Source organism: Rhinoraja longicauda, chromosome 40 (genome assembly GCF_053455715.1).
Source record: "Rhinoraja longicauda isolate Sanriku21f chromosome 40, sRhiLon1.1, whole genome shotgun sequence".
NCBI classification, from domain to species: Eukaryota; Metazoa; Chordata; class Chondrichthyes; order Rajiformes; family Arhynchobatidae; genus Rhinoraja; species Rhinoraja longicauda.
The window spans coordinates 2980841-3082285 of NC_135992.1; the positions used below are offsets into that span (position 1 = coordinate 2980841).

The 101445-nt window shown below is 49.8% G+C and overlaps 2 protein-coding genes across 3 annotated transcripts; one reads left to right on the forward strand and one right to left on the reverse strand.

The window, feature by feature from the left end:
• Nucleotides 1–6360: 6360 nt before the first annotated feature.
• On the forward strand, nucleotides 6361–92479 carry LOC144611492 (protein FAM227A-like). 2 transcript variants are annotated; one of them, XM_078430622.1, is made up of 14 exons: nucleotides 6361–6465; nucleotides 19843–19988; nucleotides 28102–28184; nucleotides 33043–33097; nucleotides 39030–39082; nucleotides 42136–42273; nucleotides 46589–46687; nucleotides 47624–47728; nucleotides 51397–51526; nucleotides 68520–68633; nucleotides 70868–70983; nucleotides 84254–84410; nucleotides 89871–89923; nucleotides 92145–92479. In XM_078430622.1, the coding sequence occupies exons 2-14, from the start codon at nucleotides 19865–19867 to the stop codon at nucleotides 92358–92360; spliced, it is 1443 nt and encodes a 480-aa protein (XP_078286748.1). In that variant the 5' UTR covers nucleotides 6361–6465; nucleotides 19843–19864; the 3' UTR covers nucleotides 92361–92479. The 2 variants fall into 2 exon arrangements, with proteins under 2 accessions (XP_078286748.1, XP_078286749.1); XM_078430623.1 differs by lacking the exons at nucleotides 6361–6465; nucleotides 51397–51526; nucleotides 68520–68633; nucleotides 70868–70983 and having other exon boundaries at nucleotides 19588–19988.
• On the reverse strand, nucleotides 8464–18189 carry cby1 (chibby 1, beta catenin antagonist). Its single transcript, XM_078430391.1, has 5 exons — nucleotides 18086–18189; nucleotides 16684–16782; nucleotides 15055–15160; nucleotides 13626–13741; nucleotides 8464–9793 (listed from the first exon to the last, which is right to left on the reverse strand). Exons 2-5 carry the CDS (start codon nucleotides 16759–16761, stop codon nucleotides 9713–9715), a joined length of 381 nt encoding a protein of 126 aa, XP_078286517.1. The 5' UTR covers nucleotides 16762–16782; nucleotides 18086–18189; the 3' UTR covers nucleotides 8464–9712.
• Nucleotides 92480–101445: the final 8966 nt, after the last annotated feature.

Below are 101445 nucleotides of genomic sequence, written 5' to 3' on the forward strand. Positions count from 1 at the left end.
TTCAGTTGCCTGATAACAACAGCTGGGAAGAAACTGTCCCTGAATCTGGAGGTGTGCGTTTTCACACTTTGTGCTGTGTGGCCCAGCACACAAGTCACAGAATTAACATGGAGGGGTCAAATCGTCACTCCAGGTTTTACTTGATGCTGAGGAATAGATCGGGTAGACGAACTGAGTCTCTTGCCCAGAGAGGGGAATCGAGAAGAGGACATAGGTTTAAGGTAAGGGAGGAAAGATGTAACAGGAACCTGAGGGGTAACTTTTGCACACGAAGGGTGGTGGGTGTATGGAACGAGCTGCCGGCGGAGGTAGTTGAGGCTGGGACTATCGCAACGTTTAGTATTAGTATAGAACTTTATTGTCATTCGGTACAAGTACCGAACGAAATTACAGCAGTCACAAAACACAACAAAAAAAAGAAAAAAAGTTTAAGAAACATTTAAACGGGTACTTGGATAGGACAGGTTTGGAGGGATATGGGCCAAATGCAGGCAGGTAGGACTAGTGTAGATGGGACATGGTGGCTGGTGTGGGCACGTTGGGCCGAAGGGCTTGTTTCTACGCTGTGAGACTCCATGACTAAGTCTTATTTTCTTACGACAAGTTAGCTTATTGATGTTCAGTACCAACTCACAGTAGTCTTTCGCTGGATCAATAAGCACCGCGCTGCCCTAGCTCTTGATAAGGTTTACTTTTGAACTCTGCTTATCGAATATATATTGAATTTCCTCCCACATCCCAAAGATGGGATTAATTGGCCCGTGTAAATTGCCCCTCGTGTGCAGGGAGTGGATGGGAAAGTGGGATAACATGGAACTGATGTGAATGCGTGATCGATGGCCAGCATGGACACGATGGGCCGAAGGGGCTGTTTCCGTGCTGTATCGTTCGATCAATTCAATCAGCTTATCTCTGCTGAAATCCAGCAGGGGAGTGAGTACCCTTGCTGAATCAGAATTCTAACGGACAAAGTTCACGAGGAGGCTGGAGTGGTGGGGGCTTGGATGCATGGGGGCCCGGTGGTTGTGATGGGGAGCGATGGTGAATTAGCCACAGATCGGGGAGCCTGCCAACAGTCAGTCCCTGTGCAAACATATCTTCTGGAATAGAGAGTGTTTGCAGAAGTGGTGATGCCCTTGTGCTCACTGGGGTCAGTGTGACCAGTCTCTGCACTTTGTTTACCCGGCCTGATGCACAAGTTTAAACAATGTCATTCCTCACCTGGTATTTTGGAGATGAGACAAACAAATGGAGAGGTGAGAACGGGCGGCCGGCCATGAGAGTGACTTTCCTGCTTACTACTCCACAGACAGAGGGTCCACAAGTGGAAATGGTATTTTGCCTTCAGGTGAGAAGTCACATTTACCTGTTCTGTTCCCCTATCCTTTGAACGGCCCCATAGCAGAAGCCTCCACGGCTGGAAACTGCAAGTGCCCTGAGCTAATTCTGCTACCACCATCGTCTACTGTACAAGTGATTTAGATTTAGATTTAGATTTAGAGATACAGCGCAGAAACAGGCCCTTCGGCCCATCGGGTCCGCGCCGCCCAGCGATCCCCGCACACTAACACTATCCTACACCCACTAGGGACAATTTTTACATTTGCCCAGCCAATTAATCTACATACCTGTACGTCTTTGGAGTGTGGGAGGAAACCGAAGATCTCGGAGAAAACCCACGCAGGTCACGCGTATCCAATCTCTTCCCATAATTAAACTCCTCCAATCCAGGCAACATTTGGTTTGATCTCTCTCCTCGAGCATGACCACATACTTAGAGGTGCCAACTTCCTCACTCCCAAATAAGGACAAGGTGACGGCCGCTATTGGTGGAGTGGGAGCACGTGGCCGCTGGCTGGGTGAGGTCACGTGGGGCGCGGGGCGGTGACGACACCCTTTGTCCCTTATTTGGGACTGAGGAAGTTGGCAACCCTTCTAATACGGGACAAGGGCGGTCCCGTACGGGACAAACTAATTTAGCCCAAAATACGGGATGTCCCGGCTAATACGGGACAGTTGGCAAGCGTACACTTACTGCTTGCAGTGTGGTGACCAGAAATGCACGCACCACTCCAAATGAGGTCTAATCAGTGTTTTGTGAAGAGGCAACAGGGAGTCCCAACTTTAATCCCAATTCCATGCTTGGGAAGGAACTGCAGATGCTGGTTTACACCAAAGATAGACACAAAATGCTGGATCAGCGGGTCGGACAGCAGAGTCCCGCTGAGTTACTCCAGCATTTAATATTCTATGCCCTGACCCACAGAGGCAAGCATGCCATATGCTGAAACAAAGAACCGCAGATGCTGGTTTACGGCAAAGATAGACACATAGTGCTGGAGTAACTCAGCGGGTCAGCCAATGTCTCGGGAGAAAAAGGATGGTTGACATTTCATGTCGGGACCTGAAACGTCACCTATCCTTCTTCTCCAGAGATGCTGCCTGACCCGCTGAGTTACTCCAGCACTTTGTGCCTAAATCAAACATGCCATGAACCTTCTTCATAGAAACACAGAAAATGGGCGCAGGAGGAGGCTATTCGACCTTTCGAGCCAGCACCGCCATTCAATGTGATCATGGCTGATCATCCAAAATCAGTACCCCATTCCTGCCTTCTCCCCATACCCCTTGATTCCGTTAGCTTCACCATGCTACATTAATTATAAACTCTACCCTAAATACCCTTCATAAGTGGCCTTTCTCCGCCCCACTTGGGTTCCTATCCTATTTACACTGACCACCTGTTATCTCACTGGTTCCTGAATTTTCCCTCAGACACGCTTAGCTTTCTTTATCCTGCTCTTGGCTTGTTCTCTATATCTATATATAATTTTTTTAAACTTTTTATTCCCACAGACTAATAAAATTATCTCTAACCATTTATTCCTGGCTTTCCAAATTTACCAATGGTTTCCTTCCTTGATGGAACAACCTTTTTCTGTCTGTCTGCAATTTATTTTTGCTTTAAAAAAAACATTGTTTATCTGTTTATTATAACTTTGCTCCTTTCGGAACTTGCTGTACTAATCAACTGCTGCGTTTCTGACATGATAACAGTAACTATGCCTCAAGAAATATTTTAATGCTGAAATGTAGACACATGGATTGTGCTAAACTACAAAACAGAATAGAAAAAAGTTTTTTAACGCAAAAAATAAATTAATACAGTAAATTAAATTAGTCCCTGGTGATTTGAGAGCTAACAGTCCTGATGGCCTGTGGGAAGAAACTCCGTCTCATCCTCTCTGTTTTCACAGCGTGACAGCGGAGGCGTTTGCCTGACCGTAGCAGCTGGAACAGTCCGTTGCTGGGGTGGTAGGGGTAGGTGGTAGGGGATTATGCACCTGGATCTGCACCTCCTGGATCTGGCTCTGGATCTGCACCTCCTGATGTATGGGTCCTGCAGGGGGGCGAGTGTAGTTCCCATGGTGCGTTCAGCCGAATGCACTACTCTCCGCAGAGCCTTCCTGTCCTGGGCAGAGCTGTTCCCAAACCAGACTGTGATGTTGCCGGACAAGATGCTTTCTACAGCCCCAGAGTAGAAGCACTGAAGGATCCTCAGAGAGCCTCTGAATTTCCTCAACTGTCTGAGATGGTAAAGGCGCTGCCTTGCCTTACCCACCAGTACGGCAATGTGTGTTGCCCATGTCAGATCCTCTTTGATGTGGACTCCCAGGTATTTAAAGCTGCTCACCCTATCCACAGTAATCCCATTTATCTCCAGTGGCGTGTACGTCCTCGGGTGTTGAGCTCTTCCAAAGTCCACAATCAGCTCCTTAGTTTTTGTGACATTCAAGAGGAGGCTGTTGTCCTGACACCAGAGTGCTAGATCAGCCACCTCCTCCCGGTAGGCCTTCTCATCGTTATCGGAGATCAGTCCCACCACCACAGTGTCATCAACAAACTTGATGATGGAGTTGGAGCTGAACCTGGCCACACAGTCGCTACCAGGAACTGCGGATGCCGGTTTACTGGTGTGGATGGATGATGAAACTGAAAAAGAGTCCCGACCTGAAACGTTGCCTATCCCTGTTCTCCAGAGATGCTGCCTGAGCCGCTGAGTTACTCCAGCAATGTGTCTTTAATGCTGAAAGCTGCTTCAAGGCATGCTGGGTTAATGAAAAACAGTATCTTCCTCCAAGCCAGCACACACATCACCTCACCTCACCTCAGCTACTTCACTCACTGCTCAAAGTCTGCCCTCATCAATTTTCGTTTTAGTTTAGTTTAGTATCGAGATACAGCACAGAAACATGCCCTTCGGCCCACCGACCAGCGATCCCCGCACACTAACACTATCCTATACACACTGTATATGGCATGTTTGAGTTAGACACTGTGGATGATCAGCCATGATCACATTGAATGGCGGTGCTGGCTCGAAGGGCTGAATGGCCTCCTCCTGCACCTATTGTCTATTGTCACACTCGGGACAATTTACAATTTTACCAAGCCAATTAACCTACAAACCTGTACGTCTTTGGAATTCTTTGTGTGTTGGTGCGGATTCCTTGTCCTGGATAGATCTGTAAATTATGCTCATGACTCTCAAATCCTCATTTACAAAGAACAGTACAGAACAGGGCCAGGCCCTTCAGCCCACAATGTCCAACCTGTACATGGCACCAAGTTAAACTAAAGTCCTCTGCCTGAACGTGATCCATATCGCTTCATTCCCTGCATATCCATGTGCCCATCTGAAAGTTATCTGTTTAGTTCTGTCATCTGATGGATTTCACCATAAGCAGGTCAATAGACAATAGATAATAGGTGCAGGAGGAGGCCATTCGGCCCTTCGAGCCAGCACCGCCATTCAATGTGATCATGGCTGATCATTCTCAATCAGTACCCCGTTCCTGCCTTCTCCCCATACCCCCTGACTCCGCTATCCTTAAGAGCTCTATCTAGCTCTCTCTTGAATGCATTCAGAGAATTGGCCACTGCCTTCTGAGGTAGAGAATTCCTGATTCACAACTCTCTGACATAAAAGGTTTTTCGTCATCTCAGTTCTAAATGGCCTACCCCTTATTCTTAAACTGTGGCCCCTTGTTCTGGACTCCCCCAACATTGGGAACATGTTTCCTGCCTCTAACGTGTCCAACCCCTTAATAATCTTATACGTTTCAATAAGATCTCCTCTCATCCTTCTAAATTCCAGTGTATACAAGCCTAGTCGCTCCAGTCTTTCAACATATGACAGTCCCGCCATTCCGGGAATTAACCTAGTAAACCTACACTGCCACGTCCTCAATAGCAAGAATATCCTTCCTCAAATTTGGAGACCAAAACTGCACACAGTACTCCAGGTGCGGTCTCACTAGGGCCCTGTACAACTGCAGAAGGATCTCTTTGCTCCTATACTCAACTCCTCTTGTTATGAAGGCCAACATTCCATTGGCTTTCTTCACTGCCTGCTGTACCTGCATGCTTCCTTTCATTGACTGATGCACTAGGACACCCAGATCTCGTTGTGTGTCCCCTTTTCCTAACTTGACACCATTCAGATAATGGTGACGTTTCGAGTCGAGACCCTTTTACAGACTGACCGAAGAAGGGTTTCGACCCGAAACGTCACCTATTCCTTTTCTCCAGAGATGCTGCCTGACCCACTGAGTTACTCCAGTTATTTGTGTCAACCTTTGTGAGTTGACTAATATCCAGGACCTGTGTTCTGTATGGAGTTTCAGAATTCCATTTGTTTCCCCTCACTGTCCAAATCAACGTGCGGGATAATTAAAATCCCCCAGAACAATAATTCTGTTATTTCATCTCAGGCTTTTCCATTTCCTTCCTGCAATGTGGCAATTTCTGATACTCACTGACCATTGGAATAAACCCTTTTTATTTTAAAATTACAACTGTATTGCCTTTCCCCTCCGTAGTTGGGTATATCACCCTTTTTACAACCACGTCTGTTCTGTCTCCTTTCTTATCTCTATTTCTCCTAAATATATCGAAGTTCAATTTTAGTTCAGTTATTTTTTTATTAATGCTAAATATAGACCTTCCTACACAATTAATGCTTCTAGATTTCTATATTATTGTACATTGTAATACATAAAACTTCAAAACACTTATCCGAATTTGAAGAGCCACTATGGACTTTTACACATTTGGGCAGATGGGAAGTGTTTAGAGGGCTATGGGCCAAATGCCAGCAAATTGGACTAGCCCAGAATGCCAATTTGGGCAGTGTGGACAACGTGGGACAAAGGCCTTGTTTCCAAGCTATGTAGCTGCACGATTAAAATGGCTTCCTCTTGATTCCAGCTTGATTCCATAATTCTATGATGGTTCCATTGGATATCATTCTGACGTTCAGCAGTCTGTAGAGTTGTTGCCTTACAGCACTGGAGAACCAAGATCGATCCTGACTAAGGCTGCTGTCTGTACGGAGTTTGTACGTTCTCCACGTGGGTTTTCTCTGAGATCTTCGGTTTCCTCCCACACTCCAAAGACACGGAGGTTTGTAGGTTAAGTGGCCTCTGTAAATTTCCCCTTAGTGCGTTGAATAGAACTAGTGTATGGGTGGTGTAAGAAAATAACTGCAGATGCTGGTACAGATCGAAGGTATTTATTTACAAAATGCTGGAGTAACTCAGCGGGTCAGGCAGCATCTCAGGAGAGAAGGAATGGGTGACGTTTCGGGTCGAGACCCTTCTTCAGACTGATGTCAGGGGGGCGGGACAAAGGAAGGATATAGGTGGAGACAGGAAGACAGTGGGAGATCTGGGAAGGGGGAGGGGAAGAGAGGGACAGAGGAACTATCTAAAGTTGGAGAAGTCAATGTTCATACCACTGGGCTGCAAACTGCCCAGGCGAAATATGAGGTGCTGTTCCTCCAATTTCCGGTGGGCCTCACTATGGCACTTGAGGAGGCCCATGACAGAAAGGTCAGACTGGGAATGGGAGGGGGAGTTGAAGTGCTCAGCCACCGGGAGATCAGATTGGTTAGTGCGGACTGAGCGCAGGTGTTGAACGAAGCGATCGCCGAGCCTGCGTTTGGTTTCGCCGATGTAAATAAGTTGACATCTGGAGCAGCGGATGCAATAGATGAGGTTGGAGGAGGTGCAGGTGAACGTCTGTCTCACCTGGAAAGACTGTTTGGGGATCGCTGGTCGGCACGGGTTCGATAGGCTGAAGGGCCTGTTTCTACGCTGTGTCTCTAAACTAAACTAAGTTATTCACAGAAGAGGCAACTTACTGGCCTAAGTCAAGCTACACTTCAGGACTAATGCAAGTGAAGTACATGTGAAGTGAAGTACATTTGACAATAAACATGAAGTGCTAGTGCAAGTGAAGTACATGTGACAATAAACTGACCTTGACCGTGAAACCTTGTTTGATTGTTGGACGTTCGATGATGCCACTGTTGAGTAAGGAGTTCTCTCAGTGTTTTTTAATTTTAGTTTTTGTCTAGAGATATAGTGCGGAAACAGACCCTTCGGCCCACCGAGTCCACACCGACCAGCGACGCCCGCACATTAACACTACCCTACACACACACTAGGGACAATTTTACATTTATACCAAGCCAATTAACCTACAAACCTGTTTGGAGTGTGGGAGGAAACCGATGATCACAGAGAAAACCCACGTTGTCACGGTGAGAACGTACAAACTCCGTACAAACAGCACCCGTACTCAGGATGAAACCTGGGTCTCTTGTTCTGTAAGGCAGCAACTCCACCATGTTGCCCCAGTGTGCCAGTTAACTTTCAACCTGAACCATTACCGCCCTGAACCAAATTACTCATAAGAGTCATTGAGGAAACAGGCCCTACGGCCCAACTCGCCCACACCGGCCAACAATGTCCCAGCTGGAATTCTCTGCCTCAGAAGGCAGTGGAGGCCAATTCTCTGAATACATTCAAGAGAGAGCTAGATAAAGCTCTTAAGGATAGCGGAGTCAGGGAGTATGGGGAGAAAGCAGGAACGGGGTACTGATTGAGAATGATCAGCCATGATCACATTGAATGGCGGTGCTCGCTCGAAGGGCTGAATGGCCTACTCCTGCACCTATTGTCCATTGTCTATTGTCTACCCTAGTCCCACTTGCCTGCGCTTGGTCCATATCCCTCCAAACCTGTCCAATCCATGTACCTGTCCAACTGTTTCTTAAATGATGGGATAGTCCCTGCCTCAACTACCTCCTCTGGCAACTTGTTCCACCCACCACCCTCTAAGTGAAAACGTTACCCCTCCGATTCCTATTAAATCTTTTCCCCTTCACCTTGAACCTATGTCCTCTGGTCCTCGATTCCCCTACTCTGGATAAAAGACTGTGCATCGACCCGACCTATTCCTCTCATGAATTTGTATACATGATTTTGCTCATTGACTTCAGGGCTCTGTACGGGATGGTTCACAACCTCCTGCACAAATCCAGTTTCAACACCGTTCCACGCCAGCATCGTGAATGACTCCCGAATTAAAAACAGTGGAGGAGGCAACACGGGGGCATTAAAAATCACAGCATTTTAATTTAAAACAAATAAATACAGACACACAGAAACAAAAAGCGGTAAAAACGTACATACTGCCCCATCCTCAGCAACCCAATAATCAGCTTGACTGTTAATTCATTCCGCAGACCACACTAATAAAAGGCACACTAATAACAGACCACAAGCAAACAGGAGAAAACTGCACTGTTCGATTCAGCAGCAAGTTTCTCAATGATGACAGAGGGGAAAGCAGAGAGGTGTTTGTAATGGCTGGGAGATGGTTCAACCCAAGCAGAGGAGATGGAACACAAGCACGCGCTTTAACATTAACCGCACAGCAACAGCAAGGCATTAGGAACATCTAGTCCCACTAGTCAAGGCACCATTTGTACTCACGTGGTTTATTCGCTAACCCCTCTGTGCAAACCCCAGCAGGTGTAGCAGAAGGGAAAGGCTTGGCTGGGCCAAAAGCTAAAAAGTCAGTTGCAGAATTTGGATGAAATTAATAGATACAAAAATAGAAAATATATCTTCATTTCAGAGGCAGAAAGTGAGGTGAACCGTTTTAATGAAAAGGGCCGACTAGCCGTTGAAGGCCTGAGCTATAATTATGTGGGGTACTCTGTACCCAAAGCATCACTACTGTGCGTTATACTGGAGGTGGACTGCTTGAAGGTGAGAAGATGACCAGCTGATACAAACAGTGGTGGGTCCACGTGTTGTACCTTTTACAACAGAGATTCAGGGAAAGATGGATTACTTGTCTCTGGCAAATATCAACGGAAAACCTTCGAAACAAACACCAGAGGGTGAATGAATGCTCGTTGGCAAAGATGGTTGTGTATTAGACTACTGGGGTTTGTTTTAATTAGATCAGAACCTTTTTTAATGAAATTGGCCTTTGACTGGCTTGTGAAGGCTTGAGGCACGATTACGTGGGGTACTCTGTGCCCAAAGCCCAACCAGTATTCATTGTGTTGGGAGGTTTCTGACTAAACAAAGGGAGGTGGTGGCAAAACATTGTCGACCTTCTCAAAGCCCCACTCTGCCCCGCTGGGTGAAGCATTTGGCCGCTGCACAGCGCCGCTGCTTTGTGAGGCTGAGTGAGGATAGGCCGTGATGGGCGCGCGTGTGGGGGAATGCCCAGAAGGTATCGCGTGCAAGCCGACCCATTCCCACTGCTGACCAGCTGTCCTTCCTCTGCCCTCTCGCCAAAGCAGAGTGCTTCTGTCATCGGGTCTGCAGTCACACGGCAGCCCCCCCTCTCATTTCCTCCTGCGGTTGTGAGTTTTCAGCTCCTCCAGCTCCTTCTCCATCAGGTGGGATTCTGCTGTGGTTTCAGACAGCTGCAAGAAACAGATCCTGTCAAGCCAGAGCTGCCAGCCGCCCAGCATCGACCCCACACCTCCAATGCCAACTACCCCAATAGTCCCGACCCCAGCAATCCCTGCCCCCTGCTTTCACGTGGCGGCAGTGGACTCAGAGTTCTCCTCCCCACACCGGGGTCCTTACAGTCCCCTCACAATCACTCCAATACATCCCACTCTTGCAGACCGCTCCCACCGCCAGCTTTGCACATCCCATTACGTACATGAAGGGAGCTTGCTGGCGAGCAACATTCACAAGGATTGAGATGTTCTTGTGCACACATTGGGCGGTCACGGTGGGGCAGCGGTAGAGTTGCTGCCTTACAGCGAATGCAGCGCCGGAGACCCGGATTCCATCCCGACTACGGGTGCTGTCTGTACGGAGTTTGTACGTTCTCCCCGTGACCTGCGTGGGTTTTCTCCTAGACCTTGTGTTTCCTCCCACACTCCAAAGACGTGCAGGTTTGTAGGTCAATCGGCTTGGTAAATGTAAAAATTGTCCCTAGTGGGTGTAGGATAGTGTTAATGTGCGGGGATCGCTGGTCAGCGTGGACCCGGTGGGCCGAAGTGCCTGTTTCTGCGCTGTATCTCTAAACTAAACTAAGATGCAGTAGAGATGACAGGTAGATGCAGTAGGTGGTAGAGAAGGTAAGCCACACATTGGCCTTTCTTGTAGGAGAGCTGGAGTTAGAAACTGGGATATTTGGTACAATTTTATAGGTATTGGTGAGGACACTGGAATTTAGAAGGATGAGAGATCTTATCGAAACGTATAAGATTATTAAGGGGTTAGACACGTTAGAGGCAGGAAACATGTTCCCAATGTTGGGGGAGTCCAGAACAAGGGGCGACAGTTTAAGAATAACGGGTAGGCCATTTAGAACTGAGATGAGGAAAAACTTTTTCAGTCAGAGAGTTGTGAATCTGTGGAATTCTCTGCCTCAGAAGGCAGTGGAGGCCAATTCTCTGAATGCATTCAAGAGAGAGCTGGATAGAGCTCTTAAGGATAGCGGAGTCAGGGGGTATGGGGAGAAGGCAGGAACGGGATACTGATTGAGAATGATCAGCCATGATCACATTAAATGGCGGTGCTGGCTCGAAGGGCCGAATGGCCTCCTCCTGCACCTATTGTCTATTGTCTATTGTCACACCTGGAGTACTGCATGTTGTTCAGGTCGCCTTCTTTAAAAAAAGATTTACTGGCATTAGAGACAGTGCAAATGGGACTGATGGCTAATTCTTGAAATAAGAGGATTATCTCCATTTGTACTCAACAAGAGATAATCTAGAGGATTATAGATTCATATTCTTTGGATTTGAGAAGAATGAGGGTGATCTTTAGTCTTTACTTTAGACTTTAGAGATACAGGATGGAAACCGGCCCTTCAGCTTTGAGTCCGCGCTGACCAGCGATCATGCGTACACTAGCCCGATCCTACACACATTAGCGGCAATTTACAGAAGCCAATTAACCTACAAAACCTGCACATCTTTAGAATGTGGCAGGAAACCGGAGCACCCGGAGAGAACCCACGTGGTCTCAGGGAAAATGTGCAAATTTTTGAAGAGGGTGGAAAATCTGGAATTCCCGAGCCAGATGGGTTGTAGAAGCTAGATCGTCAGGGGTTACCTCAAGGGAAAGCTGTTAGGTTTATGACCGATGAAGAGATTGAGGGCAGACACAAAATGCTGGAGCAACTCAGCGGGACAGTCAGCGTCTCTGGAGAGAACGAATGGGTGACGTTTCTGGTTCAGACTCAGTGTGAAGAAGCGTCTCGACCCGAAACGTCACCCATTCCTTCTCTCCAGAGACGCTGCCTGGCAATAGACAATAGGTGCAGGAGGAGGCCATTCGGCCCTTCGAGCCAGCACTGCCATTCAATGTGATCATGGCTGATCACAATCAGTACCCCATTCCTGCCTTCTCCCCATACCCCCTGACTCCGCTATCCTTAAGAGCTCTATCTAGCTCTCTCTTGAATGCATCCAGAGAATTGGCCTCCACTGCCTTCTGAGGCAGAGAATTCCACAGATTTACAACTCTCTGACTGAAAACGTTTTTCCTCATCTCAGTTCTAAATGGCCTACCCCTTATTCTTAAACTGTGGCCCCTGGTTCTGGACTCCCCCAACATTGGGAACATGTTTCCTGCCTCTAACGTGTCCAACCCCTTAATACGTTTCGATAAGATCTCCTCTCATCCTTCTAAATTCCAGTGTATACAAGCCGAGTCGATCCAGTCTTTCAACATACGACAGTCCCGCCATTCCGGGAATTAACCTAGTAAATCTACGCTGCACGCCCTCAATAGCAAGAATATCCTTCCTCAAATTTGGAGACCAAAACTGCACACAGTACTCGAGGTGCGGCCTCACTAGGGCCCTGTACAACTGCAGGACCTATTTGCTCCTATACTCAACTCCTCTTGTTATGAAGGCCAACATTCCACAGTCTGAAGAAGGGTCTCGACCCGAAACGTCACCCATTCCCCTTCTCTCCCGAGATGCTGCCTGACCTGCTGAGTTACTCCAGCATTTTGTGAATAAATACCTTCGATTTGTACCAGCATCTGCAGTTATTTTCTTATATTCCATTGGCTTTCTTCACTGCCTGCTGTACCTGCATGCTTCCTTTCAATGACTGATGCACTAGGACACCCAGATCTCATTGTACATCCCCTTTTCCTAACTTGACACCATTCAGATAATACTCTGCCTTCCTATTCTCACACTTATCCACATTAAACTGCATCTGCCATGCATCCGCCCACTCACACAACCTGTCCAAGTCACCCTGCAACCTCATAGCATCTTCCTCACAGTTCACACTGCCACCCAGCTTTGTATCATCTGCAAATTTGCTAATGGTACTTTTAATCCCTTGCTCCAGCATTTTGTGTCTGCCTTCGATTTGGACCAGCATCTGCAGTTCTTTGCTACACATAAGAGATTGAGGGCTATGGGTACTGGCAGAGCAGCGGTGAAGCTTGGGGCAAATCAGCCATGATCATGTTGAATGGCGGGGCAGGTTGAGGGGCCGATCAATGCGCTTCAGCTCCAATTGCCTGATGTTCACCCCCACCCTCCAACCTCCCCTAAATCACTCCTGCCCCACTCTCTTGTAAATTGCCTCCCCACCACCACACACTCCCCACCCCCACACTGTGCCAGCCTTGCCCACCCCCACACTCCCCACCCCGCCCACACACTCCCCACCCTCACACTGTGCCAACCTTGCCCCCCCTACACCCTCCCCACCCGCACCCTCCCCACCCGCACACTCCCCATCCCCGCCCACACTCCCCACACCCTCCCCACCCACACACTCCCCACCCCCACACTCCCCACACCGTGCCCAACCCCACTGCCAACCGTGCCCAGCCCCACACCCTCCCCACCCCCACTCCCCAACCCCACCCCCACTCCCCACCCCCACACTCACACCGTGCCCACCCCCACTGTGCCAACCCCCACACCGTGCCCACCCCCACTGTGTCAACCGTGCCCACCCCCACACCCTCCCCGCCCGCACACTCCCCACCCCCACACCCTCCCCACCCTCACATCGTGCCCACCCCCACTCCCCAAATTCCCCACCCACACTGTACCAACCTTGCTTTCCCACCCCCACACACTCCCCACCCCCACACACTTCCCACCCCCACACTCCCCACCCCCACACCGTGCCCACCCCCACACTGTGCCAACCGTGCCCACCCCCACACACTCCCCACCCCCACACCCTCCGCCTTCCTCCAGTAAAAGCAGAGGGTCCCCTCGTGCCCGCGCTGATCCCACCACCAGCCGCTCACCATGTCCAGCAGGATGTCAATTTTCAGCCGCAGGAGATTGTTCTCCTCCTCCAGCTGCTGGTTGCGCCTCTTCAGGCGGTGAACCTCCTTGTGCGGCCCGCCATCACGTGCAGACTCTAAAGCACAACAAAGCCACGGGATGGACAAAGCTCACCGTTACACACAACGCCGACCCGGGTGTGAACGGAGAGGGATGATTTGTGTCGGATGCAACTGCTGACGATATCTCCCTTTGCTTTGTCGTCACCTTCTCCGAGATAACAATCGACTATCCTACATTTTCCTCAATCTGCATCTCTTTTGATCTCTTGCACGTCTTTATCTCTGTAACTCCCTCTCCCGACGCTCAATCTGAAGAAGAGTGTCAACAATAGACACAGGAGTAGGCCATTCGGCCCTTCGAGCCAGCACCACCATCCAATGTGATCATTCTCAATCAGTACCCCGTTCCTGCCCTCTCCCCGTACCTCCTGACTCCGCTATCATTAAGAGCTCTATATAGCTCTCTCTTGAAAGTATCCAGAGAATTGGCCTCCACCCGAGACATCACCCATTCCTTCTATCCAGAGATGCCCGAGTGACTCCAGCATTTTGTCTAGCTTTGTGTAAACCCGCATTTGGAGTTCCTTACTACACATGGAACTGCAGATGCTGATTTACACCGAAGATAGACACAAAATGCTGGAGTAACTCAGCGGGACAGGCAGCGTCTCTGGAGAGAAAGAATGGGTGACTTTTCGGGTCGAGACCCTTCTTCAGAATCATTCAGTGGAATTTGATGTGAAAGTTAGTGGTGGTGTTGATCGTACAGCTAGAAGCCGGTAGAGACACTGCCTCACAGTGCCAGAGACGCGAGTTCGATCCTGGCCTCGGGTGCTGCCCGTGTGGAGTTTGCATGTTGTCCCGATGACCGTTTGGGTTTCCCTGGGATGCTCCGGTTTTCTCCCACATCCCAAAGACGTGCGGTTTTGTAGAATAATTGGTCTGTAAATTGTCCCTTGTGTGTGTGTGTGTGTGTGTGTGTGTGTGTGTTGGGAGCGGATGAGAAAGTGGGATAACATCGACTAGTGGGAACAGGTGATCGATGGTCAGCATGGACCCGGTGGACTGAAGGGCCAGTTTCCACACTGAATCTTTCAATTTAATTCAGTTCAACAGCTGCTGCTCACGGTTGTGCTAATTCAGGTTCAATCCTGACCTCGGCCGCTGTCTGTGTGGCGGTTTTACACTGTCTCTCTGTGACTGCGTGCGCTTCCCCTAATGGGGTCACAGGGAGAACATACAAGTTAATCGGCCGCTGTAAATTGCCCCTAGTGTAGGTGAGTGGTGAAGTAAGAATGAATAGAGATCATTTGGTGCTTGTAACTGAATATTGTTGCAATTAGTTTGGAATGCAATGCTTTAATGTTTAAAAACCAGTTCAACAAACCTGATACCCACTGTCCATTGTCAAACTTCAGGCTCTGCCCTCCAATATTCATTGCAGGAGCGCCGTGATCCAGCCCCAGTTCAACTTCCCGGGCCACACGATCCAGCTGCAAAACAGAGGTGACACAAGAGTCACAGGGTTACACTGGGGTTTCTGAAGGTGTCCACAAACTGGAACTGGGCGGCAGTCCAACAGAGGCAAAGCTCCCTCATCCCACCACCACTCCCACAGGGGCACTGTTTCAGCCTGTGCCGGCTTGGATAAACAGAACGACTGATGGTGCATTCGTCAGATCTGCCGATCTGGAGAGAAGGGCTCCCTCCAAACACTACTCAGCTACGAGCACCAAATCATCTTCAATCTCCTCCCACTCCATCACGTGCCCTGCTGGCGATAGTTACCACAATGTGCACAGAGTCTTTTTCACCATGGTAGGGGGAATCAAGAACTAGAGGGCAGAGGTTTGAAGTGAGAGGGGAAAGATTTAATCAAAACCCGAGGGGCAACTTTTTCACACAGATGCCCCATCTACACTTGCCTGCGTTTGGTCCATATCCCTCTCAAACATTCTTATACATGCACCTGTCCCAAGTGTATTTTCAATGCTGTTATAGTACCTGCCTCAACTTCCTCCTCTGGCAGCTCGTTACGCATACTCACCACCCTCTGTGTGGAAAACGTTGACCCTCAACAATCATATAAACGCACAGAGTCCTTTGCCCAGAATAGGGAAATACGAGAACCAAAGGACATGGGTTTAAGGTTGGGGGGGGGGGAGATTTAATGGGAACCTGATGGGTGACCTTTGTACACCAAACAGGCAAGATGTGGGACAGGCAGCATCTCTGGAGAGAAGGAACGTTTCAGGTTAAGACCCGTCTTCAGACTGGTTAGGGAAAAGGGAAAACAAGAGATATAGACGATGATGTAGAGAGATAAAGAACAACGCATGAAAGATATGCAGAAACGATGATGGAGCTAACAGGCCATTGTCAGTTGTTTAAAGAAGAAGGATCCCCACCCGAACATCACCCATTCCTTCTCTCCAAAGATGCTGCCTGTCCTGTTGAGTGACTCCAGCTTTTTGTGTCTATCTTCGGTTTAAACCAGCATCTGCAGTTCCTTCCTACACATTGTTAGCTGCTTGTTGGGTGAAAACGAGAAGCTGGTGTGACTTAGGTCGGGGAGGGATAGAGAGAGAGAATGCCGGGGTTACTTGAAGTTAGAGAAATTAATATTCATACCACTGGGCTGTAAGCTGCCCAAGCAAAATATGAAATGCTGTTAAAACAACCGGGAGATCAGGTAGGTTCAGGCGGACTGAATGAAGGTGTTCAGCAAAACAATTGCCCAGTCTACGTTTGGTCTCGCTGATGTATAAGAGTCCACATCTTGAACAAGTAGATGACGATGGAGGAGGTACAAGTGAAGTTTAGAGGAATATGGACCAAAAGTTTGGCAAATGGGACTAGCTTAGATGGGGCATCTTGGTTGGTGTAGAAGGGCTGGACCGAAGGGCTTGTTTCTGTTCTGTATGACCCCATAACTAAAGGCACCAGGATCTATGTGGCAGAACTTTAGTATGGTCTGGCATGACTTGACAAGATGGAAGCCCCAAATCCAGCGTACCGTGTGTAAACTGGAAAGAGAAGCTGACTTTCTAGGTGGTGTTTTCTTCGGACTAAACACATTCCCAAACAGAGGCATGGCTCCACGTCAGACTGTAACCTGCCCGTGCATAAAGTAGACAATCAGCCAAAGATAGTCCCTCCCTCAACCCCACTCCCTCCGCCGACTGTTCTCTCCCTCCTCCCCTACTCTTTCTACCTCTCCCCTCCCTCCTTCTCACCCTTCCCCTCACCCCTTCTCCCTCTCCCTCCTCTCCCCTTCTCCCTCTCTCCTCCCCTCTTTCCCTCTCTCCCCTCACCCCTTCTCCCTCTCCTCACCCCTCCTTCTCTCCTCTCACCCCTCCCTCTCCCCTCCCCTCTATCTCTTCTTACATCTCCGTCTCTCCTCTCACCCCTTCTCCCTTTCTCCCCTCTCTCCTCCCCTCCCTCCTTCTCTTACCCTTTCCCTCCCTCCTCTCACCCCATTCTCCCTCTCCCTCCTCACACCCTTTCTCCTCTCCCTCCTCCCCTCTCTCTCTCTCCTCTCACCCCTCCCTCTCTCCTCACCCCTTCTCCCTCTCTCCTGCCCCCCTCTCTCCTCTCACCTGTCCCTCCTCTCCCCTCCCTCTCTCCTCTCCCACTATCCCCTCTCTTCTCTCCTCTCTAACTCTCCTCCCACTTCTGTCCCTCCCTCCTCCCTCACTTCTTTTCCCCTCTTCTCCCCCTCGCACCCCCCTCTCGCACCCCCTCTCTCCCCCCCTCTCTTCCCCCTCCCTCTCCCTCTCTTCCCCCTCCATCTCCCCCTCCCTCTCCCTCTCTTCCCCCTCCATCTCCCCCTCCCTCTCCCTCTCTTCCCCCTCCATCTCCCCCTCCCTCTTCCCCCCTATCTCTTCCCCCGCTCTCTCTCCCCTCCCTCTCTTTCCTCCTCCCCCTCTCCCCCCTCCCCCTCTCCCCCTCCCCCTCTCCCCCCTCCCCCTCCCCCTCTCCCCCCTCCCCCTCCCTCCCCCTCCCTCTCTTTCCCCCTCCCCCTCTCTCCCCCCCTCCCCCCCCTCTTTCCCCCCCTCCCTTTCCCACTCTCTCTTCCTCCCTCTCTCACTCTCCCACTATCCCCTCTCCCCTCCCCCTCTCCCCCCCTCTCTCTCCCTCCCCCCCTCTCTCTCCCTCCCCCTCCCTCCCCCCCTCTCTCTCCCTCCCCCTCCCTCCCCCCCTCTCTCTCCCTCCCCCTCCCTCCCCCCCTCTCTCTCCCTCCCCCTCTCTCTCCCTCCCCCTCCCTCCCCCCCTCTCTCTCCCTCCCCCTCCCTCCCCCCCTCTCTCTCCCTCCCCCTCCCTCCCCCCCCTCTCTCTCCCTCCCCCTCCCTCCCCCCCTCTCTCTCCCCCCCCCTCTCCCCTCCCCCCCCTCTCCCCTCCCCCCTCTCTCCCCGCACCGGCGGTTGGTGCCCGTGTCCGTGTCCAGGGGGCGCGAGGCCTCAGGCGCCCCTTCCGCCGCCGCGTCACACGCGCGCGCCCCGTCCCCACGGCAACGGCCGCGCCGCACACGTGACCCAGAGAGGGTGAGAGAGACAGAGAGGGAGAGGGAGAGAGGAGGGAGAGAGAGGAGAGAGAAAGAGAGGGAGAGAGAGAGAGAGAGAGAGGGAGAGGGAGAGATTGACAGAGAGAGAGAGAGATTGACAGAGAGAGAGGGACAGAGAGAGAGGGAGAGGAAGCAGGGAGGAGAGAGAGAGGGGGGAAGGAGATGGAGGGAGAGGGACAGAGAGAGAGCGAGAGAGGCAGGGTGGGAGAGAGAGAGAGGGAGAGGGAGAGATTGACAGAGAGAGAGGGACAGAGAGAGAGGGAGAGGAAGCAGGGAGGAGAGAGAGGGGGGAAGGAGATGGAGGGAGAGGGACAGAGAGAGAGCGAGAGAGGCAGGGTGGGAGAGAGAGAGAGGGAGAGAATGAGTGAGAGAGAGGCGGAGAGGGAGTGAGAGGAAGGGGGGAGATGGAGGGAGAGAAAAGAGGAGAGGAGGGAGAGAGAGAGAGAAGGAAATGAAGCAGGGAGGGAGCGAGGGAGAACAGAGGAGAGAAGGGAGAATGAGAGGGAAGGAAGGAAAGAGAAGAGAGATGAGAGAGGGAAGGATGGTAAGGGGAGGGATGAGGGAGGAAGATGAGGGGAGAAGAGAGGGAAAGAATGGGATGGAGGGAGAGAAGTTCCCAATGTTGGGGGAGTCCAGAACCAGGGGCCACAGTTTAAGAATAAGGGGTCGGCCATTTAGAACTGAGATGAGGAAAAAGGAGTTGCAAATCTGTGGAATTCTCTGCCTCAGAAGGCAGTGGAGGCCAATTCTCTGAATGCATTCAAGAGAGAGCTAGATAGAGCTCTGAAGGATAGCGGAGTCAGGGGGTATGGGGAGAAGGCTGGAACGGGGTACTGATTGAGAATGATCAGCCATGATCACATTGAATGGTGGTGCTGGCTCGAAGGGCCGAATGGCCTACTCTTGCATCTATTGTCTAGAAGGGAGAGTTGGCAGAAAGGAGAGAGGAGGAAGAGGGAGGGGCAGGGGAGAAAGGCGTGAGAGAGAGGAGAGGGAGGCAGAGAAAAGGGAGGGGGAGAGAAGGGGAGGCAGGATGAGAGAAGGGGGCAAAGAGGGGGAGGAGGCAGGGAGGGAGAGAGTGGAGGAAGGAGGGAGGAAGGGAGTCTGGTTGGGAGGAGATGAGTGGGAGTGTGGGTGGAAAGACATGAATGAGGAGTAATTAGGGGGTGAGTGGGGAACGAAAGAGGAGGGGAGGAAGGAAGAAAAAATGGCGATGAGGGGTGGGCAGGGAGCGGAGGGATGGGTGGGGTGGGCAGTGAGGAAAAAACGGAGGGGGCTGGAGATGCAGAAATTTAGATGGGGACAGCAAAAGGGAGGAAGGAGATTGGAGAAGATTGGCTGGAGTGGTAGAGGGAACGAGTGAGACTGAGGGCGAGGTTCTGTGAGTGATTGATAAGGGAGACAAAATGGATCTTCGTGTGGGTGATGGATATAGAACAAGAAAGATGAAGGGAGAAGAAGTGGAAAACAAAGCCCAACCTTGCCCTTCAGCAACCGAGTCACTCACACCTTCCCCCTTCCACCTCACCCTTCACACGTTCAACCCCCACACAAACTGTGCAACAGTCGACCTACGCTGAGCCTAAGCAAGTCTTTGTTCCCGTCTCCCAGTGTATTCGGGAGAAGAGGCACGATGGCCGACATTAACTGTGACCTCACGCGCTTTGAAATCTATGAGGAGGATCTGAATGTACCGCTGGAGGTGGCGGCCAAGCAGAGACGTCAGCTGCAGCAGCACATGGTGAAGTTACCTGCATGCATCCTTCTATTGATGAACCTGGCAGGTGCGAGAGGTCGTTGGAGGGGACAGGGCAGCGCAGAAACCAGGGACATGTTGCTCACGGCATTCCCAGGGTTTGTGGTTGGGTTGTATCTTGCCACACTTCGGCGGGGCACTGAGAGAGCGCTTCTGTGCTGAACACCTTCCTGTGAATAAACCTTGAAGATTGACAATGAGGGGTGATCTTATAGAGGAATAGACAATAGGTACAGGAGTAGGCCATTTGGCCCTTCAAGCCAGCACCACCATTCAATGTGATCATGGCTGATCATTCTCAATCAGTACCCCGCTCCTGCCTTCAGACCCCCTGACTCCGCTATCCTTAAGAGCTCTATCTAGCTCTCTCTTGAATGCGTTCAGAGACTTGGAGAGACTGCCTTCTGAGGCAGTGAATTCCACAGATTTACAACTCTCTGACTGAAAAAGTTTGTCCTTAATAATCTTATATGTTTCGATAAGATCATCGGGTATAGACAATAGGTGCAGGAGTAGGTCATTCGGCCCTTCGAGCCAGCACCGCCATTCAATGTGATCATGGCTGATCATTCACAATCAGTACCCTGTTCCTGCCTTCTCCCCATACCCCCTGACTCCACTATCTTTAAGAGCTCTATCTAGCTCCCTCTTGAAAGCACCCAGAGAACTGGCCTCCACTGCCTTCTGAGGCAGAGACTTCCACAGATTTACAACTCTCTGACTGAAAATGGTAGACGCTTGCGCAGATATGGGGAATTGAGGACCAGAGGACATAGGTTCACGGTGAAGGGGAAAAGACTTAATGGGAATCTGAGGGGTAACTTTTTCACACAAAGGGTGGTGGGTGTTTGGAACGAGCTGCCGGAGGAGGTAGTTGAGGCTGGGACTATCCCAACGTTTAAGAAACAGTTGGACAGGTACATGGACAGGACAGGTTTAGAGGGATATGGGCCAAACGCAGGCAGGTGGGACTAGTGTAGCTGGGACATGTTGGCCGGTGTGGGCAAGTTGGGCCGAAGGGCCTGTATGATTCTCGATTGTGAGCCTGGGTAATAGATGTAAAAACAAGAAGTGCTGAAGATATTGAGCAGGTCACGCACAACCTTGGCAAAGAGGATCAGTTAATATTACAAGGACCATTTAGGACCATTTGTCAGAACTGCGAAATAAATAAAATGTAATTTTACGTTGCTGAGAAGTTGGTAGGAAGAATGGATAGGACAAACAGGATTTTGTGTGAAAGGACAAAAGACCAGGTCAAGTGAGTTGATCGATTTAAAGATATCAGTAGTGAGGAAGGCAAATGCAATGCATGCATTTATTTTGAGAGGACTAGAATACAAAAACAGGGATGTAATGCTGAGGCTCTACAAGGTGCTGGTCAGACCGAATTTGGAGTATTGTGAGCAATTTTGGGCACCGTATCTGAGGAAGGGATTAAAAGTACCATTAGCAAATTTGCAGATTATACAAAGCTGGGTGGTAGTGTGAACTGTGAGGAAGATGCTATGAGGTTGCAGGGTGACTTGGACAGGTTGTGTAAGTGGGCAGATGCATGGCAGATGCAGTTTAATGTGGATAAGTGTGAGGTTATCCATTTTTGTGGTAAGAATAGGAAGGCAGATTATTATCTGAATGATGTCAAGTTAGTAAAAGGGGACGTACAACGAGATCTGGGTGTCCTAGTGCATCAGTCACTGAAAGGAAACATGCAGGTACAGCAGGCAGTGAAGAAAGCCAATGGAATGTTGGCCTTCATAACAAGAGGAGTTGAGTATAGGAGCAAAGAGGTCCTTCTGCAGTTGTACAGGGCCCTAGTGAGACCGCACCTGGAGTACTGTGTGCAGTTTTGGTCTCCAAATTTGAAGAAGGATATTCTTGCCATTGAGGGCGTGCAGCGTAGGTTTACTAGGTTAATTCCCGGAATGGCGGGACTGTCATATGTTGAAAGACTGGAGCGACTAGGCTTGTTTACACTGGAATTTAGATGATGAGAGGGGATCTTATTGAAACGTATAAGATTATTAAGGGGTTGGACACGTTAGAGGCAGGAAACATGTTCCCAGTGTTGGGGGAGTCCAGAACCAGGGGCCACAGTTTAAGAATAAGGGGTAGGCCATTTAGAACGGAGTTGAGGAAAAACTTTTTCAGTCAGAGAGTTGTAAATCTGTGGAATTCTCTGCCTCAGAAGGCAGTGGAGGCCAATTCTCTGAATGCATTCAAGAGAGAGCTAGATAGAGCTCAAGGATAGCGGAGTCAGGGGGTATGGGGAGAAGGCAGGAACGGGGTACTGATTGAGAATGATCAGCCATGATCACATTGATTGGCGGTGCTAGCTCGAAGGGCCGAATGCACCTATGGTCTATTGTCTATTGTCTAAAAACAGGGATGTATTGCTGAGGTTCTACAAGGTGCTGGTCAGACCGAATTTGGAGTATCGTGAGCAATTTTGGGCACCGTATCTGAGGAAGGATGTGCTGGCTCTGGAGAAGGTCCACAGGATCCCAGGAATGAATGGGCTAACAAATGATGAGCGTTTGACAGCACCGGGCCTGTACTCGCTGGAGTTTAGAAGGATGAGGGGGGATCTCATTGAAATTTATCGAATAGTGAAAGGCCTGGATATAGTGGATGTGGAGAGGATGTTTCCACTGGTGGGAGAGTCTAGGACCAGTGGCCTCAGAATTAAAGGACGTTCGTTTAGGAAGGAGATGAGGATGAATTTCTTTTGTCAGAGGGTGGTGAATCTGTGGAATTCACTGTCACAGAAGGCTGTGGAACCCAAGTCAATGGGTTTTTTAAGGCAGAGATAGATTCTTAATTAGTACAGGTGTCAGGGGTTATGGGGAGAAGGTAGAATGGGGTTAAGAGGGTAAGATAGATCGGCCATGATTGACTTGATAGGCCGAATAGCCTAATTCTGCTATCACTTATGAACTTATACAGCATGGAAACAGTGTGGACTCGGCAGGGGAAAGAAAGGCAAATGCAATGCTTGCATTTATTTTGAGAGGACTAGAATACAAAAACCGGGATGTAATGCTGATGTGCTGGTCAGACCGAGTTTGGAGTATCGTGAGCAATTTTGGGCACCGTATCTGAGGAAGGATGTGCTGGCTCTGGAGAAGGTCCACAGGAGCTTAAGGCCTATCAAGTCAATCATGGCCGAGCACAGGAGGTTTACGAGAATGATCCCAGGAATGAATGGGCTAACAAATGATGAGAGTTTAACAGCACCGGGCCTGTACTCGCTGGAGTTTAGAAGGGATTCCTGGAATGGCGGGACTGACATATGTTGAAAGACTGGAGCGACTAAGCTTGTATACACTGGAATTTAGAAGGATGAGAGGAGATCTTATCGAAACGTATAAGATTATTAAGGTGTTCGACACGTTAGAGGCAGGAAACATGTTCCCAATGTTGGGGGAGTCCAGAACAAGGGGCCACAGTTTAAGAATAAGGGGTAGGCCATTTAGAACGGAGATGAGGAAAAACTTTTTCAGTCAGAGAGTTGTGAATCTGTGGAATTCTCTGCCTCAGAAGGCAGTGGAGGCCAATTCTCTGAATGCATTGAAGAGAGAGTTAGATAGAGCTCTTAAAGATAGCGGAGTCAGGGGGTTTGGGGAGAAGGCAGGAATGGGGTACTGATTGAGAATGATCAGCCATGATCACATTGAATGGCGGTGCTGGCTCGAGGGGCCGAATGGCCTCCTCCTGCACCTATTGTCTATTGGATGATGGGGGACCTCATTGAAACTTAACGAATAGTGAAAGGCCTGGATATAGCCTAATTCTGCTCCTGTCACTTATGAACTTATACAGCATGGAAACAGTGTGGACTCGACGGGCCAAAGGAAGGCAAATGCAACGCTTGCATTTATTTTGAGAGGACTAGAATACAAAAACAGGGATGTAGTGCTGAGGTTCTACAAGGTGCTGGTCAGACCGACCCGCACCTTGTAGAGGTGGCCCGCAAACTGCACCCAGGCAGCACCCGACTCTCTGGGTGCTGTGAGGCAGCAGCTCTACCCGCTGCGCCGCTGCACTGCCCCTTACTGAAGAACCCAGCAAATGCTAGCCACTTTATATGGAGAAGGGACTCATCAGACTCCTCACTCCGACATCTGAATGTTGCCTCTTGTACTGATACAAAGAGTAATCATATATGTAATCATATAGCCTATGTGATTAGGCTCAATGATCTACAGCCTAATCACACTAGAAAAATAGGTGCAGGAATAGGACATTCGGCCCTTTGAGCCAGCACCGCCATTCAATGTGATCATGGCTGATCATTCACAATCAGTACCCCGTTCCCGCCTTCTCCCCATATCTCCTGACTCCGCTATCTTTAAGAGCTCTATCTAACTGTCACATCCTACACACGAGGGGCAATTTTTACAGAAGCCAATTAAATGTCAAACCGGCACATCTTTGGAGTGTGGGAGACAATAGACAATAGGTGCAGGAGTAGGCCATTCGGCCCTTCGAGCCAGCACCGCCATTCAATGTGATCATGGCTGATCATTCTCAATCAGTACCCCGTTCCTGCCTTCTCCCCATACCCCCTGACTCCGCTATCCTTAAGAGCTCTATCTAGCTCTCTCTTGAATGCATTCAGAGAATTGGCCTCCACTGCTTTCTGAGGCAGAGAATTCCACAGATTCACAATTCTCTGACTGAAAAAGTTTTTCCTCATCTCCGTTCTAAATGGCCTACCCTTTATTCTTAAATGGTGGCCCCTTGTTCTGGACTCCCCCAACATTGGGAACATGTTTCCTGCCTCTAACGTGTCCAACCCCTTAATAATCTCATACGTTTCGATAAGATCCCCTCTCATCCTTCTAAATTCCAGTGTATACAGAAAACCAGAACACCTGGTGAAAGCCCTCACGTTCACATGAGGAATGTATAAACTCCACACTAACAGCACCCGTGGTCAGGATCGAACCCAGGTGTCTGGCACCGAAAGGCAGCAGCCCTACCGCTGCGCCACCGTGCCCTCAAAGAGCAGTGGCATGGGATGGGTGCAGATTAGCTGAAGGTTCAGAATGTGGTAGGCAAGGAAATGAGTGAAGTGTGGGCAAGATCCTGCCTGGTATTTAAAAACAGTTGTAAATCCATAAGCAAATAATTATTCTTTAATACATTAGACTAACAACGCATTGTTGATAGATGGTGCAGGGCGCTGGGGGACATTCTATGGGAGGCAGTGGTGTCTCACACAAACCAAGTGGGCTGTGGTCGACGGGAGCAGACCAAGGTCCTTGTGGAGAGGTTGACACTTCTGTCGAGGAGGGTTTAAACTCACTCAGCAAAGGGCTGGGAACCTCTCAGTTTTTAGTTTAGAGATACAGTGCTGAGTCTACGCCAACCAGCAATCTACACTAGCACTGTCCTACACACACTGGGGACAATTTACTTTTTCACCCAAGCCAATTAACCTACAAACCTGCACGTCTTTGGAGCGTGGGAGGAAACCGGAGCACCCGGAGAAAACCCACCAGTCACAGGGAGAATGTACAAACTCCGTACAGACAGCACCCGTAGTCAGGATCAAACCCCCGGTCTCTGGCTCTGTGAGGCAGCAACTCTACCGCCGTGCCACTTTGCGGGCCACAGTTTCAGAAGGGCAAAAGGGAAAGTTGGGTATGGAAGGTTGGTGGGTTTAGGAACCAAGCCAGGAAGCAGAAGAATGAGTTTGGTGGGCAGGAGGAAACAAAGAGAAAAAGAAGGTAAGTTTTTAGACAGTGGTTAACTAATTACACTACCATGCGAGCGAGGAGCCTCTGCGATGAAGGCAGTCAACCGAGCGAGGGTGAAGACTGATGTCGTGGCTAGTGTTGTAATGTGGAGTTAGGGGTGCCAACTATCTCACTCACAATTACGGGACAAGGTGACGTCACCGCCCCGCGCCCCACGTAACCCCAGACAGCGGCCACGTGCTCCCGCTCCACCAATGGCGGCCGCCCGGGCCAGGAGGCAGATTGCTACGCAACATCCGTTAGGCAAACACTCCGTTAGCCTACACTGTCTCGGTCGACAGCGGCCACTTAACAGAGGTTAGACAATAGACAATAGGTGCAGGAGGAGGCCATTCGGCCCTTCGAGCCAGCACCGCCATTCAATGTGATCATGGCTGATCACAATCAGTACCCCGTTCCTGCCTTCTCCCCATACCCCCTGACTCCGCTATCCTTAAGAGCTCTGTCTAGCTCTCTCTTGAATGCATTCAGAGAATTGGCCTCCACTGCCTTCTGAGGCAGAGAATTCCACAGATTCACAACTCTCTGACTGAAAAGGTTTTTCCTCATCTCAGTTCTAAATGGCCTACCCCTTATTCTTAAACTGTGGCCCCTTGTTCTGGACTCCCCCAACATTGAGAACATGTTTCCTGCCTCTAACCTGTCCAACCCCTTAATAATCTTATACGTTTCGATAAGATCTCCTCTCATCCTTCTAAATTCCAGTGTATAGAAGCCTAGTCGCTCCAGTCTTTCAACATCGTAGCAACCTGCCTCCTGGCCGGTGGGCCAACAGCGCACCCCGGGCCTAATACGGGAAAAGGGCGGTCCCTTATGGGCAAACCAATTTAGCCCAAAATACGGGATGTCCCGGTTAATACGGGACAGTTGGCCACCCTACATGGAGTAGAGATTAGCAGGGGAAACTGTAGGCCAATGCTGCCCAGTGGGAGTTCGGGGCGGCCATTAGATAGAAGGAGCTGCAGTCTGAAGAAGGGTCTCGACCTGAAACGTCATCGATCCATGTTCTCCAGAGATGCTGCCTGACCTGCTGAGTTATTCTAGCACTTTGTAGCCCTTTTGCGTATTAACTAGCATCCTAAGTTCTTTGTTTCTACAAGGTGTAGTAATGTCGATTAAGGAAATTATTACAACGTCAACAATAAACGTCAACAAAATGGGTCCAAACAGGCAAGTCCCATTGATGGGAGCGTGCTAAAGGCCCCAAACAGTAAGAGGTGAATAGAAGAGGAAATATATAAGCAAGTATCTGAAAACTAAGAGATAAAAAACAAAATGGCAGCACACTGGAGCAGCGGTAGAGTTGCTGCCTTACAGCACCAGAGACACTGGTACGAATGTTATCCATATGCAGTTTGTACATGCTCTCAGAGTTTTCTCCGAGTGCTCTGGTTTCCTCCCACATTCCAAAGATGTGCAGGTTTGTAGATTAATTGGCTTCTGCAAATTGTACCTAGTGTGTATGATGGAACTAGTAAATGGGTAATCATTGGGCTGCTTGGATTCAGTGGGCTGAAGGGCCTGTTTCCATGCTGTATTTCTAAACTAAACTAATCTAAACTAAGATAGCATTTGAAGAAAATTCCAACTACCCTCCCAATAACTGGGACAGTAACAGCGAGAGGTCTCGGAGGAACAAAATCCAAGAAATACATTTGATAACCTTTTAAATTAGGACAAAGCAAGTCCAACAAGTAAGAAAAGAGGAAGTTAGAAATCTATATCTGCCTTTTACCCCTCTCCCTGTAATTAATTATAAAGGATGGAATTTTTTTCAAATGTTTTTGAAAGAAAGTTGTATATTTTGACCAGCCAGTGCATGTCCAAAGCCTACCTAATCTTCACTCATCAGCCTGCACCTTCTCCCAATGTTGACCCCATCTGCCTCGATCGCACCTGATGCCAGTATGACTGGGTGAGGACCCTACCCGCTGAAGATAGACACAAAATGCTGGAGTAACTCAGCGGGACAGGCAGCATCTCTGGAGAGAAGGAATGGGTGACGTTTTGGGTCGAGACGCTTCTTCACACTGAGCCTGAACCCGAAACGTCACCCATTCCTTCTCTCAAGAGATGCTGCCTGTCCCGCTGCATTACTCCAGCATTTTATGTCTATCTTCGGTGTAAACCGACGCATCTGCAGTTCCTTCCTACACATCCATACCAGCTGTTTGTACCATGCACAGTTATCACCCGCATTGCTGCATGTGAGGTTGACCATTGGAAGTGAACTGGCGGAGGTTGTGGTGACATGTTGTTGAGCAGAGAGATGTTTGGCCAGACCGATGCTGAAAAATTTTGGGTGAATTGTCCTTGTCAATTTTTTTTTGCTTAACTAATTCTCTTCAGTATTTGTGACTGGCTCAATGGACCAGGTGAACGAGAAGCTCCAGCATTTGAGCGGAACAATCCAGGCCCACCCCGCTGCTCTGGTGAGTCTGACCACCCCACCTGGTGGTAGGTGGCCATCTCCGGGGAGAGTGAGGTGTATGTGGGCCTCGGGGGAGATAGGCTTAGGCAGATAGGGTTGCCAACTGCCCCTTATTAGCCAGGACATCCCGTATATTGGGCTAAATTGGTTTGTCACGTACGGGACCGCCCTTGCCCCGTATTAGGCCCGGGGGGTGCTGTAGGCCCGGACAGTGTAGGCCCGGACAATGTAGGCCCCGATAGTGTAGGTCCCGACAGTGAAGGCCCTGACAGTGTAGGACCGAAGGCCCGGGCACCGCCTAACGGAGGTTGCATAGCAACCCGCCTCCCGGCCCGGGTGGCCGCCATTGGTGGAGCGGGAGTACGTGGCCGCTGGCTGGATGAGGTCACGTGGGGCGCGGGGCGGTAACGTCACCTTTTGTCCCTTATTTGGGAGTGAGAAAGTTGGCCACCCCTACAGGCAGAGGAGGAGTGGAGGGCAAGTGTGAAGGGGAGAGGCTGATAGAGTGGGGCAGTGTGAGGAAGCATAGTTGTGCGGAGGGGGGAAAGAGTGGGGGTGTGAGGGGTAGGGTGGTGGTGTGGGGGAAAGGGGACAGTGTGGAATGGTGCGGGGTGAAGGACCGTAGCGAGGGACGGTGTGGAGGGAAGGGTGGTAGTGGCGCGTGGGGGGAAAGAGTCGCAGTGTAGGGAAGATGTGTGAGGAAAGACTGCTCGTGTTGGGTGGCAGTGTGGGGAGTTGTGCGGGAGCGTATTGGGGGAGCTGTGAGACGGTGTGGGGGGAATGAGTGTCATAGAGTCTGAGTGATACAGTGTGGAAACAGACCCTTCGGCCCAACTTGCCCACACCGGCCAACAACGTCCCAGCTACACTAGTCCCACCTGCCTGCATTTGGTCCATATCCCTCCAAAATCAGCACGGTGGCGCAGCGGTAGAGTTGCTGCCTTACAGCGAATGCAGCGCCGGAGACTCAGGTTCGATCCTGACTACGGGCACCGTCTGTACGGAGTTTGTACGTTCTCCCCGTGACCTGCGTGGGTTTTCTCCGAGATCTTCGGTTCCTCCCACACTCCAAAGACGTACAGGTATGTAGGTTAATTGGCTGGGCAAATGTAAAAATTGTCCCTAGTGGGTGTAGGATCGTGTTAGTGTGCAGGGATCGCTGTGCGGCGCGGACCCGGTGGGCCGAAGGGCCTGTTTCTGCGCTGTATCTCTAAATCTAAATCTAAATCAAACCTGTCCTATCCATGTACCTGTCCAACTGTTTCTTCAACGATGGGATAGTCCCAGCCTCAACTGCCTCCTCTGGCAGCTTGTTCCATACACCCACCACCCTCTGTGTGAAAATGTTACCCCTCGGATTCCTATTAAATCTCTTCCCTTCCACCTTGAACCTATGTCCTCTGGTCCTCGATTCCCCTACTCTGGGCAAGAGACTCTGTGCATCTACCCGATCGATTGCTCTCATGATTTTGTACATCTCTATAAGATCAAAGTGACAGCCACCTTTCCCCCCCACACCAGGTACTGTTGTGTGGAGTGGTGTGGGGGGAGAGGGAAGTCGTGTGGGACGGTGTAGGGATAGGGTGGTAGTCTGGGGATGTGCATGGGAAACGTGTGGTGCTCTGGAATGGCGTGGAAGGAAAGGGTAGTGGTTTAGTTTAGTTTAGTTTAGTTTAGTTTAGTTTAGTTTAGAGTTACGGCGCAGGTAGAAACCCGGGTTCGATTCCGACTACGGGCGCTGTCTGTACGGAGTTTGTACGTTCTCCCCGTGACCTGCGTGGGTTGTCTCCGAGATCTTCGGTTTCCTCCCACACTCCAAAGACGTGCAGGTTTTTAGGTTAATTGGCTTGGTGTATGTGTAAAATTGTCCCGGGTGTGTGTAGGGTAGTGTTAATGTGCGGGGATCGCTGGTCGGTGCGGACTCAGTGGGCTGAAGGGCCTGTTTCCACGCTGTACCTCTAAACTAAAAACTAAGATGCTGCCTGAACTGCTGAATTAAAGCACCATTTTGTGTCTATCTTCGGTATAAACCAGCAACTGCGGTTCTTTTTTCTTACACAAAATAATTTTGCATGTTTTAATGTGATTACCTCCCATTCTTCCAAACTCCCCACCCTGGTCGTCCCACCTGTTCCACTGATCGCATCTGTGCATCCCTGTTGTGAGGACATCTTCCGCAGCCACCAATGGGCCATTGTGGACTCCACCCTTCCTGAGTTCATCTGTTGCCAGCCCTGTTTTCTTCTGGCCTCTTCTCGCCTCCTGTTTCCCTCTCCCCACCTCTATCTCTGAGTCTGAAGAAGGGTTTCTGACCTGAAATATCACCGATTCCTTTTCTCCAGTGATCCTGCCTGACCCATTGTGTTACTCCAGCACTTTGTGTCTGTCTAGAAGTATAAGCCTGGTTAGCTTATTGTTTTTTCAAGGAACAAAACTCCCATCAATTTGGTGACCCTTCTTTGCATTCCCTATCTAGCACATATACCCTTCCTGGCACAAGGAAACTAGACTTGTGCACTCTAATGCAGCAATATGGCACTCTAGTAGTCAGACTCTTCTGTAATGACTGACAGCCTATTTGGCTTCGCTCCTGGTGACCGTTCATCCTGACCATCAATTGACGCTGTGCCTCCATGATAATCGTTTGTACGACGATGCCCAAGTCCCCCGGAGCACCAGCACATTTCAATCCCTCACCATTTCAAACATACTCTACATTCCTGTTTGCTTTTTACCAAAATTAATGATGGAACATGGAACAGGGCGTCACGGTGGCGCAGCGGTAGAGTTGCTGCCTTATAGCGCCAGAGACCCGGGTTCCATCCTGACCTCGAGTGCTGTCCTCACCAAGTTTGTACATTCCCCCTGTGACCACATGGATTTTCTCCGGGTGCTTCGGTTAGACAATAGACAATAGGTGCAGGAGGAGGCCATTCGGCCCTTCGAGCCAGCACCACCATTCAATGTGATCATGGCTGATCATTCTCCAGAGAAAACAATCCAAGTCTATCCACCCTCTCCCAGTAGCTGAAACCCACTAATCCAGGCAGCATTCTGGTAAACTGCACATATCCCATCTGTCCTTGCAACCTGCCTCTTCATCCTCCCCACCGTCCGCAATGTCACCCAGCTGTGTATCATCAGTAACTTTCGATATATCTCTTATACTCTCCTCACGCAAAATAATTGAGAGCACCGCCGATTGATTACATTGACTTCAAGCTGAGCCACACCTCGGTTTTTATACTTTTCATGTTTATGCCTGTGAAGACCCATTCATCTCTGAGAAACCTAAGCTGCTCCAGTTGTAAATTCTTGTACATTAAAGACTTCCTTTACCCCACCTGTGACATTAAGCAACAAAAGTTTTAGCTCTGTAGTTCTTTTTGTTTGCTTTATTTTGCACTATATAACTTATCTCCAGATTAGTTTAGTTTAGTTTATAGATATACGGCGCGGAAACAGGCCCTTCGGCCCACCGGATCTGTGCCGACCAGCGATCCCCGCATATAAACACTATCCTACACACACTATGGACATTTTTTACATTTACCAAGCCAATTAACCTACATACCTGCACGTCTTTGGAGTGTGGGAGGAAACCAAAGATCTCGGAGAAAACCCACGCAGGTCACGGGGAGAACGTACAAACCCCGTACAGACAGCACCCGCGGTCGGGATGGAACCCGGGTCTCCGGCGCTGCATTCGCTGTAAGGCAGCAACTCTACCGCTGCGCCACCGTGCTGGGAAGATTCAGGGACAGTTTCTTCCCAGCTGTCATCAGGCAACTGAACCATCCTAACAACAACTAGAGAGCGGTCCTGAGCTACTATCTACCTTATTAGGGACCCTCGGATTATCTTTAATTGGACTTTACTGGACTTTATCTCGCTCTATAGGTTATTCCCTTTATCCTGTATCTGTACACTGTGGGTGGCTTGATTGGAATCATGTATCATCTCCCCGCTGACTGGATAGCATGCAACTAAAAGCCTTTTATTCTACCTCAGTACACATGACAATAACTAAACTAAAAGATCAGTCTGAACAAGGGTCTCGAAGAAACGTCACCCATTCCTTCTCTCCTGAGATGCTGCCTGACCTGCTGAGTTACTCCAGCATTTTGTGAAATAAATACCTTCGATTTGTACCAGCATCTGCAGTTATTTTCTTAAACTAAACTGTTTCTCTACTTCCCTTCTCCACTTTAACGCCTTCCTTAAAACGTTCTTGTCTGATTAAGCATTTGTTCCCTTGTATTTGGATCTCCTTGGTATTGAATTTAATTCGATGATGATCCTGTGAATTAGATTGAGATATTCTACAAACATTAAGGCTGCACTGTAAAAGCAAAATTTAATTACTGCTTTTTGTGGCTGAATGTCTTCAGGGAAAACAAGAATGATTCATTAATGGTCTGAGTTGGAGGGTGTAATGGTCCAGTCAGAGTGAAGTTTGTTAGGTGAAGCAGTGTTTACTTTAGTTCAGTTTACTTTAGAGATACGGCACAGAAACAGGCTCTTCGGCCCACCGAGTCCACGCCGATCATCGATCCCCGCACACTAACACTATCCTGCACACTAGGGACCATTTACAATTATACCAAGCCAATTAACTTACAAACCTGTGCGTCTTTGGAATGTGGGAGGATTCCAGAGATCCCGGAGAAAACCAAAGCAGGCCACGGGGAGAACGTACAAACTCCGTACAGGCAGCACCCGTAGTCAGGATCGAACCCGGGTCTCTGGCGCTGTGAGGCAGCAACTCTACCACTGAGCCACCGTGACAAACTGGAATGAGCTACAGTCCAAGTTACACTTCCCCGTAACAGTTGTATATTTTTTTTGATTTTCTACAGATATTTGAGATTCGGGTCAGTAAATGTGACATTCTACCCAGGGTGCAGTCAGAGAGTAAGTATGTTTGCGAGGTGGCAACATAATCAGTGAACAAAGTCAGGAGGAAGGAGTCTTAAACCCATCCTGTGTGCTGATCTGACCAAAAATGGTGCGCAAATTCAATTGTAAGCATTTGAATGTTTCTTGTACTGACAGGTTGCCGTGCCACAAATGATCACTTGTGTTGATGCAGACCACAACTGCAAAGTCTGTAGCGCAGGTATTAAGATCTCAAGATCCATTTATTGTCACATGTACCAATTAAGGTACAGTGAAATTTGAGTCACCATACAGCCACACTAAGTGAAAAGCAACAAGACACGCAGCCACATAAAGTAAAATTTAACATAGACATCCACCTCAGCAGATTCCACATTCCTCACTGTGATGGAAGGTAATAAAGTTCAGACATCTTCCTCTTTGTTCACCCGCGGTCGGGGCTGTTGAACCGTCCGTAGTGGCCGCTGCCGACTGTCCGAGCCCTCGCGTCGGGATGATCGAAACTCCCCGCGTCGGGACGGTTGAAAAAACTCGGCGGAATAGAGGTCTCGAGTCGGCCTCTTCTTATCAGAGACCGCGGGCTTCACGGTGTTAAAGTTCACAGGCCCCGCGGATGGCGCTCTCCGCAGTCGATCCCCGGCAAAGGATCGCAAGCTCCACGATGTTAAAGTCCGCGACTTGATTGAATAACATGCATGGAAGCTTAGTACACATGAAGATAATTAACCAAAGCCAATATCAAAACTGTACGTTCACACAAGGGCGGTGGGTGTATGGAACAAGCTGCCAGTCTGAAGAAGGGTCTCGACCCGAAACGTCACCCATTCCTTCTCTCCTGAGATGCTGCCTGACCTGCTGAGTTACTCCAGCATTTTGTGGGGAAAAAAAGCTGCCTGAGGAGGTATTTGAGGCTGGGACTATCCCAACATTGAAGAAACAGTTAGACAAGTACATGGATAGGACAGGTTTGGAGGGATATGGACCAAGCGCAGGCAGGTGGGACTAGTGTAGCAAGGTGGGCTGAAGGGCCTGTTTCCACACTGTATCACTCTATGACTCTAAACGCAAGGAGATAGGAGCACTATGTTATGAAACATTGGTCAGGTGAAATATTGTGTGCGACTTTGATCACCACACTATAGGAAGGGCAAGATTGTACTGGAGAGCTAGCAAAGCGAATTCACCATTATGTTGCCTAAGATAGATTATTTAGATCTGAGGAGAGACAAGATAGGCTGGGTTTTTTTTCCTTGGGGCAGGAGAACTGAGCGGGAACATAATCCATCCACTTTGGCGGTAGAATTGCTGCCATACAGCGAATGCAGCGCCGGAGACCCGGGTTCAATCCCGACTACGGGTGCTGTCTGTACGGAGTTATTTATTCACAAAGTGCTGGAGTAACTCAGTAGGTCAGGCAGCATCTCAGGAGAGAAGGAATGGGTGACGTTTCGGGTCGAGACCCTTCTTCAGACTGATGTCAGGGGGGCGGGACAAAGGAAGGATATAGGTTGAGACAGGAAGACAGTAGGAGATCTGGGAAGGGGGAGGGGAAGAGAGGGACAGAGGAACTATCTAAAGTTGGAGAAGTCAATGTTCATACCGCTGGGCTGAAGCTGCCCAAGCGAAATATGAGGTGCTGTTCCTCCAATTTCCGGTGGGCCTCACTGTACGGAGTTTGTACGTTCTCCCCTTGACCTGCGTGGGCTTTCCCCAAGATCTTCGGTTTCCTCCCACACTCCAAAGTACTGGTTTGTAGGTTAATTGGCTTGGTGAATGTAAAAATTGTCCCTAGTGTGTGTAGGATAGTGTTAACGTGCGAGGATCGCTGGTCGGCGCGGACCCGGTGGGCCGAAAGGGCCTGTTTCCGCGCTGTATCTGTAAACTAAACTTTGAATTTGGTGCGGCGCGGTGGCGCAGCGGTAGAGTTGCTGCTTCACAGCGCCAGAGACCCGGGTTCCATCCTGACTACGGGTGCTGTCTGTATGGAGTTTGTACGTTCTCCCCGTGACCGCGTGGGTTTTCTGGCCCTGAGGTTACAGATTGTGTTCACTTCCGCTGCTGGTGATGTCCTGCGGTGCCTCATGGATATCCAGTTTTGAGCTGCCAGTCCTATTTTGAGTATTTCCCTTTTAATTTAGAGATACAGCACGGAAACAGGCCGTTCGGGCCACCGAGTCCGCACCGACCAGCGATCCCCGCACACTAACACTATCCTACACACATTAGGGGCAATTTACACCAAGCCAATTCACCTGTGCGTCTTTGGAGTGTGGGAGGAAACCGAAGATCTTGGAGAAAACCCACGTAGGTCACGGGGAGAACGTACAAACTCCGTACAGTACAGCACCCGTAGTCGGGATCGAACCCGGGTCTCCAGTGCTCCAATTGCTGTAAGTCAGCAGCTCTATCGCTGCACCACCGTGGCCGCCCATGTTTGTCGTGCCACACAACACATGCGACCAGAATATAATCGTGGACTCTGATCGGATTGGTTTACTTGAGGAGCTGCGAGCTTCGAAGTATTGAGATGCCGGCAGCGATGAGCTTTTGAAGCCACTCTAACTGTGGGTTGCACTTCACATAGAAGCATAGACAATAGGTGCAGGAGTAGGCCATTCGGCCCTTCGAGCCAGCACCGCCATTCAATATGATCATGGCTGATCATCCAAAATCAGTACCCTGTTCCTGCTTTTTCCCCATATCCTTTGATTCCGTTAGCCCTAAGAGCTAAATCTAACTCTCTCTGGAAAACAACCAGTGAATTGGCCTCCACTGCCTTTTGTGTCAGTGAATTCCACAGATTCACAACTCTCTGGGTGAACGTTTTTTTCCTCATCTCAGTCCCAAATGGCCTCCCCCTTATTCTTAAACAGTGACCCTGACTGGTCCAAGGAAACCATTGATCAGGGGGTTCCAGAGGAGCTAAGTTTAGAGTTCATAAACATGGATTGCAAGTGTTACCAACTGCACCTCATACAAAGTGACTACAAAGAAAAAGAAGTTTGGGATAACTAACACCCCCCAGCCTTTTTCATGTCAACAAGGAGCAGAAGGAGGCCATTCAGCCCTTCGAGTCTACTCCACTTTTTCCCACTCTTGTCTCGATGCCCTGCTTGAATGCACACCCTTTTCTTCCACAATGCCATCCCCCTTTCTCCTTCCCCACTCCCCCACCCTTCCCCTCCCACTGATATCCCTTCCTCTGGCTTTACATTTCACACCTCTTCCCTCCTTATCACGTAGCCTTTTGTCTTTTCATCTCTGGCTGTTGTCAAATGCCAGGTAATCTGCCAATTACCCCCACCTCAACTGTATCTACCTACACTATCTATCACATACCAGGCTTTGAACTGCCCCCAACTCTTGAAGAAGGGTCTCGACCCGAAACGTCACCCATTCCTTCTATCCAGAGATGCTACCTATCCCGCTGAGTTACTCCAGCATTTTGTGTCTGTCTTCCAGCTTTCTTCCCCCCGATTCCAATCAGTCTGAGGAAGAGTCCCGACCCAAAATGTCACCTCCTCATGTTCTCCCGAGATACTGCTTGATCCGCTGAGTCGCTCCAGCACTTTGCATCTTTTCTTAGAAGTCAGCAGCTGTTGTTTCATTTTCTGTACAGATAAACAAAGTTACAGCGGGGAGGAGGACAGGAGGGGGGAAAAAAACAAATACTTTCCAAGGAAGTAAAAGCAATGATTGGAGTACAGACTGCACAACAAAATAGAACAATGGAAGAACACATTAGCACCAATGGAGACAAAATGGGGACTTTTCAACAAAAAGATACTAGAGGAGCAAGATAGACCACTCGACCCTAAAAACCGTAGTGCGTCACGGCGCCATTTTAGTAGGCAGAAACTTGCAGAAACATTTAAAAAGAAAAATAACAAAAATCTGTGAATTGCTGCCTAACAGCGAATGCAGCGCCGGAGACTCAGGTTCGATCCTGACTACGGGCGCCGTCTGTACGGAGTTTGTACGTTCTCCCCGTGACCGGCGTGGGTTTTCTCCGAGATCTTCGGTTTCCTCCCACACTCCAAAGACGTACAGGTTTGTAGGTTAATTGGCTGGGCACATGTAAAAATTGTCCCTATTGTGTGTAGGATAGTGTTAATGTGCGGGGATCGCTGGGCGGCACGGACCCGGTGGGCCGAAGGGCCTGTTTCCGCGCTGCATCTCTAAAAAAAAAAGATATATTCTGCATTTTTATGGTATCATCACACATACTGTTCCCCCACAACACTGATTACACTGCGAGAGGCAGAGCGAGCGGCGGGCTTTGCTTACTAAAATGGCGGTCGTTCCGCTCCTTTGCGTACTACACTTCAGTATAGGCGATTTAGACGCAGTGGTTCATCTTGCTCCTCTAGTATCTTTGCTTTTCACTGCTCCTCGGTTCACGTGACAATAAACTAAACTCTACTCAACAGAAATGTTTGGATCTAGAGCCTACATTGGGACTGAGAGAGAAAGGGAAAGATTATGTGTGCATAGATGTCCAAGGGGATGTGGACGGATGGGCAGAGGGAACTGGGAGGGGGAGTGGATAGGACAGGTGACCAAAGGTTGTGGAAACCTAAAGAGCGTGTGTGGGAGAAGAACATTGGGGGCGTGGGTTACATGAAACAGTAAAAATCATTGTCATACCATTGAGTTGAAGGCTACCCAAGCAGAACATGAGGTGTTGTTTTAATCTGCATTTGGCTATATACTGGAGATCTTTCCATTTCTCTCTCAGTCCTGATGCAGGATCTCGACCTGAAACGTTGACGTAAGTCTTTTACCTCCTCAGATGCTGCTTGAACCTCTGATTTCTTGCAGCATTTCAGTTTTATTTCTTCCAGCATTTCCAGTCACGTTTGCTTAGTTTAGTTTAGTGTTACAGCGTGGAAACAGGCCCTTCAGCCCACCGAGTCTGTGCCGACCAAAGCTCCCCCATACGTTAGTTCTATCCGAAACCCCAGGGACAGTTTACAGAGGCTGATTAACCTACAAACCCCCACATCTTTGGAATGTGGGAAGAAACCGGAACCAGGAGAAAACTCACAAGGTCACAGGGAGAACGTGCAAACTCCATACAGCCAGCATCCGTAGTTAGGATCGAAACTGTGTTTCTAGCGCTGTAAGACAGCAAACTCTACCGTTGCACCACTGTGCCGCCACCGTGCCATTTGTCTTTGTGTGACTGAAGTACATTTCTTTAGTTTAGTTTAGTTTAGTTTAGAGACACAGCGCGGAAACAGGCCCTTCGGCCCACCAGGTCCGCGCCGACCAGTGATCCCTGCACATTAACGCTACCCTACACACACTGGGGACAATTTTTACATTTACACCAAGCCAATTAACCTACAAGCCTCTACGTCTTTGGAGTGTGGGAGGAAACCGAAGATCTAAAACTGAGGTGAGAAGAAAACCTTTTCACCCAGAGAGTTGCCAATTTGTGGAATTCTCTGCCACAGAGGGCAGTGGAGGCCAATTCACTGGATGAATTTAAAAGAGAGTTAGATAGAGCTCTGGGGGCTAGCGGAATCAAGGGAAATGGGGAGAAGGCAGGCACGGGTTACTGATTGTGGATGATCAGCCATGATCGCAATGAATGGCGGTGCTGGCTCGAAGGGCCGAATGGCCTCCTCCTGCACCTATTTTCTATGTTTCTATCTCAGAGGTCACAGGGAGAATGTACAAACTCCGTACAGACAGCACCAGTAGTCAGGATCGAACCCGGGTCTCTGGCGCTGTAAGCATTTAAGGCAGCAATTCTACCGCTGTGCCACCATGCCATCTTAAATAGATCGGAAATCAAGGATTACAGTAATCAGGCTTAAAAATGAAGCTGAGGCAGGGGGCGAGGGATGACTCAGCTCTTTCCCTGTGCCCTTTCTGACGTCTGGAGTCGGCACATTCACTGATGAAACTCACGTTGCCCTTTTTGACTTATTTTCCCCAGAAACTATGCAGAATATTTTTGATATTCAAACAGAGAACAGGCCAAAGAGCAAGGTTGGTATGCTTTCACCACATTTACCTACATTTGAATACATTGAGAACAAACAGGCCACCAGTCCTGTTGTATAAATAAGGACCTGTCGGACTTTATGAAATCCAGCTACCTGCAACGCTCCATCAACCTCTAGCTCCCTCCCCCTCGTCTCCTCCCTGTGTGCCACTCAGATTCTCACCCATTTCTCCCCCCGTCCTCCATCCCCTCCCACCTATATTCTTCCCTCTGGCTTTACCATTTCCACTTCTTCTATCCTCATCCCCACACTTTTTGTCTCTTCATCTCTGGCCTTTGTCCAAATCCTTGAATGCAGGAGTTGGGATGTTGTGCTACAGTTGCACATGACATTGGTGAGGCTGCATTCAGAGTATTGTGTTCAATTTTGGTCACCCTGCTACAGGAAGCAGTCACTTGTATCTCCTTCACTTGCACTCACCTATCACTTGCCAGGGTTTGTCCAGCCCCACCTCTTTCAGCTTTCTTCCCCACCCTGAAGAAGAGTCCCGACCACAAATGTCACCTATTCCTAGGGTTGCCAACTGTCCCGTATTAGCCAGGACATCCCGTATATTGGGCTAAGTTGGTTTGTCCCGTACAGGGACTGCCCTTGTCCCGTATTAGGCCCGGACAGTGCTGTAGGCCCAGACACTGCAGGGCCGGACACTGTAGGCCCAGACACTATAGGCCCAGGGGCCGCTGTAGGCCCAGACACTGTAGGCCCAGAGGCCCTGGCACCGCCTAACGGAGGTTGCTTAGCAACCAGCCTCCCAGCCAGGGCGGCCGCCATTGGTGGAGCATGTGGCTGCTGGCTGGGTGATGTCACTTTTAGTTCCTTATTTGGGAGTGAGAAAGTTGGCAACCCTACCTATTCCTTTTCTCCAGAGCTGCCGCCTGACCCACTAAGTTATTCCAGCACTTGGAGTCATAGCACCATACAGCACGGAAACTGGCCCTACTGTCCAACTTGCCCATGCCAACCAAGATGCCCCATGTACTCTAGTCCCACATCCCCGCGTTTAGCCCATATCCCTCAAACCTCATCCATGTACCTATCCAAATGCCTGCTATATGTTGTTGTAGTACCGAGCTCAACCATCTCCTCCGGCAGTTCGCTCCATATACCCACCACTCCCCTAGCGGAAAGATTGCCCCTCAAGTTAAATCATTCCCCTCTAATCTTAAACCTCTGTTCCCGGTTCTCGATTTTTCTAGTCTGGGTACAAGACTGTGCATTTACCTAATCTATTTCCCTCAACAATCCCATACACCACTACAAGATCACCCCTCATCCTCCTGCACTCCAAGGAGTAAAGTCCTAGCCGACCTAACCTCTTTCTATCGCCTAGGCCCTTAAGTCCCAGCAACATCTTCGCAAATCCTCTGCACTCTATCCAGCTTAATGACTTGCTTCCCCTGGGTGTCCTAGTGCATCAGTCACTGAAAGGAAGCATGCAGGTACAGCAGGCAGTGAAGAAAGCCAATGGAATGTTGGCCGTCATAACAAGAGGAGTTGAGTATAGGAGCAAACAGGTCCTTCTGCAGTTGTACAAGGCCCTAGTGAGACCGCACCTGGAGTACTGTGTGCAGTTTTGGTATGGCGAGTCTGGAGGCTCGATCTTTGTTGAAGAAGTTTATTGCGACAGCAATATTCGATCACAAAGTTTACTTAACGAGATTACAGACAACCATTAATTCTAACTGTTCACTTCAAAGAAGTCTCCCAACTAACGTTTTTAGGCGCCAAAACCACACGTGACGACGCTGTCCAATCAGCGGTTTCACTCCCTGGACCAATCCCTACGGTCGCACCCACACATGACCTTGCTGGCCAATCTGAGGGTTCGACACCCAGGACCAATCTCTATGGTCGCTACATTGGTCTCCAAATTTCAGGAAGGATATTCTTGCTATTGAGGTCGTGCAGCATAGGTTTACTAGGTTAATTCCCGGAATGGCGGGACTGCCGTATGTTGAAAGTCTGGAGCGACTAGGCTTGTATACACTGGAATTTAAAAGGATGAGAGGGGATCTTATTGAAACATATAAGATTATTATTAAGGGGTTGGACAGGTTAGAGGCAGGAAACATGTTCCCAATGTTGGGGGAGTCCAGAACCAGGTGCCACAGTTTAAGAATAAGGGGTAGGCCATTTAGAACGGAGATGAGGAAAAACTTTTTCAGTCAGAGAGTTGTAAATCTGTGGAATTCTCTGCCTCAGAAGGCAGTGGAGGCCAATTCTCTGAATGCATTCAAGAGAGAGCTAGATAGAGCTCTTAAGGATAGCGGAGTCAGGGGGTATGGGGAGAAGGCAGGAACGGGGTACTGATTGAGAATGATCAGCCTTGATCACATTGAATGGTGGTGCTGCCTCGAAGGGCCGAATGGCCTACTCCTGCACCTATTGTCAATTGTCTATTTTCTCTAGCAGGGTGACCAAAACTGAACACAACACTCCAAATGCGGCCTCACCAATGCCTTGTGTAATTTTAACATAACATACCAACTATATTCAACACCCCAACCAATGAAGGCCCACATAGGGTTGCCAACTGCCCCGTATTAGCCGGGACATCCCGTATTTTAGGCTAAATTAGTTTGTCCCTTCTCTTGTCCCGTTAGACTGCCCTTGCCCGTATTAGGCCCGGGGCGTGTTGTAGGCCTGGATGCTGTAGGCCCGGACGCTGTCGGCCCGGACGCTGTAGGTCCGGACACTGTAGGCCCGGACGCTGTAGGCCCGGGCGCTGTTGGCCCGGGAGGCGCAGTAGGACCGGACGCTATAGGCCCGGACGCTGTAGGCCCGGATGCAGGACTGTGTAGGTCCGGACACTGTAGGTCCGGGCGCCGTGTAACGGAGGTTGCATAGCAACCCGCCTCCCGGCCCGGGCGGCTGCCTTTGGTGGAGCGGGAGCACGTGGCCGCTGGCTGTGTGAGGTCAAGTGGGGCGCGGGGCGGTGACATCACCTTGTCCCTTATTGAGAGTGAGATAGTTGGCACCCCTAAGCGACGGTACTGTTTTGTGTCTGCTCTCACTGTTGCTTCTCTCTCACTTTAGGTCGCTAAGCCAAAATTGGTGGAGCTTCAACGTTACCCAGGGTTCAATCCATTGGAGCCCACACCTCTGCCCAACGAGACAGCACTGGACCAGATCCTGTACAACGTTCTGAAGGCCCGTAGTCAGGGGAAGAAACAGGTAAGTGGATGTGAGAGTGTTGGCTCACTCAGCGATTTCCCCCCCTTGTGATCAGTTCACGGTTCATCGTAGTCCACATGGGCCAGAACCCAGAGAATGGCTTGACCAGTCTGGTTGTGTCATAGTGATAGAGTCATTGAGGCATACAGTGTGCAAACAGGTCCTTTGGCCCAACTTGCCCTCACCACCCAGCATGTCCCATCTATACCACACTGGTGACACAAATCCACCTGCCTGCATATGGCCCATATCCCTCTTGGGAGGGGGAGGAGGGAGGGAGAGGGGGGAGGGTGGGGAAGGGAGGGGGAGAGGGGGGGAGGGTGGGAGTGGGAGTGTGGGACGGGGAGGGGGAGGGGAGGGGGGGAGAGAGGGGAGGGGAGGGGGGAGAGAGGGGAGGGGAGGCAGGGAGGGTGGTGTGGGGGAGAGGGTGCTACACCAATGCAGGAGAGGTTTGGGCCCAATGGGTCCACATGGTCTATTATCCCTCTAAACCTTTCCTGTCCATGTACCTGCCCAAATGTCATAAGGTCGTAAGGAATAGGAGTAGAATTAGGCCATTCGGCCCATCAGGTCTACTCAGCCATTCAATCATGGCTGATCTATCTCTCACTCCTAACCCCATTCTCCTGCCTTCTCCCCATAACCTCAGACACCTGTCTTATGGGGAGAAATATGGGGAGAATAAGACTGAGACTAACATAGGGTTAATGTATTGGGATGATTGGTGGTCAGCACTGGGCAGGTGGGCCGAAGGGCCTGTTTCTCTGCTGTATCTTTCTATGGCATTCATCTCATGATTTTGTATACATGATCATGAGAGGAATAGATTGGGTAGATGCACAGAGTCTCTTGCCCAGAGTAGGGGAATCGAGGACCAGAGGACAGAGGTTCAAGGTGAAGGGGAAAAGATTTAATAGGAATCTGAGGGGTAACCTTTTTCACACAGAGGGTAGTGGGTGTATGGAACAAGCTGCCAGAGGAGGAAGTTGAGGCTGGAACTATCCCATCGTTTAAGAAACAGTTGGACAGGTACATGAATCGGACAGGTTTAGAGGGATATGGACCAAGCGCAGGCAAGTGGGACTAGTGTAGCTGGGACATTGTTGGCCGGTGTGGATGAGTTGGGCTGAAGGGCCTGTTTCCACACTGTATCACTCTATGGCACTGACTAAAGATGGAAGAATTGACTCAAGTGCAGAGTCTGAGTGCTGGCACAGGGAAACAATGAACGTAAAGGGAGAGGTACCGGGAAATAACTAGTCATCAGGTAGTAGGATTTGATCAGGGACTAGTCGATTGGACTGATTAACATTGGCGAGGTGGTGTTGAGGCTGAAAGATGCAGCCAAGGATTTAAGCAGTGGTGTGGAAACATTGGAACCCAGCACAAATGTTTAGGAAGGAACTACAGATGCTGGTTTACACCAAAGATAGTATGGCGAGTCCGAAACTTGCTGGTTGTAGACGAAGTTTATTGCAGCCGCAATACACGAATACAGAATCAAAACAACAAGTTACAGGACAACCAATATAAACTTACTGTCTTCCTTGAAGACTTCGCCGAACTGGCTAAAACGGGCGCCAAACGCGCACCTGACATCGCTGGCCAATCAGCGATGTCGTTTGCTGGACCAATCCTCATGGTCGCGTTCCCACGTGACCTCGCTGGCCAATCCGAGGGTTCGACGACCTGGACCATTCTCTATGGTCGCTACAATAGACACAAAATGCTGGAGTAACTCAGCGGGACAGGAAGTATCTCTGGATAGAAGGAACGAGTGACATTTCAGATCGAGACCTTTCTTCAGACTGAAGCACATGCAACAAATGTACATGGGGTCAGTGTTTGAATGAAACGATTGCCGAAAATGCGGTTACTCTAGTTATTTACACTAACATTTTATCAATCCAACCATTGATGGTTGTGAAGGTCACTACTGAATCTCCCAGTAAAGTTTTATTCTCTAAGGAGATCACCACGACCTCTATCATCTGCAGTGAGTTTCTACTGTTCTCTCTACAAAGCCTAACATCCTTCTCAAAGTTGGTGGCCAGGGTTGTTCAGAATGGTGGACACAAAATGGTGGAGTAACTCATTGGGTCAGGCAGCATCTCCAGTGAAAATGCATAGACCACATTTCTGGTTGGGACCCTTCTTCAGCCAAAATGTCACCTATCCATTTTCTCCATAGGTGCTGCCTGGCCCACTGAGTTGCTCCAGCATTTTGTGTCCATCTTTGCTATAAGCCAGTACCTGCAGTTCATTTTTATTACATGTTGTGCAGAATGGTTGTAGATAGATTTTAAGGATATTTTAAAGGAGGAAGCAAACGCTGAGAGATTGAAGGAAGAGTCTTCAGAGCTTGGGGACATCGCAGTGAAGGCATGGCCACCAATGATAGAATGATTAATTCCAAACTCACACTTTGCTTGGGCAGCTTGCAACCTGAAGAAGGGCCTCGACCCGAAACGTCACCCCTTCCTTTTCTCCAGAGATGCTGCCTGTCCCGCTGAGTTACGCCTGCATTTTGTGTCTACCTTCGATATGATTATTGATGTCTCTAATTTCAAGTAACCCTCGCATTTCCTCTCTCTCTCTGCATCTCCCCCACCCCAGTCGACCTGCTAGTTCCACTGTTCGTATCCATATATACCTTCGTTATCACCTCTTCCACAGCCAACAATGGACCATTGTGGGCTCTGCCTTTGCTTGGGCATTCACATGCTGCTTCGGATTTGTTCTGAACCTTTTCGTACCACCAGTTTCCCTCCCGCTCTGGCTCTCAGTCTGAAGAAGGGTCTCAACCCGAAAAGTCACCTAGTCAATAGACAATAGACAATAGGTGCAGGAGGAGGCTATTCGGTCCTTCGAGCCAGCACTGCCATTCAATGTGTTCATGGCTGATCATTCTCAATCAGTACCCCGTTCCTGCCTTCTCCCCATACCCCCTGACTCCGCTATCCTTAAGAGCTCTATCTAGCTCTCTCTTGAAAGCATCCAGAGAATTGGCCTCCACTGCCTTCTGAGGCAGAGAATTCCACAGATTTACAACTCTCTGACTGAAGAGGTTTTTCCTCATCTCCGTTCTAAATGGCCTACCCCTTATTCTTAAACTGTGGCCCCCGGTTCTGGACTCCCCCAACATTGGGAACATGTTTCCTGCCTCTAACGTGTCCAACCCCTTATTAATCTTATATGTTTCAACAAGATTCCCTCTCATCCTTCTAAATTCCAGTGTGTACAAGCCTAGTCGCTCTAGTCTTACAACATACGACAGTCCCGCCATTCCGGGAATTAACCTAGTGAACCTAAGCTGCACGCCCTCAATAGCAAGAATATCCTTCCTCAAATTTGGAGACCAAAATTGCACACAGTACTCCAGGTGCGGTCTCACTAGGGCCCTGTACAACTGCAGAAGGACCTCTTTGCTCCTATACTCAACTCCTCTTGTTATGAAGGCCAACATTCCATTGGCTTTCTTCACTGCCTGCTGTACCTGCATGCTTCCTTTCAGTGACTGATGCACTAGGACACCCAGAGGAAGCATGTCATTAAGCTGGATAGAGTGCAGAGAGGATTTGCGAAGATGTTGCTGGGACTTGAGGGCCTGAGCAATAGGGAGAGGTTAGGTCGGCTAGGACTTTATTCCTTGGAGTGCAGGAGGATGAGGGGTGATCTTGTAGAGGTGTATGGGATTGTTGAGGGAAATAGATTAGGTAAATGCAGAGTCTTGTACCCAGACTAGAGAAATCGAGAACCGGGAACAGAGGTTTAAGATTAGAGGGGAAAGATTTAACTTGAGGGGCAATCTTTCCGCTAGGGGAGTGGTGGGTATATGGAGCGAACTGCCGGAGGAGATTGTTGAGCTCGGTACTACAACAACATGTAGCAGACATTTGGATAGGTACATGGATGAGGTTTGAGGCTTATGGGCCAAACGGGGGGATGTGGGACTAGAGTACATGGGGCATCTTGGTTGGCATGGGCAAGTTGGACAGTAGGGCCAGTTTCCGTGCTGTCTGGTGCTATGACTCTAAGTGCTGGAATAACTTAGTGGGTCAGGCGGCATCTCTGGAGAAAAGGAATAGGTAGGGTTGCCAACTTTCTCACTCCCAAATAAGGAACTAAAAGTGACGTCACCCAGCCAGCAGCACATGCTCCCGCTCCACCAATGGCGGCCGCCCTGGCTGGGAGGCTAGTTGCTATGTTTATTCTTAAATCCTTCTCTCCAGAGATGCTGCCTGACCCGCTGAGTTACTCCAGCGTTTGGTGTCTGTCTCACAATTGGTACGCTGACTGTTTGCTCCCTCTGCAGACTGGCTACATTGCTGATTTCAAACAGCTGCTCAACTCCACACTGATGAAGAACATCCTCCTGGACTGCTTCTGGTGGTTTTTCCTGCACATACAGCAGGTGAGCTTGTGCCATGGGGAGCGGCTGGGTTGGTTTAAAGGCTGTACACACCGATGAGCCAAAACACTATGACCACTGACAGGTGAAGTGAATAACAATGATCATCTTGTTACAATGGCACCTGTCAAGGGGTGGGATATATTAGGCAGCAAGTGAACAGCCAGTTCTTGAAGTTGACACGTTGGATGCAGGAGAAATGGGCAGGAGTAAAGACCTGAGCGACTTTGTCAAGGGCCAAATTGATCTGGCCAGACAACTGGGTCAGAGCATCTCTGAAACGGCAAGGCTTGTGGGGTGCTCCCGGACAGCAGTGGTGAGTACCGACCGACAGTGGTCCGAGGAGGGACAAACCACAAACCGACGACAGACAGGGTGTTGGGCGCCCAAGGCTCATCGATGCGCGAGGGCAACGAAGGCTATCCCGTCTGGTCCGAACCGACAGACGGTCGACTGTGGCACAAGTCACAGAAAATGTTAATGGTGGTCACGGGAGGAATGTGTCACAATACACAGTGCATCGCACCCTGCTGCGTATGGGGCTGCACACGGAGGACCAACAGCATATTAGGCAGGTGGTCATAATGGTTTGGCTCATCGGTGTATGCTGCAACTACGTACAGTTAAACCTTTGTTATAACGGAGCATGGTGGTGGTGGGGGGGGTGGTGTCCATGATTGTCCACTCTAACCGAGTAAGGGATTATCGTTGTATAAGTAGGGCAGCACAGTGGCGCAGCGGTAGTGTTGCCGCCTTACAGCGCCAGAGACCCGGGTTCCATCCTGACCACAGTTTGTACGCTCTCCCCGTGACCTGCGTGGGTTTTCTCCGAGATCGTCAGCTTCCTCAAACACTCCAATGACGTACAGGCGCGGGGGATGTGGGCAGTGTGTTTGATTTGTCACCAGCTGCACCTCATAACTGTTCATCCCCTTTCAGCCCCAGAGTTCTGTGCAGTGCCAGCTGTTTGACCGGGTGTCCAAGAATTACGTGCTGCTGATCATGGAGTGTTGGAACTGGGCATTTGGCGACCGCTTTCTGCAGGTCAGCGATATCTTTTCAACACTTCTCCCACAGGCCAGTGTCCTGCCCCTGCCCTCCCATTCGGCGACTCCCATTGCCCTCCACTGCTTCCACTGGTGTTTGCAGATAGTGCCGTGGGTGGGGCAGGAAGGAACTGCAGGTGCTGGTTTAAACTGAAGATAGACACAAAGAGCCGGAGTAACTCAGCGGGTCAGGCAGCATCTCGGGAGAGAAGGAATGGGTGATGTTTCGGGTCATAAGGTCATAAGGAATAGGAGGAGAATTAGGCCATTCGGCCCATCAAGTCTACTTCCGTAATTCAATCATGGCTGATCTATCCCTCACCCCATTCTCCTGCCTTCTCCCCATAACCTCTGACACCCGTACTAATCAAGAATCTATCAATCTCTGCCTTAAAGATATCCACTGACGTGGCCCCCACACCCTTCTGTGGCAAAGAATTCCACAGATTCACCACCCTCTGACTTATGAAGGCGAGACCCTTCTTCAGATTGAGAGTCGGGGGAAAGGGAAATGAGAGATATAGATGGTGATACAGTGAGATATAGAACAAACTAGACCAAGTTGACCCGTGGGGCCCAAACCTGTCCTGCATTGGTGCAGCACCCTTTCCCCCCCTCCCCGTCCCTTCTCTCCCCCACTCCTCCCCCTCCCCTCCCCCTCCCCTCCCCTCCCCTCCCTCCTCCGTCCTTCCCTCCCCCTCTCTCCACCCCTCTCCCCCTCCCTCCATCCCCCCTCCCCTCCCCCTCCCTCCCTCCCTCACCCCTCTTTCCTCCCCATCTCACTCCCCTCCCCATCCCCCCTTCCACCCCCCTGTCCCCCTTCCCCTCCCCCCTTCCGCTCCCCCCACTCCATCCCCCTCAACCCCCTTATCCTCCCTCCCCCCTCCCTCCCTCCCTAGGAGATAGATTTAAACTTTAAAATGTGAATAACTTTTAAAATATAACACCGATTTCAATGAAACTTTTTCCATTAGCACCAAAGGGACGACGGTGAGTAAGATGGGCCTAAAATTGTCGCGCTATCGTGTACCGTTTTGGCTGTAGTTCAGGAACAAACAAACAAACAAACAAACAAGAGTTTCAGTATATAGATGAATGAAAGACATGCAAAACAGTGACGATGATAAAGGAAACTGGCCCTTGTTAGCGAGGGGCAAGGTGAAAACGAGTTACAGACAATGAGACTCAACAAGACAACTTTGAAACTGGACTTGGGTGGGGGAGTGACGGAGAGAGAGAGGATGCAAGGGTTACTTGAAGTTAGAGAAATCAATATTGATACTGCTGGGGTGTGAGCTGCCCAAGCGAAATATGAGGTGCTGTTCCTCCAATTTGCATTTGGCGTCACTACTGACAATGAAGGAGGCCCAGGACAGAAAGGTCAGTGTGGGACTGGGAGGGGGAATTAAAGTGTTTGGAAACTGGAAGGTCAGATAGGCCCAGGCGGACTGAGCGGAGGTGTTCAGTCAATCGATCGCCCAGCCTATGTTTGGTCTCGCCGATGTATAAGAGACCACACCTACATGGGGCAGGGTTTGGGGGGGTTGAGAGGCACCTCTTCCCCCTCTCATACTTCATACTTTGTGCCCCCTCATCATCCACAAACCCCTTCATCTCCCTTCCATTAGTTTAGCTTATTGTCACATGTACCGAGGTGTGGTGAAAAGCTTTTTATTTGTTACCTGCTATCCAGTCAGTGGAAAGACTGTACATGGTTACAATCGAGCCGTCCGCAGTGCACAAATACTGTGGGCGACTTGATTGGAATCAAGTTTCAAACAGTTCCAAATCCACAGTTCAACATCCAATTCCCTCCCAAACGTCTCCTCTCATCTATCCACTGGCCTGTGTTGTGGCCTCAAATCCTCCCGCTCGCTCTCAACTGGCAATACATTCAGCCTATATCATGGTGTAAACCTCAGTGAACATCAACTGAGTGATTTTTGCCATTAGGTGAGACCATCTTAACTTAAGGATCTACCTCTGGTGTAATTGCTTAACTGAGAGGGTTCACACCTGCTTTCTGTAAGGCCCTAGCCGATTTTATTTACATGCTCCCCCTTTGGAAACATCAGCATCAGGGGTTATATGCAGAAACAAGGAACTGCAGATGCCTTCTGTGGCCCTGAGCTGGGAATTCCTTCCCTCAACCCCGTAAAACCTTGCTACCTCTCTTCAAAGTGCTCCTGGAAGGCTACGTGTGTGAGCAAACCTTTGGTCGCCTGTCGTAATTCAGTCGCAATTCAGACAAATGTGTTTGATAGCAACTCTTTGAAGTGCCTGGGGATGATTTAGCATGTCCAAGTCCTTGATGTAAATGATGTCCTGCCATGAGCCGATCCTGTGCAAGGAATGCTTTGAGGGGAACTTTCCTCCCCCCGGGGCCTATCTGAAGACTGTCCAAGCCTGCCCTCAGTGTCGCAGCTGTTTCTGAGTTTGGTGTATGTACACCACACAAACTACCGGAAACACACCACCAGATTGGAGACTTGCACCTTTAACTGTTTCACCTTCTACAGATGCTGACTGACCTGCCGAGTGTTTCCAGCATTTCCTGTTTTTTAAAATTTCAGATTTCAGGCATCTGCGTGTTTTGTTTGTGTTTGCATCAGGGGTGCATCTGGCCGCCATGTGCGTTTTAAATCAGCCTGGGTCGATGGCAGAAGAAATTGGTGATGGATGTTGCAAGTTAAAAAGCATAAATAATCACGACAAAGAATCTCTATGTTCTTGCAGGTCGACACAAAATGCTGGAGGAACTCAGCGGGTCAGGCAGCATCTCTGGAGAGAAGGAATGGGGAAGGGTCTCGACCCGAAACGTCACCCATTCCTTCTCTCCAGAGATGCTGCCTGACCCGCTGAGTTACTCCAGCATCTTGTGTCTACCTTCGATTTAAATCAGCATCTGCAGTTTGCTTTCCTACACGTCAACGTTCTTGCCGATGCATGATTGATAGAAATAAGCCCTTCGGTCCACCAAGTCCATGCCGTCCGTCGATCACCCCTTCACACTGGTGCTATGTTATCCCACTTTCGCATCCGCTCCCTATCCATGAGGGGCAACTTGCAGAGGGCCAATTAACCTGCAAACCCGCTTGTCTTTTGGGATGTGGGATGTGGGCGGCACGGTGGCGCAGCGGTAGAGTTGCTGCCTTACAGCGAATGCAGCGCCGGAGACTCAGGTTCGATCCCGACTACGGGCGCCGTCTGTATGGAGTTTGTACGTTCTCCCCTTGACCTGCATGGGTTTTCTCCGAGATCTTCGGTTTCCTCCCACACTCCAAAGACGTACAGGTTTGTAGGTTAATTGGCTGGGCAAATGTAAAAAATTGCCCCTAGTGGGTGTAGGATAGTGTTAGTGTGCGGGGATCACTGGGCGGCGCGGACCCGGTAGGCCGAAGTGCCTGTTTCCGCGCTGTGTCTCTAAATCTAAAAAAATCTACATCTAGAAACCGGAGCACCCGGAGGAAACCCACGCGGTCACATCAAGAACATGCAAACTCCACACAGTCAGTACCCGGGTACAGTTAGGATCAAACCCGGGTCCCCAGCTGTGAGGCAGCGGCTCGACCCGAATGAGCTTTTAGAAGATTTGTTGCTTGTGGCAGCTGTGTGTCTCGGGATGTTATTGTTGTGTTTCTCACTGCCGCTCTCATCGTCCGTCAGGAGCTGTCTAGTAGCCTCAGCCAAGCCGTGTTCTCCAGTTTCAGCTGCAGCTTCCCCCAGTCCTGGATTCAGTTTGACAACAATGAATTCAAAGCTAAAGTGTGTGACGTTGTGTACCTTTGGTTTGGAGGTAAGGCACCATGAACAAGACAAGGAGAACTTATCTGCACAGGGTTTATAGACAATAGACAATAGGTGGCTAGATGTTGGGAGTTATGTTAACATTCTGACATAGGTGACGTTTCGGGTCGAGACAATAGACAATAGGTGCAGGAGGAGGCCATTCGGCCCTTCGAGCCAGCACCGCCATCCAATGTGATCATGGCTGATCATTCTCAATCAGTACCCCGTTCCTGCCTTCTCCCCATACCCCCTGACTCCGCTATCCTTAAGAGCTCGATCTAGCTCTCTCTTGAATGCATTCAGAGAATTGGCCTCCACTGCCTTCTGAGGCAGAGAATTCCACAGATTCACAACTCTCTGACTGAAAAAGTTTTTCCTCATCTCCGTTCTAAATGGCCTACCCCTTATTCTTAAACTGTGGCCCCTTGTTCTGGGCTCCCCCAACATTGGGAACATGTTTCCTGCCTCTAACGTGTCCAACCCCTTAATAATCTTATACGTTTCGATAAGATCTCCTCTCATCCTTCTAAATTCCAGTGTATACAAGCCTAGTCGTTCCAGTCTTTCAACATATGACAGTCTCGCCATTCCGGGAATTAACCTAGTAAACCTACGCTGCACGCCCTCAATAGCAAGAATATCCTTCCTCAAATTTGGAGACCAAAACAGCACACAGTTCTTTTCACACACACACACACACACACACACACACACGTGTTATACACACATACATATACATACATACACATATACGTACACACATAATAATAATAATAATAATAATAATCCTTTATTCGTCCCACAACGGGGAAATTTTGCAGGGTTACAGCAGCAAAGTGGATAGCAAAAATAAATAAGCATTCATTAAAATTTAAAAGAACAGTAATTATCTTTATAGACTGGTCTGCAGGGAGCAGTGCTGGTTGTACAGCCTGACGGCAGAAGGAAGGAAGGTCCTTCGATATCTCTCCTTCACACACTTGTACACCTATGCATGAACAGTGTTGCAGTGCTCATTTTTTAGGTGCCGGAGCTGTGAAACAGGGGCGTCATTTCAGGTTATTATCCTAACTATTCCAACCTTCGCTTCCGTAAAATCCCCTTCATTTAATATGCGGCCGCTAGTGAAAATTCCCCGCTGTTTATTTTGGCTCAGTTTTACAGAGGTTCCGGAGCGGTGCTCCGGTGAGCTCCAGCAACACTGCACCCCTGTGCATGACACATAAATACACACACGCATACACGCATATACACACATGCATATACATGGATACACATACATACACAAATATAATAATAATAATAATAAGCATTTATTTTATATAGCGCCTTTCCAGAAGCTCAAAGCGCTTTACATAAACAATCATAATATGGCGAAACTTGTTAGTTGTAGAAGAAGTTTATTGCAGCCGCAATCTTCGAATACAGAGTTAAACAACAAGGTAAAGGACAACCATTACAAACTTACTGTCTTCCTTGAAGACTTCGCCGAACTGACTAAATCGGGCGCCAAACGCGCACATGACATCGCTGGCCAATCAGCGATGTCGCTCCCTGGACCAATCCCCATGGTCGCGTTCCCACGTGACCTCGCTGGCCAATCCGAGGGTTCGACGACCTGGACCATTCTCTATGGTCGCTACATGACCCCCCCCAGAACCCGAGGTGCGGAACCTAGCAGGGAGCCGGATTTCGCGACCATAACGAGTACGGAGAGGGACAGCCTGAACCACAGGAGCCGGGGGTTCCGGACTTGGCGGAACAGCCGGAACGGGAGGTCCTGGAGGAACTACCGGAACGGGGGGTCCTGGAGGAGCTGCCGGAACGGGGGGTCCTGGAGGAGCTGCCGGAACGGGGGGTCCTGGAGGAACTGTCGGAACGGGGGGTCCTGGACTGGGCGGAACTAACGGAGGTCGGCCTCTCCTAGGGGTTTGACCGACCAGGACTGGTTGATCCGGATCCAAATGGGCAGGTTTTAGCCGGGACACCGAGACGAGCTCACTCTTGCCGCCCATGTCTAAGGTGAAGGTAGCCGTTCCCTTACGCAAAACCCGGAACGGCCCTTGATAGACCCTCTGCAACGGGGCGCGATGGGAATCTTTTCGCAGAAAAACGAACTCACAGTCCTTCAGGGAAGGCGGTTCATGTACCATGGGACACCCATGACGTGAAGTCGGAACTGGAGCCAGGGAGCCCACCCGTTCCCGGAGAGACGCTAACACTGATGGGACTGTAGGCAGCTGGTCTGAAGGGTCCGGAAACAGATCTCCGGGTACTCGAAGTGTCGAGCCATATACTAGCTCTGCGGACGACGCACCGAGATCTAGCTTGGGAGCAGTCCGGATGCCCAACAGAACCCAAGGGAGCTGGTCTACCCAGTCCGGGCCTTCAAGCCTTGCACTGAGGGACGCCTTAAGTTGGCGGTGGAACCTTTCTACGAGTCCATTTGCCTGGGGGTGATATGCAGTCGTGGGTTGTAACTTGGACCCGTACAGTTCTGCAAGCGCGGCCCAGAGGGACGAAGTGAACTGTGGCCCTCTGTCAGTGGTAATAACTGCCGGGACCCCGAAACGAGCTACCCAATGAAGGGCCAAAGTCCTAGCACAAGACGCTGACGAAATATCAAACAATGGGAAAGCCTCTGGCCACCGGGTGAACCGATCCACCACCGTGAGGAGGTGGGTGTAGCCCCGGGAGGAAGGCAAGGGCCCGACCAAATCCACGTGGATGTGGAAAAAACGAACAGCCGGGACCTCGAAATCCTGTACGGGGGGCTGGACGTGGCGCTGGACTTTAGCGGTCTGACAGGGCACGCAGGAACGTGCCCACCCCGCCACCTGTTTCCGTAGGCCATGCCAGACAAACCTCGCTGCTACCAAGGCAGAGGTGGAGCGGATGGACGGGTGCGCCAGCCCATGAATGGCATCGAAAACCCGGCGCTGAAGGGAGGGCGGTACTACCGGCCTGGGACGGGGAAGAGAAACATCGCACCAGACTTTTGTGCCCGCCGACCCACAAGCTACCTGGGCCAACTTCAATCCCGAAGTGGTGGACCGGTAAGCCGAAACGGTATCCGCCAGAAGCTATGCCTCCGCAAGCTCCTGGGGATCCACTTCGCAGTCCACCGCCGAAATAGGGGAACAAGCAGGTCTAGACAGGGCGTCAGCAACGGCATTAAGCTTACCCGCGACATGACGGACATCGGTGGTAAATTCGGAGATAGCAGTCAGGTGCCGCTGCTGGCGGGCCGACCATGGGTCAGACAATTTCAAAAAAGCAAATGTTAATGGTTTGTGGTCCCTAAAGGCCACAAATGGGCGGCCCTCGAGGAAGTACCTGAAATGACGAACAGCTAAATGGAGAGCCAGAAGCTCTCGGTCAAATGCGCTATACTTCAGCTCGGCCGAATTTAGTTGCCGGCTGAAAAACGCTAAAGGCTGCCAACGGCCACCGACCTGCTGCTCCAGAACCCCGCCCACCGCCACGTCAGAGGCGTCAACCGTCAGGGCCGTGGGGGCGGAGGGGCTCGGATGGACCAACATGGTGGCGTCTGCCAAGGCTGCCTTAGCTGCTGTAAAAGCCGACTCAGCGGTCGGGGACCACAACAACTCTACCGGATTCCCTGCAAGGCATTGGAAGAGTGGGCGCATGACTCGCGCCGCTGCCGGAACGAACCTATGGTAGAAATTAACCATGCCTACGAACTCCTGTAGCCCTTTTAATGTGGTGGGCCTAGGAAATGCCCGGATAGCCTCCACCTTTTCGGGCAAAGGGGAAGCGCCGGCAGGGGTAATTCTGTGCCCTAGAAAATCAAGAGCAGGAAGGCCGAATTGACATTTGGAGGGTTGGATTATGAGCCCGTGGTCTTGGAGCCGCTGGAACACGGTCCGCAAATGGGCCTGGTGTTCCTGCACGGAGGGGCTGGCTACCAGGATGTCGTCTAAATAAATAAACAAAAACGGTAAACCCCGTCCCACGCGGTCCATCAGTCGCTGGAAAGCCTGTGCCGCGTTCTTTAAACCGAAAGGCATACGCAACCATTCAAACAACCCGAACGGAGTAATTGTTGCAGTTTTCTGTATGTCCTCCAGTCGCACCGGAATCTGATGGTATCCTCGCACCAAATCGATTTTGGAAAACACCACCGCTCCTTCCAGCCCAGATGAAAAATCCTGTAGGTGCGGTATGGGGTAGCGATCAGCCGTGGTGACAGCATTGAGACGCCGATAATCGCCACATGGTCTCCACCCCCCAGATGCTTTGGAGACCATGTGTAACGGCGAGGCCCATGGGCTGTCAGACTGACGGACAATTCCCATTTCCTCCATTTTCCTGAACTCCGCCCTTGCCACCACCAGTTTGTCTGGTGGTAGTCTCCTGGCCCGAGCGAAAACGGGAGGGCCTTCGGTGCGGATGTGATGGACCACACCGTGCTTAGCCGAAGGCGTGTCAAAACGTTGGACGAGCAGCTCCGGAAACTCTGCCAGAATCGCAGCATACGAGTCGGGGGCCGCGACGACGGCCTGGACAGTAGGGCTGGGCGAGGAGGCGATTGTCGGAGCGACGTGCTCATCTTCGGCGGAGGGTCGGAGGTCGTTACCGCGGACATCAGGAACCAGTGAAAAAGCCCAGAGAAAATCTGCGCCCAGGATCGCTTGTTTGACGTCGGCTATGATGAATGGCCATTCGTACGTGCGGAGGCCTAACACAAGGGACATCTTCCGTGTACCGAAAGTGCGAATTGGGCTACCATTAACCGCGATGAGGGTGGGACCTGTCTTACCCGATCTGGTTTCGAGGTCGGTCGGCGGCACTATGCTGACGATGGCTCCCGTGTCTACCAAAAATTCTGTGTCCGTGAATCGATCATGGACATAGAGGCGCCGGTTCTGGCCAATCGTAACTGCCCCTATGTACGATCGGCCGAGGCATTTCCCGCGAAGGTACAAGGCAAACGGCAGTTGCGGGATTCGTTACCCCATCATAGGTGATAATAGCACCAGCCGCGCTTGGGCGGATCTTTTTGGCGGGCTTTCGGAGAATTGGTGGGAGACGTGGCGCCATCTTGCCGTCGCTGTGGCGTGGTCACTGATGTCGAGACTTTGTTGATCGAACCACTTGCCTTGTTTTTTGCCGCTATGAGCGCGTCCGCTTTCGCTGCATATGCTTCGGGGTCCTTAAAAGAACAATCCGTGAGCAGCAATCGGACATCCTCGGGGAGTTTCTCGCGGAATGCCTGTTCGAACATAGGGCAATCCGTATGCTCACCGGCTAGCATCATCATTTCGGCCATGAGGACGGAAGGCAGTTGGTCTCCAAGATCTGGTAGGTGCAGAAGTTTTGCCGCACCACCATGCTTATTAAACCCGAAGGTTCGCAGTAATACTTTCTTTATATGAAATTGAGCCTCGGTGTGGATAAACCAAGCTTGCGGTGCGTACGTCCAAAACAACGGAAGATGAACGCTTCCGGCGCTTGACTCCGGTGTGCCCGGCTCGGTCATCGTCAACGAGGCGTCGGGTTCCTGCTCAGTCGGTGATCGTCCAGATCACGTCGGGGTCACCAATATGGCGAGTCCGAAACTTGTTGGTTGTAGAAGAAGTTTATTGCAGCCGCAATCTTCGAATACAGAGTTAAACAACAAGGTAAAGGACAACCATTACAAACTTACTGTCTTCCTTGAAGACTTCGCCGAACTGACTAAATCGGGCGCCAAACGCGCACATGACATCGCTGGCCAATCAGCGATGTTGCTCCCTGGACCAATCCCCATGGTCGCGTTCCCACGTGACCTCGCTGGCCAATCCGAGGGTTCGACGACCTGGACCATTCTCTATGGTCGCTACAATAACATAAAAACAAACAGACAAACTATCCTAACGGAGAAGCGGCGAATAAACAACGCCAGCGTCCTCTCACGTCAGGGTCCGGCAGTAGACAACAAAAAGCACAGGACACACAGATACAATTTTTACACAAACAGCCATCACAGTGATTGCTCTAGGCACACCCTCACTGTGATGGAAGGCAAAGTCTTATCTCCTCCTCATTTCTTCTCCCGTGGTGCCACGAGGTGATCGAGGCTCCCAACTTTTTGAAGCCCCCACCAGGCAATGGTAAGTCCCAGGGCCGAGCCAAGCAGGCCGATGAAGGTCCTGAGCCCCCACCGGGCGATGGAAAGTCCCAGGGCCGAACCAAGCAGGCCGATGAAGGTTCTGAGCCCCCACCGGGCGATGGAAAGTGCTGCGGCCGAGCCACGCAGGGCGATGAAGGGCCTGCGAGCGGGTCGATCGTACCTTGCGCTTCGGGGCGGTCGAAGCAGCTACGGCTGGAGCTCCCAAAAACCGGTCGCCAGCCAGGGACCTGCGAGCTCCCGATGTTGCGGTCTGCAGGGCCCACGGCCGAAGCCTCCGAAATATACATGTCACATAAATACACACACGCATATACACTCACATACACGCATATACACACATGCATATACATGGATACACATACATACACAAATATACATGTCACAAATACACACACGCATATACACACATGCATATACATGGATACACATACATACACAAATATACATGTCACATAAATACACACACGCACATACACACATATACACACATACATATACACACATGCATATATATAGATACACATACATGTCACATACATGTCACATAAATACACACAAGCATATACACGCACACACACGCATATACACACAAACATATACACACATGTATATACATAGATACACATACATACACAAATATACATGTCACATAAATACACACACACATATACACACACATTAACGCATATACACACATACACATACACATGCATATACATAGATACATATACATACACAAATATACATGTCACATAAATACAAACATGCATATACATACACATACATGCACACCCATACATACACACACGTGTGCGCACACACACTCCAGCACTTTGTGTCAGGATTTAACAGAAACAGCATGGATTTATGTTTGACAAATCTATTGGAGTTTGGTTTAGAGATGCAGCGCGGAAACAGGTCCTTCAGCCCGTGTCCGCACCGACCAGCAATCCCCGCACATTAACACCAGCCTACATACACCAGGGACAATTTACAATTTTTACCAAAGCCAATTAGCCAACAAACCAGTTCATCTTTGTAGTGTGGGAGGAAACCGGAGCTCCTGGTGAAAACTCACGCAGGTCACGGGGAGAACGTACAATCTCCGTACAGACAGCACCCGTAGTCGGGATCGAACCCGGGTCTCTGCCGCTGTAAGGCAGCAACTCTGCCTCTGCACCACTGTGCTGCCCCTCGAGACATGTCTTTCAAAATTCCAGGGTTTATATTATGGTGTTAGATTAATTGATTGAAAGATACAGCATTGAATCAGTCCCTTCAGCTCACTGAGTCCTATCCGACCATCGATCACCCGTTCACACTAATCTCTAAGTTATCCCACTTTCTCATCCACTCCCTGCACACAAGGGTCAATTTACAGAGGGCCAATTAACTTACAAACCCGCACATCTTTGAGATTTGGGAGGAAACTGGAGCACCCGGAGGAAACCCACGCAATCACAGGGAGAAGGAGCAAATCCGCACAGATAGCACCCAAGGTCAGGATTGAATCTGGGTCTCTAACGCTGTGAGGCCACTGTGCCACTGTGCCACCCCTTCGGAGAGATACTCCTGTCTCACAAACATGTCTTATACTTTTTTTAACTGAAATTAGTTTCCTGATTCTCACCAGATCCTTCATGTTCTCATTTTTCTGACAAGTTCTAGTCTCTTCTTCTATGAAACGGACATAAAATATTTCTTAAACTTCTCGTGTAAGAAAATAACTGCAGATGCTGGTACAAATCGAAGGTATTTATTCACAAAATGCTGGAGTAACTCAGCAGGTCAGGCAGCATCTCAGGGGAGAAGGAATGGGTGACGTTTCGGGTCGAGACCCTTCTTCAGACTTCTCTACCATTTCCTTAGGCCCCATGGAGATAGAAATTTGCTCAGCTGAATATCCCCAGCATGTTATTTTTTATTTCAAGTACATCCTGCCTTTTTATCTTAAAGGTTGGGGACTGTTCTCAGTTTCTAAAAACCTTATTTTAATACTGATCTTGAAAAAGTCTATTATGCTCTTTTTTAATTAATATATCTGGAGGTTACGTTACTGATGGAATACTAGAATAATTCTGAATCAGAGCACAAGAAACTCTGGAGACCTCCAAATGTTATTCTAGCTACAGAGGACCAATGAATGAGATTAGGCCAAAAAGGGCGTGCAGCGTAGGTTTACTAGGATTATTCCTGGAATGGCGGGACTGTCATAGGTTGAAAGACTGGAGCGGCTAGGCTTGTATACACTGGAATTTAGAAGGATGAGAGGGGATCTTATCGAAACATATAAGATTATTAAGGGGTTGGACACATGAGAGGCAGGAAACATGTTCCCAATGTTGGGGGAGTCCAGAACCAGGGGCCACAGTTTAAGAATAAGGGGTAGGCCATTTAGAACGGAGATGAGGAAAAACCTTTTCAGTCAGAGAGTTGTAAATCTGTGGAATTCGCTGCCTCAGAAGGCAGTGGAGGCCAATTCTCTGAATGCATTCAAAAGAGAGCTAGATAGAGCTCTTAAGGATAGCGGAGTCAGGGGGTATGGGGAGAAGGCAGGAACGGGGTACTGATTGAGAATGATCAGCCATGATCACATTGAATGGTTATGCTGGCTCAAAGGGCCGAATGGCCTACTCCTGCACCTATTGTCTATTGTCTATTGTATTCACTAGAAGGATGAGAAGGGATCTTATAGAAACGTATAAAATTATAAAAGGACTGGACAAGCTAGATGCAGGAAATATGTTCCCAATGTTGGGGGAGTCCAGAACCAGGGGACACACAGACTAAGAATGAAGGGGAGGCCATTTAAAACTGAGTTGAGAAAAAACCTTTTCACCCAGAGAGTTGTGAATTTGTGGTATTTTCTGCCACAGAAGGCAGTGGAGGCCAATTCACTGGATGAATTTAAAAGAGAGTTAGATAGAGCTCTAGGGGCTAGTGGAATCAAGGGATATGGGGAGAAGGCAGGTACAGGTTACTGATTGTAGACGATCAGCCAAGATCACAATTAATGGTGGTGCTGGCTCGAAGGGCCAAATGGCCTCTTCCTGCACCTATTTTCTATGTTTCTAGGGGCTAGTGGAATCAAGGGGTATGGGGAGAAGGCAGGCACGGGTTACTGATTGTGGATGATCAGCCATGATCACAATGAACGCGGTGCTGGCTCGAAGGGCCAAATGGCCTCCTCCTGCACCTATTTTCTATGTTTTCTATGTGGTTAGATCTGCCAACAGGTCAGCCCAGATGACTTGGTGATGACATCTGGCAAATTTAGAAATATTTCATAGAAAACAGGTGTAAGAGGAGGCCATTTGGCCCATTGAGCCAGCACCGCCATGTCATTCCCTGATATCCTCGACTTTTTCCAGTTGTGGCTCAACTTGTCCGTATCTGACTTTGCTCTCCAAGTGATACTTCTGACCAGATTCAAGCTCAGTATTCCACAAACTCATCCACTCAGGAGATAAAGTCACCATTAAACATTTTATTCTAGATTTACCCACACCTATAGAACTTAATTCACCGAGGCCATTTATTCACAAAATACTGGAGTAACTCAGCAGGTCAGGCAGCATCTTGGAGAGAAGGAATGGGTGACGTTTCGGGTCGAGCCCCTTGTCTGAAGAATGGTCTCGACCCAAAAGGTCACCCATTCCTTCTCTCCAAGATGCTGCCTGACCTGCTGAGTTACTCCAGCATTTTGTGAATAAATACCTTCGATTTGTACCAGCATCTGCAGTTATTTTCTTACACTATCTTAACCCGCCATTATATTTATTTACAATGCTGCAACTCAGTGAATTGTTGATCCAATATTAAGAGTGAGGAAAATCTAGAGAAACAGTTTAATATTCAATGACGTTTATTATTGAGACATTGCGGGCGACACAGTGGCACGTTGGTAGACTGTCACAGTGCCAGGGTCCCGGGTTCGATCCTGACTACGGGTGCTGTCTGCACAGTTTGTTTCTCTCTGTGACCGTGTGGGTTTGCTCCAGTTTTCTCCCACATTCTAAAGACATACAGGTTTATAGGTTAATTAGCTTTGGTAAATTGTCCCTAATGTGCAGGATGGAACTAGTATATGGGTGTGGATTCGGTGGGCCGAAGGTCCCGTTTCCATGCTGGATTTCGAAACTAAACGTCTTATCGAGTCCACATCACAAGATTGGAAATTGATCAGCCAGAGCTAAACACACTTCTCGGCTTTTGCGTACAATGGCATCTTGCGCTTCCTACGTTTCTTGCACTTCTTGTGTTTCTTGAACTTCTTGTGGTCTTGCACTTCTTGCGTTTCTTGCACTTCTTGCATTTCTTGCACTTCTTGTGGTTTTGCACTTCTTGTGGTCTTGCACTTCTTGCGTTTCTTGCACTTCTTGTGGTCTTGCACGTCTTGCGTTTCTTGCACTTCTTGTGGTCTTGAACTTCTTGTGGTCTTGCACTTCTGCGGTTCTTGCACTTCTTGCATTTCTTGCACTTCTTGTGGTTTTGCACTTCTTGTGGTCTTGCACTTCTTGCGTTTCTTGCACTTCTTGTGGTCTTGCACTTCTTGCATTTCTTGCACTTCTTGTGGTCTTGCACTTCTTGTGGTCTTGCACGTCTTGTGCTTCTTGTGCGTAGTGGTGAAAGGATTGGTGGAAACCGGGCCGCGAGGTGAATGCTCTTTCCCTCACCCCGAAAATAAACTAAACATTAATATTCATATCCCTTCATACCAAAGATACTTGAGGAACAAGATGGTCCACTCTGTTGAAATCGCCTATACTGAAGTGTAGTACGCAAAGGAGCGTAACGTCCGCCATTTTAGTAAGCAAAACCCGCCGTTCGCTCTGCCTCTCGCAGTGTAATCAGTGTTTTGGGGGAACAGTATGTGTGATGATACCATTAAAATGCAGAATATATCTCATCTGTCAATTCACAGATTTTTGTTATTTTTCTTTTTAAATGTTTCTGCAAGTTTCTGCCGACTAAAATGGCGCCGTGACGTACTACGGTTTTTAGGGTCGAGTGGTCTATCTTGCTCCTCTAGTATCTTTGCTTCATATTCGGAACGTATTCTAGCAAATGGAGTCTATTCTCTTCGATCTCACTCCACTAAATCTGAGAAGGCCATAAAGTCATCTCCCGCTGCAAAGTTCAACAGGTTCAATTGTGTAAAGAGCTGGGTAACCTCTCAAATTAGAAATAGTCTCTGTTCTTGTGAAGCATTTCTTCAACTTCCTTATCAGGTCTCAAAGCCTTACAGTGACATTACACTGTTACTTTGGTCCAAGGCTAATAACCGAGGTTCATAGAGAAACTGTAACTCTTTTGTTCAAACACAATCAATAGCACTGCCCTGTTGAAAATAGGCTTAACACAGAAGAGCAGCTTTGTGGGATTTCTGGGTGTCTTAGCATCCATTGAGAAATTAAAAAGCTAATCATTTTTAGGTATTTTCATTCTACTTAACACTTTTCTACGTAAAATGTCCACAATCACAAAATTCACCTGCAGTGAGATTATCAACTTCACTGGCTGTAAAGTGACTCTTCTTATGAACCCAGCTTGCACTCATCCCATGCACTTTGAAGCCGGCTGTTTTAAAGGTCAACATTCTTTGCCATACTGAGATCTATGGTGTACATAAACTCAGATATAAGCCCTTGTGTGCCATGACGTCTCAACCATTCCCTTGAGGTCGAAGATGACTTGCTTCGTCTTCGGTTGTGTGGGTTCTGAGATGGCTGGTTAGATTACTATGGGACCCCCAGACTGTGCCGGAGATGGGGCAGGACGTGTTTGACAACATACAGGACAGGTGGGTAGTCAGTAGGGTCGCCAACTGTCCCAAATTAGCCGGGATACCCCGTATTTTGGGGTAAATTAGTTTGTCCCGTACGGGACCCCCCTTTCTCCCGTATTAGTAGGGTTGCCAACTTCCTCACTCCCAAATCAGGGACAAAGGGTGATGTCACCGCACCGCGCCCCACATGACCTCACCCAGCCAGCGGCCACTTGCTCTCGCTCCACCAATGGCGGCCGCCATTGGTGGAGCGGAAGCACGTGGCCGCTGGCTGGGTGAGGTCACGTGGGGCGCAGGGCGGTGACGTCACCCTTTGTCCCTGATTTGGGAGTGAGGAAGTTGGCAACCCTAGTAGTTAGTGAGGTGGTCCAGGGCCCACAGTTTAAGAATAAGGGGTAGGCCATTTAGAACGGAGATGAGGAAAAACTTTTTCAGTCAGAGAGTTGTAAATCTGTGGAATTCTCTGCCTCAGAAGGCAGTGGAGGCCAATTCTCTGAGTGCTTTCATGAGAGAGCTAGATGGAGCTCTTAAGGATAGCGGAGTCAGGGGCGTATGGGGAGAAGGCAGGAACAGTTCAACAGTTCAACAGAGCTTTATTTGTCATTCGGCACCAAGGTACCGAACGAAACTACATAGCAATCACACAAAAAAAAAGAACACAAGACACATGACCCCAACACAAACGTCCATCACAGTGACTCCAAACACCCCTTCACTGTGATGGAGACAACAAAACTTCCACTCTCTTCCCCACGCCCACGGACAGACAGCTCGTCCCCGACCGACCCGCACAGTCCCCGCAAGGGGATGGAAGTCCCCGCGGCGGAGCCGCACCGGGCGCTGAAACGTCTTGCGGCCGAGCCGGGCGATGGAAGGCCCCGCGGCCGAGCCGTGCGCAGCTAAGTCCCGCGGCCGAGCCGCACCGGGCGATGGAAGGCCCCGCGGCCGAGCCGTGCGCAGCTAAGTCCCGCAGCCGAGCCGCGCCGGGCGATGGAAGGCCCCGCGGCCGAGCCGCACCAGGCGATGTTAAGTCCAGTGGCCGAGCCGCACCAGCGATGAAAAGTCCCGCGGCCGAGCCGCGCCAGGCGATGTTAGGCCCCGCGGCCGAGCCGCACCGGGCGATGTTAAGTCCAGCGGTCGAGCCGCACCAGCGATGAAAAGTCCCGCGGCCGAGCCGCGCCAGGCGATGTTAGGCCCCGCGGCCGAGCCGCACCGGGCGATGTTAAGTCCAGCGGTCGAGCCGCACCAGCGATGAAAAGTCCCGCGGCCGAGCCGCGCCGGGCGATGTTAGGCCCCGCGGCCGAGCCGCACCGGGCGAAGTTAGGTCCCGCGGCCGAGCCGCACCGGGCGATGGAAGGCCCCGCGGCCGAGCCGCACCGGGCGATGTTAGGCCCCGCGGCCGAGCCGCACCCCGCGCCGTGAGGAAGAGACCTAAAAGAGAAAGGTTCCCCCCCCACACCGTTCCCCCCCCCCCCCACACCACCACCCCCCCCACCCACACCACCACCCCCCACACATACACAACCAAAAAAAAAACAAAAAAACATCCCAACACCGACACACAACAAAAAAAAAAGAAAAAAGACGAACAGACTGCTAGCGAGCCGCAGCCGTTACTGATTGAGAATGATCAGCCATGATCACATTGAATGGTGGTGCTGGCTCGAAGGGCCGAATGGCCTACTCCTGCACCTATTGTCTATTGGCACCAGTGACAGCTCCGGCACCTAAAAAATGACCACTGCAACACTGGGGTCAGGCAGCATCTCTGGAGAACACGGATAGTTGATGTCTCAGGTGCCAATTTCATGTTCTCCAGGGATGCTGCTTGACCCTCTGAGTTACACCAGTACTTTGTGCCCATTAGAAGAACATATTGTGTGGTAAATGGCTGTCCGCAATGCGCTGACAAGGGGAGGGGTAGACGCGGGCAGATTCACTTGTAGCATTGTAAAGGAGATGGAGAAATGTGTTTGTGCAGAAAGAGGAATTGGCAGGGCAGTGGGGTGAGTGGAGGGGAGTGGGGCAACGGCATTGTGTTTGCATTGCAGAGAGACATACATAGTACAGACATAGTGCGCTGAATGGCCTTCTTTCACGCTGTGACCATTAGACAATTGTATGAGTGGGAAAGAATTGCAGATGCTGATTTAAATCCCAATCTGACCTTTCTGACCTGGGTCTCGTCCATTGTCAGAGTGAGGCCCAGCGCAAATTGGAGGAACAGCACCTCATATTTCGCTTGGGTAGTTTACACCCCACTACTATGAACATTGACTTCTCTAACTTCAGATCGCCCTTGCTTTCCATCTCTCTCCATCCTCTCCCCCTGCCCACTTCTCCCACTAGTCTGACTGTCTCTGACTACATTCTATCTCTGTCCCGCCCCTCCCCCCTCCCCTGACATCAGTCCGAAGAAGGGTCTCGACCCGAAACGCCGCCCATCCCTTCTCTTCAGAGATGCTGCCTGTCCCGCTGAGTTACTCCAGCATTTTGTGTCTACTGACAATTGTCTGGGTTTCACAAACAGCCGTGTGTGTGACTGACAACCCTGCTTTCACACAAAACAGTGGAGCAATTCCTGAGATTGGGTTCTCCAGTTAAGTTAGATATCCTCAAATGCAGCCCTGTAATCTGTCAGATTATTGTGAACTACTTACTGGAAGACAGAATAACACATCGGTCCTGTGCTTTGATGCCATGTCCCATGCCTAACGTCCACAAATGTTTCTGAAGGTCGCACCAGGTCCAAAGCCAAGAAGAATAGAGGGAGGAGCCAGGAAATTGGCCCACTGCAGGTGATTTGCTCAAACATACTCAAGATTTCAAGATCAATTTATTGTCACATGTACCAATTAAGGTACAGTGAAATTTGAGTCACCATACAGCCATACTATTTATTCACAAAATGCTGGAGTAACTCAGCAGGTCAGGCCGCATCTCGGGAGAGAAGGAATGACAATAGACAATAGGTGCAGGAGGAGGCCATTCGGCCCTTCGAGCCAGCACAGCCATTCAATGTGATCATGGCTGATCAATCTCAATCAGTACCCCGTTCCTGCCTTCTCCCCAAACCCCCTGACTCCACTATCCTTAAGAGCTCTATCTAGCTCTCTCTTGAATGCATTCAGAGAATTGGCCTCCACTGCTTTCTGAGGCAGAGAATTCCACAGATTCACAACTCTCTGACTGAAAAAGTTTTTCCTCATCTCAGTTCTAAATGGCCTACCCCTTATTCTTAAACTGTGGCCCCCTGGTTCTGGACTCCCCCAACATTGGGAACGTGTTTCCTGCCTCTAACGTGTCCAACCCCTTAATAATCTTATACGTTTCGATAAGATCTCCTCTCATCCTTCTAAATTCCAATGGGTGACGTTTCGGGTCGAGCCTTCTTCAGACAGCCATACTAAGTGAAAAACAACACGACACACGGCCACATAAAGTAAAATTTAACATGAACATCCACCACAGCGGATTCCACATTCCTCACTGTGATGGAAGGTAATAAAGTCCAATCATCTTCCTCTTTGTTCACCCGCGGTCGGGGCTGTTGAACCGTCTGCAGTCGCCGCTGCCGACTGTCCGAGACCCTGTACTGACCCCTCCATGAACGTATCACACCCTTGGTTTAGCCCGTAAAGTATGTTGGAGCTTTCAACATCACTCAACATAACAACATTTCTTTGTCTCCCACTTGCCCTCCATTACTACCTCTCCCTCTACCTCCATGTTCTATCTCTCCAGTGCTTCTGTTTAATTCAGTCACAGAGCACAGAAATGCCTCTTCACGTCCTGCAGGTCCATGCTGTTCATGAGACCCCATCGATACTAATCCCAATTGCCAGCACAGATTCCATAGCCTTCTGACCTTGGTGATTCTAGCTCATCTAGTCACTCCCTACATGTTTGTACGTTCCCCCCGTGACCTGCGTGGGTTTTCTCCGAGATCTTCGGTTTCCTCCCACATTCCAAAGACGTGCAGGTTTGTAGGTTAATTGGCTTGGTGTCAATGCAATTGTGCCCAGTGTGTGTAGGATAGCGCTAGTGTGCGGGGATCGCTGGTCGGTGCGGACTTGGTGAGCCGAAGGGCCTGTTTCCACGCTGTATCTCTAAACTAAAACTGAAGAAGGGTTTCGACCCGAAACGTCACCCATTCCTTCTCTCCCGAGATGCTGCCTGACCTGCTGAGTTACTCCAGCATTTTGTCAATAAATACCTTCGATTTGTACCAGCATCTGCAGTTATTTTCTTAAACTAAAATTTAAGTCACCAACCAAGCTTCTACCTGGCGGGCAACAACGTCGCAGGTGCCAACCAAACGTTTTCAGTCAGAGAGTTGTGAATCTCTGGAATTCTCTGCCTCAGGAGGCAGTGGAGGCCTATTCTCTGAATGCATTCAAGAGAGAGCTAGATAGAACTCTTAAGGATAGCGGAGTCAGGGGGTATGGGGAGAAGGCAGGAACAGGGTACTGATTGAGAATGATCAGCCATGATCACATTGAATGGCGGTGCTGGCTCGAAGGGCCGAATGGCCTCCTCCTGCACCTATTGTCTATTGTCTATGGCGCTGAGAAATTCCCTCCTCACTAAAGGTGGGTGCATGGAATGAACAGCCAGAGGAGGTAGTTGAGGCAGAAACTATAACAGCATTTAAAAGATATTTGGACAGGGTCATGGATAGGAGAGGTTTAGAGGGATTTGGGTCAAATGCCACCAGGTGGGATTGGCCTAGATGGGGCACCTCGGTCGGCATGGGCAAGTTGGGTTGAATGTCCTCGTTCTGTGCTGCATGACTCTGTGAATCTGTGACGCCCACATTCAGAGAGCTGCTGTGAAGAGAAGTACTTACCCCTGTTCCATTTGTGTATCGGAGAGTCATACAGCGTGGAAAAGGCCCTTCGGCCCAACTTGCGCACACTGACCCAACAAGTCCCATCTACACTCGGCCCACGTCTGCATTTGGCCCGTATCCCTCTGAACCTGTCCGATCCACGTACCTTTGCTTCTCCCTATTCTCTCGTAATCCTCACGTGTTTCGAGTCAGACCCACACTGAGGCCCCTTTGTTTTCGTCCAGGGATTCGCCCGACTCCAAGGATATACAAAGACTGGAACTGTGATGCCCTGCTGACCCTTGAGGTCAAAGACATTAAACTGCAGATCACACAGGACGGAGACCAAAAAAAGAGAGGTAAAACGAAAAGGGAAGATAACTTGGATATCCACTGCATGCAAAGACCCAGTCTGGCAGCTCTGACAAAGCTAAACAAGGACCTGATCCCAGGAATGAGTGGTTTAACATATGATGATCATTTGACAGCACTGGGCCTGTGCTCGTTGGAGTTTAGAAAGACGAGTGGGGACCTCATTGAAACTTACCGAATAGTGAGCGGCCTGGATAGAGTGGATGTGGAGAGGATGTTTCCACTAGTGAGAGAGTCTTGGACCAGAGAGCACAGCCTCAGAATTAAAGGACGTTCCTTTGGGAAGGTGATGAGGATGAATTTCTTTAGTCAGAGGGTGGTGAATCTGTGGAATTCATTGCCACAGAAGGCTGTGGAAGCCAAGTCAATGGATATTTTTAAGGCAGAGATAGAAAGATTCTTAATTAGCACCGGTGTCAGGTGACTTAGATGAAGGGATTAAAAGTACCATTAGCAAATTTGCAGATGACACAAAGCTGGGTGGCTGTGTGAACTGTGAGGAGGATGCTATGAGGATGCAGGGTGACTTGGACAGGTTGTGTGAGATGGCAGATGCAGTTTAATGTGGATAAATGTGAGGTTATCCACTTTGGTGGTAAGAACAGGAAGGCAGATTATTATCTGAATGGTGTCAAGTTAGGAAATGGGGAAGTACAAAGAGATCTGGGTGTCCTTGTTCATCAGTCACTTAAAGTTAGCATGCAAGTACAGCAGGCAGTGAAGAAAGCTAATGGCATGTTGGCCTTTATGACAAGAAGAGTTGAGTATAGGAGCAAAGAGGTCCTTCTGCATTTGTACAGGGCCCTAGTAAGACCACACCTGGAGTACTGTGTGCAGTTTTGGTCTCCAAATTTGAGGAAGGACATTCTTACTATTGATGGAGTGCAGCGTAGGTTCACTAGGTTAATTCCCGGAATGGCGGGACTGTCGTATGTTGAAAGACTGGAGCGACTCGGCTTGTATGCACTGGAATTTAGAAGGATGAGAGGGGATCTTATTGAAACATATAAGATTATTAAGGGATTGGATACGTTAGAGGCAGGAAACATGTTCTCAATGTTGGGGGAGTCCAGAACCAGGGGCCACAGTTTAAGAATAAGGCGTAGGCCATTTAGAACGGAGATGAGGAAAAACCTTTTCAGTCAGAGGGTTGTAAATTTGTGGAATTCTCTGCCTCAGAAGGCAGTGGAGGCCAATTCTCTGGATGCTTTCAAGAGAGAGCTAGATAGAGCTCTGAAAGATAGCGGAGTCAGGGGGTATGGGGAGAAGGCAGGAACGGGGTACTGATTGTGAATGATCAGCCATGATCACATTGAATGGCGGTGCTGGCTCGAAGGGCCAAATGGCCTCCTCCTGCACCTATTGTCTATTGTCTATAGATCAGCCATGATTGAATGGTGGAGTAAACATGATAGGCCGAATGGCGTAATTCCGCTTCTTTCACTTCTGAACATGACCTGCTTAATTTTTTTCCTTAGATTCTAGATTATTTACTGACAGAAAAGAGGAGCAGTTAACAGAAGAGGCAACAAGTTGCTAGAGGGGCCGAAGGAGAGAAGGAGGGGGCTTATGAAGAGGGGGAAAGGTTTGGTAAGGAGAAAGAGTAGAGTGAGAGGGAGAGTGAAAGTTATGATAAGGAGAAGGAGTGGAATGAGGTGGAGAGGAAAGGGAGAAAAGGGTGGCAGGAGAACAGTGGTAGATATGGTGATGACAGAGAAAATGAAAGGTGGAAGAAATCCTGAGATAGAATAATTTTGCACAAAACTTCAGTTGCCTTTGTAGCCCTTAGAGTGGCACAGTGGTGCAGTGGTAGAGTTCCTGCCTCACAGCCCCAGAGACCCCGGGTTCAATCCTGACCACGGGCGCTTGTCTGCGTGGAGTTTGTACGTTCTCCCCGTGACCTGCGTGGGTTTTCTCCGAGATCTTCGATTTCCTCCCATACTCCAAAGATTTCCAGGTTTGTGGGTTATTTGGCTTGGTGTAAATGTAAAATTGTCCCTAGTGTGCGTTAGTGTGCGGGGATGGCTGGTCGGCGTGGACTCGGTGGGCCCATGGGCCTTTTTCCGCGCTGTATCTCTAGACGAAACCAAACCAAGGCCTCGTTCTTTAACGCCGATTATGTCCGCACCTTTTCACCATCCCTGTGAACTAGTGTGGACGCGCGTTGGTAATCTGTGGCAAAGTGCAATGGTTTCAGTCGCAGGATTTGTCTGTTTTATAGAAATAAAAGAATCGACCTTGAACAAGGGTAAATCCACCAAACTGGTTCCCCCAGCAACATCTTCAAGATCCAGTGCAAGTTCACAACAAAGACCCATCAAGTCGAGAAGCAGCAAAGTGAGTAAAGAGCAGAGAACAGCACTGGAATATGTGACTTGCTAAAACACTGCAACATGTGGAAAATCTATGGTCATTCAATATGGTGGAATAAATAACAACATGGAACCTAGCAACTGCACACACAGGAATAGGTCCTTCAACTCACCATGCCTGTGCCCAGCATAACGCCAAGATAAATTAATCTTATTCAGCTTACTTTAGTTTAGAGATACAGCACGGAAACAGGCCCTTCAGCCCACCGAGTCCCCGCACATTAACACTATCCTACTCACACTGAGGACAATTTACATTAATACCAAGCCAATCAACCTACAAACCTGCACGTCTTTGGAGTGTGGGAGGAAACCGAAGATTCTGGAGGAAACCCACGCAGGTCACGGGGAGAACGTACAAACTCCGTACAGACAGCACTCGGAATTGGGATCAAACCCGGGTCTTTGGTGCTCTAAGCGCTGTAAGGCAGCAACTCTACCGCTGCGCCACCGTGCCACCTATTTGCCTGCACATACAATACAATACAATATATCTTTATTGTCATTGTACAGGCGTACAACGAGATTGGGAATGTGCCTCCCATACGATGCAATAATTTAATTAGCTAGTCAGTATTAATTTAAACAACCCAATGAAACAAATTGTAACAGTTTTAAAACAGAATAAAGTGCAAGTAGATCTGTGCCGGTTCACTGTGCGATGTGACCATCCGGCTCAGCAGGACCGGTTCATAGCAGCTATGGCCCTGGGGATGAAGCTGTTCCTGAGTCTGGAGGTGCGGGCGTAGAAGGCCTTGTATCGTCTGCCCGATGGAAGGAGTTCAAACAAACTGTTGCAGGGGTGTGAAGAGTCTTTGTGGATGCTGGTGGCTTTTCTGAGGCATCGTGTGTTGTAGATGCCCTCCAAGGCTGGTAGCTGTGTTCCGATGGTCCTCTGAGCTCTATGCTTCATATTCCTTCATTTCCTACATCTCCATGTGCGTATCTTCAAGCCTCTTCAATGTCACTTTCATTTCTGCTTCACCATCACCCTTGGCAGTACATTTCAGGCACTCATCATCCCCAGTGTTAAAAAAAAACTTGCCCTGCATATGTCCTTTAAACTTTCCACCTTTCACTTCCAACTACAACCTCCAGTCTTTGACATTTCCACACTGAAGCAAAAGGTTCTGACTATCAATGCCTCTCTTACATTTTTAGGCTTCTATCAGATTTCCCCTCCACCTCCGGCTTTCCAGAGAAAACTATCCAAATTTGGCCAACTTCTCTTTACCGCTAATACCCATCAACCCAGGCAAAATTCTGGTAAACCTCTTCTGCATCCTCTCCAAAGCTTCCACGTCCTTCCTGTTAGGGGGCGCCCTGAACTACACGCAATTCCCCAAATGCAGCCTAGCCAAAGTCTTGGAGCTGCCACATGACTTCCTGAGTCTTATAGTCAATGCCCGACCAATGAAGGGAAGATACCACTCAAGATACCTCTCTCACCACTGTCTGTGCGGAGTTTGTACGATCCCCCCGTGACCTTCATGACTTTTCTCCGGGTGCTCCAGATTCCTCGCACACCCCAAAGAAATACAGGTTTGACGGTTAATTGGCTTGGAAAAAATAGTAAATTGTCCCCAGTGTGTGTAGGGTGGTATTAGTGTGCGGGGATCACTGGTCAGTGCAGACTCGGTGGGCCGAAGGGCCTATTTCTGTGCCGCATCTCGAAAACTAAACTCTAAACGACTATCGATCATCGATCTGGGAGCTGTGGACATAGACCCCAAGATCTCTCTGTACACCAATGCTCTCAAGGGTTCTGCCATTAGTTATCTTTCTCTTTTAGTTTGGCTTCCAAAGTGCATTGCTTCATGCGTTTCCGTCAACCCCTGGTCACCTTTCACCCATTGTTTATCAAGTGCCTGTCTGCCGTAACAGTATTCGACGACACTAATTTGACTGCACCTTAGATGTGACCTCCCAGAGTACAGCACTCGACACTTACTCGGATGAAGCTCCATCTGCCTTTGTCCATTGCTGTCGCTGGTCTATAGCCCGCAGTATACTTTGACAGCCTTCCTCACTGCCTGCATCTCGAGTAATCTTAGTGTCATCTGAAAACGTGCTAATCAACCCATCTACACTTTTGTCCAAGTCAGAGTATTCTTTAAATAGTGAGAAATTGATTGGTACTGATGTTTGGAGGGATGTGGGTGTTCTTGTACTCTGAAAGTTAATGTACCAAGTGTAAAAAGCAATCAGGAAGGCAAATGGTTTATCGGTCTTTATTGCAAGATTTAGATTAGGTTATTGTCATATACATCAGGCTGCAATGAAATTCCTTGTTCACATAAACCAAAGTAGACTGTATGCAAAGTAATGATACGTAACAACAATCAATATAACCACAACCTTCGCTGACGATACTGCCTTTGTTGCACTACAGTTCGCATACCGTCCGAACAGGTCCACGGATGATGCGGTCTCCCAGGTTCTGCACACCGCTCTCTCTCATCTGGACAGCCAGGGGGGCTATGTGAGGATGCTGTTCATTGACTTTAGTTCAGCATTCAACACAATAGTCCCCAGCAGACTGGTTGAGAAGCTGCTGGAACTGGGGCTTAGCACCCCTCTGTGTGCCTGGGTCCTGGACTTTCTCACCGCCAGGCCCCAAGTGGTCAGGATGGGGGAACACACATCTAGTTCCCTCACCCTGAACATAGGATCCCCCCAGGGTTGCGTCCTTAGCCCCCTACTGTACTCCCTGTACACACATGACTGTGGGGCCAGGTTCAGCTCAAACTCCATCATCAAGTTGGATGATGATGACACTGTGGTGGTGGGCCGGATCTCCAACAACGATGAGAAGGCCTACAGGGAGGAGGTGGCTGATCTGGCACTCTGGTGTCAGGACAATAGCCTCCTCTTGAATGTCACTAAAACGAAGGAGCTGATTGTGGACTTTAGAAGGGCTCAACATCCAAGGACGTACACGCCACTGGAGATAAATGGGTCTACTGTGGATAGGGTGAGCAGTTTTAAATACTTGGGAGTCTGCATCACAGAGGATCTGACGTGGGCAACGCACATTGCCGCACTGGTGGGTAAATCAAGGCAGCGCCTTTACCACCTTAGACAACTGAGGAAATTCAGAGTGTCTCTGAGGATCCTTCATTGCTTCTACTCTGGGGCTGTAGAGAGCATCCTGCCCGGCAACATTACAGTCTGGTTTGGGAACAGCTCTGCCCAGGACAGGATGGCCCTGCAGAGAGTAGTGCGTTCGGCAGAACACACCATGGGAACTACATTCGCCCCCCTGCAGGACCTATACATCAGGAGGTGCAGATCCAGAGCAAGTAAGATCATGAGGGACCCCTGCCACCTCAGTAACGGACTGTTCCAGATGCTACGATCAGGCAAACGCCTCCGCTGTCACGCTGTGAAAACGGAGAGGATGAGATGGAGTTTCTTCCCACAGGCCATTAGGACTGTCAACTTTTATAACTCCAGAGACTACATTTTTGTCTACACTATAGTAACTTATTAACTTTATTTATATGCTGTTATGGCGAGTCCGAAACTTGTTGGTTGTAGACGAAGTTTATTGCAGCCGCAATACACGAATACAAAGTTAAACAACAAGGTACAGGACAACCAATACAAACTTACTGTCTTCCTTGAAGACTTCGCCGAACTGACTAAATCGGGCGCCAAACGCGCACATGACATCGCTGGCCAATCAGCGATGTCGTTCCCTGGACCAATCCCCATGGTCGCGTTCCCACGTGACCTCGCTGGCCAATCCGAGGGTTCGACGACCTGGACCATTCTCTATGGTCGCTACACTGTAACTGTAATTCTTTTTTGTGCACAATCCGCAGGCATTGCCACTTTCATTTCACTGCACATCGTGTATGTGTATGTGACAAATAAACTTGACTTGACTTGACTTGAAATAATGGATAACAATGAGTTAGAGGAAGATTGATGATCTGATTGAATGGTGCCAAATTTGAGGAAGGATATTCTTGCTATTGAGGGCGTGCAGCGTAGGTTTACTAGGTTAATTCCCGGAATGGCGGGACTGTCATATGTTGAAAGACTGGAGCGACTAGGCTTGTATACACTGGAATTTAGAAGGATGAAAGGGGATCTTATCGAAACGTATAAGATTATTAAGGGGTTGGACACGTTAGAGGCAGGAAACATGTTCCCAATGTTGGGGGAGTCCAGAACAAGGGGCCACAGTTTAAGAATAAGGGGTAGGCCATTTAGAACGGAGATGAGGAAAGACTTTTTCAGTCAGAGAGTTGTGAATCTGTGGAATTCTCTGCCTCAGAAGGCAGTGGAGGCCAATTCTCTGAATGGATTCAAGAGAGAGCTAGATAGAGCTCTTAACGATAGCGGAGTCAGGGGGTATGGGGAGAAGGCAGGAATGGGGTACTGATTGAGAATGATCAGCCATGATCAGATTGAATGGTGGTGCTAGCTCAATGGGCCGAATGGCCTCCTCCTGCACCTATTGTCTATAGACCAACAACCTTGCTCTCAACTACTTCCAGTAACCATTGCTTTCTCTCCATCCCCTCCCCTCCCCCTTCCCAGTTGTCCGACCAATCTTACTGTCTCCGACTACACTTTATCTCTGTTTGCTTTGGTGTTACCTTCTTCCAACCAATTCTACCTTTTCCTTGATCTCCATTCCCTTGGTCCTGTTTTCACACCTTACACTTCATTGGGGTGGAACACTCTCCAAGGCAGACGTAAAGCCCACCGTTTGACCTGTTTTTACAAAACGTTAAATGGTCAGCTCGACATAGATGACCACATCTACACCAAACCCAAACCCTATCAGGAGTAGACGAGGGCATTCGATTCAATTTGAGAAACCAGCTACCAAGACAGATGTGTGCAGCAATTCGTTCTTCCCTCGCACAATTAAAGCATGGAATAGTCTTCACGCTACTATAGTTATTCAACCAGACGTAACTAAATTTAAGGCAGCTCTTCTCCAGGAAGTCCTTCTTGCTTAAGTCCATACTCCGCCACCTCCAGTTTAAATTCCATTTGGAATATTTTGGAGGACCAAGAACCAAGACCCAAGGACCTTATCCATGTACCGCCCCCTCCCCCGACGTCAGGCTGAAGAAGGGTCTCGACCCGAAACGTCACCCATTCTTTCCTTCTCTCCAGAGATGCTGCCTGACCCCACTGAGTTACTCCAGCATTTTGTGTCTACTGTATCTTCGATTTAAACCAGCATCTGCAGTTCTTTCCTGCGCAACCTTGTTCTCAACTTTAGCAAGACCAAGGAGCTGATTCAGGAGGGGAAAGCTGAACTTCCATGAACTTGCCTTTATCAACAGGACGCCAGTGGAGAGGGGCAACAGCTCCAGGTTCCAGGCCACGCACATCTCTGAAGATTCATCCTGGGCCAAGCACATTGATGCAGTCGCAAAGAAAGCTCATCAACGTCTTTATTTCCTGAAAAGCTTGAGGCGACTCGGTGTGCCAATGAATATGGAACTCTGAAAGGTGTACGGTCGAGAGATATTTACTGGTTGCTTCACGACCTTAATTGGTAACTTGAAAAAGCCAGGAAGGAAAGAGGCGTCAGAGAGTGGGAGACATTGCCAGGTCCATCATGGGCACAGACCGCCCCACCATCGAAGCGATCTAAAGGAGTTAGTGATGGAGTCATTGAGTTACACAGAAGCAGAAGTAATGCTTTACGTTGAACTTTGATGGAGGAAAATAACTGCAGATGCTGGTACAAATCGAAGGTATCACAAAATGCCGGAGTAACTCAGCAGGTCAGGCAGCATCTAGGAGAGAAGGAATGGGTGACGTTTCGGGTCGAGACCCTTCTTCAGTCACACATTCCTTCTCTCCTAGATGCTGCCTGACCTGCTGAGTTACTCCAGCATTTTGCGATACCTTCGAGCTTTGATGGAACTATGTTGGACTTTAGACTTTAGGGATACAGTGTGGAAACGTGCCCTTCGGCCCATCGAATCCACACTGACCCCGTAATCACCCCGTAACACCACCACTATCCTACACACAAGGGAGAATTTACAATTTTATCGGCCAATTAATCTACAAACCCGCACGTGTTTGGAGTGTGGGAGGAAACCGGAGCACCTGGAGAAAACCCACGCAGATCACAGGGAGAACGTACAAACTCCGTACGGACAGAACCCATAGTCAGGATCAAAACCCAGGTCTCTGGCGCTGTGAGGCAGCAACTCTACTGCTGTGTCACTGTGCCGCCCCTGTGCAAGAGACCAAAGGCAGCAAGGATAAAATGTCAGTGGGGTAGAGGATTAAAATGTCAGTGGGGTGGAGGATTGAAATGTCAGTGGGTAGAGTATTAAAATGCCAGTGGGGTGGAGGATTAAAATGTCAGTGGGTAGAGGATTAAAATGCCTGTGGGGTGGAGGATTAAAATGTCAGTGGGTAGAGGATTAAAATGCCAGTGGGGTGGAGGATTAAAATGTCAGTGGGTAGAGGATTAAAATGCCAGTGGGGTGGAGGATTAAAATGTCAGTGGGTAGAGGATTAAAATGTCAGTGGGGTGGAGGATTAAAATGTCAGTGGGTAGAGGATTAAAATGTCAGTGGGTAGAGGATTAAAATGTCAGTGGTGTAGAGGATTAAAATATCAGTGGGGTGGAGGATTAAGATGCCGGTGGGGTGGAGGATTAAAATGCCGGTGGGGTGGAGGATTAAAATGCCAGTGGGGTAGAGGATTAAAATGCCAGTGGGTGGAGGATTAAAATGTCAGTGGGTAGAGGATTAAAATGTTAGTGGTGTAGAGGATTAAAATGCCAGTGGGGTGGAGGATTAAAATGTTAGTGGTGTAGAGGATTAAAATGTCAGTGGGTAGAGGATTAAAATGTTAGTGGTGTAGAGGATTAAAATGCCAGTGGGGTGGAGGATTAAAATGCCAGTGGGGTGGAGGATTAAAATGCCAGTGGGGTGGAGGATTAAAATGCCAGTGGGTGGAGGATTAAAATGTTAGTGGAGTAGAGGATTAAAATGCCAGTGGGGTGGAGGATTAAAATGCCAGTGGGGTGGAGGATTAAAATGTTAGTGGAGTAGAGGATTAAAATGTCAGTGAGGTGGAGGATTAAAATGCCAGTGGGGTGGAGGATTAAAATGCCAGTGGGGTGGAGGATTAAAATGCCAGTGGTGTAGAGGATTAAAATGCCAGTGGGGTGGAGGATTAAAATGTCAGTGGTGTAGAGGATTAAAATGCCAGTGGGGTGGAGGATTAAAATGTCAGTGGGTAGAGGATTAAAATGTCGGTGGGGTGGAGGATTAAAATGACAGGTGACTGCAAGCTGAGGATCCTGGTGGAGTGAACGAAGGTGCCCTCTAATCTGCATTTGGTTTCTCCAGCGCAGAAGAGACGGCGATTTGGACAATACATTGCAGCTTTAGTCTGGTGAGGGCACTCTCTCTCTCTCACTCTCTCTCTCTCTCTCTCTCGAGCCTCTGTGTCTTCTGCCCGGTGGGGGCGGGCTTCCTCTCTGTACCTTGGTGCTCTAGGTTAGGAGATGTTGCAAGTAAATCACCACATCATCCAGAAAGGCTGGGTCCCTGGATGGTGAGAAGAGAAGAGATGAAGCACAAGCCGACAGACTCGGGAACACCGTCTTCCCTTCTGTCATCCGGCTTCTGAACCGTCCCTCCTGATACGACCGTCCCTACTGTCTGATATTCCTCAACATTGCGGATATTGGACTTCACAGTCTGTCTGTCCTTTCCTTCTTGTGTTTAAATAGTACTGGACCAAGTGGACCCGTTGGGCCCAAACCTCTCCTGCATTGGTGTAGCACCCTCTCCTCCCCCCTCTTCCCCTCCCCCCTTCCCCTCCCTTTCACCCCTTTCTCTCTACCCTCCCCTCTCCCCTCTTCCCCCTTCCCTTCCCCTCCCCCCTTCCCCTCCCTTTCACCCCTTTCTCTCTACCCTCCCCTCTCCCCTCTTCCCCCTCCCCTTCCCCTCCCCCCTTCCCCTCCCCTTCACCCCTTTCCCCTTCCCCTCCCCCCTTCCCCTCCCCTTCACCCCTTTCCCCTTCCCCTCCCCCCTTCCCCTCCCCTTCACCCCTTTCCCCTTCACCTCCCCCCTTCCCCTCCCCTTCACCCCTTTCCCCTTCCCCTCCCCCCTTCCCCTCCCCTTCACCCCTTTCCCCTTCTCCTCCCCCTTCCCCTCCCCTTCACCCTTTCTCTCTTCCCCCTCCCCTTCCCTTCCCCCCTTCCCCTTCATCCCTTCCCCTTCACCTCTTCCCCCTTCCCCTCCCCTTCACCCCTTTCCCTCTTCCCCCTCCCCTCCCCCCTTCCCCTCCCCCTTCCCCTCTTCCCCTCTTCCCCCCTCCCCTCCCCCCACTCCTCAACCCCCCTTATCCTCCCTCCCTCCACCTCTCCCTCCATCCCTGGGAGATAGATTTAAACTTAAAAATGTGAATAGCTTCAAAAATATAACACCAATTTCAATAAAACTACTTGCATTACCATTAAAGCCACGTCGATTAGTAAGGTGGGCTAAAAATTGTCACGCTATCGTGTACCGTTTTGGCTGTAGTTCAGTCACAAACAAACAAACAAACGAGAGTCTTAGTATATAGATGTGTTAAGTGTATGTTCTTAGTGTTCTTTAGCTTGTTTTATGTGGGGGGGGGGGGGGGGGGTTGGGGGAAACCTTTTCTAATCTCGATGGAGATTATGGCGGCGCTGCCCTAGCAGCTGTGGCTACACCTGCGGTCCATTTGTCTTGTGTTTTTGTTGGTTTTTTTTGTCTTAATTGTAGTTGTGATGTGGTGTTTTTGTGTTTGTGTACTATGTGTGTATGTGGGGGGGAGGGGGGGAACTGTAACATTGTAAATATGTATCCCTTCCGAACGGAGACCCGACCTTTGTGTTCTGGGCCGTGTCTCCGTTCCATCTGCGGCCTACCATCGGCCCAACTCCTGGAGCTGGCAGCCTCCAGGGCTCTGGTTCGCAGAGCCCGCGGATCGGACTTACCACCACCGGAGCCGGCCGTCTTCGGAGGCTGCGGGAGCAGCTGCGACTCGCCTTAGGCTCGGGCCGCGTGGATGCCGACATCGGGAGCTCCGGCAGCGGCAGCGTGTTCGCCCGCCCCGGATCACGGGGCTTGGGTCGCGGACATTTCACCGTCCGGCGCGGCCTAAGATATGCCGCGGGATATTTCTCTGCTGGGCGGGGGCTTCAATGTCGGGAGCCACGACCGCTCCGACGTGCAGCAACAGCGGCAGCAGCGTGTTCGCCCGCCCCGGATCGGACTTATCATCGGCGGAGCCGGCCGTTTTCGGAGGCTGCGGGAGCGGCTGCGACGCGACGCGCCTTAGGCTCGGGCCGCTGTGGACCGTCCGGTGCGGCCTGCAACCACAACAGCCTGACTGCGGGCGAGGACAGCAGGAGAAGGGAAAGACATTGTGGCCTTCCATCACAGTGAGGAGAGAGAGGACTGGAGGAGACTCACTGTGATGGATGTTTCTTTGATGGATGTTTCTTTTTTTGTGTGTTTTTGGGGTTGGGTAATTTTAATGCCTATTTAATGCTTTTATTGTTGGACTGTGTTTTGGGGGTTTTGGGGTTGTGTAATTTGAATGCCTATTTAATGCTTTTATTGTTGGACTGTGGGTGACCGAATTTCGTCCAATATTGGATGACAAATAAAGCTATCTTGATCTTGATTCTTTTCCGTATGGTATCTCTAACCGCACTGCGGCCCAACATCGAGGAGTTGGCGCCCTCTGCTGGAGACTGATTTTCAGACTCCATCGTGGGGAGTCTACAGGACTTTAACATCGCGGAGTCCGCGGTCTCTGATGTCAGAGACCGACATCGGGAACGCTGGAGTTTCGACCGCCCCGACAAAGTTTCAATCGCCCCAACGCGGGAGCTTCAACCGCCGGCTGGGGGAGCTCTGATCACCTCGACAGATGGTTCAACTGCCCCGATTGCAGGAGAAATAAAGAGGAAGACGATTGGACTTTTTGGACTTCTATCATAGTGAGGAATGTGGGGAATCCGCTGTAGTGGATGTTTATGTTAACGTCTATGCATTTTGTGTGTCTTGTTGCTTTTATTTCGTATGGCTGTATGGTAATTCGCATATCACTGCACCTTAATTAATACACGTGACAATAAAAGACCTTTGAAACCTTTGAAACTTTTGAACTGTTGCACGATAATGCTGAGACTATATTCTGGACTCTGTATTTTTTTCTTTCACTCCACCGGTTGCACTTGAGGTTGACTTGGTTGTATTGTGTATAGTATTATCTGATTTGATTGAATAACATGCAAAACCAACCACTTCACTGTACAGTAATAAACCTAAGCTAAACCTAACAGGGCAAGTTACAATAAAAATGTTTAAAAATGCTGCGTTGGACCAAAGATAGACACAGAATACTGGAGTAACTCAGTTATTTATTTCACGAAATGCTGGAGTAACTCAGCAGGTCAGGCAGCATCTCAGGAGAGAAGGAATGGGTGACGTTTCGGGTCGAGACCCTTCTTCAGACTGATGTCAGGGGGGCGGGACACAGGAGACAGGAAGATAGAGGGAGATCTGGGAAGGGGAGGGGAGAGGAACTATCTAAAGTTGGAGAAGTCAATGTTCATACCACTGGGCTGCAAGCTGCCCAAGTGAAATATGAGGTGCTGTTCCTCCAATTTCCGGTGGGCCTCACTATGGCACTGGAGGAGGCCCATGACAGAAAGGTCAGACTGGGAGTGGGAGGGGGAGTTGAAGTGCTCAGCCACCGGGAGATCAGGTTGGTTAAGGCGGACTGAGCGAAGGTGTTGAGTGAAACGATCGCCGAGCCTGCATTTGGTTTCGCCGATGTAAAGAAGTTGACATCTAGAGCAGTGGATACAATAGATGAGGTTGGAGGAGGAGCAGGTGAACCTCTGTCTCACCTGGAAAGACTGTTTGGGTCCTTGGAAGGAGTTGAGGGGGGAGGTAAAGGGACAGGTGTTGCATCTCCTGCGGTTGCAGGGGAAAGTGCCCGGGGATGGGGTGGTTTGGGTAGGAAGGGACGAATGGACCAGGGAGTTACGGAGGGAACGGTCTCTGCGGAACGCAGAAAGGGGAGGGGATGGGAAGATATGGCCAGTGGTGGGGTCCCGTTGTAGGTGATGGAAATGTTGGCGGATGATTTGTTGGATCCGCTGGCTGGTGGGGTGGAAGGTGAGAACGAGGGGGATTCTGTCCTTGTTGCGAGTGGGGGGAGGGGGAGCAAGAGCGGAGCTGCGGGATGTAGAAGAGGCCCTAGTGAGAGCCTCATCTATAATGGAAGAGGGGAAGCCCCGTTTCCTGAAGAATTAGGACATCTCTGATGCCCTAGTGTGAAACACCTCATCCCGGGCGCAGATGCGGCGTAGACGGAGGAAGTGGGAGTAGGGGATAAACTTTTTGCAGGAGACAGGGTGGGAACTCAGTTGGTCATGGCAGCATGTCTGGAGAAAACGGATGGGTAACATTTCCGGTTGGGACCCTTCCATCCGAGGAAGGGTCCCAACCAGAAAGGTCACCTATTCATTTTCCCCAGAGGTGCTGTGTGACCTGCTGAGTTACTCCAGTATTTTGTGTCTGTCCAAAACGGCAAGGGTTGCACCTTCCGTGATTGTGTGGAAAGTACTCGGGGATGGGAAGTGGTAGCTGCCGGTGGAAGAGGTGACTAGGGAGTAGCAAAGGGAATGGTCTCTGTCCTGTGAATTTATACTGTTATCCTCTTGCCTTTATATGGCCATGATCTCCAGGTTCAAGAACAACTTCTTCCCAAAAACCATCATTGAATACAACCACCAACTAAACTTTGAACTACGACCTGTTTTGGTTGCACTTGGGAGTTCAGGCTTTTGTTTCATTTTGCCCTAATATTGGGTGTTTATATTCATCTTTTTTTGTTGTTGTTTGTTTTATTATGTTATGTATTGAGTGCTGTGTTTACAGACCTGTTATGAAGTAAGAATTTCATTGTTCCATTCCGATACATTAAGAAACAGTTAGGCAGGTACATGGATAGGACAGGTTTGGAGGGTTATGGGCCAAACGCGGGCAGGTGGGACTATAGCTGGGACATGTTGGCCGGTGTGGGCAAGTTGGGCCAAAGGGCCTGTTTCCACACTGTATCACTCTATGAAGGGCCTGTTTCCACACGGTATCACTCTATGACATGATAATTTAACACTCTTGGATCTTGATACAGGCTAGTTTGACATCTCCACCTCTAAAAGAATGAATGAATGAACGAATGAATGAATTAATGAATGAACGAATGAATGAATGAATGAATGAATGAATGAATGAATGAATGAATCAATGAATCAATGAATGGATAGTGCTTTATTGTCACATGTACCTAGTACTGTGAAATGCTTTGTTTTGCATCCACCCTGAACAGTACACAAGTGTGGCCACGTCTTGGCATCGACAAAGGTACAAAAGCACTCAAACAGTCCTATCTGGGCGGCACGGTGGCGCAGCGGTAGAGTTGCTGCTTTACAGCGAATGCAGCGCCGGAGACTCAGGTTCGATCCTGACTACGGGTGCTGCACTGTAAGGAGTTTGTACGTTCTCCCCGTGACCTGCGTGGGTTTTCTCCGAGATCTTCGGTTTCCTCCCACACTCCAAAGACGTACAGGTATGTAGGTTAATTGGCTGGGTAAATGTAAAAATTGTCCCTAGTGGGTGTAGGATAGTGTTAATGTACGGGGATCACTGTGCGGCACGGACTTGGAGGGCCGAAAAGGCCTGTTTCCGGCTGTATATATATGATATGATATATGATATATGATATGATATGATCTACTGCCTGCTGCCACTTGTTTAGTTCAGCTTAGAGTTACAGCCCGAAAACAGACCTTTCGGCCCACTGAGTCCGCACCAACCATCGATCCCCGCACATTAACACTATCCTACACACACTAGGGACAATTTACACTTATACCAAGCCAATTAACCTACAAACCTGTGCATCTTTAGAGTGTGGGAGGAAACCGAAGATTTCAGAGAAAACCTACGCAGTCACGGGGAGAACGTACAAACTCCGTACAGGCAGCGCCCGTAGTTGGGATCGAACCTGGGTCTCTGCTGCTGCAAGTGCTGAAAGGCAGCAACTCTACCGCTGCGCCACCGTGCCGCCCCCCATGATAGAACCTGATCATTTTGTGTGATGTCCTCGAGTGAAATGAAGGACAATAAAATATTGATTTTAATTCCACTTGACAACTCACAATGTTCTTCTGGGTTTAGAAATCTGCAAGATTGAGAACCCGTGCCTTGTGGAAAGCAACGAAAACCTCGATAAGTTACTTAACTTGGCTGAGAGCTTTAGCGAGCTCAGAGGAATCCTCTTCAGAGCAGCAGGCCGGCAAGACCTGCCCAGTGGAGGAAATGCCCCACTTCAATGGTAGGAATGGAGTCACAATGTGTAAATATAGACCATGTACACAGCACAGGAACAAGGCCCCTTCGGCCCACAATGTCTGTTCTGAACGCCACGCCAAGTCAAACTAATCACCTCTGCATGATGAGCCACAAAAGTGACTTTCTTTAGTCAGAGGGTGGTGAATGTGTGGAATTCCTTGCCACAGACGGCTGTGGAGGCCAAGTCCGTGGATTTATTTAAGGCAGAGTTAGATAGATTCTTGATTAGTACGGGTGTCAGAGGTTATGGGGAGAATAGACAACAGACAATAGGTGCAGGAGTAGGCTATTCGGCCCTTCGAGCCAGCACCGCCATTCAATGTGATCATGGCTGATCATTCTCAATCGGTACCCCGTTCCTGCCTTCTCCCCATACCCCCTGACTCCGCTATCCTTAAGAGCTCTATCTAGCTCTCTCTTGAATGCATTCAGAGAATTGGCCTCCACTGCCTTCTGAGGCAGAGAATTCCACAGATTCACAACTCTCTGACTGAAAAGGTTTTTCCTCATCTCAGTTCTAAATGGCCTACCCCTTATTCTTAAACTGTGGCCCCTTGTTCTGGACTCCCCCAACATTGGGAACATGTTTCCTGCCTCTAACGTGTCCAACCCCTTAATAATCTTATACGTTTCGATAAGATCTCCTCTCATCCTTCTAAATTCCAGTGTATACAAGCCTAGTCGCTCCAGTCTTTCAACATTTGACAGTCCCGTCATTCCGGGAATTAACCTAGCAAACCTACGCTGCACGCCCTCAACAGCAAGAATATCCTTCCTCAAATTTGGAGACCAAAACTGCACACAGTACTCCAGGCAGAGAAGGCAGGAGAATGAATGGGGTTGGGAGGGAGAGATAGATCAGCCGCGATTGAATGGCGGGGTAGACTTGCTCGGCCAAAGGGTCTAATTCTGCTCCTATCGCTTATGACATCACTCCATTCCTTGCATAAACACAAACCTATTTCAAAAGTCTCATAAACGGCACTATAGTTTTCTCCGAGATCTGCTTCCATCACCACTCCTGGCAGTGTGCTCCAGGCACTCTGTGTAAAAAAACACTTGGCCTGCATATCTCCTTTAAGTTATGCCCCCCAGTATTTGACATTTCCACCTTGGGGAAAAGGTTCTTACTGTCTACCCGATCTAAGCCTCCCATCATTTTATATACTTCCATCAGGTCTTCCCTCAGCTTCTCCGATGCTCCAGAGAAAACAATCTGAGTTTGTGATAAGTAACATATTATCAAATGCTGTTGGACAGACCATTTGCATTTAGTCCTGTGGAAGAATGTCATGATGCAAAAAGAAATATAACGTTAAAATCCACTGCACCCGGCACCTTCTGACTGAGAGAGAATTCCACCTATGTGTTTAGTTTAGTTTAGAGATACCACACGGATCCGCACCGACCAGCGATCCCCGCACATTAACACTGTCCTGCACACACTAGGGACAATTTACATTTACCCAGTCAATTGACCTATAAACCTGCACGTCTTTGGAGTGTGGGAGGAAACGGAAGATCTCGGAGAAAACCCACGCAGGTCACGGGGAGAACATACAAACTCCGTACAGACGGCGCCCGTAGTCGGGATGGAACCCGGGTCTCCGGCGCTGCATTCGCTGTAAGGCAGCAACTCTACCGCTGTGCCACCATGGCCGCCCACATCGCCCGATGTGAGATCGGGTCGTGTTTCTGCTCTGTGTGCATGTATGACAAGGCTCTGCACACAAGAGCATGAGTGCACTCTGTGCATGAGAGAAAGCAAGTGCAGCCTCATTGCATCCGCTCCAACACTAGGATGTGTTAAAGTGTTTTCTTGTGTATATGATTACCCTCACCATCAACCGGACAACTGACGGCGAGGTGGCGCAGCGGTAGAGTTAGCGGTGGTGTTAGAGTTGCTGCCTCACAGCACCAGAGACCCAAGGTCGATCCTGCCTGCGTTTGCTGTCTGTACGGAGTTTGCACATTCTCCCCGTGATCGTGTGGGTTTCCTCTGGGTGCTCCAGTTTCCTCCCACATTCCAAAGAGGTATGGGTTTGTGAATTAATTGGCTTACATTGCTCCTAGGGTGCAGGGTACCAGTGTACAGGTGATCGCTAGAACTACTGTACGGGTGATTGCTGGTTGGCGCGAGACTCGATCAGCCGGAGGGTCTGTTTCAACGCTTTATCACTAAACTAAACAATCATTTTTGCGTCTTTTGTTAAATTATTCATTATTCCTCCTACATTCACATCTTAATTGTTAACATTTACAATAAGCAGTAAGACTCCCAACTGGGTTGCCAACTTTCTCACTCTCAAATAAGGGACAAAAGGTGACGTCACTGTCCGGTGCCCCACGTGACCTCACCCAGCCAGCGGCCGCGTGCTCCCGCTTCACCAATGGCGGCCGCCCGGGCCAGGAGGTGGGTTGGTACGCAGCCTCCGTTAGGCGGTGCCCGGGCCTCCACTGTCCGGGCCTACAGCGGCCGCCAGGCCTACAGTGTCCGGGCCTACAGTGTCCGGGCCCACAGTGTCCGGGCCTACAGTGTCCAGGCCTACAGCGGCCGCCGGGCCTACAGTGTCCGGGCCCACAGTGTCCGGGCCTACAGTGTCTGTGCCCACAGTGTCCGGGCCTACAGTGTCCAGGCCTACAGCGCCCCCCGGGCCTAATACGGGGCAAGGGCGGTCCCATACGGGACAAACCAATTTAGCCCAATATACGGGATGTCCCGGCTAATACGGGACAGTTGGCAACCTTACTTCCAACACAGTTCCCAGGTATACTGCCCCCCTGCCCCCCCCCACCCCCCCTCTGCATCATTGTCACCCATTCCTTCCCTGAATACCTTTCTTGAGAGCATCTACCAGCATCCACTGCAATCATTCCACTCGTGTAAATCTATTTTTTTAGTTTAAAGATACAGTGTGCAATGGGACAATTTTACATTTATACCAAACTAATTAACCTACAAACCTCTACATCTTTGGAGAGTTGGAGGAAACCGAAGACCTCGGAGAAAGCCCACACAGTCACGGGGAGAACGTAGAAACTCCACACAGACAGCACCCGTGGTCGGGATCGAACACGGGTCTCCAGCGCTGCATTCGCTGTAAGGCAGCAACTCTACCGCTGTACTTGTATCTGGCTTGATAGTACTCATACAGTCGCAATCATCAGCATAGGAACAGCCCCCCTGGTCCAATTCATCCACACCATGCAAGATGCCCCATCTCAGCTAGTCCCATCTACATGCGTTTGGCCCGTATCCCTCAAATTATTTCCTAACCATGTACCTGTCCAAAAGCGTTTTCAAGGCGGCGCGGTGGCGCAGCGGTAGAGTTGCCGCCTTACAGCGAAAGTCTGGAGGCACTGCAGGCGTGCTGAATGTCGGGTCGCCAACTCCCTCACTCCCAAATACGGGACAAAGGGTGACGTCACCGCCCCGCGCGGGAGCACGTGGCCGCTGGCTGGGTGAGGTCACGTGGGGCGCGCGGGGGCGGTGACGTTACCCTTTGTCCCTTATTTGGGAGTGAGGGAGTTGGCAACCCTACTAATACGGGACAAGGGCGATCCCTTACGGGACAACCCAATTTAGCCCAAAATACGGGATGTCCCGGCTAATACGGGACAGTTGGCGACCCTGGATTAAGTTTCACTTTAAAGGAGCATCCATTATTCAGCGGTCTCCCATGTTATACCGCTGAGTGTCAATTCCCTGCTCCAACCAGTGAAACCTGGCAGCATTCGGGCATGGACCAATAAATGGCAAGGCCAATTCATGGCATAAATGTACCAACCAGTGGCCATCTCCCAAGGGAGAGTCCAGCCATCGACCATGGACTCCTGAAACCATTACTGAGTCCCCCACCATCAACATCCTGATGGTCCATACCTCCTCCCTCACATCCATCCAGGGACCCCCAGCATTTATTCCAGGTGAGGCAGAAACATAGAAACATAGAAAATAGATGCAGGAGTAGGCCATTCGGCCCTTCGAGCCTGCACCGCCATTCAATATGATCATGGCTGATCATCCAACTCAGTATCCCGTACCTGCCTTCTCTCCATACCCCCTGATCCCTTTAGCCACAAGGGCCACGTCTAACTCCCTCTTAAATATAGCCAATGAACTGGCCTCAACTACCTTCTGTGGCAGAGAATTCCACAGATTCACCACTCTCTGTGTGAAAAAAAACTTTCTCATCTCGGTCCTAAAAGACTTCCCCCTTATCCTTAAACTGTGACCCTTTGTTCTGGACTTCCCCAACATCGGGAACAATCTTCCTGCATCTAGCCTGTCCAACCCCTTAAGAATTTTGTAAGTTTCTATAAGATCCCCCCTCAATCTTCTAAATTCCAGCGAGTACAAGCCGAGTCTATCCAGTCTTTCTTCATATGAAAGTCCTGCCATCCCAGGAATCAATCCAGGAATCAAACAGAAGTTCACATACACCTCCACTCACCTCATCTGCTGCCTCAAGTGTTCCCAACGTGGCCCTCGTTACATTGGCGAGACGAAGCGTAGACTTGGCAACCGCTACCATATCTCCCAGTTGCTAACCATTTTAACTCCTCTTACCTTTCCCATAGTGACCTTTCTGTCCCGGGCCTCCTCCATTGCCAGAGCGAAGCCACGCACACAAATTGGATGAACAGCATCTCATATTTATGGCATAAATGTACCAAGACGTGACCATGTCCAATGGGAGAGTCCAGCCATCGACTTGCCCCACCTACATTCCACTCTCCACCATTTACAACTATTCTTTCTTTATCTCACCCCTTTAGCCTTTTGTCTTTTCATCTTTTATTATCATGTTATTATTATTATTATTATTATTATTATTATCATTATTATTATCCATTATTATTATTATTATTATTATTATTATTATTATTATTATTATTATTATTATTATTATTATTATTATCATTATTATTATTATTATTATTATTATTTTTATTATTATTATTATTATTATTATTATTATTATTATTATTATTATTATTATTATTATTATTATTATTATTATTATTATTATTATTATCATCATTATTATCATTATTATTGTTATTATTATCATTGTTATTATCATTATTATCATTATTATCATTATTATCATTATTATTGTTATTATTATTATTATTATTATTATTATTATTATTATTATTATTCCACGCGGTCACATAGAGAACGTGCAAACTCCACACAGACAGCACCTGCGGTCAGGATCGAACCCGGGTCGCTGGCGCTGTGAGGCAGCGGCTGTACCAGCTGCACCAGTGAGCCGCCTCTGTGGTGAAGAAACATTTGCAGGGCTCTGGGGTAGGGGCTTGGGGCGGTGGCAGTGGCAGTGTGTGCTCCAGCAGAGAGCTGGTGAGGGTGTGGCGTCTATGCTGTGATCATCCCTTTATTCTGTGATTAATTCCCTTATAACCACCCTTCCTTCAGCAAGCGGACCGACTGTGAAATACGGAATCAGCAGCGTTCCCCTGCAGACAGAGGTGAGGCCACAGGAGCACGCTCCACGCCGCACCGCACCGCACCGCACCGCACCGCACCGCACCGTCCTACAGATGTGCTCCCAGATGTTGGTGTTGAGGAACGGTGGGATCCTCGAGCCATCATCACGCTTCCTCCTTGATGGGGGAGTCCTAATGTTGGGGGAGTCCAGAACCAGGGGCCACAGTTTAAGAATAAGGGGTAGGCCATTTAGAACGGAGATGAGGAAAAATGTTTTCAGTCAGAGAGTTGTGAATCTGTGGAATTCTCTGCCTCAGAAGGCAGTGGAGGCCAATTCTCTGAATGCATTCAAGAGAGAGCTAGATAGAGCTCTTAAGGATAGCGGAGTCAGGGGGTGTGGGGAGAAGGCAGGAACGGGATACTGATTGAGAATGATCAGCCATGATCACATTGAATGGTGATGCTGGCTCGAAGGGCCGAATGGCCTCCTCCTGCACCTATTGTCTATTGTCTATTCTCTCTTGTCTATTGTCTATTGTTACGGGTCCTGCTGTCATTCCCCGTCCAGCTGGATCAGAACTGTAAAATAGAAACGTTTTTGTAAACACCCAACAAGCCGTTTTTGTTAGAGACACAAGGAACTGCAGATGCTGGAACCTCAAAAAAAACAAAGTGCTGGAGGAACTCAGCGGCTCAGGCAGCATCTGTGGAGGGAGCCACTTTAGTCTTTAGAGGCAGTGCAGAGACAGGCCCTTTAGCCCTGTCCATGCCATCCAGCGATCAACCCTCACCGTCCGGCCCAACATGCCCACACTGACCAACATGTCCCATCTACCCTAGTACCACCTGCCTGCGTTTGGCCCATATTCCTCTAAACCTGTCCTATCCAAGTGCCTGTCTAAATGTTTCTTAAACGTTGCGATAGTCCCTACCTCAACGACCTCCTCCGGCAGCTCGTTCCATACACCCACCACCCTTTGTGTGCAAAAGTTACCCCTCAGATTCCTATTAAATCTTTCCCCCTTCTTTTTTTAAACCTATGCCCTCTGGTTCTCGATTTCCCTGCTCTGGGCTAGAGACTGTGCGTCTACTCGAACTAATCCCTCGTGATTTTATACACGTGTAAAAGATCACCCCTCATCCTCCTATGTTCCAGGGAATAAGAGTCCCAGCCTGCTCAACCTCTCCCTGTAGACCAGGCCCTCGAGTCCTGGCAACATCCTCGTAAATCTTCTCTGCACCCTTTCCAGCTTAACAACATCTTTCCTATAACATTGTGCCCAAAACTGAACACAAATCTTCAATTTCGGACTCACCAACGTTTTATGTAACTGCAAAACAACCTCCCAACTTCAGATGCTGGTACAAATCGAAGGTATTTATTCACAAAATGCTGGAGTAACTCAGCAGGTCAGGCAGCATCTCGGGACAGAAGGAATGGGTGACGTTTCGGGTCGAGACCCTTCTTCAGACTGATGTCAGGGGGGCGGGACAAAGGAAGGATATAGTTGGAGATAGGAAGATAGAGGGAGATCTGGGAAGGAGGAGGGGAAGAGAGGGACAGGGGAACTATCTAAAGTTGGAGAAGTCGATGTTCATAACACTGGGCTACAAGCTGCCAATTTCTTTACTCAATACTCTTGAAGGCCAATGTGCCAAAAGCCTTTTTGACCAGCCCATCTACCTGTGACTCCACCTTCAAGGAACTATGTACCTACACTCCAAGATCTTCAGATCTCAGGGTAACAATCAATCACATTGTCGGTACCTTGTCATTTAACTCATGCATGGTGTCCTTCATCTAAAGTCCCACAGCTCAGAGCGATGGCATCAGTATCCCAGGGATTGGGAGTGGAGTGTACTGGCAGTTCCAGAGGTGGGGAGAGAAGGCAGTTTAGTTTAGAGATACAGCGCGGAAACAGGCCCTTTCGGCCCACCGGGTCTGCGCCGACCAGCGATCCCCGCACACTAACACTATCCTATACCCACTAGGGGCAATTTTTACATTTACCAAGCCAATTAACCTACATACATGCACGTCTTTGGAGTGTGGGAGGAAACCGAAAATCTCGGAGAAAACCCACGCAGGTCACGGGGGGGAAGGTATAAACTCCGTACAGACGGCGCCCGTAGTGGGGATCGAACCCGGGCCTCCGGCGCTGCATTCCGCTGCAAGGCAGCAACTCTACCGCTGTGCCACCGTGATCGCCCGCCCTGTACTGACAGACCCACGAGTTTTAATGAAACTCTTCTTTCCCACAGCCTCCTGTGGCCAGACGAGGGCCTGATTTCATGAAGAACTTGTTCAACGTGTTTGGCTTCAGTCCTCTCGTTCTGAACTTCCTTCAACGTCTGAAATTGGAGCCACATGCTGGAGAAAACGTCTTCATGACCAGAACGGAGATCCAGCGTCTTCCACCATATCCTTCTATCGGTCCCTTTCCCTGCGGGCTAGTGCTCTTCATCGCAAAGCACTGAACGCCTGCAAGAGGCGAGGACTCAGCAAGTCAACCTCCTGCTCAACACCATACGATATGATAGAACTTTATTTATCCCAGGGGGAAAATTGGTCTGCCAACAGTCATAAGACACAACAAGATACATGAAACATGAAATTAAAGTGACCAGTGGAAAGCCCAGGATTGGGGATGTACAAAGATTGGGGAGGGGGGTGACGGGGAGGGGAGTCAGTCTACCCCACGACAGAAGGGGGAGGGGTTGTACAGTTTAATCGCCACAGGGAAGAAGGATCTCCTGTGGCGTTCTGTGCTGCATCTTGGTGGAACCAGTCTGTTGTTGAAGGTGCTCCTCAGGTTGACCAGGGTGTCTTCGGTTGCCAACTGTCCCGTATTAGCCGGGACATCCCGTATTTTGAGCTAAATTAGTTTGTCTCGACCTTGTCCGTATTAGGCCCGGATGGCACTGTAGGCCCGGATGGTACTGTAGGCCCGGACACCATAGGCCCGGACACCATAGGCCCGGACACTGTAGGCACGGACACTGTAGGCCCGGACACTGTAGCCCGGGGGCCACTAGTCCTGGACAATGTAGGCCCGGGCGCCGCCTAACGGAGGTTGCATAGCAACCCGCCTCCCGGCCCGGGTGGCCGCCATTGGTGGAGCGGGAGCACGTGGCTGCTGGCCGGGTGAGATCACGTGGGGCGGTGACGTCACCCTTTGTCCCTTATTTGGGAGTGAGGAAGTTGGCAACCCTAAGTGTGTCATGGACGGGGTGAGCTGTATTGTCCAGGATGCTCCACAGTTTTAGGAGCATCCTCCCCTCCAAGACCACCTCCCACGAGACCAACCCCGCCCCCAGGACGGAGCCAACTTTCCTGATGAGTTTGTTAATCCTGTTGCCGTCCGCGGCCTTCACTGCAGGCTCTTAGTTTTAGTTTAGTTTAGAGATACAGCGCGGAAACAGGCCCTTAAGCCCAACAAGTTTGCGCTGACCTGCGATCCCCGCACAGTAACACGATCCTGCACACAAGAGGGACAATTTACAATTTTACCAACCCAATTAACCTACAATGGGGTTGCCAACTATCTCACTCCCAAATAAGGGACAAGGTGACGTCACTGCCCCGTGCCCCACATGACCTCACCCAGCCAGCGGCCACGTGCTCCTGCTCCACCAACGATGGCCGCCCAGGCCAGGAGGCGGGTTGCTACGCAACCTCCGTTAGGCGGTACCTACACTGTCCGGACCTACAGCAGCCCCCGGGCTACAGTGTCCGGGCCTACAGTGTCCGGGCCTACAGCGCCGTCCGGGCCTACAGTGTCCGGGCCTACAGTGTCCGGGCCTACAGTGTCCGGGCCTACAGCGCCGTCCGGGCCTACAGTGTCCGGGCCTACAGCGCCGTCCGGGCCTAATACGGGACAAGGGCGGTCCCATATGGGAAAAACCAATTTAGCCCAAAATAGGGGATGTCCCGGGTAATACGGGACAGTTGGCAACCCTAGTGGGAGGCACCCTGAGAAAACTATCCTCATAAACGGAGCTGCTGCAGAGACAATTCGCAATAGAAATTATTCTTAAGGGATGCATGTCAGCCCAGTATAGCAACTCCTCTGCTTACCTGACCCATCTGTGCTTCCAGTGGCTGCTTTAATTTGGGGTGAAGGTTGTCCCAGTCCACCGCCTGTTTTAAGGAACGCTGTTTGGTGGAATAATATAAGAAAATAACTGCAGATGCTGGTCGAAGGTATTTATTCACAAAATGCTGGAGTAACTCAGCGGGTCAGGCAGCATCTCAGGAGAGAAGGAAATGGGTGATGTTTCGGGTCGAGACCCTTCTTCAGACTGATGTCGGGGGCGGGGGCGGGACAAAGGAAGAATATAGGTGGAGACAGGAAGATAGAGGGAGATCTGGGAAGGGGAGGGGAAGAGAGGGACAGAGGAACTATCTAAAGTTGGAGAAGTTGATGTTCATACCGCTGGGCTGCAAGCTGCCCAGGCGAAATATGAGGTGCTGTCCTCCAATTAAGGTACACCAGCTCCATGGCAAGGGCAGGTCGGGAGCTATCCAGGTGTATGGGGCCATTGTCAACCTTGCTCTGCCCAGGATGAATCATTTGAAACGTCACCCTTCCTGCAGGCTCTCTTAACACTGGATTTACAGATGATGCTCCCACGTTCCGCGAGGTGATTATAGCCGGACGTCGGAACCTGCTGAAGCTGAAGGAGGTGAAGATGAAACTGCTGCAGCGGCACTGAACATGAGTGCAGTCGCCCCGCTCAGCACAGGGGGTCATCTGAGCACAAGTCTGGCACCGTCAGCTGTGCCTGATACCCGCAGAGTAAAGAACCTGTGAAAACAGCTGCCTCGTCCATTGGTATCACACAGCACCTCCTCACTCACACCCACTCGCACACACCTACACACACACACACACACACACACACCTACACACACGCACACACCCACTCGCACACACCTACACCTACACCCACACACACCTAGACACACACACACACACCTACACACACACACCTACACACACACACATACACACACACACCTACACACCTACACCCACACACCTAGACACACACACACACACCTACAAACACACACCTACACACACACACACACCTACACATACACACACACACACCTACACACACACCTACACGCGCACACACCTACACATACACACACACACCTACACACACACCCACACATACACACACCTACACACACACACACCTACACACACACACACCTACACACACACACCTACACGCGCACACTCCTACACATACACACATACACCTACACACACACCCACACATACACACACCTACGCACACACACACACACCTACACACACACACACACACACCTAAACACACACATACCTACACACACACACACCTACACACACACACACCTACACATACACACACACACACCCACACACACCTACACACACAGACACCTACACACACACACACCTACTCATACACACACCTACACATAAACACCTACACGCACACACACACTTACACACACACCTACACAGACACACACCCACCCACATACACACCTACACACACACACACACCTACACAGACACCTACACAGACACACGTACACACACACACACCTACACACACACACACCTACACAGACACCTACACGGACACACACGCACAAACACCTACGGACTCACACGCATGCATGCATGCACATATACACACGCACAATAAATAAACACACACACACCTACACACACACGCACACTTACATGCACACACACGCACACTTACATGCATGCATACACACACTCGCACGCACGCACATACATACATGCACACATATGCATATACATTTACACACACACCTATGCACACACACAAAGACACACACTTGTGCACATACATGCACACCTACTCACACATGCATGCACACACAGACACACTCACTCACACGCCCTGACACACATGCACTCACTCTCACACTTTCACACACTCACACACACACACAAAGTCCACCTTGGGCTAGCACAGCTAACAGGGACCTTTTCAAATGTTTTGTTTGTTCTTCTCATTGGTAAAATCTCCAATTAATATAAATTTTCATCAACAACGCCAGCCTCCCTGGACTCCCAGCTCCAGGTCTTCCCCTGAGCAGGGCCCGGGCAGTTTGCTGCACAGGAAAGAGAAACTGCTGTCACAGACACAATGGTACAGCACGAAACAGACCCTCTGGTCCAATGAGACTACACTGCCCATCAATCACTAATCCCTTTCTGCTTTACTCTTCCCTATTTTCCTAACAACCACGCTGGGTTCCATCAGTCACAGCCACCCTCAAGCAATTTACAGCAGACCGAATGGACCTACTCGTGTGCACATCTCTGGGGCGTGTGAAGAAACTGAAGCACCCAGAGGAAACCTACCTAGTCACGGCAAGAACATGGAAACACCATGCCATTTTACAAAGTCACAGGAGCAGAATCTGGGCATTCGGCCCATCGAGTCTCCTCCACCATTCTATCATGGCTGATCTATCTTCCCCTCTCAACCCCATTCTCCTGCCTTCTCCCCATAACCTTTGACACCCAATACACAATAGACAATAGGTGCAGGAAGAGGCCATTCGGCCCTTCGAACCAGCACCGCCATTCAATGTGATCATGGCTGATCATTCTCAATCAGTACCCCGTTCCTGCCTTCTCCCCATACCCCCTGACTCCGCTATCCTTAAGAGCTCTATCTAGCTCTCTCTTGAATGCATTCAGAGAATTGGACTCCACTGCCTTCTGAGGCAGAGAATTCCACAGATTTACAACTCTCACTTACAACTTACAACCCGGGTTAAATCATGACTACGGGTGCTGTCTGTAAAGAGTTTGTTCGTTCTCCCTGTAACCATGTAGGCTTTCTCCAGGTGCGCCGGTTTCATCCCACACTCCAAAGACGTTCAGGTGTGCAGGTTAAATTGGCTTTGGTAAAATTGTAAATTGTCCCTAGTGTGCTGTGTAGTGTGCAGGTTGATCGCTGGTCGGCGCTGTCTCTCGAAAGACTAAAGTAAATTATCCTCGGTAAGCATGACTATGATATTTGCACAAAATGCTGGAGTAACTCAGCAGGTTGGGCAGCATCTCAAGAGAGAAGGAATGAGTGACGTTTTGGGTCGAGACTCTTCTTCAGACTGGTGTTTGCACAGTGCAGCCTGAGTAATAAGTTTGGCGTGGTTGGCAGCTATGGTGGGGTTGTGGTTGGGGTTTATGCAGGGTGGTTCAAGAGCCTGATGGTTGATGGGAGGAAGCTGCAGGTCATGGTTCTCAGGCTCCTGTGCACCTGTTCTGATGTCCGCGGGGAGATAAGAGTGCGGCCTGCGTGGTGTGGGGCTTGAAAGACACGGGAACCCTGCCAATGCTGAAACCTTAAGCAAAAAGTAAAGTGCTGGTGGAACTCAATGGGCCAGGCGACATTTATGGAGGAAATGGACCTATGTCAGTCTGAAGAAGGGTCCCATACCGAAACTTTGCCTGTCCATTTCCCTCCATGGACGCCGCCTGACCCGCTGAGTTCCACCAGCACTTTGTTCGTTGCTAAACTTCATTTGAACTTTCACAAATCACTGGCTGGGCCTTGGCTGGTACATTGTGTCCACTTCTGGTCACTGCCAGCTGGAAATGCATCAGTGCTGGGAGAGGTACGTGGGCAGATTGTGGCCCCAGGGCAGCAGAAAATCTTTTTTCCTGAGGAAGGCTGCATGTAAACGACACGTTCCCAAGCACATCCAAAATCAAAGTCACAGCAATGCTGCAAATGCAGTTCAACACTGCAAATTCCTGTCATATTTTCAGAATTGGTGGAATTTCAAACCAGAACTTGTACCAGTTTAGTTCAGTTTAGAGACACAGTGCGGAAACAGGCCCTACGGTCCACCGAGTAGGGTTTTTAGATTTAGATTTAGATTTAGAGATATCGTGCAGAAACAGGCCCTTCGGCCCACTGGATCCGCGCCGCCCAGCGATCCCCGCACACACTAACACTATCCTACACCCACTAAGGACAATTTTTTACATTTGCCCAGCCAATTAACCTGCAAACCTGTACGTCTTTGGAGTGTGGGAGGAAAACGAAGATCTCGGAGAAAACCCACGCAGGTCACGGGGAGAACGTACAAACTCCGTACAGACGGCGCCCGTAGTCGGGATCGAACCTGAGTCTCCGGCGCTGCATTCGCTGTAAGGCAGCAACTTCACCGCTGCGCCACCGTGCCGCCCACTTTCTCACCGTTGCCAACTTTCTCACTCCCAAATAAGGGACAAAAGGTGACGCCACCGCCCCACGCCCCACGTGACCTCACCCAGCCAGCGGCCACGTGCTCCCGCTCCACCAATGGCGGACGCCCGGGCTGGGAGGCGGGTTGCCACGCAACCTCCGTTAGGCGGCGCACGGGCCTCTGGGCCTACAGCTGCCCGGCTTACACTGTCCGGGCCTACAGCGGCCACCGGGCCTAATACGGGACAAGGGCGGTCCCGTACGGGACAAACCAAATAGCCCGATATACGGGATGTCCTGGCTAATATGGGACAGTTGGCAACCGTACAACCGAGTCTACACTGACCAGTGATCACTATTACATGAACACTATTATACACACTCGGGACAATTTACAATTCTTAGGAGTTCACAATCAGTCTTGTGCAGGGAGATAGGTGATACCATAATTGTTGTTCTTGGACCCCAGGTGACTTAGGCCCAAGACCACAAGACGTTGCAGTGAGTTGTGGATGTTGCCCAGTCCATCACACAGACCAGACCTCCCATCATGGACTCCATCTACACTTCCCACTGTCTCAGAAACGCAACCATCATTGTCAAAGATTTGTTCCATCCCAATCATTCCCCGCTCCTCCCGTCTGGCAGAAGATTCAGAAGCTTGAAAGCGCGCACCACCAGACTCAGGAACAGCTTCTTGCCCTCTGTTATCAGGCTTCTGAACGGTCCTTCCATAAGCTAGGGTACTGTCCAATTCACCTCTACCCCATTGCGGACATTGGACTTTGTCTCTGGAACTGATGCGCTACAATGATGAGAACTAGATTCTGCACTCTATATCTTCCCCTTTGCTCTACCTGTTGTACTTGAGTTGACTTGATTGTATTTATGTGTAGTGCATAGGGTTGCCAACTTTCTCACTCCCAAATAAGGGACAAAATGTGACGTCACCGCCCCGCGCCCCACGTGACCTCACCCAGCCAGCGGCCACGTGCTCCCGCTCCACCATTGGCGGCCGCCCGGGCCAAGAGGCGGGTTGCTACGCAACTTCTGTTAGGCGAACACACTCTGTTAGCCTACAGTGTCCCGACCGACAGCGGCCCGCGGGTCTAATACGGGACAAGGGCAGTTCCGTACGGGACTAACCAATTTAGCCTAAAATACGGGATGTCCCGGCTAATACTGGACAGTTGGCAACTCTAGATGTCACGGAGCCGGGAACTCGCCCAAGAGACCTGGTAGCCAGACAAAGGAAGACCCGGTGGGACACTGCCTGCAGGGGATGATCGGAAGCTCGGCCCCGAAGACCGGAGAACCGAGGAGGAGGAGGCCGCTGGCGACGACGGACGTGGAGAGTGGGCTGGGAGGAGAGGGACCGGGGTAGTGCCACCATCACGTTCAATGTGCCCGCCAGATACAAATGTGGTTGGGTAAGGAGAGGGACATGGATTTGCGGGCCGAGCTGGTCGAGGGCGATGGAGGAGGCCCTGCAGCAGCCTGGGGCTTGCCTGGATCAGGAGCCGCTCCGGTACATCGAGCACGTGGAGCAGACTTTGGACTCTTCACAAGTTCACAAGATATAGCAGGAGAATTAGGACATTCGGCCCATTGAGTCTACTCTGCCATTCAATCGTGGCTGATCTCTGCCTCCTAATCCCATTTTCCTGCCTTCTCCCCATAGCCTTTGACACCCATTCTAATCAAGAATTTGTCTGCCTTTAAAAATATCCACTGACTTGGCCTCCACAGCTAGGGGTGCCAACTATCTCACTCCAAAATAAGGGACAAGGTGACGTCACCGCCCCGTGCCCCACGTGACCTCACCCAGCCAGCGGCCACATGCTCCCGCTCCACCAATGGCGGCCGCCCGGGACGGGAGGCGTGTTGCTACGCAACCTCCATTAGGCGGCGCTCGGGCCCACAGTGTCCGAAGACCGAACCTACACTGTCCGGACCGACAGCAGCCCCCAGGCCTACAGTGCCCAAACCTACACCCAAAATACGGGATGTCCCGGCTAATACGGGACAGTTGGCAACCCTCTCCACAGCTCTCTGGGCAATGAGTTCCACAGATTAACTACCCTCTGACTAAAGAAGTTCCTCCTCACCTTTCTAAAAGAGCGCCCTTTAACTCTGCGGCTACGACCTGTGGTGCTAGACTCTCCTACCGGTGGAAACATCCTCTCCACATCCACTCTAACTATGCCTTTCATTATTCTGTAAGTTTCAATGAGGCCTCCTCTAACCTTCTTGACTAATGGCACCAAAAAAACAAAAATTAAACTCATGGTCTATGCAAAAAGAATTTCACACATAGCAATAAGCACCATTGAACCAATGGTCATATCACTTGCAAATTTACTAACTATGTTAAATACATTGTCATACAAGTCGAAGGGCCGAATGGCCTACTCCTGCACCTATTGTCTATTGGTGGACAATGATGGAGATGACAAGCAGGTCTCTGTGGGAGAGAGTTACTCTAACTCTATCTGAGAGAGTTGGATTATAGCTCTTGGGGCTAATGGGATCAAGGGATATGGGGAGAAAGCAGGAACGGGTACTGATTTTGGATGTTCAGCCATGATCATGTTGAATGGGGGTGCTGGCTCGAAGGGCTGAATGGCCTCCTCCTGCACCTATTGTCTATTGTCTATTGTCTACCCCCAAAATCAATAAACCTCATATTCCACTTGGGTAGCTTGCAAACCAACAGTATTAACATTGATAGATACAAAATGCTGGAGTAACTCAGCAGGTCAGGCAGCATCTTCGGAGAAAAGGAATAGGCGACGTTTTGGGTCAAGTCAAGTCAATTTTATTTGTATAGCACATTTAAAAACAACCCACGTTGACCAAAGTGCTGTACATCAGTTCAGGTACTAAGAAACGAACGTACAATGGCACACAAACATAACAGCACATACATAAACAGTTCACAGCGCCCCCTCAGAGGGCCTCAAACGCTAGGGAGTAGAAATAGGTTTTGAGCCTGGACTTAAAGGAGTCGATGGAGGGGGCAGTTCTGATGGGGAGAGGGATGCTGTTCCACAGTCTAGGAGCCGCAACCGCAAAAGCGCGGTCACCCCTGAGCTTAAGCCTAGATCGCGGGATAGTCAGTAGCCCCAAGTCGGCCGACCTGAGGGACCTGGAGATAGAGTGGTGGGTTAGAAGATTTTTGATATGGGGGGGGGGGGGGGGGATGGGAAGCCTGTTTAAGGCTTTGTATGTGAATAGGAGGAGCTTGAAGTTGATTCTGTACTGTACTGGGAGCCAGTGGAGAGAGGCCAGAATCAGGATGATGTGGTCCCTTTTACGGGTA

Coding starts and splice junctions, on each gene's coding strand:
- cby1 (XM_078430391.1), bottom strand. CDS start 16,761: ATGCCTCTGTTTGGGAATGTGTTTAGTCCGAAGAAAACACCACCTAGA. Junction 15,161..16,683: donor CTCTTTCCAGTTTACACACG/GTACGCTGGATT, acceptor TCTGTTTTGCAG/CTGGATCGTGTGGCCCGGGA. Junction 13,742..15,054: donor CAATGGACAGTGGGTATCAG/GTTTGTTGAACT, acceptor GTTGTGCTTTAG/AGTCTGCACGTGATGGCGGG.
- LOC144611492 (XM_078430622.1), top strand. CDS start 19,865: ATGGCCGACATTAACTGTGACCTCACGCGCTTTGAAATCTATGAGGAG. Junction 39,083..42,135: donor AGAACAGGCCAAAGAGCAAG/GTTGGTATGCTT, acceptor CTCTCACTTTAG/GTCGCTAAGCCAAAATTGGT. Junction 68,634..70,867: donor CGGAGACCAAAAAAAGAGAG/GTAAAACGAAAA, acceptor TCTGTTTTATAG/AAATAAAAGAATCGACCTTG.